Source organism: Triturus cristatus, chromosome 4_1, assembly GCF_964204655.1.
Source record: "Triturus cristatus chromosome 4_1, aTriCri1.1, whole genome shotgun sequence".
Classification (NCBI taxonomy): Eukaryota; Metazoa; Chordata; class Amphibia; order Caudata; family Salamandridae; genus Triturus; species Triturus cristatus.
Window position 1 is genome coordinate 1,111,348,890 of NC_140585.1, and position 121,896 is coordinate 1,111,470,785.

General features: G+C 44.6%; 1 protein-coding gene across 1 annotated transcript; it reads right to left on the bottom strand.

The window, feature by feature from the left end:
• Nucleotides 1-20,180: 20,180 nt before the first annotated feature.
• CBLL1 (Cbl proto-oncogene like 1) lies at nt 20,181-119,038 on the bottom strand. The gene is made up of 7 exons (XM_085654117.1): nt 118,910-119,038; nt 89,510-89,710; nt 87,967-88,067; nt 86,788-86,871; nt 59,571-59,644; nt 58,470-58,514; nt 20,181-22,181 (listed from the first exon to the last, which is right to left on the bottom strand). Exons 1-7 carry the CDS (start codon nt 118,920-118,922, stop codon nt 21,155-21,157), a joined length of 1,545 nt encoding a protein of 514 aa, XP_085510243.1. The 5' UTR covers nt 118,923-119,038; the 3' UTR covers nt 20,181-21,154.
• Between the last annotated feature and the right edge of the window lie 2,858 nt (nt 119,039-121,896).

Here is a 121,896-nt window from a genome sequence, read left to right on the forward strand (position 1 = left end):
GGCAGTGAATCCTCGCCTGTTTCTTATTCATATTTGTGGGCAGTCTGGAGAGGTGTTTTTTCTCTCTCTGAAGTGCTGTTATGCAGCCTGGTGGTCGAATGGGACCTTACTTCCAAATGTTCCCTTTTAAAAAACATAAATCGAGGCAGCAGACTTATTATCGCTCACCTCTACCGCCCCCTCCCCCAACAATCCCTTCACACCCCCGACTGACTGTAGCAGGCAGGCTCGAGGTCCCAGCAGGCCCCCGTCCTCTTCACACGAAGTACATTATAGCGATGTGTATGTAAAGCAAAGGATAGATAGAAATGTTTCATATCGAGATTATATCAAATGAATACAGCCTTTTCTGAAAAATTCGAATGATTTTTTAAGGCATAGTCTGTGTCGTGATTTTAGAATGATTGGTATATGAAATCTTAGAGCTGAATAGGTAGTATGCTACCTCCCACCACGCTACCAATAAACTAAGCACTAACGCAAATCCTCAATGCCTCCATTGACTCAGCCACATTCCTTAAAACCTGAAAACATGCCTAACATCATGCCGATGCTCAAGAACCACCAGCCACTCTTTTGATAGTAAGTGCTGTGCTGTACACATAGAGGTGGGCGGATTTTTAAAGAAAGCTGCCCCACCAACATCATGTTTTTTAAATGCTCGACCACCTTTGCAAGGCAGACGAAATATTTAAAAATGGGCCTACTATTGGGGTATTAGCCCCAATTGTTTCTAATTCTTCCCGCACAGCAGACACTTTCCCACTGCTGCACTGGCCCATCATCACTGTCACTGACCTTTTCAGTCTGTTTATTCCCCTCTGAGCTGGAAACCCCCAGTGTTAGCATTAGGCTTCAGGGGAGTTCATGTACCTGATGCAGGTCACAAAATGCACATGAGGTCAGTGAGTCACTGCATTTGTCAGAGAGATCATTTTGTTAATTGAAGTTTGTAAGTAAAAATCCTAACATACAACAGTGAGCTATGAACTGTCATCTAAGCTGCATGCAAACTGCAAGGTAAAAATTGTAGCGTTATGTTTTTTTCCCCCAGTCTTTGTTTGATTACCCTAATCTTTCAAAAATAAATTGTTATATTTTTATTCTCAGCACCTGGTAAAGCCTGACAAGTTGCAACTGGAACCTTTACCTAATTTTTGGACAAAGAACAAGAGGCCCCAACCTCCTTTGCTGCTCTTTCATCCCAGCTACGACCCAGCAAACACCAGTGTTAAAGGTAAGGAAACTGATATTTTTATTTAGATTGGAGTTAGGGCTATGTTTCTGGTCACTCTACATGGTGGTTGGGGTGGGTGCACATTCTGTACGTTGTACCCTCCCTCAGTGGATGGAATTTACTAATACTGAGCCTTAGCCCTGTGGTTTGGGCAATAACGGTTGTGAAAGGCACTATCTATTCCTTGCCTTCTTCAAGGCCCTCAAACAGTGTCTGTTTCAGTGCCTTCAGCAACCACTATGGCACACAGATGCAGCGAGCAGCGGTAAGGCTGTATTTTTAGCAGTCCTGTTGCGCAAAGGGGAGCTGTTGGATTGGAGATCTATTGCGAAAATGCACAAGGTAGATGTATTTATACTGAAATTTGCTATTATTGCACCAAATCTTATACGTTGTACTTTGACTATTGACAGGCTTCTTTCATATTGGTAAGGACAACATCGACATGATGAATACGGTAGAACAATTAATTACACGATCATTCCATGCACGGCAACTAGAAGACAAACTACAGATAAAGAGATTAGGACCTGATCGGCCAGACCTACAACTACAACAAGTTACCCAGGACAGAGGAAAATCTTACACACGTACATTCTCAAACACCTGGTACACAAAAGCTGAATGGCTTACAGGGTGTCCGACAAGAAACAAACTGTTCTGCTTCCCCTGCTTGCTGTTTACTGGTGATTTTCCTTGGACAAGAGAAGGAGTGATAGACTTGAAGCATCTGTCTGAAAAAATCAAGAAGCATGCACACACAAAAAAGCATATGGAAAACGTAACAAGACTGGGAATGTTGGGAGACACACCGATTGAGCAGCACATAAGCAGTGCATACCGCCAAACAATACAGAAACACAATGAAACAGTTGATAGGAATAGGCACATACTATCAAAATTAATTGATTGCATTCGTTTCTGTGGTGCTTTCGAACTGGCATTGCGAGGCCATGATGAATCAGAAGATTCCACAAATCCAGGAATATTCAAAGGCCTTGTGGATTTAATAGCAAGCATAGACAAAGAAATGGAAGTACATTTAGCAACTGCTACAGTCTTTAAGGGCACCTCTAAAACTATCCAAAATGAACTCCTTGAGTGTATGCTCGAAATTCTGAGAAGCCATATTGTCCAAGAGTTGCAAAACACATACTTTGTGGCTATTCAGGCTGATGACACCACTGATGTGGCCACACAAACACAGTCCGTATTAGTCTTTCGGTACCTGGACAATAATGTTGTGGAGAGGTTCTATGGTTTCACTCATTTAAGAGACTACTGCAGAAACCATTACTGCAGCTATACTGCGTCAACTCAACTTCATTTTTCCAGAGGTGCACCAAAAAAAAAAAAATGATTGCACAAAGCTATGATGGTGCTTCCGTAATGAGTGGAAGCCTTGGTGGAGTACAGAAAAGAATTAGAGATGTGTACCCTTATGCTCATTACGTGCACTGTTACGCCCACCAACTTAATCTTATTATGCAGCAGGCAGTATCAAAGATCTCCGAGACACGAATTTTCTTTCTGGATGTAGGAGGCATGGCAGCATTCTTCTCACGTTCCCCAAAAAGAACGGAAGCACTTCAGGAGATTGTGGACAAAAGGGTTCCAAGGGGATCCTCAACTCGTTGGAACTTTAACATACGTACAGTGCAACTAATATATCAATATAGGGAGGACCTTGTGAAATGTTTTCATAATATAGAAGTCAATGACAGCTTTGATTTCAAAACTCAAAGTGAAGCCCGTGGCTTTGCTAGAACACTAGAAGATAGAGAGTTTCTGTTCTTTCTGTTTTTATTTCAAGACATAATGTCAGCTGTCGAAAATTTATACAATCAGTTACAAGCACCAGAGATCGATACTGTCTCTGTGAAAAGAAATACCGCTATGTTTGTCGAGCGCATAAGCATAGTGAGAAATGAGGTGGACAATTTAGACAGCAAACTGCCAGAGGCTTCAACTTTTGGAAACCACAGGAAAAACATCACCACTCTGGTCCGAAATGCAAAGGAGATATGAGACATTGTAATTGTGCATGCACAAGAACGGTTTGCTTCCACAAAACATTTGGTGAGTGCCGCATTATTGGAAAGTCAAAACTTTGCAAAATATGGTGAATCCTTCCCTCAGCATGCTCTGCATGAGGCTGTGGAAGCTTATCCCATGCTCAACCAAGAGGACCTCAAAAGTGAGCTGACTGTACTGTACTCAATGCCTGTGTACCGAAATGCCAGAGATGCCAGGGCTTTGCTGACTTTAATTTATAAACTTAATATGGAAAAGACATTTACAGAGACAGTGACTTTACTTAAAATTGTCATAACCACTCCTATGACAACAGCAGAGGCAGAACGATCTTTTTCCGCCTTAAAGAGGATTAAGACATTCCTAAGAAACACCATGCTTCAGGAAAGACTGAATGCTTTGGCAATGCTTTCTATAGAGAGCAAGTTAGTTCAAAATATCTCTGATTTTAACGTTCAAGTAATTGAAAAGTTTGCTGCTCTAAAAGACAGACGTGCTGAGTTTAGATACAAAAAGTAAACATATGTATGTTCAATGCTGCTAGTTTCCGACCACCTGTTTAGTTGTTTGTTAAATAAAAAACACCTGTGAGGTACTCAGAAATGCATTATATCTCAAAGTCTGTTATGAAGCTCTGTGGTTATACTGAATAAGCAGCTACCTATGTTATATGACATGATCTCTTTATTACTGTAATAACTGCACTTTCTTCATTGCTTTATTAACCTTTCTGCTTTCTCAAATTTGCTTGCATTTTTCCACTCTTTTTTTCAAAATTTTCTCGGGGGGAGAACCCCCCGGAACCCCCCTTAGGTTGTTCGGGCTCCCTCGCTACGCTCGCTCGCTATGCTGAAGTATGCCAAACATTTTACGCCGCACCACTTTCAAATGTCACCGTCCGCCACTGCCCTTGACAAGAGTGCTCTAGAGAGAGACATCTAGCAGCCACCTCTCTAGTGCGCGCACATGAAGGAACAAGTTATTTTACTTATATGTGGTGACCTGATGCATTTCAAGGTGCATCCAACGCCATACTTGCAAACCTATCTCAGAAGAGAGAACCACCACCCTGTGCCCCTAATCACCCACCGCACAGCTTCAGAAATGAAGCGATTCCTTTAAGAAATTAGACTTTATTGATGTCATTTCAAATTCAAACTCACCAAATCGATGGCAGGGATACATTACAGACAAACGTGACATTTAAAAGGCTTGATGCTACCTCCTAAGAACCTGAATACTATGTAAAAGTGAGGAATACATTAAACACTCCTCCGCAAAGAAATATGCCATGTTCTTCTATTGTAAATGACAGGCAAGATTATAAACGAGTCTAAAACTTACTGATATTAAATAATGTCGGAAGAAACCGGAAGTTGTCTTGTTATCACTCTTGAAGATGCACTTTTATTGTCTCAGTGAAAGTGCACCTTGAGCAAGTGAGTAGTGCAGCCTGCTATTCACTTAGCTGCAAGGACTGAAATGATACTCACTCACTGGTACAGCCAGGAGCAGGAAGGTGAAGCAATTAGATTCAGAAAGGGGCACCGGAGGGCAGTGGAAAGTGTGGAGGGGGCCTTGCAGTGAATTTACCGGCAGCACTGACTAGAGATACACATAGAAAAACGCAGAAGGTGAATGCTGCAATGTCAGCATGATTGCCTCCTTTACAGCAGCAGCACACGATTATCATACTGACAAAGACTGTGTTACAACACAATGCTGACAACATGGCTTTACAAATAACTATTCCTATGCAGATGGAAGACCGCACTAAAAGACCTGTTGACAGTGGGCCCCTTTTATTCCATTTTATAGGCAAACAAATCAATCTGTGGACCATCATGTCTGGCTGACTGTCATACAACATGCCATGGCTTCAGGTGATGCAGCTGGCGGGCGTCACGGACGGACAGCCAAGAAACGGAATATATAATAATGTGAGCAAGCACGTTCTCAATGTAATTTTGAAATCTACCCTAAGATGTCTTTTTCTAACATACTTTGCGCACTTCTGCACATCCCTTAAGCCAAAACTAGGGATATGAGAAGGAATAACACATTTTATTTGTTTTAATTGTTGCTACAATTATATGTAATACACTTGGTGACCGCGCATACAACACAAATACCCGTAACGGTATAAACATACATGGAAGTTGCATCCGAGACACACTCGGTTATTACTACCTCAACCAAGCAAGCAGCTCCAATGAGAAACAACTGATTAAGCTTAGGGCCCATTTCAAAGTAAATAAAAAAAAAAGTAAGGAAATTTACCAGACCGCCGGTCCGTGCCGCATCTTCTGGGCCCTTGGCACCTTCACTGGAGTGGCAACCCCGTCCTCCTCAGCCAATCCTGGTGCTGCTCACACTTACTCTCCGCCAGCCTGCCCATTAGGAGACCGAGGTTTGAGCCTTTGCTCAACCCTCGCTCTCCGAATGGGCATGCGCCAACCAGAGCGGACACAAGTGCGCATGACTGGGCACGGTGCGAAAATTCACGTACCTTCCCCACTCATGCGCACTTGTGCTGCTGCGCCATGTCTGACAATGCAGGTCAGTCAACATGACGCAGGATCGCCCACCCCCTTCAGACTCTGAAGGGGGTGGGCGGTCCCACGTCATGCTGACTGACATGATTGTCAGTTCTCCCTCAGCGTCTTTGAACTTAAGTAAACAGAGTCTACTTAAGTTCAGAGACGCCGAGGGAGCTGCGGGCGGGGGGGGGGGGCAACGCCCCAGCGCCCTAATGGACGCACCGCCCCTGTAAGGTCCGACGAGCTCCGTTGGCGTCGGGGCCTTACTGCTGGATCGCCAGCTGTGTGCATTCTCGGAACAGCGACGCGACCGCCCTGAGGTGAGGCCGGGTGCGGCACCCATCGCTACAGGCAATTAGAAGAGACGTTATTTCGATGCGTGAATGGCAGACAACACAAGCCGCGCTCGGTAGTGTTAAGCGCCAATAAATGCAAAAGTTAAATAAACCCAGCAACCAAGTAAAGTGTATCCAGCAGTGACATCTGTCCAAGATTGATGTAAACTCATTGCCACTAGTGACTAACAGTACACCCTTACCCCCTCACTGTTCCTTTAGAAGTGTTGCTCCATTCGCCTCCACTCCTCTATAAACTGAGAGGACGGTGGCCTCAAACGGCACCAGTGCCCCTCGTAGCAAGCTGGGATATCGCTGGTTAGTGGCAATGGGCGCGGCTAAGGAGGCACATGGCCTGTGATGCTGTCGGTCACACACAGAAATCCTCTAGTGCGAGCAAAGTGAGTGTTGTGAAGTGCCCACTGGTCACGCCCTTTGTCGCGCTCATCTACTGCGTGTAAGTGTCAAGCAGCACCATTGAACTTCTGAGAGGGGCCTGGAAGCAGAACTGTAACGCATAGCCTGTGACGAGCACATTGTCCTAGACTACACACACTAGTCCTGGTCACCTGGTCAGTCGTTTAAACACTGCCAGTGATGAGGCCAGGGATTTGCAAGGCGAGATGGGGAAGTTGGACACTAAACAGGCACGCCTGACTTTTGAAGCACGTAGGGGCGCCCGCTCTCAGCAAGATGAAACTGATCAAATCAGTGGTGACGGAGGGGCAGCCACAGTCCAGAAACCAGAAGAAGACATGAGATAAATACTGCTGGCTGTGAGACAAAGCCTCATCTCCTTAGAAAGAAAGATGGACACTATGAATACTAGAATGGATGCAATAGTGCGCAAGCTTGACGAGCGTATTAAAGAAAGTGAACGCAGAATCTCAGACACAGAAGATAACACTGCTAGCCTGCAGAAACAGGTCTCACAAATGGACAAACTCCTTTGCGTGATCACGGGCCAAGAATGAAGACCTTGAAGCGTGCAGTAGGCGCAACAACATCCGCGCCATAGGTATTCCAGAAAGCACCAATACGGGACGGATGGAGGACTTTGTGGAGAGATGACTGCGAACGGCTATTGGTGCAGAGTCCCTATCCCCACAATTTATAGTAGAACGTGCGCATTGATCCCTCGGTCCCAGACCACCCCCTGGAGGACCACCTCAGCTGATCATTGCGAGATTGCTAAATTATCAGGATGTTGTACTCAAGGCAGCACGAGACAAGCGGCAACTTTGATTTAAGGGTAACACTTTCACGCTCTTCCCCAACTTTACCGCTACGGTTCAATAAGCGCAGCGCAAATTCAACAATCTGAAGCAGACACTGCGCTCAGCGCAAATAGACTATGCCTTGATGTACCCGGCTTGACTGAGGATCACACACAAGAACGTCATCAACTGCGGAGTCTGGTCATGGGCAAGCAGAATGAGCAACATGTACACAGCCGCTCCATACATGAGCGGGAATTATGCAAGAAAGGCAATTGATTTGATCTACGGAGATGTCCCTCATCAAAATTACAGAGCAGAATAACTGATAGCAGCCAAGTACCTGTTTCGGGCTAGACTATACTTTCCCGGGCACCCCCTCCCCCGTAGGGTGACAACCACACCAAATCGGCCAGTAAACTGTTGGGAGGGGAGTAAGGCACGACGACCTAGTGAAGCCCCCACACGGGTGTTCCCCCCTGTCACTTGTTCATAATGCCAGTAGTTATTAGCGTTATGTTGGGAATATTGGGTGGGGGACGGCATGTATATACTGACATAATTGGGATGTTTCAGAGGGCGGGGAGGGGATTCTTGTAGAAGATAACAGTTTGCAACAAGACTGAACATTTAAGAATATTTCTGTACATAATGTGCCATACTACAGAGGTAACCCATACATTATTACAAACATTACACAATGAGCACTTCCTTGATGGGTTCTGAACTTAATATAATGATATATCTCCTAACGTGGAATGTAAGGGGGCTAAGAGATCCATGCAAGAGACTCATCTAGACCCTTGATGCTCCCCTTCATTTGCCTCTAAATGGGCGGCTCATAGGGTCATCATACTCTAGGGGTAGAAGCATACCCCATTTACACTGATTGGAGTACATGCTGATCAAAAAGGACGCTATTGTCTAATGTGGGGCAGATTGGGCACGGAGTCCATCACATTGGCCTGCTGCTACGAGCCGAACATTGATGAGCCTGGCTTTTTTACCATGCTCTGGGGCAAGATCCATGATATAGGCTCAACACACTTAATATGGGGACGAGATTATAACTCCACTACTGACTCGGAGATGGATAGGTCAAACCCATGCCCACATCACTACACACGTACGCAGAAACTACTCTGTGATCTCATATAAGAATATGGGTTGATAGACACATGGAGACATATTCATCCCCACCAGACAGAGGGCACACATTGGACAGCCAAGTATGCATCTTGGCTAAACTGGACTACATTCTAGTGTCTAGGGGTTTGGGACCACTGATAGCTTCAGCAACTCATTTGGCACGCACTTATTCTTATCATTCACCAGTCCAGGTTGCACTGAAATGGGAGGCGGACCCATGGCCTGGAGACTCAGACCTAATATCCTGCTAGATGAGGCATTTTGCAGTGAATTAGAGCAGAAAATAACAGATTTCTTTCAACGCAATCTGGGATCAGTAGACAGTGTGGTAACGGTCTGGGAAGCCTTTAAGGTCACAGTTAAGGACCTCTGCATATACAAGGGTTCGGGTGTCCTCCGTGATATTCGAGGCACATTGCGTAGATTGGACGGGGAACTTAAGAGACTGGAGGCCCTACCTGATTTTCGCACTAACGGGCAAGCTCAAAGGGAATTCAGAGAGAAACTCAGAGTATTAGGAAACAGCAGAGAGAAAGGTCCGATTCAGGGGCAAATGTTTTGTTGCACGGCGATATGGAGAGGGAGACCGGCCAGGCAGGGCCTTAGCAGGAATGGTCCGACAACCCCCCTTTTCTAACTCTGTTATGGAAATACGAAGCGATAGTGGAGACCGACACAGAGACACTCAATCTATCCTTACAACCTTCACAACACACTACACTACTCTCTATACCACCAGCAGACATGGGACACTGGATCTCTCGGAATATTTTGATGATGTAGCGTTGGGATGGTTGGGTGATTCCCAAAGAGAGTTCTTAGCTGCCCTATTCAAAATAGATGAGATCCGCGAAGCCATTATGCATAGGTCATCGGGGAAAGCACCAGGTTTGGATGGGTTACCAATAGATTTCTATAAGGCATACATAGACCAGCTAGCTCCTATTCTTCAGGCAGTCTTCGTAGAAGCTCAAGAGAGTGGAATTCTCCCCCTCTCTAGGAGGGCGGCACTAATCTCTTCTCTGCTTAAGCTAGGTTAGCAGGTGGACCAATGTGATTCATATAGACCACTCTCCCTAATCAATAGGGACGTCAAAATACTGGCCAAAATACTGGCTAATAGGCTGTCTCTGTTTATGGATAAACTTGTCCTCCCAGACCAGGCGGGTTTTATCCCAGGGAGGGCCACCTCCCATAACCTCCGAACCTTGTTTTCAACCCTCCAAAATGTGAACTCAACGCGGCCTCTGGTGGCGGTCTTTTTAGATGCTACCAAAGCGTTTGACTCCGTTGAGTGGGATTATCTGCATGGCACATTGCAGCGCATGGGTATGCCGGTGGGATTTCATTCCTGGGCAAGTCTTCTCTACAGATCCCAGATGGCTAAAGTACTGATCAATGGGCGGATTTCCCAGGCGTTTCAGATCTCTAGGGAAACTAGTCAGGGTTGTCCGTTATTCCCCACCCCCCCCCCCCCCTTCTATTCGCTTTAGCCGTAGAACCGCTGGCGGCTATATTGCGACAGCAACATAAAGACAAAGCCTTAAGATGCCCTCAGCGGCAAATACTCATTTCCCTGTACGCGGGTGACATCACGCTATACATAAGAGACCCACAACAAAATCTAAACCATATATTGCGAGAATTCGTAGTCTTCGGTAGACTATCGGGATTCACATTAATTGGGGAAATTCGCAAGTAATCCCACTAACTACTGCGGCCACACAATTCCCCATCTACTTCCTAATAGAGTGGTGTGAGGATGATGTCAGATACCTAGGCATTTATATCACTAAGGATAGGGAGGACCTCATGCGCCTTAACTACGGTAAAGCGTTAAACCACATAACCACTAGCACAGCACGCTGGATTACCCTACCCCGGTCAATGGCTGGGCGTACATCACTTATAAAAATGACAATCCTTCCAAAACTATTGTATTTGTTTATGAACATACCCCATCATCCAGGTCGGCATTTTTTCTCCACCTTGCGGTCGGAATTAATCAAGCTGACATGGGGAGGCAAACAACCAAGGTTACAGTGGGACATCATGACAAGACCATACTTACAAGGGGGATTTGCCGTTCCAAACTTGGAATTATATTACATTTGTGCCCAGGCACATTATGCTTATTATTGGTTCCACCCACCCCCTGTATAAGCCACAAGTGGCTGTGGAGCAGTGGCTTGCAGACCCGTTCCCACTGGCGGGAATGATACTTAATAAACCCCCACCTCGTACGGAGGAAACCATGACAGTCACATGCACGGCTGCAGCATTACTTACCCTGCTTTTCCATCTGCAACTGACGCTACTGCAGGAAACTATTTTTAGGCAAACTATGGCAAAAAATCAATATAATACATTGGGGCGACCTATATCATGACGGCAAATTCTGTACTTTGGATCATATGTGAAGGCAGCACACTCCCACGTCATTAGATGTATTTATGTACATACGGCTTCGACAGGGTATCACCTCCATTACGGCGGAATTTCCCATGGAACACCCACACGCTGGCCCCATTACACCGGTTGCTGCTGGCCAAAACCCCAGACCACGCTGTCTCCACGCTTTATCATATTATACACACTCTGCAACAAATGGAGCAAAGCCCTGCTCGTGCACATTGGGAAAGGGAAATTGGAAACACCATAGAAGACGAACAGTGGCTTTATTGTTGTCAGCAGACAGAACAGGTATCTGCCAGCAGTAGACTTCGGATTATCCATTTTAAATTTTTACACAGGCTATACTGTACACCAACTAAAACGTACAAGTTCAAGTTAAGGGAACACAATAGATGTGACAGATGTGGAGCGCCGGGCGCTGATTTTCTTCACTTGGCGTGGGCCTGCCCGGGGTGGAAGAGTACTGGCGGCAGGTCTTCACAGCATTAGAAGAGAGGACTACACTAAAACTCGTGCCCACACCACTGATGGCCTTACTAGGGTACACAAAACTGATTACTAGAGCCTCTCGTCGCAAGTTTGTTACTCTTGCATTGCTAATGGCAAAGCGCTGCATTGCATGTCGCTGGGGAAGAGGCAGAGCTCCAAAGTTTAAGGAGTGGATTAGGGACTTGCTTTATTGTCAGGAACAGATGCTCCATTATGCAGAATTGCTCCCATCGTCTTCACAACCTAAAGATATTTGAGATACACTTAAGACTTCTCTCCTCACTCACTCCGTAGATAACACAATCGAGACTGCACCTAATAGCACCAGAGATAATTCAGGGTAACCCTGTTATACGAATAAGATGTTTATGATACTCCATTACCTATCCCTCCCAAGGAGATGTACATATCCTGGTCATCATATGATAACGGCTTAAGGGTCTCACCGTGTCTGGAAATTATCAAATACCAATGCACTCTAAATTGATAACGTTGGAAAATGTCAGATGGGAAGGTTATATGCTCAGTAACCCAAGTTAATGCTAATATCACCTATGTTTGATTTTTTCATATAGAAATAGAAAATGTCAATGAGATTACCTCTCTGTAATATGTAGATGTTCATTACCTTAGAAGATGAAGGATGTATGGCATGTAAATCCTGAATGTCTTCTGTTGTATGCAAAAATCTGATAAATACATTAAAAAAAAGAAATACCCAGGAACGAAACGGTTACTTACCAGTAGGAGTAGTTTTGCAGCTTGAAGAGTTTTCTAGATTCACATGCTGTGCATCATTCTGCCATCTAGTGGTTGGGTCCGGAATGGTCTTCGTTTTTTACTTGTTTTGGTCACTGTCGACCACCATTTGGTGCCAGGTACGTCCCCTATGTGACGTCAGACGGTATCCTGGAGGTCGACGTGCGTGGTGGCCATCTTCGGATTCTTTTTTCTGTTTTTATATTCTTTAATCCTTGTGATGGTCCTTTTTGGGAATTACTGATGTTGTCCCTTGCTTCCCTAATTGTTTGTGTTCCTTCTAGGCGAAGGCTGGGCGGGTCGCATATGAATCAAGAAAACACTCCAAGCTGCAAAACTACTCCTACTGGTAAGTAACCATTTCGTTTCGCAGCGTGAATCCTTTTCTGGATTCACATTCTGTGCATCAGATTATGGAGCGGTTTATCCCATGTTTGGGAAGATGTGGTGGAAGGAAGACTTTGCAAACAGGTGTTGAAGCACCCTTTCCAATTTGAGTTTCCATATTCATTTGTATATCCACACAATAATGCTTTGTAAAGGTGTGTGGTGATGCACATGTTGCTGCTGTGCAGATGGCATCGATAGGTACATTGGCCATAAAAGCTAGGTTGCACCTTTCTTCCTAGTGGAGTGAGCTGTAGGTTGTATTGTTAGTTCCTTTTTGGCATAGGTATAGGTTAATTGGATAGCTTGTACTATCCCTCCTGCAACAGTTGCCTTTGTGACAGCTGATCCTGTGTTGGTATATGAGTAAGCAACAAACAACTGTTTTGCTTTCCTGATTTGTTCTGTCTTTTGCAGATAGTACAGTAGTGCTCTCCTTACGTCCAGGGTATGTGGGCTTTTTTTCTGCTTTCATTTTTAGATCCTTGAAGAAAACTGGTAAGATGATTTTATTTAAGTGATATTTAGTTACCATCTTTGGTAAAAAAAAAACTGTGGGTTAGTCTTTAAGATTACCTTATCTTTGTGGATTTGCAAGTAGGGTTCTTGTATAGTTAATGCTTGTAGGGCACTTACTCTCCGTAGTGATGTAATAGCAATGAGAAAGGCTGTTTGGAGAGTAATATGTTTGAGGTCAGCTGTATGCATGGGATCAAAAGGTTTAGTCATTAGTTGAGACAACACTGTTTTTTAACCTCCATGTTGGTACAGGAGCAGTTCTTGGTGGAGCTACTCTTTTTTAGAATTTTCATGGTTCTGGACGGCAGATTGAGGTGTCCAAATTCTATGTCTTCAGGCGCCAGGCCACTAGTTGTAGCGTTGCTTGTTCTAGGTGAAAGATTTGGTCCAGTTGCATTGTCAGCAGGTCTTTTTCTGGTTTGACCCTGATAATTTCTCCCTTGGAGAATTCTAGGAGAGTTGAGTACCATGTTTGTCTTGGCCAACGAGGGGCAAGGAGGATCATATTTGTTCCTGGTTCTTTTGCTTTTTGTAGTACTCTTTACATCGGGGGAAATCGGTGGAAAGGAGTAGACAAATGTCTGAGACCAATTGAGAGAAAGTTCATTTCCCCTTGACAGGTGTTGTGGAAACCTGAATGCAAAGTTTCGGCATTTCTTGTTCTGCATTGTTGCAAAGAGGTCCAACACTGGCGTTCCCCAGATGTTGAATAGATATTGTACTGTTGTTTGCTTTAGCTCCCATTCGTGTGAGCAGCTGTTTTGTCTGCTTAGTTGTCTGCTGTGATGTTGTCTACCCCTGGTAGATGTGCTGTCTGCAGATTGATTTGCTGTGGTATTGCCCATTGCCTGATTTGCTGCGCAAGTTTGCTGAGGGGAATGGACTTAGTTCCACCCAGTTTGTTCAGGTAGAACCTTGTAGTTGTGTTGTCTGTATTAGAATGGTTTTCCCCTGAACCTGTTTCTGTAATGTTTTGAGTGCCAGTAGAACCGTTTTCAATTCTAAGAAATTGATGTGCTTCGTGGAGTCTTGTTCGCTCAATTGACCATAAAACTTTAGCTGGTTGAGATGTGCTCCCCAACAATTAGGGATGCATCCGTGGTGATTGTCACAGATGGAGTTGTGTTCCTGAAAGGTCTCCCCTGTGCTAGGATGTTGGATGCCCACCATTGTGTCTCTGCTTGCACCGTTTGCGTAACTACTAGATCTTCCTAACTCCCTGTGGCTTGTGACCAGCTGTTGGTGTGCCATTCTTGGAATGGGCGCATGTGTGGGTGAGCGGGAGGGATGAGTGGGATGCATGATGCCATAATGCCCGTTAGTTTCCTCACTGTCAGAGACTGTCCCCTCTGGTAGAGGGCTGTTTCGTTGTGGGATAATTAGTGTTCAGTCTTGCTCCCAGGAAGGTTTTTTTTCTTTATCAGGCGTTGACGATTTTTATGTTCTTTATTGAGAAACCCAGGTTTTGTAGCATTTAAATTGTCTTTTGAACATGATAGTGGCATATTTGTTTTGTGCGTCCCCTTATTAGCCAATCGTCCAGGTGGGGGTATACGTGGATATTTTCTTTTCTTTGGTGTGCCGCTACTGTGGCCAAGAACTTTGTGAACACCCATGGAGCTGATTTTATCCCGAACGGGAGTACCTTGAATTGGTAGTGTGTTCTTTTGTGTAGGAATCTTAGGTATTTTGTGTCTTTTGTTCATTGGGATATGTAAATAAGCATCTTTGAGGTCTATTGTAGCTAGAAAATCCCCCTTTTGGATTTGTGGGATTATTTCTTGAAGGGTGCACATTTTGAAGTGGTCTGTCATTGTAAACTTGTTTATGAATCTTAAGTCCATGATTGGCCTTAGGGTTAGATCTTGTTTTGGTACAAGGAAGTATGGTGAGTAGTTTCCTGTGTGCCATTCTTGTTTTGGTACTATTTCTATTGTCTGTTTTAGATACAGTTCTTTGATCTCTGCGTTCAGCAGGGTTCGTTCCGATTTGGATAAAAACATTTTTTTCAGGATTTGCAAGTGGCGGTTTTGTTAGCTCTATGCAATATCAGTGTTGTACCAAATGTAATATCCATTTGTCCGTTGTGATCCTTTTCCATTGGCTGTGGAAAAAGGATATTCTTCCCCACACTGGTGTTCTGTGTGGGTCCTTTTCTGTGTTGAAGTCAGGTTGAGCCATTTCCTCTCCCTCTAGAGGATTGACCTCTTCCTCTGCCATTACCTCACCCTCGAAATGGCTGATTCTGTTGCTGTCAGTCCTGGTAACTAGAGATTGTTGACCCATCTGTTGGTTTAGGTTTCTTTCCCGGAGACTGTTGGGGCATCTGCTGGCTTTGGCTGAAGCTGCCTCTCCCTGTGGTCTGTTAGAGAAACCCCCTTTTTGTTGCAGGGCCCCCATTGCCCTTGCTGTTTCATTGTCCTTTTTTATTTGTTGGAGGGATTCATCCACTTCTTTTCCAAATAGAGCTTCCCTGTTAAAAGGCCTGTTGATGATCTGTCTGAACTTCTTGTTTGAATCCAGAAATCCTGAGCCAGGCATGCCTTCCGAGTATGGTTCCCGTGCACATCTGCCTGCTTGCGGTATCTGCTGCATCTAGTGCAGATTTTAGGCAGGTGTTTGCCACATTTTTTCCCTCTTAGATAGCTGCTCTTGCTCTTTTCTTGTCCTCCTCTGGGAGGTTGTTTATCAAACTCCTCTATTTCATCCGACTGTTGGTGGCCATATCTGTTTAACAGGGCATTTGAGTTGGCAATGCCTCACTGAATTGCTGCTTCTTTCTACATCCTTCTGCCCACTGAGTCCATCCTATTGCTCCCCTGTTCTGGTGGAGGTCCTGAGTTAGAGACTGTATTTGCTCTCCTCCTTGCTGTTGTTACGATGATGGAGTCAGGTATAGCATTTCCCTGTATGTATTTTGGGTCTTTTGAAGAGGGCTTATATTTATTCTCCACTCTAGGAGTTACCCCTCAGTTAGAAACTAGTTCTTTAAAGGCTTCCCTGTCTTGGTCCAGAATACTTGGCAACATGGGTAGATATTGTGTCCCATTTGTTGCAGGTGCCAGGTTTTCCAGCAGGAAACATGTATCCCACTTTACTTGCTCTAGGGGCACCCTAAGCTGGTTTGCTGCCCTCTTAATTTTGTTGCAGAAAGCAATGTCATCTGGTGGTGATGCTTTCGAAATGAAGTCGCAGATTTCCTCCTCTGGACTCTGTGTTGAGATTGTTCCATTCGTCTTCAAAGGTTTCTTCCTTTTCCTCCTCCTCTGGTATGTTTCCGTATTCCTCTGGTTCTTCGCCTCGAGGTTCTGGCGTCGGTGGGGATTCGAGGATACCTTCTTCCTCTCCCTCGGCACCTTCAACCTCTTCGGCGTCAGCGTTTTCCGATTCAACCTCTGCTGTCTTAGGGATTCGAAAATCTTTTAATGATTTGTCGAATTCCTTTCTTCTTTGTAATAGCGCAGCCATCGTGTCCTCGAGTCTTCTCTTTCTTTTCGACTTCAAGGGCCTTTTCGGCATCGGAGGCCGAGGATTTCCTTTTCTTTTCGACGTTAGTTTTTGGCATCGCGCCCTTTTTTTTGCAGGTGCTTTGTTGACCCTTGGCTTTGGAGCCTTGTGCGATCTTCCCTCTTCGGTAACCTTTGGATGGGTCTCGTGGAGTTCTTTTTATCGCGGCTGACCTTCGATCGCCTTTTTGCTCGGCGTCGGGGCTACCTTGGTCGTTTTTGGTTCGTGGCCCGTCAGTTCAGACGGATCTTTGCGTCTTACCTTCTCCATCTTCTTTTTCGACTCCTTCGCCTTCTTTTCAGCGGGGCTCTTTTCGGTGTCTTTTTCTAGAATTTCGAAGTCCGATCCTTCATGTGTCGATTCTGCTGGAGCTGCCTGCTCCTCTTCGCCGCTAGAGAAAAACATGTCCCTCATGGAAGGTTTTCTTCGTCGACTGCGACATCGTGGTGTAGTGGGCCTGCCCAGATTTCGACACGTCCTGAGTGTCTTCGGCAGGAACGCTGCACAGGCCTTACAGTCTTTGTCCTGGTGATCCTTGGGCAGGCAGAGGTTGCACAAGTTGTGTGGATCTCGCGGTGCTTACTTGTGGTGGCACTTTGGGCAGAATTTGAAAGGGGTCTTCTCCATGTTCCCTACCTCATTAGTTGTGTCCCAGAGAGTTCCTCTGGTGTTGAAAAAACCGCTCTGCTTCCTTCTACGATTACAGCGTCGTTGCTTGATGTCTCTTCGTTGATATTTCGATGACAATCTTCCTTTTTTTAAATATGTTTCCTGGAAAATTGCAAACTTTTTTCAGAGCTTCCCGTCATGCTCCAGACCCAAAGGCGGAAAAAAGAATCTGAAGATGGCCACCACGCACGTCGTCCTCCAGGCTACCGTCTGACGTCACACAGGGGACGTACCTGGCACCAAATGGTGGTAGACAGCAACCAAAACAGGAAGAAAAAGAAACAAAGACAAGTCCGGACCCAACCACTAGATGGCGGAATGATGCACAGCATGTGAATCAAGAAAAGGATTTACGCTGCAAAACTACCCACAAAGAAAATTGTGCCAAAGGTAATGGCTAATATTTCTAGGATAAAGTTCAAAGCCATCGTATATTCGAACCTTTGAAAGTGTGTGAAACCAGGTTCAGTGAATAAATAAGATTAAGAAAAACACTATTACTGATCAGGGATGGGCAGGTCACTAACATATTCAGTGACATTAGATTGCAACTTAGAAAGGATTTCCTTAAAGAATAGATTGTCTAAGCTCGTCCATTATCAGGGAATATATTAGTTTATAGACCAACAAAAGACTCTGAGCTGTTTATTTCACAGTTCAAATAAATGATGCAAAATAAAACAAGCATTGGCAAAGCCCATAGGTCTCCCCTATGCAAAAGCTATTGGGTTGTCAATGTTTTTAGTCATGTTGTACACCAGCGTGGCTGGTGTTTAGCATGGCTAAAAGTTAGGGGCTTAGAGTGGGGTGGTGTCGTAGTGTTGTAGAGTGGTGTATCGTAGAGTGGAATAGAGTGTTGTATATGGTGTGTTGCGTCAGAGTGGAATAGAGTGCTGTAGATGGTGTGTTCTGTTGCAGTGTGGACTAGAGTGTTGTAGACTGGTGCGGTATATCAGGAAGTGGAACTGAGTGTTATTGAGTAGAGTGGTGCAGTGTGTTGCAGAGTGGAACAGAGTGTTATGGAACAGAGTTGAATAGTGTTGTAGAGTGACATGAATAAAGTGTTGGAGAGTAGAGTGGTGTGGAGTAGAGTGGTGTGTGGAATATAATGGCGTAGAGTGGGGTAGTGTAGGGTAGCGTAGAGAAGAGTGGAGTGCCCTAGAGTGGCGTGCCCTAGAGTGGCGTGCCCTAGAGTGGCATGTCTTAGGTCATAGAGTGGGGTACAGTAGAGTGGAGGAGAGTATCGTGGAGTGGGGAAGTGTGTCGTTGAGTACAGAGGTGTGTCGTTGAGTAGAGAAGTGTGTGGTGGAGTAGAGTGGAGGGGCATAGGGTGGAATAGTGTTGTGGAGTGACAATGTTGAGTGGATTAGAGTGGAATATGTAAGGTAGCGCACTGCCCTTACAACACATTTTTAAATGAAATATCCATTCCATCTGCACAGAAACACGGTTTTACTGATAAAACTATACAGCTTACAAATGATAACGTGTGAAAATCGGAATCACCAACAATGTGCATCATTAGTGCTTACCAAATTCTGATTTGTAAAGTTGTCTTATTGTGATTTAAATTTTGTTTGTGAGAAAAAATGAAATCCTAAAGCCTTTTTTTCACATGCAAAGTACGAAGCATAATTGTCACATAAATCCTCTTTACAGTCAGAGAAAAAAAAAGGGGAAACACCAACCTCCATCAGAAGACAGACCCTAACATTTGATCTCAATCTTTGAACAGCAAAAGTGACAGGTTAAAAACAAAATGTAAAGGCCTCTTTATTGCTCATTCACTTCTGTACTCCAGCATGGTTATTTTGATGGGGCTTCATCACTGTCCACTCCCCTACTTCCAGTGCCTATGGCACAGCTAAATTGAGGAAGAGAACGGTTTCAGTTATGCTACTAGTAAAGAGCACTGACCAAAATAAACAAGCTTGTAAACAGACCTTGTTCCACACAGGCATGTGAGATAGATGATTGATAGTGGCAGAGATGAGGAGAATTAGCCAAGAAGAAAGATATGGGGCATGAAACCATTCCGAAGAAATACAGCAACTTTCCTGCTTTGAACTAGCACAAGGAAGACAACTGAACCACGTTCTCCCAAGAAAAAGAAAAAAAAGTTCCTAGAAAAAAAAACACTTATGGAAGATTACAAGGAGCCGGTCAGAGGTGGTCAACAGGATATGCTCTACTGGAGATACAAAGAAATGCGGGACAGCTTAAAACAAATAAAGCCAGCAAATAGAAACAAGCAAATGCGAGTTACAAAACAAAAGGCTATGGGCGGAATGCACTCCCAGGGAAACTTTTAGCTTGTCCCAATATGTCTTTGACCTAGGCTTCGACAGAAAAAGGGCAAATGCTAAACAAAAGTAGATAGCACTGTCTGTTGAATTCAGCTAAAGAAATTGTATTAAACATTTTTCAGCATATAGCTGAGAATAAAGTACGCTTGCAAGAATGTAATCTGTGTAATAGCTGATCTCAACTATTTATCCCCAACAGAGCAGCCTGTTCGTTATTTAGTCTTAGGTGGACAGTACTGTTAGATTTCCTTTCAGTATGACATTTTTCTAGTACCCAAAAAAACACAAGATACCATGAATGCAAACTAACAGATACATTTTCATTTAGGGCAGAAGCCTTAACTTCTATTTGACCAAACCCAAAATTTCGACAAGCATTTGTGTCCACCAGTTCTTCAACAGCCCAAAAGAATTATACAGGCCAATAAAGGAGAGAGCGGGTTCTGCCAAGGCCAAGTTGCCAAACTCATCCCACCAGTCACCGTAAGTCTAATAACAGAGCAGTCAGGCATAATCAGGAAAAAAGCAGCACGATAGTCCAGTTCCACAAATGTGTACAAGAAGACACTATGGAAGGTGGCTATATTCTGGAATGATGTGGCAGAGCAAGCAGCAAAAAAAAGTTGAAGGGCCCAATTTTATTAGCTCAGGCCAACGGCAAACACACGATGGCAAATTATCAAACTCCAGCAGTCACAATTAAAACAATAACCAGCCAAAGCTAAATTGTGTATTGTGGCTTCATGCATGAACCTGGAATACCATGCGGTCCATTATACTCAGCCACAGAAGTGCTCCATTAGCTTTGCCACCAAGTGATCACAGATGTTACATCATAGAACAAAAACCAAATGAATAGTCACAGTAGAAGTATTGTGTGCCTTCATCAAATAGTTTCCTGGTTATCAAACTCATTGTCCTACACATAGTAGGAAAAACATTTAAATTAAGATGTGGTTCAGAAAGTTTTAACAATGTAAAGTATCAAAGCATTATTAGCGTACAAGAGTCTAAATTAAAGAGTCAATGAAAAACGTTAGTTTTTTTAGAAATGCCATTAAGCCAAAGAAAGCCCATCTTGAGACACTTCAGGTACTCTTAAATGCGAACTTTGAACATTTTGCTGTACAATTAAAAACAAGTGTGTCAAACAAATACTTTGTTAAGATGGAAGTATGTTAATGCACAACTCCATATAATGTACATTGATGAGTATTTATATTTAATGGTACACAGGTTAACAAAAGCATCACAAGTGAAACTAAACATTGTCTTTTTCAATAACATTCAAAAAAGTGGTACTGTACACATTTTCTATTCCACAAATTAGGAATTTGCGCAGATCATTAACACACCGAGGCAGTTGTTGCTCTAGAAGACTTGGTGTCAGTTAAAAGGAAGCTGAAATTTTACTGCGCTATAAATCCCAAGACTGGGGTTTAAATAATTGGGATTTCTGGCCCATGAGTGTCTAATTCACTTCAACTAGATTTGCAAATAGTCACATTCCGTAAAAGGGAAAATATGAACATCAAAACAAAATTTGCAGCTGCATATTTTCCATTTAGAATGGAATTGAAATGATGTAACATCACTGATAATAGGGTCGATATCTAGTTTGATCAGGGTGACGTGGTCCAGGAATAGGGGCCTGGGATGGAGGACCTTGCATTCTTGGAGGTGGAGGTGGCCCTCTTGGAGCAGGCCACATGCCCGGGCTCATTCCACCAGGCTGAGTAAACGGAGGGCTCATAGTTCCTTGATCTTCATTGAACTGTGGCAAAGAACTGGGATTATAGTGGTGGGGAGGGGGTGCGTTTACAGGTGGACCGCCATGTTGAGGGGGAGGTCCGGGAGGTGGATGGTTCATATACGGTGGCATTTGAGGAATAATATGTCCAGGAGGAGGGTTGATGGGTGGTGGAGCACTTGTCATTGGTGGAGGCGGAGCTTGGCTATAAACCAAATGAGGAGCGGCTCCTGCCTGGGGAGGAAGCTGCATTGGATGACTAATAGGTGGCGGTGGAGGTGGTGGTGGTGCATAATGTTGTTGTGGAGGCATAATATGATGGGGCAGAGTTACCACTGGTTGACCCGGATATTCCGGATGATGATGAGGCGGAACAGGACCGTGTGGAAGTGGTTCACGGGCGTTCGAACTGGAATCATCCTGAATAGGGACAGTTATCAAATTGCTGTGTTTCCTTATCCGGTAAAGGTCCTGACTAACAGAGCGAGGTGGTGGTGGAGCCATGGACATCTCGGTCGGGGGTGGCCGAATATCCTCTTGCTGCGGATTATAATGCTCATGTGGCACATGCTGTATTGGAGGTGGTGGCATCAAAATAGGTGGCTTTGGTGGAATGTGGTTCATGTGATGCTTTTCTGGCGGCATTATGAAGCGTTCAGGAATTTCGGAGGGTGCTGGAACTATTGGAGGATGAACTGGCTCAGGTGGAGGACGGCTCGCTGGTTTTCCCGCTCTCATGTGACGGTGATTGATGTGGGCCTGCAAGTCCCTCTGAGACAGGTATGTCCTCTTGCATCCTTGAACAATGCTACACATGAAGAGGGCCCCTCTTGTACACTGCTCAATCCGTTGGACGGGGTCATTGCAGCTAGGTAAGAAGAAATAAAATCTGTTTAGTTCATTGCAACTATACTCAATCAAGAAATGCAGTTTCGTAGCAATTATAAATTAAAACGTTATCGCACTGAACACACAAGTAAAACATTTTCGCAACGACATACACCTACAGAAAGGTTTACTCATTCAATAATTCTTCATGGCTAACAAAACAAATATAGTTTGAAGAAAATAAATGTCAGTGTCTGACCAGCTTAAGTGAAAGCGATTTACTTGCATTAGCAAGATCTGCACAACATTCAAGGTAGCAGATTGCTGATAATCCTTCTGAGATCTTATCTATGCCACAGTATAAGCCATAGAGGAGTGGGCAAGTACTGTCTCTTTTTTAAGAGGACTCCTGTCCAGTGATTTGGGGAGGGAAAGGGCAAGGAGATAGTAGGGAGAAATCCAAAGAGAATGAATGGTGGACAAGCACCTTCGTATTGCCCACGTTCATGACTCTGGATCAACAAGTAAGAAATAAGAGGTAAGGCGCACAGACTTCATGAATAGGATTTTGTTTGTCGATGACAAATGCTACGTAAGTCATTACACAACATAATCTTAGGGGGCATGTTGGTCAAGTCTAAGAATTTCATGAGACTTTTTTCCAGCGACAAACAATTTACACTCTTATTCTATTACATGCTTTTTATCTATACTGTTGAAATAAATGTGGACTATAACAATTTTTACTGACAGACCAAAGGTTAGCTCCAATTTGCTACTGTTGTAAGAGAATGTATGACTTATAAAAAAAAAAAGTCACTGTTCCTCTAAATTTAATGTTAAAATTTATTTTTTTTCCTGCCCAATTGGTGTCTGTTGTGAGTTTAGAACTTTAAAACTGGTCTATGCGTCTGACTTGACAGCAAAGACGTTGTCAGACCATAAGTGATTAACAGACAAAGGCCTTTAAGAAGGACTGCTGAGAGAGGGTGTTAAGACCCAGTTTCAGAGATCAGATGCCAGAAAGTGGTTATGGGCCCCAACTGTGGCGGTCGAGGTAGTTTGCCACAGGAATCGTGGAGGATGTCATACTTTAGTTCTGCAAACTGGGCCAAGTGGCTCTTTTCATCGGACTTTCATTATAGTGAAGGTGAGCAGTCCCAGGGGAGAGGGGGAATGGTCAATACGCCCTCTGAACTCAGTCAAGCAACAGACAATAGCTCAGAATCCAACCCAACAATTGTCTATTTGTGGGTGCTACCTTCACACTATGTTCTTTTCCACCTGGACAACTTTGGTTCTTACTAGTCCCCTGTAAACTTTGGCAGGAGTATGAATTAGGCTCTGGTGTAGATTATGTTCCCCAAAAGGTAAAATGAGTAATCAGTACAAGTCTTTCTTCACCCTGCTGTTGCAGTGGGTAGGAAACCATCTAGAATTCTCATGCTCACCTCATCCCGTCACAGCTGTTGTGCCTGACTGCGGACAGAGGTCCAAGGAACTCGTAAGCTGTTCCTGCAGTAGTCCATCGAAGGGCTAGTAAAGCCCACTTCTTTAAGGTGTGCAGCCTTGCTAGGTGTGGCAATCGCAGGGCATTCAGCAATAATGGTCCACTTCTCAGCCGGTGCAAACAGAACACATGCAATGGTAGTCCACCTTGCAGAGAGAGGTGCACAGATTGCACAGCAAGGCAGCTGTAACCTATTTGTGGCAAACACAGACTGGTCGCATGGCAAGGCAGTTGAGGTTTAATTCAGGCCAGTACAGGTAGATCGTGCAGTAGTAGCCCACATCTGGCAGGTAAGGTTCTGGATGGGATTTGCATAGACCCACTGCAGCAAGGTTATCTCCAAGTTGGACTCCATCAGTAAGGCTCTTTCTCTGGTGTACCTAAGGCTGGAAATGAAGCTGGGTTTCTCCTACTGGATAGGTATAACTCCCACAAGGCCAGGCAAACCCCTTCCCCTCTCTCAGCAGCCAGACCGTCTTCTAAACACTAGACAGACCTTAAGCTCTTCCCGCAGAACGTGCAGAGATATACCCTCAACTCTGGTACATTGGCTGTCAAAAGAACACCAGCACACATCACACTGCAGTCTTTTAAATACTCCACGGAGCACTCCCTTACTTGGGCATGAAGACTTTGGAAATGGAACTGAGTGGGGTAGTCTGGAACCCACTTTTATGCATATTGTCAAGACAGAGGATGAGGTGGAGGAGCGTCACCCCCATTGCTTTGCAGAAGTGAAATGAAGGAAAAATACAATAATAATCACACATAGGTATTATCATTTCAATTTGTTCCTGCAGCGGCAGCTTTGTGGACGGGGCTTCTCTGATCACAGACGAGCAAGGGAAGGAGTAAGCGTGTATTACTGTTTGGCCGGCCGTCTTGGGCCAGCCAAACAGTCATGCGCACTTTGCATGTTCTTTGGAGATCATGCCCATGCTTCCACTGCCTGAGCGCTGAATTACGGCGCTCAGACCAATCACAACGCTGCGTTGTGATGGCCTTAGGGGAGCCTGGGTGCTTCCTGTTGCAGCCAGATGCAGAGGAGAGATGCAGCGATAAGGTACGTTTTATTTTCTTCACACCCATACCCTTCCCCTTCTACCCACGATCCGTGCCGGCCACCACTGCAGAGTCAGCATATTCAGAGTTTCAAACTTTCAGGTGGCCTTTACAGGCCACGCATCAGACAATGCCTGTGTGTTATGTAATGCTTTTTACAGCAGGTACCACAAGGTTTGCCTCCAAGCTGGAACACCCACAACATGGGCACAATGAAGTATGCGGTTTCCACACATGGTTATCATCAGACTTCCTGAAGCAGTAAAGAGGGACAGAAAATGGGCAGGTCTGACCTACAAACGTCCTCAGATTTAAACACAGAAGCTGCAGCCCCACCTGTCTTCCAGAACACGGTCATCTGGTTGATGGTAGAGGTAAAATTAGTAGCAGCCTCTGAATAAGTTGTGGCCATGGTTTTTTGTAAAGGTAGCCCTATCTCCATCCTCATATTAGCATCTGGATCTCCAACATCCAGCTACAATAACAAAGGCTATACACTTCCACTGTCTGTGGAAGCATTCTTCATCCTCGGTCTTGTGCCATGCCAAACCAAAATGAATCCACTGACTTAAGTACTCCGATTAACACAGAGTCCTACTACCACACACATATTACACATACTTGACAGCCACAAAGGATGCCAGTGAAAGGTTCTGGATTTCATGCAACAGTGACTTTCCATAAGAGGGGGTCTGAGGTCCATGCTTTGAATTAGACAAAATCTGGTTACACTAAGGATTCACAAATCCCAGTACACTGCCACCACCGCTTTATGTACTAAAACAGGGACAGTTGTCCACTATGAAGACATTCTTGGTAAGTTCCTCCAGGGCACAGAACAGGTCCTAGACATCAAATTGTGAAGGACAGAACCAGAACTCTGTATATTAGCGAGTGCAGAGCAAAAATAAAAGGATACTGGATAAACCAGTAGTCGTGCACTTGGGAATGGGGCACAAGATGAATCACCATGCAGTGGACATTCCAATCTATCCCAGAGGGATTTTGGCTCAACGGACATGTTGAATACCTTAAGTACAGAATATGACTGGAAGTATACGTGTACTTCAGCAGAAACAAAGTGAGTGTTTGTCTTGTTTTCAGTGAAGTTCGTACACAGCACCTACTCCTTCACAATGCTTTGATCATGACCCTGATAGAGAAATTGCTTGATGGAACCTGAGTAGTGCAAGTACAAGCTGTTCTGATTTCAGGAAAATCAAGAAAACCCTCCTAACCACTGTAATGAGTGCGTGCATTCACATAGGACAGCAGTGGCTACATATGTGTATGCCAAGTAACTGGCAGTTTTATTAACTGCACTAGCAGTGTTTTAAGTAGAGCAGGGCACTAGGGTGTTAGCAAGAAGAGGACTTGAAATTCTCTATGCAGTATGAGACCCCCACAGTCCGCTATGCTTGTTGGCTCCCAAGGTTTGCCATGGCAGCAAACAGGGGCCACCCTGACTTGGCTATCTACCTCCTACACTCTTAAATCTTACACTGGTGTGATTACATTGTGCTAAACCCTGAAGGCAGGTATTTTGTTAGAGTTACTCTCACGGATGATCATAGAATGAGAGGGTTCAGGCGACCCAGCTGGTAATCCTTACTAGGCTCTTTTAGCAGATTTAATAGTCAACTGTCATTTTGTACATATTTCCTAGATTATCATTTTACACTATTACCTTTAACATGTTTTTCACAATAAGTAAGTCAGGCCTACTTGCGTTGTCCTTGCGTTTCATAATAAACCAATCAAACCTATAGAATCTGGCATGACGTTTCCTAATGAATAGATAAGGTCTACAGCCTTTAGCCTTTACCATAGGCTTGACACTAGTACAGGCCTATTTAAGTGTATGCAAACTAGTAACCATCATGCAATGCTAGAATATACAAATATTTAGAAAATTACAGCATGCAAAACAATACGAACTCTCAAAGGCCCCAACTAGAATCATCACATTGAAACCCCCAGGTAGGTGGCCAATGTCAAAACCCTCACCTACGATGGGAAATTTGAGATTACGTGCAACAAAATACCCATCTATGGGCTTTAACACAATGTGATAACAAACTGTTAAAGGACCACTGGCTTTAACAAATGTGTATCACAATAAATAAGCTAGGCCTACTGCCTTTGTCATCACTCTTCATAATAAGCAGATCAAAAGCATGGCTGAGGACGTAACATTTTCCAATGCGCCAAACGGGTCTATAGCTTGTCGCCATAACCAAGACAGGCCTGCTGTTTTAAAATAAAATTAGAAAATTATACAAAATTACAGATGGCCAAGCTAAATTCTCTGTCCAATGAGGGCCTTACAGAGATTCTCGCAGATCAATTCTACCTCCACATATCGCAGGGAGAAACCAACACCAAAACACTAGCCTTCTAAGCTTCTTAGCCTTTTAATTTCTGTGACGCCCCCCCACTTAGTCGTTACCAGAAACAGGGGTCCCCCACTAAGTCATTATTGGAGTCCAGGTATCTGGCCCAAGCAATTTTGAGGATTTGAACCACAAAATTACGTAAGCAAGCATTCATCAAGTGCACAAATTCACACACAAATATAAGAAAAGCTAAAAGTTAATTTTAATGGGACACTTGGGGAGATTTTCTAAATTCAATGGAAGCCTCCCATCCTTACTATATTTTCTTAGAAGCATGTCCACTAAACCCATGAATCAATCTGCAGGTAAGAAAAAAACACGTAAATATTAGCTTCCAATTTCAAAATTCTTCAAATTTACAGAACCTTCCAATGTTTCCAATTTCAGACTTTGCTTCTTTCATTAAATGCACTTTATTAATCTGGAAATGTTTTGTTTTCTAAGTCGTTGCAGACCCATGGAATCACTGGATCACAGGCTAAGAAACGCTGTACTAAGGTAACAAAATACCTATCTGTAAACTTTAAGACTGAGTAATAATAAAAAGCCCTTAAATGTCTAGTGACTTTAACCTATGTTTTTCACAATAAATATATCAGGCATTGTGAGAAAGTGCCATCTTTCTGCATGGTTGCCCCCACATTTTCCTGAATTTATGATGTACTTTGACTGAGTGTGCCCTGGGGTCCTGCTAATCAGGTACCCATGGCCTATGTTCTTTCCCTAAAACTGCATTGAAGCTTAAACCCAATTGGCATCTCTGGCCACAGTAAATTTACAATTGCATTTCAAACTGCATATTTCCTGCAAAGTATTTATCAACTTACCTGTGCCAGGCTTGCTTGGTTCTAAAAAATAAAATAACTAAAAGAATATTTTTATACAAAAACAATTGGTATGAAGTTCAGTCTTTAAGTGTATGAAGTCATTTGCTGACCGAGTGTGCACAACAAATGCTTAACACTGTCCTCTGATACTGCCTTACTGCTAGACCACACCACCACAAATAGAGAGTGAGGTGCTATTTAACTTTACCACTGCCTACCTTTGGGGTTCCACTGGACTGTGCACACTATACCTCACTTAGGTATAGTATATACAGAGCCAGCTTCCTACTGGCATCCTGCCTTTACCGCGACTGATGAGGCCTATAACAATGATCCCTGGGTTGCCACCATAACCAACTTAGTTCTGCTGTATTGAGTATATAAAGCTTTGCCACAAGCACAAAGGTGTAGTACAAACGCTCTTTTAAGTGGAACCACACAACCTCATCCTAACCAAATACTCTGCTCAGAGAAAGAAAATGTGGGTGCGTCAAAGGGGTTAAACGAGGTCCTGCTGTAAGCAGGGGCAAAAGTGAATCAACAATTAGCAGAAATAAGTGGTGAGGTGGTCCTGAGAAGTTACAGCCTTGGTAATTCAGCTAAACTGAATACAATAAAAGCAACAGGGAGCAAAGGCTCGTTCCTTTTTATGGTGAGCATTCGAACATCTCTTGCATATACTTTAGTGTACACACACACCACAACTCCTCCCCACCCCCTTTGTGGGCTTACAGCCCGCCCACTGCATTCATTTGTCTGTTTCAATGTCCTTTAAAAATCCTTGCTTGCTTGTGGTCAATCCTATCCTTCCTCTTGTCCCTCCTTTTGTCTTTAGTTTCCTCCCACATGGAGCATTGACCTAGTACAGGTGCTTACGCTTTTGGGGGATATTTTATTACTTTTTTCCAGCTTGTCAAAAGACCACCTCTCTATGAAGATCTGCAAGTTACGCTTGTTCACTACTTTTAAACTGCTCGTTTTGCCTCTGCAGCGCTGACCTATTACCAAAAAGCTCAGTTGCACAGACAGAGTGAACCTGGGTCAGTTTCACGCTCCAATTGAGCGAGCACTCACCGTTTCCCTGGGGCACAAGCAGAGACCTCCTTGTGGGCTTCATGTTCTTTGTACATTCTCCTGTATCCTCTGGGCCAAAGCAGGCATCCACAGCTGCGTGCATTGTGATGTGGAGGGTTCCCCGAGACAGGTCACCGGCGCACTGAATTACTGCTGTTGATGCCATGTTGTTACTGGCACAGTCACGGAGGATTACAGAGGAGGTGGCTGGGGCACAGTATTAGACTCCTGTTTTCTGATCTTGTACTTTAAGCTAGGTTTGTGGCTTTGCCATCTCCCTCCCGGCCCAGTTTATATAGAATCTCATGGTTACGGTCCTTTAATTTCAACACATTTTGGTAACTAAAAGCAGGTTTTAATTCTGATAAATTATCTCTAATTGTTATTGCTCTTGCTATTTGCAGAATGAGTTTATATGTTGCTGACTTTTGCACATTGGCTTGTTGCCCATATTGGATATTATAGTTTTAAGGAGCTGTCATTTTAAAAACTCCTTCTCTTTTCTAGTAGCTAAACGCAAATCTTACTTACTCTTATCATTTTAACTACATGATTTTTGCACTGACGTAATTGATGATTGTTTCAATAATCAAACTGAAACATTTTGGACCTTATTCATGGCTGACTATTCTTAGCAATTGTATGCCGACTGTTTATTATTGCAATGGTTTTAATTAATCATGCAAATAAAGATACTTACTTACTCCACGGCCACCCCCAAAAATCCCCCAGTATCTACGCAGGCTGCAATTTTGTTTCCTGGTTCTGTGAGCAGCCTATGCCCTCCCCCCTCTTCCCTTCGCCGTGCTGCTGTCTGTTTCTGGTTTTAAAAACTCTCTCTCTTCCTTTGGGTCTGAGCTGTAGCAGCAGTGTGCTCTCCTCTCCCAAGAGCAGCTGGGGGTTTTCCATACATGTTTTCTTTTAGGTTTCAGTGGCACACGCTCTTAAGTGAAAACAAACACTTTATGGCTCCGAAACATGAATTTTCTTCTCCCTTTTGTAATGGGTGATGCTTGTGGTCTGTATAACAAAACTCTGGCCCTGTATGTGTCTTTTGTTTACCTCACAGCGGTGTGTATAGTGAGTAAGACCTGCTATTCCATTAGATTTAGGTTTTGTTTCCATGATTTTTCACTACAAAACACTAAAAATTTGATCTGAAAAGAGGAACACATTAAATTGGAACGCAGAGATTAGGAATTCTTGTTTTCCAGGCAGTTAAATTCCTTGCATAGATACTTCATCGTGCTCTGTCATAGCTAACATTTCTTGTAAGTATCTCACGTCACGGTTCCATTTGTATTCCTTTTACTTTGTACTTTCATTTTCCTCGACCTTCTTGAGCAGAGTGTGGGAGGAGTAGAGTGACCACAACTGTGTGAGGGGGATACAGCATTCATTTTAGATTTCATGAGACTTGGAAATCTGATCTGTCTCGGAGTGAGCGTTGGTGTATCCGCTCCTAGCATTAGAATCGAATTTCTTTTTTTATGTTAACAGATCTGTATTTTCATGACGTCCTTATCTAACGTGCGTTCAAGAAGGTGGCTAGTCTATGGTCTCAGGTTGGTCTCCTTTGTTTTTAAGCATCCTGGACCTGTCCATCTTCCCGCGTTATGTTTGTCTGAAGTGGACTATTTTATTCTGCTGCAACTCTTTATGCTGGTTTGCTGTAGGTTATACGCTCATTGAGGGGTTTACAAACTGTCGCTCGGGGAGCGAGCTGTTGGTCGGCTTCGGCCACTTCTGGCCTGCAAGTTCCCTGACCGTGTGACATTATTAAATACACCAAACAGCACAGGACGTCTGAGATGAGAGAGCGCAAGGACTGGTCAGAGCCTCTGACCTGTACAATGCTCTTAAGCTTTTTGCCTCCAAATCTGTACCTTTGACAGTCCAGCTGACGGCCCGATTTATCCCTCTCCTCGGTGTGCAGGTCTCAACCAGTATCTCGCGGTGTCTCTCTCTCTCCCAGTCTCTCCATCTCAATCTAACAAAGAGTGGTGTTCCTCAACAATTTTAGACCTCAAACATTCCTACCTTTCCGTAGCCATTGTTCCTTCTTTTCATCCAGCCATCTATCCAACCAACCAATCCATACATAGACCCACACGCCCATTAATTCACCCTTCATCCTTCCATCCATCCATCCCTTTATGCATTCATCCTTCCCTCTATCCTGCTTTCCATCCTTATTTTCTTTCATGATAGATGGTTTAATTTGTTCCCTCTACCCACGGCTTCATCATAAAAATTACTTTGCAGTGGTATTAAGGACTTACTTTTTAGAGACCAGTGTCTCGATCAAAAGAGAGACCAAGTGCATTTTAAAAGTTGTATTTTACACTTACTTCCCAGTGGTACACCCCTCCTCCATCAAGCTGCTAACGTGTGGGGTTCATGACACTCCTGTGTGGGGTCCAACTCCTCCTACAACAGTTTTTTTTACTACCAATCTGTGCATTCAGACCAAAGACACCTTTCATACTGAACGGTCACATGGTGCCAACCCCTCGCTCAACCCTTTCCCCCTACTTCTCGCTCACAAACATGCATGCCTTATTGAAAAAAGATGCTGCCCCCACCACACACATGCAAGCCTATTGGTGCAGTTGTAACCAACTTTTTGGCTGATCCACCCACCCCAAAATTAATGTATCTACGCACTATTTCTATAGCGAAACCGTAAAATAAGACTGCATGACCTAGCGTGTAGTAATTGTATAGCTATTCAATCCCTGGGTGCACAGCACAAGATGAAATACCTCAAACGTCCCAAAGGAGAGACTTATTGGCTAGGTCAGTGCTTGTTTGAGACACATACAAAATTATTTGCTTTCAATTTTGCAGTTTATTCTGATATCAAACTGGTGAATCCTATAAATTTGGATTGAACCCTTCAATACATTGCTCACAGTCTAGAAGACACTGCCCTCGAGCTTGTCAAGAATATATTCAGCCATGTGTTCACATTAAATGGATAATCACACAAATATTTTAAAAAGTGATAAGGTGCAATTAGAGTTTCAAGACGGAATCGCTGATCTTCTCATAAAGAAGCCCTACCAATAGATACTGTTCCAAAGACCCACTATATCTTATAATGCAAGAACCGCCCTAAAATGTCCTCCTTTCTTTGCATAAACCACATTTACACAAATTGTAACGATACGCTATAATTGTTGTAGCAACCAATATCGCTATTATGCTAGCCCTACTCACGATTGTTTTTCTGTTCATCAAGATCATCTTTCTACTTTTCTTTTCATGAGATGTTTATCATTAAGCGCTGCTGCAAGTTCTCCTTGCTGTCGAGACGTTTAGAAAAAATGGGGATGCGGAGGAGGGAAAACAAAGTTGCTTACCTTTGGTAAAGATCTTTCCGATGGATTTATCTGCCCGCAAAAGTGAATGCCTCAGCTCTATGATCTACACTGAATAACACGTAACAGAGCCATATAAAAAGGTACCACCCCAGTGAACAGACATCAGTTCTTAATCTTCATTTTTCTCTCCCTCAGAGGCAAAGACAAGGTTAACGACATTGATAGTAGCTGTAGTGTATCAAAATTAACATGGTGCTTTATAAAGTGGCATGACTACTTGTCATAATGGTGAGATGGGAGAGATCGCCATGGAAACTGCAGGTAATCTACTAGAACGAGGTAAGAAACTTGTTCTTCTGAAGGATATTTTGACAGGATGATTCCTCACCTCCTGAATACTCAAGCACTACCTGCACAGTAGGGGTTCGAGGAGCTAGTCCAAGCAGGGGGTCCTGCAAGACAGGTGTGGAAAATTGCCCATCACTGTGGACTTCAAATGCAAGATAATAACATCGGTTTAATGCATCCCAGAAGATATCCAGGGCACAAACACAGTGGACAACGCCAAAGAAGATTCCTTTGTCCTGGTGGAATAAGCCATGAGGTCCTCAGGAGGCTCGATCCAGCAGGACACGGTCAGCTTTCAAACTGCTCTGCCTTTCTGGAGCCAGAACAGGCAGGGAAGCACAGACCAATAATCAATCACTCATGTGTCCTGTCAACTTATGTACTGAAGGCCCTGTGAGAATTCAGACTGTACAAGTCTATCCTTCTTCTTAGGTTGGTTGAGGAGGTGAACAGAATGTCGGTAGAGTAATGCACTGACCCACATGTACAGAGTAAACAAATGCAACAGGCAGGAAGCCATGATTGTAAGGGCCAGTTTGTCCAGGAAAATTAGGTCAAGAGAGGGCTAACAGACAAAGCCTGTAGCTCACAAATGCAAAGAGCTGAAGTAATGGCAATCAAGAACACAGGCTTCAAGGTAAGTAGATGCAACGGGAATGGGCTCATGGGGTAAACTTAGCAGGAACGTGAGCATCAGGGTAAAACCGCAAAGTAGAACTAGGAATTGAGGGGGAAACAAATAGCTGAGCATACTCAGAAATTGCATAACAATACGAGACTTTAATAATGATAATTAATCCGGCAAAAAAAATAAAAAAATTGGGAAGGGCCAACAGATGACCATTAACTGTGGCCACAGCAAAGTCTTGTCATGCAGAGGGAAGTGTAAAACAACAAAACATATGAAACACATTCCAAGGGAGTCAACTTTACTCTACGCACCATGAAATCAATTGGGTCTAACGTCGATAAGAACATTTGGAAGGGTGGTAAAGGGCCGTTAAAGGGGGTCCCCCTCCTTATCCTTTGCAGTGGGGTCCCTTCAAGTTTTGTTATGCCACTCGCCCTCACTAGTCTGTTAGTTGGCCTACTACACTGCGGTTTTGCAGTCCGCAAGAACCTGTAATGACCGACCGCAGATCTTAGGCAGGATCACTTGACGGCCAAGCGGATAGCTCAAGGCTCAAGCTATGGTGTGAATCTGTGGGAGGCAGCAGGCCAATGATTAGCCATATTTTGAGATGGCCAGGCCAACCAAGGGAGGGGGTATCTTAAGCATATTGTTCACTAATGAAGGAGAACAGATGGATTTCCCCACACATAAGTTGGTCCAGATACCACTGCAGGTGTTGAGGCACTTCCAGAGATATCTGAATGCCGTTCATAAGGACTTTGTTACTTAGCACACATGTGCCATCAATGATGAGTCACCAAGAAGATGCATTTTATTTATATTTGATAAAGCACTAACAGAAAACATTTCTGGGCGCTGAATAAAAGACAATTTTTACATAAATCAGCTGCTTGGATTGGATAATGAATTAAAACCAAGGTGGATTGTATATTTGAAGGAAGCCTCATGAAAGGTTCAGCAATGTCCGGACCCACTTTTTGCCAAGGAACAGACTGCAAGAGGTAGCAGATGCTTACATTTCTTGTCTCACAATATAAGCACCTTAAACTCTGAAAAAAGCTCAGCTTAAGCATCTATTTTTGGCCATCAGAACTGGATCCTGAGCTATGTTCCCTGTAAACTGCACGTGACCACACGCACAGGATCACTGTGGAAGCAAGCACACTGCTCCACATTAAAAAGAAAAAAAATGAGACTCAAGCTGTTACATTGAAGAAAGTACTCTGGCAGGTAAGTAATCCAGTAGCCGTAGGTATAATTAGTCATAAGTTAGATGGTAAAGAAGGCCCCACCGGGAGCAGCATCCAGCTGCTCAGCAAATCTCACTCAAACTGACCACACTTCAAACCATGCATTCACGAACATTCCGATGACATCACACACACAGGCTGAGCAGCAGGGAGAAGGAGAAGACAAGAATATAACACAAACAACACTGGAGGTACCTTTAACCCCTTCAGTGCCCATGACGAGCTGGACTCGTCATGGAGCACAGTCGCGCTGTGCCCATGACGAGTCCAGCTCGTCATGGGACCCACCCTTGGGGGAAGCGCTGGCGCTCCCCCCGTGATTCCGCGATCTTTTTTTTTTTTGCTGGGGAGGCAGGGGAAGACCTTCCCCTGCCTCCCCCCGCCCCCCCGCCCGCGTCATCAATGACGTCAGCGCGGGAGCCGCGCTGACGTCACCGGAGGCTTCCCCTTTGCTCTCCGAGGCGCTGGAAGCCATTTGCTTCCTGCGCGTCGGAGAGTAAAGGTCAGTTTTGGGGCTGGGGAGGGGGTATTAGTGGATCTGTGCGGTAGGTAGGGTCGGGGCACAATGTTGGGGGGGTGGAAATGGGTTTTTTAAAACTTTGTTCCTGCGCTTGGATCGTCCAAGCGCAGGCGATTTTATGTGAATTTTGAAGAAAAAAAAACCGCTCGTTTTCGTTTCTTTGTCGTGTTTCACCTGGGGGGTGCTGCTAGCGTGGGATGGGGGGCGTAATAAAGTCAGTCCTATGGGTTCCAAAGTGGCCAGATTGATTTTATTTGCTTACAAAAACACCAGCATCAGAGTTTGCCAGTGCAGTGTGACTTTCGTTTTCTCGTGTTACTTTGAACTGCATTGTTGTACCAAGGGGGGGCGAAAGAAAGTAAGACAGAGGGCTTGCAAAGTGGCCAGATTGATTTTATTTGCTTCCAAGTACACCAGCATCAGAGTTTGCCAGTGATGTGCTTTTTTCGTTTTTTTGTCTTCCTTTGAACTGTATTGTTGTTCCCAGGGGGCAAAGTAAAGTTAGACAGAGGGATTGCAAAGTGGCCAGATTGATTTCATTCGCATCCAAGCACACCAGCACTTTCGTTTTCTCAGCCTAACTTTGAACAGTATTGTTGTTCCCAGGGGGGGCGTAATAAAGTAAGACAGAGGGGTTGCCAAGTGGCCAGATTGTTTTTATTTGGATCCAAGTACACCAGCATCAGAGTTTGTCAGTGTATTGCTACTTTCGTTTTCTCATCTAACTTTGAACAGCATTGTTGTTCCCAGGGGGGGTGAAATAAAGTAAGACAGAGGGGTTGCAAAGTAGCCAGATTGATTTTATTTGCATCCAAGTACACCAGCATCAGAGTTTGCCAGTGATGTGCTTCTTTCGTTTTTTTGTCTTCCTTTGAACAGTGTTGTTGTTCCCAGGGGGGGGCGAAATAAAGTTAGACAGAGGGATTGCAAAGTGGCCAGATTGATTTTATTTGCATCCAAGCACACCAGCATCAGAGTTTGCCAGTGCAGTGCGTCTTTAGTTTTCTCGCCTAACTTTGAACAGTATTGTTGTTCCCGGGGGGGGGGGGCGAAATAAAGTTAGACAGAGGGATTGCAAAGTGGCCAGATTGCTTTTATTTGCATCCAAGCACACCAGCATCAGAGTTTGCCAGTGCAGTGCATCTTTAGTTTTCTCGCCTAACTTTGAACAGTATTGTTGTTCCCAGGGGGGGCGAAATAAAGTTAGACAGAGGGATTGCAAAGTGGCCAGATTGATTTTATTTGCATCCAAGCACACCAGCATCAGAGTTTGCCAGTGCAGTGCGTCTTTAGTTTTCTCGCCCAGCTTTGAACAGTATTGTTGTTCCCAGGGGGGGCGAAATAAAGTTAGACAGAGGGATTGCAAAGTGGCCAGATTGATTTTATTTGCATCCAAGCACACCAGCATCAGAGTTTGCCAGTGCAGTGCGTCTTTAGTTTTCTCGCCTAACTTTGAACAGTATTGTTGTTCCCAGGGGGGGCGAAATAAAGTTAGACAGAGGGATTGCAAAGTGGCCAGATTGATTTTATTTGCATCCAAGCACACCAGCATCAGAGTTTGCCAGTGTATTGCTACTTTCGTTTTCTCATCTAACTTTGAACAGCATTGTTGTTTCCAGGGGGGGCGAAATAATGTAAGACAGAGGGGTTGCAAAGTGGCCAGATTGATTTCATTTGCATCCAAGTACACCAGCACTTTCGTTTTCTCAGCCTAACTTTGAACAGTATTGTTGTTCCCAGGGGGGGCGTAATAAAGTAAGACAGAGGGGTTGCCAAGTGGCAAGATTGTTTTTATTTGGATCCAAGTACACCAGCATCAGAGTTTGTCAGTGTATTGCTACTATCGTTTTCTCATCTAACTTTGAACAGCATTGTTGTTCCCAGGGGGGGTGAAATAAAGTAAGACAGAGGGGTTGCAAAGTAGCCAGATTGATTTTATTTGCATCCAAGTACACCAGCATCAGAGTTTGCCAGTGATGTGCTTCTTTCGTTTTTTTGTCTTCCTTTGAACAGTGTTGTTGTTCCCAGGGGGGGCGAAATAAAGTTAGACAGAGGGATTGCAAAGTGGCCAGATTGATTTTATTTGCATCCAAGCACACCAGCATCAGAGTTTGCCAGTGCAGTGCGTCTTTAGTTCTCGCCCAGCTTTGAACAGTATTGTTGTTCCCAGGGGGGGCGAAATAAAGTTAGACAGAGGGATTGCAAAGTGGCCAGATTGATTTTATTTGCATCCAAGCACACCAGCATCAGAGTTTGCCAGTGCAGTGCGTCTTTAGTTTTCTCGCCCAGCTTTGAACAGTATTGTTGTTCCCAGGGGGGGCGAAATAAAGTTAGACAGAGGGATTGCAAAGTGGCCAGATTGATTTTATTTGCATCCAAGCACACCAGCATCTGAGTTTGCCGTGCAGTGCGTCTTTAGTTTTCTCGCCTAACTTTGAACAGTATTGTTGTTCCCATGGGGGGCGAAATAAAGTTAGACAGAGGGATTGCAAAGTGGCCAGATTGCTTTTATTTGCATCCAAGCACACCAGCATCAGAGTTTGCCAGTGCAGTGCGTCTTTAGTTTTCTCGCCTAACTTTGAACAGTATTGTTGTTCCCAGGGGGGGCGAAATAAAGTTAGACAGAGGGATTGCAAAGTGGCCAGATTGATTTTATTTGCATCCAAGCACACCAGCATCAGAGTTTGCCAGTGCAGTGCGTCTTTAGTTTTCTCGCCTAACTTTGAACAGTATTGTTGTTCCCAGGGGTGGCGAAATAAAGTTAGACAGAGGGATTGCAAAGTGGCCAGATTGATTTTATTTGCATCCAAGCACACCAGCATCAGAGTTTGCCAGTGCAGTGCGTCTTTAGTTTTCTCGCCTAACTTTGAACAGTATTGTTGTTCCCAGGGGGGGCGAAATAAAGTTAGACAGAGGGATTGCAAAGTGGCCAGATTGATTTTATTTGCATCCAAGCACACCAGCATCAGAGTTTGCCAGTGTATTGCTACTTTCGTTTTCTCATCTAACTTTGAACAGCATTGTTGTTTCCAGGGGGGGCGAAATAATGTAAGACAGAGGGGTTGCAAAGTGGCCAGATTGATTTCATTTGCATCCAAGTACACCAGCGTCAGAGTTTGCCAGTGTATTGCTACTTTCGTTTTCTCGTCTTCCTTTGAACAGCATTGTTGTTTCTAGGGTGGGAGAGGTTACCATTTCTGTAGGTACTGCAATACCTGGTTGATGGGTGAATTGGAAAACACAATGTGCACCATGGTTCTGTGTTTATGGATGTGGTCTACCATACTACTTATGTTTTGTAAGGATGTAAGCAATGGACAGTGAAACGTTTCCCTTCAGGGCCATCTAGTCATGTCCATAACTTTTCCGGTGAAACCACTCGCTGATTTCTGAATAGGTAGTGAGAGATCGTTTATGTAACCATGTTGTTTCTGCTTACATTTCACATGCTTGGCATTCCCTAGGAGTTTTTTTTTTTTGTCTGCGTATTACTCTTATCAAGTGCATAATTTGAATTGAGCCACATCCAAGTGTTTGTAGCGGGCACAATTAGGTTATAGCTGAAGGCAGTGCGAGTTTCTCTCAGTGGGCAAGTATGGCGTTCAGTGGGGATGTGGCACTATGGCCAGAGCTGTTGAATTTGGAAATGGGGAACCGGGTTCAGCATTCATGACCAGTCCACCACACCACTGTACTGAGGGAGCGCATTCCCATGCTACACCGTAGAAGGCCCCACTGGACCTTAGAAGGCTTGATGTCTTAGCACAAGCAGGTGTAATGTAGTGGTGTCAACTTACAAAGAGTACAAAGTACAAGTAGAGGTATAAAAGTGCAATAAATGGCAGACACGCAAAACACAGGAACACACTGGGTAGGCACTTCTACGGGCATGGAGAACAGAATTTCCTATAATGTAAAGACTTACTTCACACAATAGAGAGGGTGTGAATTAAGTTTGGAAGTGTCTTTGCAGGAGGAGAAGTTTGAGGTTAGTTTTGAAGGACTGGGAAGAGGGAGGGGGTGGTCCGGAGCTGAGGCTCAGTTCCAGAATCTCGCCGCGTTGCTTGTAAAGGATTGGGCCATCAATCTTTCCTTTTTGAAAGTGGGAGGGTCAAGCAATACATTTTGCGCAGTACGTGATGGTCTAGAGCATTATATGCATATGTTACAATAAAGTTTTTTTTCCTCTTTTTTTTCTAGACTAAAGCTTTTCAACGGTGGCTGTTCTGCAGTTTTGTGTAGTTGCATTGTGTTGGTAAGAAATTTTTTGTTGTTGTATTTACACCAAATGAGTAATAATATAATGTCCGAATGAATTTTTTTGTAAGTGATGTCATAATGGCGGCATATTTAGTTAGTGGTTTGAGCATGAAAATCTTTGCGATGTGTTTTGCATAGTCTTATGTGTAATTGTTTTTCTCTTTCTTTTTTAGTGGGATATTGTTGATCCATACTGTGTCTGTACAGAGTTGGTGGTGGTGAGTAGTTTTGCTGCCTCTGGCAAGTGAGTGGTATTGTTTTGGAGTATATTTGAGTTTTTGATAAAGGTGCTTTTTGCTTATTACTTATTTTACAAAGAGTTTGTTGTTGTTGACAAGTTACATTTATTAGTAAGCAATATGGCTAGCCGTAGAATGACTGCTCAACAGGTGGTCGGTATGCTTCTTGAATCTTCCTCTGATCATGATTATGAGACTGACAGTGCGTCTGAGGGAGAGGAGGGAGGGGAAGATTCTGGCAGTGAGTTTTCACTCAACATGGAATCATCGGATGATGAAGGTACTCTCAGTGCAGATGAAGGTACTCTTGGTGTGGATGAAGCAACTCTCAGTGCGGATGAAGTGCCTGTCTTAGAGGAGGAAACTGCTGTGCCGATGGTGCAAGAGGCATCTGGATTGCAGTCTGAGGCTGCTAGGCTTCCTACTGGAAGTGCTGGACTTTGGGTTGATCCAAACATGGTGCAGCCGGTGTTGCCTGCCTTTAGTGGTGTTGCAGGGTGTACAGTGAATTGTGAAAACTTTTTGCCTATTCAGTTTTTTCAGTTGTTTATGGATGATGTATTTTTGGGTGAGATTGTTGAGCAGACGAATTTGTATGCTGAACAGTTTTTGAGGATCAACAGCGACAAACTTAGGCCCCAGTCTAGAGCTACCCGGTGGACTCCCACATATCTGGAAGAGATTAAGAAGTTTTTGGGTTTGACTTTATTGATGGGTGTGGTAAGGAAGCCAACCTTGGCTTCATATTGGTCTACTAGCCCCTTGTTGGCAACTGCCATATTTCCTGCAGTTATGACTCGTAATCGGTATTTACTTTTGCTACGTATGCTGCATTTTGTTGATAATTCAATGGCGTTGCCACGAGATCACCCTGACTGTGACCGTCTTTTTAAGATTCGGCCCGTTCTTCATCACTTTGTGGATTGATTTTCTGAGATCTATACTCCAGGGAAAGAAATATCTATTGATGAGTCTTTGGTCTTGTTCAAGGGCCGTTTGGTTTTTAGGCAGTACATCCCTAGCAAGAGGGCACACTATGGAATTAAGCTGTATATGTTGTCTGAGAGTAGGACAGGATATGTATTTAATTTTCGTGTGTACACTGGTAGAGATTCTGCCATTGACCCCCCAGGATGTCCGTCTACTTTTGGAGTTGCAGAGAAAATTGTGTGGGATCTTGCTAGGAGACTGTTTAACAGAGGCCACCATTTGTACCTTGATAACTTCTATACTGCTGTGCAATTATTTAAGGAATTGTATAAAGTGGACACTTTTGCATGTGGCACAATCCGCTCTAACCGTAAAGCTTATCCGAAAGAGCTTGTTTGCAAAAAACTTCAGAGGGGGCAGTGCAGTTCCTTGCGTAGTGATGAACTACTAGCTGTGAAATTTGTGGACAGGAGGGATGTGTACATGCTGACTACCATCCATGATGAGAGTACTTCACCTGTGGCTGTTTGGGGTCAGGTTGCTGAAGTGCGCAAACCTGTGTGCATTCTAGACTACAATAAGCACATGGGTGGTGTTGACAGAGTAGATCAGAGGTTGGAACCTTACTCTGCTATTCGTAAGGCTTATGTTTGGTATAAGAAGTTGGCCATCCATTTCTTCGAATTAGCAATGTTCAATGCTTTTATTGTGTTCAAGGAGTGTTCTCCTGCGTCAAAGTTGACATTTATTCAGTTTCAGCACTCTGTGATAGCTAGCCTTGTTGTTGTGGAACAGGAAAGTGTTCCTAGATTTGGAGTGGTGGAGGATGTGGTTCGATTGAAAGATCGCCACTTTCCTGATTTCATCCCTCCCACACCGGCAAAAGATTTTCCCACTAGGAGATGTAGAGTCTGTTGGCGAAGAGATAAGCGGAAGGAGACTCGTATGTACTGCTCCGACTGTCCATCTAAACCTGGGCTGTGTGTCCCTGCTTGTTTTAGAGCGTACCATACCCAAAAGAAGTTTTGGGAGCAATCATGAGTGGTAAAGTTAACTGATTGGTTTGTTTTCTTTGGAAAATGTGATTCTGTTTCAAGGTTGGCTTTAGTGCAATGTGTTAAGTTTCTGATTTTGTGTTTGTAGATTTTTATCTATTTGTGATTTGTTTGTGTTTTTATTTTTGTCTAAAAAAATCCTAAATGTGTTGGCAGTGTGTGTGGACTGGCACTTCTTTGGCGGTGTACGTGGAATGGTGCTTGGCTGGCGGTGTGCGTGGACTGGTGCTTGGCTGTTGGCGTGCGTGGCCTGGTGCTTGGCTGGCGGCGTGTGTGGACTGGTGCTTGGCCGGCGGTGTGCGTGGACTGGTGCTTGGCTGGCGGTGTGCGTGGACTGGTGCTTGGCTGGCGGTGTGCGTGGACTGGTGCTTGGCTGGCGGTGTGCGTGGACTGGTGCTTGGCTGGCGGTGTACGTGGACTGGTGCTTGGCTGGCGGTGTGCGTGGACTGGTGCTTGGCTGGCGGTGTGCGTGGACTGGTGCTTGGCTGGCGGTGTGCGTGGACTGGTGTTTAGCTAGCGGTGTGCGTGAACTGGTGCTCGGCTAGCGGTGTGCGTGGACTGGCGCTCGGCTGGCTGTGTGAGTAGTGACTTGCTGCTGGTCACTACACACACTGCTAGCTGAGTGCCACTCCACGCAATCCATCTGCTTGTGTAGTTGCTGTGTCAGGAATGTGGGCGTGTGAAAGTGATGGGCCCTTGAATGGCGCTGTGTGCTGGTGGGAGTTTTGTTATGTGATGGGCCCGCGGCTGGCGGTATGAATGGTTTTGTATGTCTCACGCGTATGAAAGGTGTATGAATGGCCTGTAAAGAGGTTGGTGCCTTGTCGTGGCTTTACAGCTCACGAGCTGTGAGTCAATGGTTCAGTTTCTCGCCCTTTCAATTATTAACAGTGCATTTCATTTTTGTGAAATCACTTGCTAATACAATTGTATATTCTGAACCATCACTCACTCTCGTGCCAAATCCAACCAGTATGTGTGTGTGCTTGAGGATTAGATGGCTGTGCAGTAATATTTGCCTTTCTGAAGCAGGGTGTACCTTGTCCCTTTTGTGAATTTTGTAATGTGTTTTTTTTGTGCCTGGTGGTGTTAATGGTCTTGTGTGTATCACGTATGAAAGATGTGTGAATGGCCTGTAAAGCGGTTGGTGCCTTGCCGTGGCTTTACAGCTCACGAGCTGCGAGTCATTGGTTCAGTTTTTTCTCCATTGAATTATTGACAGTGCATTTCATTTTTGTGAAATCTCTTGTTAATAAAATTTAATATACTGAACCATCACTCGCCCTCGTGCCAAATCCAACCAGTATGTGTGTGTGTGTGTGTTTGAGGAATAGGTGGCTGTGCAGGATTCTTTGTCTTTTTAGTTTCTCTGCCAAAGTGTATGTTCCATGTAAAAATAACCCACCGACTGTAGATATTGTGGTAAACCCATGGGAGTTTATGGTGATGTCTCTCTTGTGAATTTCAAAAAGGTTTTTTATCCTCAATGTCCTGCAAACCTCAAAATATCGATCACATTGTCCATGCAATATTGTTCCAAAATTCTCACGTTGTAGAAACAATGTCGAAACGTTCTGGTTTTGCAAGGGGGTCAACTGTCTTTTTGGCCCGTGCTCGGCGGCCATCTAGGGAAACCTACCAAACCCACCATTTCTGAAAACTAGACACCCGGCGGCTTCTAGGGAGGTATGGCTTGCGTGGATCCCCCAACGTTTCCTTACCCAGAATCCCCTGCAAACCTCAATTTTTGCTGAAAAAAATCACTTTTTTCACACATGTTGGGGTGGGAAAGTAGTGGCATCACCGGGCTCACACAAATTTACCACCACCCAGCGTTCCCCCAGGTCTCCCGGTAAAAATGGTGCCTCACTTGTGTGGGAGGCCCAAGTACCCGCCGCAGGCAAGGGCCCAAAACGCAGTGAGGCGACATCAAAATGGCCTGTCGCACCACCTGGTTTTGCAAGGGGAGGGTCACTTGGGTTTTTGGCCCGGTGCTCGGCGGCCATCTAGGGAAACCTACCAAACCCACGCATTTCTGAAAACTAGACACCCGGCGGCTTCCAGGGAGGTATGGCTTGCGTGGATCCCCCAACGTTTCCTTACCCAGAATCCCCTGCAAACCTCAATTTTTGCTGAAAAAAATCACTTTTTTCACATTTTTGGGTGGGAAAGTAGTGGCATCACCGGGCTCACACAAATTTACCACCACCCAGCGTTCCTCCAGGTCTCCCGGTAAAAATGGTGCCTCACTTGTGTGGGAGGCCCAAGTACCCGCCGCAGGCAAGGGCCCAAAACGCAGTGAGGCGACATCAAAATGGCCTGTCGCAAAACCGCCTGGTTTTGCAAGGGGGGTCACTTGGGTTTTTGGCCCGGTGCTCGGCGGCCATCTAGGGAAACCTACCAAACCCACGCATTTCTGAAAACTAGACACCCGGCGGCTTCCAGGGAGGTATGGCTTGCGTGGATCCCCCAACGTTTCCTTACCCAGAATCCCCTGCAAACCTCAATTTTTGCTGAAAAAAATCACTTTTTTCACACATTTTGGGGTGGGAAAGTAGTGGCATCACCGGGCTCACACAAATTTACCACCACCCAGCGTTCCCCCAGGTCTCCCGGTAAAAATGGTGCCTCACTTGTGTGGGAGGCCCAAGTACCCGCCGCAGGCAAGGGCACAAAACGTAGTGATGCGACATCAACATTGCCTATCCCAAATGTTGCATCACTACGTTTTGTGCCCTTGCCTGTCGCGGGTACTTGGGCCTCCCACACAAGTGAGGCACCATTTTTACCGGGAGACCTGGGGGAACGCTGGGTGGTGGTAAATTTGTGTGAGCCCGGTGATGCCACTACTTTCCCACCCCAAAATGTGTGAAAAAAGTGATTTTTTCAGCAACAATTGAGGTTTGCAGGGGATTCTGGGTAAGGAAACGTTGGGGGATCCACGCAAGCCATACCTCCCTGGAAGCCCCCGGGTGTCTAGTTTTCAGAAATGTATGGATTTGGTAGGTTTCCCTAGATGGCCGCCGTGCCCCGGGCCAAAAAGCCAAGAGACCCCCCTTGCAAAACCAGGTGGTTTTGAGATAGGCAATTTTGATGTCACCTCACTATGTTTTGCGCCGTTTCCTGTCGCGGGCACTAGGCCGATCCACACAAGTGAGGTACCGTTTTTCTCGTAAGACTTTGGGGAACGCGGGGTGGGTGGAAATTTGTGGATCCACGCAGATTCCGGAACTTTCCACGACAGAAATGTGTGGAAAATGTGGGTTTTTTCACAATTTTTTAGGTTTGCAAGGGATTCTGGGTAACAGACCCTGGTGGGAGGCAGACAAGTCACCCCATCCTGGATTCCCCTGGGTGTCTAGTTTTCAAAAATGTATAGGTTTGCTAGGTTTCCCCAGGTGCCCGCAGAGCTAGGGTTCAAAAACTACAGCTAGTCATTTTTCCAAAAAAGGGTCATTTTTCACTGCGAAATTGAGGTGTGACCAGGTTGCGTTTTGCGCCGTTTCCTGTCGCGGGCACTAGGCCGATCCACACAAGTGAGGTACCGTTTTTCTCGTAAGACTTTGGGGAACGCGGGGTGGGTGGAAATTTGTGGATCCACGCAGATTCCGGAACTTTCCACGACAGAAATGTGGGGAAAATGTGTTTTTTTTGCCAATTTTTTAGGTTTGCAAGGGATTCTGGGTAACAGACCCTGGTGGGAGGCAGTCAAGTCACCCCATCCTGGATTCCCCTGGGTGTCTAGTTTTCAAAAATGTATAGGTTTGCTAGGTTTCCCCAGGTGCCCGCAGAGCTAGGGTTCAAAAACTACAGCTAGTCATTTTTCCAAAAAAGGGTCATTTTTCACTGCGAAATTGAGGTGTGACCAGGTTGCGTTTTGCGCCGTTTCCTGTCGCGGGCACTAGGCCGATCCACACAAGTGAGGTACCGTTTTTCTCGTAAGACTTTGGGGAACGCGGGGTGGGTGGAAATTTGTGGATCCACGCAGATTCCGGAACTTTCCACGACAGAAATGTGTGGAAAATGTGGTTTTTTTGCCAATTTTTTAGGTTTGCAAGGGATTCTGGGTAACAGACCCTGGTGGGAGGCAGTCAAGTCACCCCATCCTGGATTCCCCTGGGTGTCTAGGTTTCAAAAATGTATAGGTTTGCTAGGTTTCCCCAGGTGCCCGCAGAGCTAGGGTTCAAAAACTACAGCTAGTCATTTTTCCAAAAAAGGGTCATTTTTCACTGCAAAATTGAGGTGTGACCAGGTTGCGTTTTGCGCCGTTTCCTGTCGCGGGCACTAGGCCGATCCACACAAGTGAGGTACCGTTTTTCTCGTAAGACTTTGGGGAACGCGGGGTGGGTGGAAATTTGTGGTTCCACGCAGATTCCGGAACTTTCCACGACAGAAATGTGTGGAAAATGTGGTTTTTTTGCCAATTTTTTAGGTTTGCAAGGGATTCTGGGTAACAGACCCTGGTGGGAGGCAGTCAAGTCACCCCATCCTGGATTCCCCTGGTTGTCTACTTTTCAAAAATGTATAGGTTTGCTAGGTTTCCCAAGGTGCCCGCAGAGCTAGGGTTCAAAAACTAGAGCTAGGCACTTTGCAAAAAAAGGGTAATTTTGCATTGTGAAAATGTGGTGTGACCACGTTGCGTTTTGCGCCGTTTCCTGTCGTGGGCACTATGCCTACCCACACAAGTGAGGTACCATTTTTATCGGGAGACTTAGGGTAATTCAGATTTGTAAAGGAACTGTTATTATCTATTGACTTTCCATGCATTTCTGCTTTCCAAATGAAAGATATTGTGTAAAAAAGAAGTCATTCTAAAAAATGACTGATAATTCTCATGCTAGTATGAGTATTCCCAATTTCAGAAATGTGCAAATATCTACTGTTTCTAAACTCTATATTTTGTTCCCAAATCAGAAATACATAGGTGTCTTTCATACCGATTTTTCCATGTACACTTTTTTACAGAATAATTACTATATACCCGGTACATAATAAAAAACCATTGCAAGTTACTACTCAGTTTTTGGCTCTGGGTTCGTCGGGTTCTTGGTGAACCTACAAGTCCTATATATCCCCACAACCAGTAATGTCCAGCGGATGCAACGGTAAATTGCTTTCAAAGAGCTGTCATAATTAGAAGAAGTTACAGGTGAAAACGTTGACACAAAAGGCTGTTTTTTTCAACTGAATTTCAATTTATCCTACATTTAACTGTTTGTTTCTATAAAAAAACCTTGATGGATCTACACAAATGACCCCTTGCTGAATTCAGAATGTTGTCTTCTTTTTGAAAATGTATAGCTTTCCAGGATCCACTATTGCTTTTGTACCCATTTCAGCCACTAACTGGAAGGAGGTCAAAAGCACAAAAAATTGCAAAAATAGGCTATGTCCCAGAAAAATGCCAAAACTGTGTAAAAAATGTTGGATTTCTATCAAAAGTCAAGTATCCCCGAAAAGCTGTGAAAATGGTGATTTCAACCCCACAAACCCTTTTTTGATAACATTTGCAGGGAAAAACCCAGATGCTTTCATTTGCAGCCCGTTTTTCCAATTTTTCCAAACAAAACCAAAATTTTGCTGTATTTTGGCTCTTTTCTGTGACCCCTCCAGGGGAATCCACAAACCCTGGGTACCTTTAGAATCCCCATGATGTTGGAAGAAAAGGACGCAAATTTGGCGTGGCTACCTAATGCGGTCAAAATGTTACAGGGGCCTAAGCGCGCACTACCCCAAATAGCCAAAAAAAGGCCTGGCACAGGAGGGGGATAAGGCCTGGCAGCGAAGGGGTTAAAAGACAGTTAACACAAATCAATAGTCTTATCTCTTTGGTGCAAGGTGATGCAGGAGATATGAGCCAGAGGGAATGTCTAGCACAATACCAAGAAAGACGACCCTGTAGACATAGGTACAGCCCTCTCGGCAACAGAAGGGACAAGTTGCTCTTGCCTACACAGCCAGGCCTGGTGCTTCAAGATGCACATTTTTCATGGTGGAGGAAAAGAAGACCTTTCTGCACCAGCAATGGTGTATGCAGACAGCTTTGTTTTATGCTGCCTGCTCACTTACGGCATGAAGAACAAGCTTGCTTCCTTGGTGCGGGCCATATTTTTATAGTTGTGTTCTTTGTTCCCACACTGTCACACAGATTCGTAATTACAGACACATAAATGAGCACCAGTCTGTGTGCTCTGAAGATAAGATAGGCCAAGCAATGTATGATAATGTAGTCAAAAAATTTTATGGCAGTGCCCAACACTGCTAGAAATTCGTACTTTGCTAAGTCTGGGCTTACAATCCCACACCTGCCCTAACGGCGAACATCCATTCACACTAGATGTACCCAGAAGCAAATCAGTTTCCAGCATGCGCTAAACAAGATTCACTTATTGGATGAAAAGAAAAAAAAGAAAAAAAAAAAACACATTTGGAAAATAGAAACACCCCTGGAAAATACGGACAAATATGCCATGCAAGTTGAAATAAAACATGTGAAATTTAACCAAAGGTGCCTCACTGACTGGGATATTATACGCAATCTTGAGAAAAAGAAAAAAACAAAATAAAGATATCACTGTTTTTGCACGTAAAGGTCACATCAAGAATATTTGGCTGATAAAGACGTTTCAATGTCGGATGCTCAGCACTCGTAGGGCCCGTCCAACTTACAGCCCTGCCCTTGCTATATATATTCCTGCACCAAACTGACCCCACCTGCTCACTCAGCCACAATACTGCCCCTTTCTGCATGTTACAGGTCACTCACCATACCAGAGGTACTAACCCTTGCTGGATGCTGTTTGGCCCTCATGCTGGGAGGGATACTTGCTGGCACACACTCTGCAAGAGGTACTGGCACTCCCCGTATACTGCTGGCTTCTTTGCCTGTGAAAGGTACTAATGCTCGCTGGATGAGACTCGTCTTTCACCGTGCGTCAGGAGACCTCTCACTTTGGGAACCTCTCTGGTGGCTTCTTTCTACTTATGGACTGTTTTCTGTAACCCTTCATTTTATGGTCCCATATCAAGTAAAGCTATCGGATGGCTTTAAAGACACCAGGTTCCGATCCTGGGATATCCTTTTAACAATATTGTTTTTCAAAAGTTAGTCCGATTGGTCCATTTGAAGTGAGCAACGACAACTTCCACAACGCATCAATTGTTAATCCTCAGAACTACAAAAAAAGGGGCGCCTGAGGACAAATCGTCGTCTGGTAATGCTACAAACAAGAAGTACAGGTGTTTTTAGTTTTTCTCTGACGGATGCCGTAAATTCGTCAGCACTAAAACCTGTTTAACATTCACAATAGAACCACTTATTAGAAAGTACAGCTATTAGGCGTAATTACTGCATAATCGTTAAAAATAGTGAGTGCCTCTTGTTGCACGGTTATTTAGTAAATAATACAAAATAAAATCTACTACGCTCCTGCATGTAGTGTGTATGAAAAGGCATTTGGTTGTAAATAGGACAGGAAACAAGATGTAAAATTGAAGGAGTACTTTACGGATTTTTTTGCTTGAAAATGAGGTTAAAACTGCATTTCCCAAATACCTTTGACCTATTTTTGCCAATAGTCAAATTTCAGTTGTATAAACAACTACATATTTTATTTTAATAGTAGTTAGGCATATTAAGCATAGGAATGTAGTCACTATGTATTAGGCCTACTATACCTAAATTGGCCACATCTATAAAGGATTCAAGACTAGGTCACCTTTATAGACACCCCATCTTTTTCATCCCGCTTAAAATACTAGTCGAGACATCGTTCCCCAAGAGGCAGAATTAGTTTTTGGAATCTCTACTGTCTTCTCTACTTCCGAGGCCTGAGAGAGGAAGAGAGGAGTGCAGTAGATAGAACTGAAATAGGGTCGAGATTGTGAATGAGGAAAAAAGAAAAAAAAAAAGAGGTACAGTGTGAGAGAAGAGCATGATAATGAAAGATGTTTGGAGGAGATAACTGTAGAGATGAAAGAATGGAACAGTGAGAAACGAAGGTAAAGAAGGCTTGTGAGATGTGTAAAGAGGATGGAAAGGGTTATCCGACATGAGTGAAGAGGCACAGTGTGTAAGACTGATAACAGAAGGCTAGTGAAATATTCATAAGGTGAAGGAAATAGAGTGACAGAGTAACAAAAAGGTGCAGATTGTGAGAGATTTGTAATGAGAAGGATAGAGATGAGCAGTGGGTAGTAGCAATGGACAAGACAGAAGTGAATAGGGAAAGATGTGCAAAAGAATAGGGGGTAGAGGGAGGTGGTGGAAGGTTGGAAAAGGTACAAAGGGTCGATGTGAAAAAATAATACAAGATGGAAGGGAGAAGTAAGAGACTTGATGAGAAGTGTAGATTTGGAGAAAGCCGAGGGTAACAACGGATGAATAACAAAAGCGATGAATGGTCGAAATAGAAAAAAAACACAAACAGGGATCTGAGAGCAAGAGGAGATGGAATAAGGCATTAGGGAGCATAGAGAATTAAGACTAACTCAAAGACAGTAAAGTGAAAGCAGGAACAGAAACACCATAAAATAAAAGTTGAGGATAGCAGGCGTAAAGGTGAGTTTAACAAACGAGTTGGAGAGTATCTATCCTGCACTATCATCTAGGATATAACTTTTCTCAGGTCCTCAGTAATGCCAGTTTGCAATTATTGTGAGGATATCTACAGACTTGTTGACTAAAACCAATAATACATCCATTCCATCATCTGGAAGTCTTCTGTCAACACATCATTCTGTTGGCCGCACATCATTTACGGTAGGAACAACATCGACCTCACCGTCCAGTTTCAAACAATTATCTTGGCATACTACACACAAACAGCATACTAAAGTTCTGGGTGGCTGGGGTTCATGATCAATGACAGGCTATCTGCTTTCAGCCTCATCAAGGTTTCTCGATACATGGGCCAGATACCCCCCCCCCCTTCCTCCCCACTTCTGAGACAGCACAACCCCCAACCCATAGAAACTGGAATCTACGGTAATGATACATAAATGCCTCTCTTAATCGTTTTTTCCACACAAAGGCCACTCCCTAACATTTCCTCACAAAGAGTACTATTGACACCATGTGATTGTGTAGTTTCTCTCTAGTGTCATGCAAGGGTACATTTTTGACTAAACTAACCAAGGATTATTTGGGAACAACAAAGTCAACAGAAATGGAATGCTCCAAGTAATTTTACTTTTTTGTAATAGATTGCATTTCTCATGGGACAGCATTAGACCTTCTTCCGATAACTGTGAGCAAAGCTTATGGAAAGTTTCTATATACTGTTTTTCACCCTTGGTAAAAAAAACAATGTCATCTTAGAAGCTTTTTACATTCCTCGACATCAAGATCCGTGAATAGATAGAACATGGCATACTGGAAGACTAATTCCACAAGGGTAAATGGCATCCTGCAATAATGGAATAATCCAAAAGATGTGATTGGCTTGGACCACTTGGCCAGTTCTATCTGGTGATATGCCAGCTTTAAACCCAGGTTAAAGAAGACTGTAGCACAATCCAGAAGAGATCGATTTTCATTTATCTTAAATAGAGGATTTTTGGCGATAATGACAGAAGAGTGCAACACATAAATCCACACAGAGATGCAAAGTGCTATTATTCTTCTCAGGTAAAACAATGGGCGAAAATCAATCTTATGACACAGTCTCTTCTGAGTCCATCTCTTTGAAGATCCTCTAATAACACTTGAAGGTCTTTGCAGACAGAAAGCTGCATTCCTATTAATTTTCACTTCACCATATTTCCCTTTTGAGTTTTTGTATTGCACAAATCCGCCAACCTTCTCCAGAACTCCGTGGAACACGTTGGCTTTACTCTGGTGCCATCGCAACTCGTAGGGGGCTTGGAGGCAAATTACTCACTTGTTTTGTTTATCAGAAGTAAGTCTGAGTGATGACTAATTGAGCAAGTGTGTCTTTTAGAACTGGTTTTGCTGCTGGATGGGATTTTGACCCTCCATCTTTATTTAAGCAACAAGCATTTACAATGCAACGGTCTCGGCATTGTTAAAGTTAGAGCTATTGGCATTGCTCATGACAATGCCGTTTCTTTAAATGTTTTAAAAACATAAACAAAAATAATGTCATGAGCAATGCCAATAGCTCTAACTTTACCAATGCCGAGACCATTGCATTGTAAATGCTTGTCTTTGTATTGACAGTTGTGTAACTAGCTTCGTGCACGCGAACCTCCGTGTGCTATATGTATTTACACACTTACAGCTTTTATGACAATGCAGCGACATGAAAAGTTAATGCACAGTTACTCCTGCTTAAAAAAGGCCACATGGAGAAGGACTGGAATGAGAGTGCACGTTGGTCTGCAGAGAAGAAGAAGCCACGAAGAAAACCGAGCGCGGTGAACATGGCGTCCTCTTCGTGAAACACCCTTTTTACAGAAATCCGGTTTTAATTAAGAACATTCCGGTGTCCGTGTGAGATATGGTGGGAGGGCGGGATGAATCGGGGCAGCTGGCAATTGTGACACCAAATAATTTTAAAACCGTAATGACTGCGGTGAAGGCGGCCCGTGACACACGCTGCAAACGCTTCCAGCCGGGAGCCCCTTCAGCTGTTTAAATAGCCCAGTTAAACCTTTTCGCTAAACGTGCAGTAATTGCGGCACTCGCTGTGTTTACATGTACATAGCTACATAATCACTGCCCTGACAGCGGAATCTGCAGACACGGCATCATTGTCTGTACGTGCGCTGTACGCATACGCTGGCACACGTACGTTTCACACACGTCTACGCACACACGTATGAGCGCACGCGCCCACACATGCGACGCGCTGCCCGTACGGCCCCCACAGGGTTTACACGTAGAGTGTCCGCAGAGTCAGGATACGCGTATACCTGGTAAATGTCCAACGGCCTGTATGTATATGCACATATAGTGCATGGCTGGTGTGGCGAGTCTTGTTAGTACGCATTATAGAACAAATGTTATTGTTTGTTGTGTGACTAGTGTTCTTTCACTTGCACTCCTTGCATGGCTTATATTCTTTATATTCTCTGCTTAGTGTCTTTATAGGTCTTGGTTTGACAGCGCAGCAGTCAAACGGGATTGAGCATTTAAAAATGAAAGTTGTCCAAACAATTACGATTTTTGGATTCCCACGCGTCTTCGTGAAAAAACTAAAAAGTGGAATACATTAAATCGTAGTAAACTGATATATAGTCAGTGAACACTTTTCCAAGGGTTCAGATGTATCCCTGACCTCCCCCCCCAAACACACACTCACCCATATCGATTACCGCTGCGTCGCCATAGCTTGCCCCGGTATGTTTTTTGGTTGAGGTGTAATGACGCATTTATTGAGTTCATTTGTAAGTAGGTCACAGTTTAAACTAAAAACAAGCCGAGGGCACCGGAAGACACCACCGCCTTTCTCCGAGGCAGAGCAGAAATGCCTCAGAGAAAGGCAGCGTCCTTTTCGGATTCGGGGGCGTGTTTTGCGGTTTAATGAAACGGAACGCAAAAAACACGCCCCCCCGATCCGAAAAAGACGGGGCTTCAACGGAGTGACTGACCTGTTCTCCAGTGGCTGGCCAGCATTCAAGAGGCCAGCCAATGGAGAACAGAGGAGAAGAGGGGCGGGTGCAAGCCCCTCTTCTCCAAGACATTAAATCTCCGGACTTCCGGTCTGCCGACCGGATGGTCCCGAGACCTAAAAAAGTGCAACAGTATGGTCTGTGAATATCAGGACCACATGACCCTTTTTTGTATATGGATAATCATTACTAAAAATCTGCTTTGCTCCGCTTTGGTACACACCTGCAGCTATAGTTTTAAAAACACTCCCAAACTTGAAGTATGAGACCATAGTATGTTAGCAAATACTGTCGTGAGCAATGAAAATGTGTCTGTAGGAAGCTGGATCTGTATATACTATACCAAAGTAAGGTATAGTGTGTACAGAGTAAAGTGGATCCCCCAAAGGGTAATAGAGGTAAAAAAAATAGACATCACCTTAAACTCTATTTGTGATAGTGTGGGCTTTATCAGAGGGTAGTATTAAGAATTTATTGTACACACTCAGGCAAGAAATGATGTTGCACACTCAGAAGACTGAACTCCGACCAATTGTTTGTAGAAAAAAAATAATATTTCTTTAGTTGTATTTTATTTTTAGAACAAAGCAGGACTTCGTACAGTTAAGTAAAGTTGTACTTTTCGAGACAGGTTGGCAAGAATACAATTGGCTTTGTTACAGGTTTGTAAAATGCTTAAAAACAGTTAACATTATGTTGTAATTATTTCGAGATTACTTTTGGGATTACTTTTTCTACTCGGTGTGGTATGCCTAGATCTCACACATGGACTTTTTGTAGACAAAAATAAGTAAACCACTTACATTAAAAACAAAAACAAACTTATGCCCCCCTCCAGATGGAGGGGGGCATAAGCCTCTCTACGATTGGCTGATTCCCTTCATCTTCAAGATGGCGGGGACTAATGTGTGCTTCGCCTCCTTCACCTAAGTGGTGGAGTTGGCAATGGTGGGCACACCTCTCTTCCCATCTTCTTTTTCCCACCGATTCTTCCTCCCAAAGTGGGGGTTAGAACCAGTGAGGCCAGTTGCTGGGAGCAGCAAAAGGCAGGGTCAGCTTACAAAGGAGTCAAGCCATTGAAGATTCCCCTTTGTGCACCCTGCCCATACTAGGGTGGAGGCTTGGCACCTCTGCACAGGATGTGCTTTGTTTCAGGACCAGAGAGAGAGAGAGGGAGGCTCTCACCGAAGGGGTCTAGAAACCTGTTGGGTGGCAGCTAGCAAGCAGACACTCAGCCAGGAAACTGGTGTTAGGTCGTTTTTCAGGGGGCATCTCTAATGTCCTCGGAGTGCATTTGGCATTAAATCCAACAATGGCATCAGTGTGGGTTTAATGGGCTTACAAGTTTGATACCAAACTTTTAGTCTTCAGTAAAGCCATTATGGAGCTGTGGAGTTCGGGGTGCCAAACTCCCAGCCCATGGTTTAAAAATGGATTTACTACACTTACAATACCTGTGAATGGCACAGGTACTGTAGGGGCCTAGGGTTTCATGTCACTGTGCCCTCACCAGTGGTATAGTGCACCCTGCGCCTTAGGGCTGTAAGGCCTGCTAGAGGGGGACTGACCTATGCCACATGCAGTGTTTTGGTGGACACGGCCCACAGTGATGCTTGCCATGTTGACTTGTAGTTTTATGGTCTCCCCCTGGCACCCAGACTGCTCTGGCTGTGTGTATGGGTCAGGGGAGGAGTCTCTGAGGTCGACATGCCTTAGACTTTCTCTGGCTACAAGGCCCTTGGTATCCCTGGTACCTTTCACATGGGACTTGTATGTAGGCAAGAGGAGGGCCAATGTGGGAGCAAAGGTACTGGTTTGGGGAAAGAACACAGGCCCTGGGTACCCGAATAGCAGGAACCCAGAGCACAGTCAAGGAGCATCAAACATCGGGCAAAAAGGGAGGGGGGGCGGGGGAGGGGGGATAATTTTGCGAGGCGGGGTAACCATGCAAAAAAGGGCACTTTCACACAGCGTCTCAATGAAAGGTAAAATAAATACATTTAGATTAACAAGTAGTACATTTAGATTAACAAGTAGAATACATTTCCTATTGTCAGTCAGGGGATCTTTCTGGAATTCTTCCCAGATAATCTTATTCCATTGTGACTCCCGGTCACAACTGTAATATGCAACAAGTGGCTGACTGTCACCTTCTTTAGAATGTGCTCTGTAGTGTGGTGAATGAGAAGGGGCAATTAGGAGAACCTCTGGTATTTCTCTTGGGCTTATAACCTGGGCACTTCGGAATTATTAGCGTCTCATTAAAGGTTTTTTGTTTCTGAGCTGCCAAAGTTTGAGCTACGATTACACAGGTACTTTGCTACTGAATTTGTTGCTACCTTTTTGAAATTATGAAATTGAAATTATGAAATTAGACCCCACATGTTGGAAAATGCGACGTTTTTGGAATCAAAGGAATTCGCTTCCTGGATTTTCTCCATTTCAGCAGCCTTGGTCTTTGGGATGTTTCAAGGCCCCTGTGGTCTAGTTAGACGCTGCAAGCTCTTCCTGGTGCTTTAAAGTAGGCAAACTACACTTGTTAAGAAGAAAAAAAAAAAAGTATGGTGGAATGGAGAAGCCGGCAGGCATGGTCAATCCTGCTGCAACAAGACAAAAACCCGGTAAGAAAGCAAAAGGAAAAAATGTACATGCTAAAACCCTAAAAGCAATGTTCCGACCCGGTTGATCTGCGAGAGGTGAACTGTGTCTATTTTTTTTATTTGTTTTGTGCTGTAAATGCAGAAAATAAGGAGCTACTGCAGTACACAGTCCACCAGGTGGCATTTGCCTTTGGATTTCTGGTTTCTATCAGGGCTTCCTTGTGAAGTTATGTCGCAGTCTGTAAAAAACTGTCATTGTCGAAAAAAAGTTTAGAAGCACAGCCAAGCAGAATTGGGTCTTTATTGCAGAGAAACAATATTGCCAAAGTCAAAGTCTGGCTTGCATTTTTAGTTATAAGAAAGAGACCATAAACGTCTTCATGGACGCATGGAACAATGAATTCTTTAGTACAGCAGCAACCCAGCAGAAGCAGCACAGGAGGTGCTGGGTATGTCAACCAGTATCTTAATGTGGTTGTATGAATGCCAGAGTGTCGCTAAGCCCTTTGGCACGCTTCAATTTTTTTTTTTGCATACAGCGATTTAATGTACCTTGCAGTGAACCAGTAACATTAAAGATTGCTTTTTGTATACAATGCATGTATGAGAAAGTACTAAATGTAACAAAGTGTGATGACTGTGTACTTTTCAAATGTTCAGTCCCTCATGCATCCCAATTGGAAGCATTTCCTCGGAGAAGAAAGATCACAAACAGCAGCCCAGAAAGATTAAAATATCAGAAAGTTTAATATATTAAAAAGATTAATACTGCTCTCAGCTGACCCAAGTTTTAAATAATGTTGCAAGAAAATTGCTGAAAGGTGCTCACCGACAGATTTCAGAGTACTGACACAAAGCCACTCTAATCTCATATTGTTTTGAAACTCAACCTTCGATTTGAGAATGAACATACACGACTCATCCTTACAAAACTATTTATTCTAATAAAATTATATGTTAATTGAACTCAATTTTATTCTTAATGTTTAATACTATATTCTAGATCCATCAAAATCCAACTCTTGTACTTTTCAATGCAATTTGAAAATACATTATGTGTTGTACCTTTCCACAATTTATTTTAATAAACAATCAATAAGCAATAGACAACATAATTATCCATGGGACAACAACATGCATAAAATATCTTCACCAATTATTTGGTACTTCTTGAGGCATAATTCAATGTTTGCTAATATTAGGAAGTTTTTATCAATTCTCTCATTGTTTAAGCATGCAAATTATAGACATTCAAATTTCGATTTACATTTTATCTTTTTAGGTTCCTGCTTTACCTTTGTTAAGCCATGTTAGGTCAATCTCTTTCACATATAAAGTTAAATTGCTTTCCGTTTCAGAATGGCTATCTTTTACTGTATCAAGAAGAATATAAATAATTACTCACCTTTTACCGGGTTGGAGCACCATGACAGGGAGTAGTAATCAACATATACGAACGAAGCAAATTGTGGTTTCCAAGGGGCTAAATCTCAGCCAACAATGCCCTCAACCTACAAATGTATTACCGTGAAAAGTATGGTGAGCCTAACCAATCAGGCCGACCATAAAGATTATAGAACACCGCCAAAAACTAGATTAAAATTCAAGAATGGATTGCGGTTAAACTATGCAACAGGAGGTAGGTATCAGTCAGATTTTGGGTGCGCCAATGCACCTCGAAGGTTCACTTTCACATCCAGCCAGGCCACATGAATAGCATAACCAACTATTTCTACTGTACATGACCTCATCCTTCAAACTACTCTTAACATGAAACACTGCTCTTGCAATTGTTTCCTTAAGTATTCTATCACCAAGTTACTGCCAAAGGTTCAGGATTTGGTGTCATAAAACCCAATTAAAAGGATAGTGGCAGTTCCGAACACCAAGGGATTGCAGTGCCAGTACTACTAATGTACACTACTAACTTGACAGAAAGCGCATCAAGGACTACCTCCCAAGTGATGGTCGTGTACATTTTGCTCACCATATGAACCCTTTCTCTAGTTCAAGGTGCCTACGACATTAAAAACCTCTGCCTCTACCATGTCAATTCCCCGCCCCCCCCAACCCAATAAAAATTAAAAAAAACATGTTCAGCATAATGTTTGCTTGTCTGGATTTTCCGGTCCAAAATGATGAGGTTCAATTTCATAACAAAATGAGCATGCATCTTCACTTTTGGGAACCAGTGGAAAGTGGTAATCACAATTGTGCTGCCAGGTATGAAATCAAGCAACCTTGTTTCCACTTGGGGAGTCTGGGTATTAAAAGGTCTCTCAGATAGTGGATTAATTGTATTTGGAAAAGAAGTGTACATCCTATATCGATTAACATTCCAGCTATCCTAGAAGGAAGAATGCAGCCATCAATTCCAAGAGTGATAAGGAAACAAAAAAAAAGCACACAGTAAGATGCATATAAAAAACAACACACGTTTGCTTATGAAAATAAACCGGACATACTCCTGCACCGAGTTCATTTCCATGCCCTGCCATAATGCTGCTCTATTTGAGATTACCACCTTAAGCACCCGGAGCAAATACTCTTAAGTATCACTCCTACCAGTGTACCACTGATGCCAAATATTGACAAGAGCACCCAACAAAACGTGCTCAACCAGATGACAATGTATTAAAAAAAGATCAAAAACATACCAATACCAAGAATTCGACCATGTCACACACATTAAGTTAGAGATACAACGTAAGTGTCATATATACCTCTGGATCTCCTTTGTCCCTTTCCTCCCAAACCCTTCAGCGACTCTGCGAAAACAAAAACAATTGCAAATAAAAATACAAACAAAAGGTAAGCACACTTACCTTGGAACTTAAAATTCCACACTCCCTTGGCAGACACATAACGGGCAGCTTTAATAAGCTAGCCCACATGTGAAATACATAAAACCCCTTAATCTAATGAGTGCAAGAGGAGAAAAGGGCGATCATTGCAATTCAAGCACTACAGCTCTATGGGAGGAATGCATGGATGTCAGATCTCCCTTCTACATAGCAAGAGTAAGAAAGCAAGAAAATACAACACCATTCCTGAGAAAGCTCACAAGGTAAAGCAAAAGCAAAGTGTTCAGTAGCAAGCCACTTTCCTGAAGCTTACAGGTTGACAGGTTTCTAAGCAGAGTGGGCCATGAAATGTATGCAAGTATTTCAATACGAAACAACTATTTAATACCTGGCTGAACAAGGGACTACCAAATTAGATGAAATATGAAAATGTTTTGGATTTTTTTTTTTTTTTTTTTTTTTTTTTTTTTTTTTTTTTTAAGAACGTCTAACTGGAGTTCCCCTGAGTAAAGAGTGCACATCACTGAATAGGGGCAATTACAGATTAAATCAATTTGGTGCATGGAACAGCTAAGGAAATGCCAAACAGATGTTTATCCTTACACCAGGTGGGTCACATTCAGCTTTAGTAGGCAAAAGGGAAAACTACACTACTTTCCCTCAAAGTACAAAAAAGGATTATGAAGGGTATTTATTCAGATTTTGCATTAGTGCTAGTAAGCCTCTATACTGAGGCCCCCTAAGAGTTCCAATATATAACGCAATATTATACATACATGAACATACAAAGGTAGTGGGATAAAAAAAAAAATCTAAAAGTTTGCTGGATTTCCTTTGATGATGCCGTTCCTCTGGCATTTAAGCCATTACTGCTGTTCAACAAACATTAGGCTGGACATGAATGCGATGTGCTTCTAGTTTAAACCCCTCATTTCAGTGCATTTAGATTACCAACTATTCCACAGCTATGCATTTTTAATTAAAACAAAGTTACCAAAACACAATTTCAGGCACACTTACCCAGGGCAAACCTTGTCCCCTTTTTTCTCCTGCTGGATTGCACAGTCGTAGCAGAAGACATGTTTGCATGGTATCTGAAAAGGAACAATATCCATTTAATTGCGATCTTTAGTAAATAAAGGCAAATGCAACCAAGTTTCTCGCCAGGAAATTAATTTTATTCAGGTCCTGAAGATGCCTTTTGTTTTAAGCGAGCAAAAAATGTGGTTGCTATGGAGATGAAGGTACCACTAATTCTTAAGATTGAACAGAAAACGGCCTCTAATGCTCAGTACATTATCAGAGATTGGTAAAGGAGTATATTTATCTACAACATTTGAACCCATCTCACACTCACCACAGACTAAAATAAAGCACTATGCGACACCAGTCCTTTGTCTACCTTGAACCTCAATGTTGGTGAGCTGACCACCACGTACCTGACAGATCCTCCCATTTTAAGACAAAGCTCCCAAACTGAACTTCAGGCTGTAGTCTCAATGTCAGAACACGTCTCAATTGGCCCACTCTTTTTTTAACATGTGTGGCTACAGAATAAAGATATATGAAAAGGGCATTCTCCTGGTTCACCTAAAAAGGGCTTTCTCCACTTCTCTTGATGTCATCATGGTCTCGACTACTAACAAAAGCAAGCAAAAACAAGCATTTGCAATGCAATAGGTCTCGCATTTATGAGAGTTTGAGCTATGAGCATTGAAAATGACAATGCATTTTATGTATGTGTTGTTTTTAAAACAGATAAATAAAAGGCATTGTCATTTACAATGCCAACAGCTTAAACGCTCGCAAAAGCGAGACCTATTGCATTGCAAATGCGTTTGGCACCCATGCTATAAGAATAATAAAGATTAACTAAAGCATGTGAAATGTAAGCAGGGACTTAATGAGATCCAGCCACCTTTGATGGCTCCTTTTTAAATTAAAATGGGCAAGTGTCATGCACTAAGAACCAAAAGGTTGCAAACGAAGAAATGTAATATTAGTAAAAGGTTTTTGGTACAAGACTGTCAAAATGAGTATCTGTAAAAAGTGTTTGGTACAAGACTGTCAAGGTACTTTGACAGAAGGTCGAAAGAATCACAGGGGTCCCTCCCCACATATTGAGATCTATCGTTATTTATGACATCACCAATGCTTCTAAACCTCAGTGTTAATATTGCGATAGTAACAGGGACTAAGCAAATGGTTGACATCTGCTATATAACTTTGTAAACAATAAAACGTGTTTGAGGACTCCAGCACTAAGAAATCACCTGAAAGCACATAAATCATTATGGAGGGTGAAATTTGTATCCCTTACTTTAACAAGCTGGTGTTCTATTTGGCCGAACATCAATTAACACGTGATTTACTAGTGTCATTAATTGCAAAAATAAGCCTGCTGTAGAGATTGAATCTTAAGTGTTATGCGAAAGTCACATGAGAACTGAAAAGGGTGCTGCAATACACCATAGATAAATGTTTTATGGTGTGAGTGATGCCGGTAAATGCACTCCATCAGTCCAAACATTAAACAAACGGTTCATCTTATTATACAATTCCAGTCACGGTGACGTGTCTGCAGTCAGTGCCAAGAGTCAAGGCACAGGTGACCGATGAAAGTGCAAATGGCTGCTTGGAATTCTCTAGTGCAGCTCACGAATTACATGAGGGCTAGCTAATAAGGTAGAAAATGTGTGCAGAATCCTACCAAACCCGAAGAAAATTTCAGCACTGAAAACTGTATTTAGGAAGTGAAATTAGGATTAGAACATAAAATATAAACAGAGCACAATACCCATAGCACGCTGAATCAGATGCGAGTGTTACAGTACACGTGGAACGTGTTAAATATCAAAGCGCCAAACGTGTGACAAAGCACCATCAAATACAGAATAGGAACTGCACTTTTGGAATAACCTATGAGTGGAGATGGGGAAGGGGGTGAAGGAGGGGGAGGCTGGAGGGGTGGCACCCCAAACGGCCATTAGGAGTAAGCAAGCAACAACAAAAAAACAAGCATTCGCATAGCCAATAGGCCTCGCCTTTGGGACCTAGTGTTTAGCCACGCAACAGTTGCATAACTAAATACTTATAAGGTCCCAAAAGCGAGACCTATTGGCTATGCCAAGCGGCCGCGAAAGTGAAAGTGATCGCGATCGTGGAAAGTGAAAGTAATCGCGGTAAAGCGCGGCGCGCGCGCCCGCGCACATGCACTGTAGCTCTAGGCTGGCCTGGTAGCACTTTTTGGAGCCCTCTCAATTGCGCATGCGCTGGGTCAGGCGAGACCCAACAAGCAGCAGCTGTCCAAGGATGTGCGCGCGAAGAGTGGGTGGCAATAGCAGAGTCTGCTTCCTTTTTAAATGAAAATGAAACCATGGCAGCAGAGGAGTTACTCCCTACAAAAGAAGCGTTTTTCTCCTGGTCATAAAAATATAATGCATCGGAGCCTGCAGCTCTGTAGTAACACGTCAACACCGACATTCTGCTAAGAACGCTTACATGTTATCTAAGCATTGGAAATACAATTAGTCTGGTCATGTCCGCCGTACACGTGCGCTCCGAGGCTGGAGTGGGGGCTGAAGTGAGGAGAGGCGCCCGGAGGGGCCATTAGGAATGTGTAAGCACCAATAAAAATGCAGTGGCATAAAGCAAATGATTAAAAAGTACAGACCTAGGCGGTCGGCAGTGAAGTACCATAATGTGTGCAGGAGTCAGTGCGCACTGTGCAAAAAGTAAAAATAAAGGCACCTGGTTGCTTTAAGAACAAGCGCAGCCGAACTAATATTTTGCACGCCTGGTTAGGTGTGCTGTCCCGCCACGGCAGAGTTTCAAAAGTGAAGCCTGCAAGCTACGGGTATTCTTGTTTGTCTACGGGATTCCATACCTTGCTCCACTGTACTGCCGACAGTGCTGAGATCTACTTGTGTGTGAGTTCCAGGAATCCACCAACCGTGCAGCAGCTGACCGTGCTCTCCCAGGTTCAGGGAGATTCACAGATCTTTCCTCCTCCCCCTCGTCCATGGCCAGGGTGCGAGCCTGAAAGTGGTGAAGGTGGGTGTTGGGCTGCCACTGGAGTTGAGGTAGATGGGGAGGGGGGGGGGGGGGGGGAACAATGGCACCCACATATTTTTTTTTTTTAAATTAACATAGAGTCTGCTTCACGTGGCGTCCGTGCAGCAGGGGAAGGGGGGGCGGAGCATAATTAAAAGCGATAGCCATTAAAGTAAAAGCGCGTCATGGGGCACTTTATTAAAAATATCTTTAAAAAGGTACTGCACATGCACATTGGTCTTGTGGATGCGATCCAATGCGATGAAAGCGCTGCGGCAGCCTTTAAGCGGGGAGGGAGCATCTCAATTTCTGACGCGCAGTGACAAAGCAAATAATTAAAAAGAACAGACCTAGGCGGCCGGCAGTGAAGCACCATAATGTGCACAGGAGTCAGTGCCTCACGTCGCATAGGCGACCTCTAGAAACCAAGCAGCCCCATTAATGGGAGCGACCAGCTCCACATGCCGCCTCTTTACGGGATCAGGGCCCTGGAGGTCCCGGTGGCACAGCAGCAAGGGGCGGCTAGCAGCGCATCGTAGCTGGTCATTGCCACTACAGCCTGGGCTCACAGGTTAAGCAAATGCAGCCAGACCCATCAGCTCTCAGCCCGAGAAGACGCTGACCAGCACAGCTGTTTGGCCGGCCTGCTGCCTGCGCGAGAGTCCGGCGCTGCTTCACACATGATGCCTCCCTGCTCGGTTTTCTCAAGCGGTCCCGGGATAAAGTTGCCATTGAAAAACAAGCTGGTGGTGCGCGTGCGCCACAGCGAGACATGTGTTTTCAATTATCACGGCCGTGTCTGGGCACAGTAATTGAAAACACATGTCAGCAATGCGCGTAATAGACACCAATAGGCCATGGGCGGAGCAATGCGCCGCCTTTAGCCAATTGCGTTCTGTCTTTCATAAAAAGACGCGCACAAAGGCCAATAGCGTGGCACAAAAGGAATCGCACACGCATGAGCGATTCCTAGGGCGATTTTGAAGCGCCCTACAAGAGGTCTCTCGCTGCGCGAGCAGTGCTATGCACTGCAATGCAAGGCGCGAGACCTATAAATGGAGCCTGCCAAATCATTTATAAGTAAGACAACCTCAAATAGTCCAGCAGTCATGCCATTATTTGGTATTTGCGGTTCTTCATATGTACAAGCCACAAGTTCATTTATCTGTCAGTTTCCTAGAGTGATTGGAAAACTTTAAATAAACTCACAATTTCAAAAAGTCAAACTCAAAAAGTAGCGTTGTTAGCAAGGATATTTTAAGATGACAATGACAAAAGGGAGTCAAAGGAAGGAGCAGTCTTAGCAGAATTGTAACTTTTTTTATTGCAACCACTAACTATTTAAGAAAGTTATAAAAGGGTCTTTCTAAAAACTATATACCATTTTGGGGTGAAAGCTTACAAATGCACTTGCAGAAAGGATATGCCCTCTAGGTCATAGTTTGATGCCTCATTAATCTGGTTAATAGCTGGTGCTTCGGGGGGGTGGGGAGGGGGGTAATATTTCAACTGTGCAGGTACAATAAAAAAGCAGGGTGTTAACATTCTAACTGGGTGCCAGCTAATCATTTCCCTAAATTAATTTCAGATATACATAATAAGAAAGCTCTACTCTCTAAATGTATATGGCATTTAAAGCAAATATATTTTATTTGATCGATGCACAGAAGGTCCTGTGTCTGTTCAAAATATAGCTATTCATTATACCGTCAGAGGGAGACATTCATCCTGACCGACCATTTTTTTGAGACCCCCCCAAGATCAGTAACACTTTTGCTGCATAGCCACACCTTCTTGAAAATCCTGCAACTATCGCAAAACTCTGGTCCAGAGCTTTTTTTTGTTTGTTTAATCAGATGAGTTTGTGGACATTTTTAATAAAATACCACACTCCGCCCACATTACATGCCCAGCTGAGAACATGAGCGCCATTTGATTCAGCTCCATAATCCGTATGCCAGATGAGTGGTTTGAAAACTAACAGGCCGGGCAAGCATCATAGCACAAGCAGATTCAGAAATCAATTTAATGATCTAGACATTCTCCAAAGCAGTGTGGAAATGAGTGTATTACCTCAATCACAACACTGGTGAGCTTGGGGTCTCTTTAAATCATTCTGTTTTTTGTAATCGCTCTCTGTGGGTCTCATTTGCCAACTCTGTGGCTCATTCCGTTTCACTCTGGAACTCGTTCACTTTTTCTACCCAAATCTCCTTTTCTGCCTACTTGCACTCTTCCGCTTTTTCTAGTGCCCACTTCCACCCCTTTGCTGTGTTAGTAGCGCTATTTATCCCTCTCTGTTTTTTTCATTCGCCCTCATTCAGAGGCACTTCTACTCATTCTGCCTGCGACTACCTCGCACTTTCATCCTGGTCTCTCATTTGTTCTTTCTTTTGTATCTCTTTCAAGCTTTCTCATTTCTTTCCAGAAGAATCTATTTTAGAACTCAAATAATAGAAATGGGAGCAAAAGGTGTGAATTGACATGGAGGAATACAGATTCCAGCCAAGGGTACAATGAGAAAAAGGATGTAGTAGCAACCTAACCTAACCTCCGCTTGACTAAGTGCACAAAATGGTTAGGTTTTCTGGCACCAAAAGCTTTTAGACTTTGCTCTTCAAGTGCATGCCTATTAAGGAAAAATGCTGGTATATTTATGGATTTGGCCCACGTGGAACAAAATCCTTCGTATGTACTGAGAATTAGCAAAATTAAGGTTTAACATTTGTAAGTCCAATATTAAATGTGGTAACAATCTTGGAATGACAGCCGGAGGGAGAACATGGCGGCCGGCTGTGGAGCCCAGTCATGAGCTCCAAGCTCTACAGGCGGAACGGAAAAATGAAGCGCATATAACTTTTCTCCCATTACAGGTAAATTTCAATCAAAGTTAAGCAAGACATGTAACTAAATACCTCGAGCCTGTTGGAAGTCTGCAGGGGAGCGGTAGGGCACTGCAAGGACCACGAGGAATCATCAGGTTTCGGCAGACCGGCGAGCGGAGTATGGTCGGAGGCAGTCTCAGCTCGATGTAGTAATTGACCGCGGCTAGGGTTTCCTTCCGGGGCAAGATGGTGGCTAGCCTCAGTAACATGGCAGCGGGACCCTAGAGATCAATTGCATTGCAGAAGGAGCATACAACACCAAGGAGGGAGCGCATGAGCGTGGTAAGTGACCAATTAGTGGGGGGGGGGGGGGGGGGGGGGGGGGGGGAGACAACACAGGACCACGGTACACTAGTCTTGATTGGGGGTAAGAGAGGGGGCAAAAGACACTTCCTCGCAAAAACGCAAAATCAGGATTTGATCCAAGGAAGGGGGGATAAGCTATTACCTGAGAAACAGGAACTTAGCAGTTAAAATACCCCCGATTCGGCCAAGAAAAATACAGTGCTAGATCCCACAGCTATCAACAAGAAGGGGAAACAAGGCACACTAACTCAAGACTCTGCTTCCCCGTCCACCCAGTCATTACAAGGTCAATTTGCAGGCTCCAGGGTAAAAATCACCCCCTCGTTACGTTGGTTTTTCAAGGTACAAGCCAAGCAAGATAGTCCCAATCCACTTGAACGTGAACAGGAAGTAAAGCTAGATTGTCCAAACAAGGCTGGAGAGAGAGGGGTGGGGATCATGAGTAACAACAGATTCCAAGTTCTGGCCATAGAGGGGACAGTAGTGGAAACAGATACTGAAGGTTTGTCCCTAGACCAAAAAGTGCAAGCAGCACCCCAGGAGGATTCACAAACCGGGGGACAAAAGGGGAGAGCAACTAGGCATGGAGAAATTGACTGAATCCATGATCTTAGAAATGAGGGCAAATTTTGCCACCTCTGAAAAAAACCAAATTGAAAATACAAGGGACATGCAAAGCTTTAGAGATGAATATAAAAATGAGTATCAACAGTGGAAATGTCTCTACCGGTTCTAGGCAAGGAAGTAGAGGCGAGTCAGGCAGAAATACCAACTTTGAAACAAACTAAAAGGACCACAGGAAAAAAAAAAACTAGAAAATCAGGCAAGGAGAAACAACTTGAGGATCCCGAATGTCCCGGAGGGAAAGGAAGGGGAGGACATTAAGAATTGTGTGATCACCCTACTGGAACAACACTTTCCTTGGGTAAGTTGATGGCCCTGGCAGAAGATATACAGAGGGTGCACTGGGACCCCTACGGAAGGGGAAAGTTGAGGAAAAACCCGAGAAGAATCTTGATCAATTTCAAGACCTATGCCTTGAAAGAAAAAATCTAAAATGAGGCTCTTAAAGCTGGCCCTCACGCCAAAGACCAATGGGTCTTTAGAATTAGGCCAGACATTTCCAAGGCAACGCAGGACAGGCAATGGGAATTAGGACAACACATGCAAGAACTACGGCCCCAGGCAGCAACTGTCCAAATGTGCTTCTCAACCACCTTGAAAGTAATGTGGAGGAATCAGATGCATAATGTAAGAGAACCCAAAGAGGTGGAGTCTCTTATTGATCAGATTAAAACGCAACAAAGAACAGAACTAAGACCTGGAGAGCAGGGAGCTCAAAAAGGGGAAAATGTATAGCCTAAGGATGGAGAAAGGAACCTGCAGGGGGTGAGAGAGCATAGATGGAGAAGAATATATAAATAGTCCGATCTGAGTAAATATACTAGACTTTTTCCTGGTGGACAGGGGCCTGTTCAACAACGTCATGAAGGCGGATCATATACCAGCTCATCCTTTTGGACCATTCTGCAGTTCAAATGGAAATACTAGTAGATAACGACCCCTCCATTCCAAGGTGAACACTAGATCGAACTATACTTGACAGAGACAGAACAATCTTTTTCATTACGCAAAAACTGGACTGTTATTCAGGTGGCCTGGGATGCATATAAAGGAGTCATCAGGGGGAAATTAATTAGCCAAGCGGTCTTCAAGCACAAAAGCACTAGGAAGAGAATCAATCAACTGGAGAATGAGATACAAAGAGGGCTGAGGACCCCCAAGAAATCGGCGAAAAAGAAATAAAAGGGAAGAAAGATTAACTCTTCGAGGTTCTAGACTCTATAGTCAGAAGTACATGGGAAACAAGCAAGCTCTCCCATTAGGAGTATGGTGAGGGCTGAGGCAAAATGCTCACCTGGAAAATTAAGACGGAACAAAACCGAAATAAGATTCCAGCTCTCCAGGTAGAGAATCAGACAGCTCTCAGCACAGAGGACTCCGAGATTGGAAAGCTAATTTCTTCAAAAGCTGTACTCGGAAGACGGTGCCTTCAGCAGACCAAATAAACTGGTATCTGGAAAAGATAGTGTCTCCAACCCTGTCATAAGAACAAAACGATTACCTCAATGCTGAAACAACAACTGATGAGGTGGCAAGTGAGATAGCGAAACTAAAAAAAGAAAAAGCTGCCGGTACCGTCCCTGATGGAGTTACTAAACGTCGTCTTTTTAAAAGAGCAGGCTCCACCAAACTCATTGAATAAAGCAACCATTAGTATATTACTGAAACCAGGGTAGGACCCAAAACTATGCGAGTCATATAGACCTATATCGCTTCTCAATAGTGATTATAAAATCTACACTCAAATCTTGGCAAAGGGGTTGGGACAAGTATCTGATCAGTTGATACACCGAGATCAAAAGTGCTTTGTCAAGGGAAGGGAGATCCAGGAACTGACACATGAACTGTTTGGTGCAATAGATGTGGCAACCCAGGAGAATATATTTATATGTATTCATTTATAGAGCGCCTGGTTACACCTACGGTGTGTCCCCGGCGCTGAGACACATAAAACGAGTATACTGCTGTACCTACGTGGCTGATGAGCTGTTCATTCTATTTTTGTAAACAGCCAGGTCTTCAGCTGTCTGCGGAAGATACTTTCGCTGGGTTCTGTTCTAATGGTAATTGGCAAGGTGTTCCATAGTTTAGGGAAGATCCCTCTTTCACTAATTACCTTCAACGCAGCAAAGGCATTCAATAGGGTCAGTTGGCCTTTTTTACATGCAGTGATGGGAAAATATAAATTGTGAAGAATATTCTCAGGAGCAGTAAGATCCCTATACAAAAAACCAACTGCCAGGGTCTTGGTAAATGGCAACCTCACAGAGAAAATAACCATTAATAGAGGCACCCAGCAAGGATGTCCTCTGTCTCCACTGCTTTTAAAATCTATATATTGAACCATCAGCCAGTGCCTTTAGAATTAATCAGGAGATTACTCCCTTTAAATATCAAGGCTGGGAGACGGTGGTTGGCCTATACACTGATGACCTGATGATTTTCACTAATAATTTACCAGTCTTGCGTCCTATAATAGAGGAGACCTTGGATCAATTTGGGAAACTGTCAGGTTACTTACTTAAACAATCAAAAACAGAGATCATGGAATGGAAATACCAAAGTAACAACCCATTGGTAAAAGAAAGGAAATGATACTTGGATGTACGGATAGTGAAGGATATAGATAAATTAGCCCACCTAAATCTCAACAAATTACTATCAGGAAGTTGCTAAATGTGTGGGGGGGCTCCCTTGATAATTTATGGAGCACTCCAATATCTTAAAAACAGCAATTCTCCCTTAATGTACGTACATTTTTATTACCGTACCTTTGGAGATCAAGAGAGAGTGGTTTGACAAACTGCAAGGGGAGCTGAGCAGTTTCAAATGGGATTCAAAGGGGTTCAGAATAGCTTGGAAAAAGCTTCAGAGGAAAACGGAGCATGGGTCAATAGCCAGCGCGGACCCATTCAAATATTGTAGCGCATTCCAATTCAAGCGCTATTAAAAAGAGCATCAGACCTACCCCATATATCTGCAAGCAATGACAAGTGGAAGGTAGCCATTTATTATACAAATTCAGACACCCAAAGTTTTCCAAAAAGGTAAAACTGAAGGTCTTAGGATCAACTTCCAAAGTATGGTACCAAATCAGGAGAACGTTGAAAATACCATATTATAGCCAGTTTGCCCCAATCTGGGCCTCTCCAGGAACCCCAGGGTATCAAAAAAACAAGTTTGCAATGCCACTGGAAGAAGAAGGGATAACGAAGTGGGGTCAACTCCTAGATGGAAATGCTTGCTCTAAATGGATGGAATCAACTCTCAACAATGACTAATGGCATATTCTCAAAATTCAAGTATTACCAACTAGCAAGCTGGGCCAAGTCCCTAGGCAAAGACGGGTCAGGATATAACGACTTGGAAAGAAAGATACAAGGAAATGAGGTACTAAAGAAGGAGGTATAAAGTTGGTACTGGTCATTTATATCAGCCGGGGAGGAGGACTTCATTCTACCTGCAGTGATCTAAGGAAGGATCTGCCGAAGCTGGATACACAAGAATGATGGCAAGTATCAATGTCTACATGTTGGTATACTATTAAATCCGCCTCTCAGAAAAAAACGCCAAAGAGAGTGTCCAAACTAAACACACAAGGTGGAATGCGTCCTAAATGCGGAGAAGAGATGGCGAACGATACACACGTTTCAGCAGTGGGCCCAGTAAGAGATTAGAATGTTGGGATATTTGGGAACAAAAACAGAACTCACAAGGCTGATCCTCAGAATGATTTTGGATGTCCAACGATTTAGCAATACAGCAATAATTTGCAAGTGAGGGACTTGCGCTGGTGGTCACAGAAGGGTGCCTCCCCCTTGAATGAAGTAGAAATTAAAGAGGTTCCCGTCAGATGATCTCCCTCCTTGTGAAAATTAAGGGCAGACCCAAGGCGGAATAGTTCGAATGGGGACCCCTGATATTTACTACTTCTGTTAATTGCACAACGAGGCCTTAAAAAAAATTAAAAAACAATCTTGGAATGACAAGGCAATAACAACGTTTTTAGAATATTGTTCAAGAGTGTTGAGAGTTTATCGGTCTTCGAGTATAACTGCCGCAGGGGGAAGCAAGTGCTGCCTAAACCAACTGAAAAATGAATGCCAAAATAATAAAGCAATCCTCTTTGGGTTTCACGCATTTGGCAACCATTTTATTCTGTACTTACCTTGGTTCAGTCACTAACTTCTTTTGCTCCGAAAAGGTCAGCCATGGGCTTGAGACAATATTGTTCAGCCAACAGTATTTGTATATGGTATTTGTAAGCGCAAAACTCATTCCTAGAGGGATATCCCGGTGCTAGTCTGAGTCAGTAACTTGTTCCTGACTAAAGAGGATATAGCCATGTCTTCCATTTTTTTTCCTAAAAGTCAGCAAATCCTACACTGTGCGTAGATCTCAAGGAAGTCTATTCCAATAAGCGACGGCTAGGAAATTAAAGGAGCATCCACCCATCTGAAATTTCTTAATTCTTTTACAGAATATCAAGGCCTTGCTGGCTGATCTGAGATTCAGAGTGGGTTTGTGAAAGTTTACTTTATTTGACAGCCTAGGGCAGTTAACATGAAGTGCTCTATGCATATGGCACAGTAACTTAAAGATAGCTCATTTAAGAACTGATAGCAAATGAAGCTTGTCTATTTGGGCAGATGCTAAGTTTCCTTTTCCTACGTTGCAAACAAGTTTGGCAGCTGTATTTTGAACAGTTTGAAGCCTTGAGAACAAGTAATAGGCATGCCGACACATAATGCATTTCTGTAGTCGATCCTACTCCGGATCAAAGCTTGGATTAGGTTACTACTCCAAGCTACTAGAATCCATCGGAACTATTACTGAAGGATACGTTGCAGTCTGAAACATGTCCCTTAGACCCTGGTTACTTGTTCTTGTAGGGACAGAGTATTCTAAATGAGAGCCCAAAATGTTAACCACATTTTTTTGGGTATAGGTGAGCGGCCTAGCGTAGCTTGCCATCATGAATCAGTCGAAACATTTTCAGCACCTCCGAACACAATTTCTGATTTATCTGAATTTCATTTTAGACCGTGGAGATGCAGTCACCCTGCCATCTCAGAAAAAACTTGACTAAAATGATACCTTGTTTCATCACACTAATCATTGATAGAGATGATTAGTTGAGTGTTATCGGAATACATGATGATCTCAAATCCTCTTTTCCACACAATATTGGCCAGTGGAGCCAGAAACACATTAAACAGTGTAGCGCTCAACTAGGAGCCCTGGGGAACTCCATAATGCAGGTCTTTGGGGCTAGATTCAAAGGGAGGCAGCTGTACCAATTGTATTCTCCAATGCAAGGAGGCTGAATGTAGACCAATTTCATGCAGCCTTCGAAGTAAATGATGGCGAGACAGTATCAATCTCACATATTTTCTAATAGCTGTTTGAGAGAGTCCTCCCCCTCCTTTGTAATCATGAGACTACTTTACATCTGTTAATTTTTAATCTCGTTTTTGAACAATTGTCATTGTAGCCAATAACTTAAACTACAGAGAAGCCAATAAATGACATACGGTGACTATCAGGCAAATAATACAACGGCGACGGCAGGAGAAGTATGCACTGAACATAGAAGTTACACTGTGGTTGAATTCGGAACAACAGTTACCGCAAAGAAATCAAGACAGAGAAAAGGATTGCGGGTTTGGGAGGGTGCCCACTTACTAAGATCTGAAAATAATGCTCTTCCAAAGACACATCCAATTGGGAATGTATAAAAGTTCACACTACCACATCTGAAATTGAGCTCTCTTTAAAGTGACAGAGGAAGGGGGTGTTCATAGGGAGATATTGAATTCCACAGTTTGGGTCCTTTTCCTGAAAAAAACTTTAAAGTTTTGGTTTTCTTAAAGGTTGGTGTTCTTTCAAAAGCCACTCAAGCTGACCTATTTGTTGGTTAGATATCTGGGCCTGCCTTCATATAAACCCTTTTTGAGAAAGACTGAAGGAAAGGTGGGCCGAGAGACCAGATTGGGGATATTTTCAGAATGAGAAAGCTTGAAGGAGGTCAGAATCCAAAGGTTTGGCCCCATTTATTTTTTATGGAAAGACAATTAAACAGTACAGATACTGGCACAGATGAAATAGAGGCATTCCGAACAAAAATATTGGAGCAGGGGTGTAGAATGTTTTTTTCTTAAATAGTTTGTCTTACAATCAGGTCAATTCAGATCTATATTTTGTACAACATGTTAGGGCATAAAATTCCCACTAATACAACTGCTTGTTGCATATATACCGATTTATTGGGGGTGGGGGTTGCAAAACAAGGTCAGCTCTTCATTTCCCCTGCCAGTCATCTGGCAGGTTGGCTGTACCCCAAGTCAGTCCTCTCCAAATACATATAGGCCACAAGCACTGGCGAGAGGTCCCTGACCATTCTCCATTTATCTGCCAAAGGAAGCAACAGACTTCTCTCTCGGAGCCTAGAAAAACCTTAACAGGTGTACCCCAAAAACATGGCTAGAGGGTGGTAAATGAAACGAAATAACATGCATAGATATTTATAAATTTGCGCCACACCTGGAGCCCAATGCAGATTTTTTAGCTCCTGTGACATAATGAAGCCCAGCAGCCATCCAGAGCTCCAGATTTTGGACGATTTGCAGAATGGCTTATTTTTGTAATTCCAAAACACAAGGAATTCTGATCATCTAATCTAGAGTTAATTATGGATCGCACAGTAACTCTGTACTGTAAGAGAAAATGATATATTTTCAAGTACTCCAGATGGCATAGAATGTCTTCTCTAGTTTCATCTACCTGATACTTCATACTATCTGATCTGTCACCCCAGACTCTGAGCTTCTGAATCTTATCTTTAGTTTGTATGAGCAGATCAAACAAGGGAGGTGGCAGTTACTCAGAATCAAATCTGCCTGTTTTTTTTTTTTTTAATTCTGTCATACGTATGTCTATTTTATTCCTGTTAAGTTATGGAGAGTTATTACACATCAATAGCTGAATTTCCTTCTGGCAAGGGGCAAGAATGTCAATCTTAGAGCCCTCTGTATAAGCAGTCTGTTATAACTCATTACCCACTGGACAATTTTCATGTTCTGTGAGACCTCTGATAAATCCTGAATACTCTTTTTCATAACATCAACCCTCTGAAATCCTCAACAAACCATCTCTCAGAAGGTTCACCACTATGTCTTTCACTGCAGAGTTCCCTGAGAGTGGGCTTAGGTTCACACACATCAGATGTGGCAGTATGGTTAGCCCCCAACAGCGTCATCACGCGTGTTTAGCACATCTAAGGTACACTTACCTATTTATTTCCCTGCTGGGCTTAACACCTGTATCTCTGCTCACAGGCCTGTGATAAGATGTGTATATAAAGTCCCAGAATTGTAAGTGTCTGAACACAGACCATCACAAATGTAGATACTTTGAGGATGTGCATCCCAAATATCCTAGTCAATTGACCAGAGGTGCTCCCCCAACGTTTCTTCCAACACCACTACGTATGCTAACATTATCTGCGGAGGCCCTTCCGTCTTCTTCCTTTCACCTGCACACCATACCTTTTTGGGGGTGCATGGAAGGGACTCAAGCCAATTAAGCAGCTAAAATCTATTTATGTACAGGGAGTAAATCAGTCGATCAACATCAATACTGCAGAGAATAACCAAGGCCACAAGGCCAATGTCTCTTCACTATGCCAGACAGCCAAGGGGCACCAGCACGGGCTGCAGCACAATGTAGAGGACGAAAAGGGCACGGGAGTTTCCTGGCAATTGCACCGCTCCTCCACTTCTAATCCGCCACTGCTTTCGCAGCACAGAGATGCACAGCATGCAGTGGTACCTTCAGTATTTCCACGGCCAAACCTTCTCCACTGCAACCTCAATATCACTCCCAGGCACATACTATAGAATAGAAAGAGGCAGTGGCTCACTTACACACCGGTGAAAGGCACCTGGTGGGACACTTCAATAGATGGCAGTACCACAGGATTAACAACTGCTTACTCAAACCACTGCTTACCTCAAAACTGCTCCATATGCCATATTTTCAGGATTGTGTCAAAGGATCAGGTATAAAACCTGAATCTCTGCTACAATATGGCAATCTATGTGCTCCCAATGCCAGTCTTCTTCGATTTCCCTTCACCCAACACCCTCCACTAAAAAAGTCGGATTACTGTTAACACTGAACACTAAATGTCAGCAAGACCCAGAAGGGTAGGAAATATGTTGAAAAAAATTGTGCACCAGCTCATCAACAGCATTCATCAGGGACAGCAGATGCTTAACTGGGTAGAGATGGCACGTCTTGTTGTTTTCTATAGCAATACCAAAGATCTGAAGAGTTATCGCGCAACTTAATTAATATGGCTGTTTGTTGTGGATACCCAGAAGGTGTGGGCTGATCCCTGGACTATCACCCAGTTCCAAAGCTCATGTCTACTTAGACAACACCACTCATTTCATATCAACCTTCTTTCTAATGTAAAAGATGCCAACAGTGGTTTTGGATGGATTTGCCCATGCCAAACACCTGTCCAGAGAAGGGAACAGTTTAATCTGCAGTGTCCAGAATCAAACTAGTGAACCAGTTGTGAAAGGAATTTGCGTCACTCAGTTTAGAGACCGCCCTAAGTTGTAATGTATATTTGTGGTCACCTGCAGCAACATCCAACAGTACTTTTCAAAAAGACCACTCTCTGGATACGTATAAGCATAAAGATGTCCACAACAAGGATGGGCTTCCCCCACTCCAAGAATTTTGGGAAGCCCTTAGTGTTGCTTTTAATCAGAGAAGTGCCATGAATTAGTCATGGAAGGAACTTACAAGACATCAACTGTCACTTTCCAATCTTTCACCATGCTTTCACCATACTACATTTTTCAGTTTTTATTCAGGATTCTCCATGCCGAATATAGGATTTACCCTAACGCACAAGTTACTACTTGTGTAACGATATATCTGTAAGAGACATTAGTTAGTGATAGATTCCTTACCTTAGAATAATCCCCAGGCGTCAGACTCGATCCGGAAAGTTTTTCGTCAGCAGTATCCCTGCGCGTCGGCAGGTGGCGTTGTGCGGCTCCGCATCCGTTGCTGGCGTTGTATGCGCCGGGATGACGTCACGGAGACTACTTACGCGCCACCCATGCGTGCTGACGTCAGTTCTGTACACGACTTTCCGCGCCAGGAACGCAGAGCCATGCAAGAAACTGACCACTGGTGCCATGAAAACTAGGGCCCTGAAAGGAATGACCTTAACCCTAGAAATCAGTTCGCAGAACGGGGAGGATGGGTGGGGCGGTAAGGAATCTATCACTAACTAATGTCTCTTACAGATATATTGTTACACAAGTAGTAACTTGTGCATCTGAAAGCGACACGTTAGTGATAGATTCCTTACCTTAGAATAGATACCCCAGCAATACCAACCCCGGTGGAGGGTCTGCGAATAAGATTACACCAGAAAGTCACGGAGAACAGAACGGCCAAAGAAGCAGTCTCTCCGGACTTGGCCGTCAAGGCAGTAGTGCTTGGTAAACGTGCGCAGCGAAGTCCACGTAGCTGCCCGACAAATATCCTGCAAGGGAAAACCGCGTCCCAAGGCAGTAGTGGCAGCTGTCGTCCTGGTAGAATGGGCACGCAGCCCCACAGGAGGCTCCTTCTTAGCCGACGAGTAACACGCTTTGATGCACAGATTGACCCACCGAGAGATGGTTCGTTTGTGCACAGCCTGACCTTTTTTGGCGCCCACGTAACCAACAAAGCGCTGGTCATCCACCTGGAACTGTTGTGTGCGCTTCAGATAGAACGAGAGTGCACGTTTTGGGTCCAGACGGTGGAGCCTCTCTTCCTCTTTTGAAGGATGCAGAAAGAAAGTGGGCAAAGTGATGGTCTGCCCGATGTGGAAGGGCATGACAACCTTTGGCAAGAAAGAAGGACGGGTCCTTAAAACCACCTTGTCCGGATGAACAGAAAGGAAAGGAGGTTTAGAAGAAAGAGCATGGAGCTCACTAACTCTTCTGGCAGAGGTGATAGCTACCAGGAAAGCCGCCTTTAGAGTGAGAAGACGTAAAGGACAGTTATGAAGGGGCTCAAAAGGAGCGCACATCAGATAGGTCAAAACAAGATTTAAGTCCCATTGAGGCATTATGAAAGGCACGGGAGGAAACGTGTGTGTAATGCCTTTCAGGAAACTGTTAACAACCGGGGACTTAAAGAGAGAAGGCTGATCTGGAAGCCTTAGAAAGGTGGAGATGGCCAAAAGATAACCTTTGATAGTGCCCAGAGCAGAGCCCTGCTGGGCCAAGGAGAGCAGCAGGACCTCAGAAAGAGGGGCAGAAAGGGGATCCACAGACGTTGCTGTGCACCATGCCACAAACTTGTTACACCTGCAGGCGTACACCGTCTTAGTGGAGGGACGCCTGGCTGCCAGAATGACATCACAGACTTCGGGAGGAAGATCAAAAGCTGTGAACTGTCGCCGCTCAATCTCCACGCATGGAGGTGGAGGCTGGACAGGTTCGGGTGGAGGACCGTCCCATGCTGCTGCGAAAGAAGATGCTCCAGAAGAGGCAGTCGGATCGGGGGAATCGATCGCCATGCTGAGTAGCTCGGGATACCAGTATCTTCGTGCCCAATTCGGAGTCACAAGGATGACTTGGGCCCGGTCGCGCCAAATCTTCTTCAGCACTCTGGGCAGAAGTGGTATAGGTGGAAAGGCGTACAACAGACTGCAACTCCACTTGCGACGAAAACCGTCGCCGAGCGAGTGCCGCCTTGGAAAATCCAACGCGCAGAACTGATGACATTGCGCGTTCTCTTCGTGGCGAACAGATCTAACCAAGGCTCTCCCCACTGCAGAAAGAGACCTTGCGCCACGTCCGAGTGCAGACGTCTTTCGTGATCCATCAAGCACCGGCGGCTGAGTTTGTCCGCCTTGGCGTTCAGAGAACCTGCCAGGTGTTGAACCACCAAGGAAATGCCTTGATGTTTCAGTCATGTCCGGAGGCGCAGAGCCTCTTGGCATAGGGTCCACGACCACACCCCACCCACCTTGTCGCAATACCACATGGCGGTGGTGTTGTCCTTGAACACCTGCACCACACTTCCCCGGACAGAGGGAAGGAATGCCTTCAGTGCAAAACGGATCGCCCGAAGCTCCAAAGGTTGATATGGAGCCGGGACTCCGCCGGAGACAGAGGCCTCTGATCTCCCCCTCTCCTAAGTGGCCTCCCCAACCCAGGAGGGACGCATCCGTCACCACTGTGTGCTCCGGTTGGGGAAGGTAGAGGGATCTGCCATTGACCCAATCGCGATTCGTGAGCCACCACTGCAATTGTCGTGCAGTGCCCTCCGAGAGCTGGACATGATCGGACAGGTTGCTCTGATGCTGTGCCCACTGGAACTTCAGGTCCCACTGCAGAGCTCGCATATGCCACCTGGCATGTTGCACCAGTAGGATGCAGAAGGCCATCAGGCCCAGGAGCCAGAGGGTCATCCTGACTGAAACCCGGGATAGAGGCTGAAAGATCGGAATCATAGCCTGAATATCCCGGACTCGCAGCTCGGGAGGATAAACACGAAACTGCGTTGAATCCAGAACCGCTCCGATGAAGGGGAGCTTCTGAGAGGGACTCCGTGGCGACTTCAGCACGTTGATGGAGAACCCCAGCAAATGCAGGAGGTCGGCCGTAGCCTGAAGGTGGGCAACGACTGTCTGGGGCAAGCCCGCCTTCAACAACTAGTCAGTCATCGAGGTAGGGGGAAGACTGACACCCCTGACCTGCGCACATGAGCTGCGACCACCGCCATCACTTAGGTGAACACCCGAGGGGCGCTGGTAAGGCCGAAGGGGAGCACGGCAAATTGAAAATGCTTGTGGCCTACCGTGAACCAAAGGTAACGTCGGTGGGCCGGCAGGATGGGGATGTGAAAATATGCGTCCTGCGAGTCCAACGCTACCATCCAGTCTCCAGGGCCGAGGGCAGCCAAGACCTGAGCCAGAGACAGCATCTTGAACTTCTCCTTCCGGAGGAAGCGATTGACGTTCGTGAGGTCCAAGATGGGGTGTATGCCCCCTTTGTCCTTCTTGGGGAACAGAAAGTAGTGGGAATAACAACCACGTCCTACTTCTGGCCCAGGAACGCACTTGATGGCCCCATTGGCCAGGAGGGCCGTGGCTTCCTGCTGGAGAAGCGCAAGGTGATCCCCCGACATGCAGTGGAACTGAGGTGGCATGGCTGGGCGGGCAGACTCGAAGAGGAGGGAGTAAACCCGTCGGTCGATTTGCAGCACCCACCTGTACGAAGCGACAGAACACCAGTGGGGGAGGAGATGCTGAATCCTGCCGCACACTGGCGTGGGGTGCACCCCAAAGCTCGGACTAGGAAGGCTTTGAGGCGGATGCTGCAGGAGCAGAGGTGGACTGACCCGCCCACTGGCCCCCTTAACGCCACGGTGGCCTCCACTCCCGCGGCCGCGCTGAGTCTGGTTCTGCGCAGGCTTTCTAACCAAACGAACGTACAGGGGCACCCTTCCGTGGCCACGAAAGGAACGAAAGGTAGATGTGGCCGGGCGTGTGGTGGAGAGACCCAAGGACTTGACCGTAGCCCGAGAGTCCTTGAAAAGCTCCAGCACACGGTCTGCCTTATCACCAAACAGGCGAGTACCATCAAAAGGCATGTCCATGAGGGAACTCTGGACATCTCCCGAAAACCCAGTGAACCGCAGCCAGGCATGGTGACGCAGGGCCACTGTTGTGGAGATCGCTCTAAAGAGTCCGCGGTGTCCAGCCCACACCGAAGGGCGAACTTCGCGGCATCCTTCCCCTCCGCCACAGCTTGGGAAAGTACAGCCCAAACCTCTTCCAGACACTGGGGCAGTGTCTGCGCCACCGTGTCCCACACAGCGTGAGAGTAGCGGCCTAAGAGGCATGCGGTGTTGACTGACCACAACCCCAAGCTGGCAGAGGAAAATAACCGCTTGCCAAACTGCTCCAGCCTTTTCGATTCCTTATCCGGCGGGACCGTGGGAAAATCACTCTGGCACGGTGAAGCTTGGATGACCAGGCTCTCGAGCATAGGATGAGTGGTCAGAAAGGCAGGGTCACCCGGCAATGACGCCTGGTGACGTTCTTATCCACAAGGGCCCCTGTGGCTGGCCGTGACCAAGTGCCCAGTAAGAAGTCAGTGAGGGCATCATTAAATGGCAGCAGGGGCTCCGACAAAGTGGACGCCGTCTGGAGCACCTCAGTGAGGAGATTAGTTTTTAGGGCCACCGTAGGGAGATCAAGGTTGAGGACCTAAGCTGCCCGACAGAGCACCCCCGTGTAAGAAGCGCCCTCCTCCATGGTAGGCGGAGGAGAGGCAAACCCCGGGGCAGAGGAGACATCAAGGCCGCCGGCCTCCTCGAACTCTTTCGCCCAGTCCTGCTCAGTCACACTGACGAGCAAGAGGGTCCTCGGGCCTCTCCCAGTCATCTTCCACCTCATGTGGTACAGACGCCGGCGGCAGGGCAGGGGCCGGGAAGGAACAAACGGCACCGGGAACGGGCCGAACCGGCGCCGTGTCCCAATGCGGATCCCAGGTAGGAACAAAATGGTCCTGGAACCTGGGCAGGGGCGGAACAAATGGCACCCACTGAGGCGCCGGAGGCGGAGCAGAGGGTGGCGCCGTGGCCGGAGCCGGCAGCGTGGGGCCTTTTGGCGTCATGGCCGGAGCCGCCGGTAGCGCCGAAGGGATCCTGACACGGGACCGCAGGGCCCAAGGGCGCGCCGGCGGGAGCCCGAGGCCTAAACAGGCAGTCCATGGTAGCAAGAAATTCTTGCACGTGTGCAGGAGTCGCCGACGGACCCGGAGAAGGTGGGTAGGCCGCGGGACTCCCGGGCTCCGATGGAGCCGCAGGGGCAGAACGTCGGAGAGCAACAACACTTCAACTTCTTTTTATGTCGTCTCTTACCCGAATCCGAGGGTGAAGACTTGGAGCCCGAGGAGTGATGATGGCCCCGCAAACGTTCTCTGGAGCAGCCCTTGGATCGTGAACGGCGCTGGGATGAGTGCCGGACCTCAAGCAGCTTCCGGCACCGCTCCCTCAATGCCTTCGGGGCCATGGCCAGACAGTCCATACAGGACCGGGAGTCGTGGTCGTTCTCCAGGCAGTAGAGCCAGACATCATGGGGGCCCGCCACCGACATATTGCGACGGCAGGCCCCACAAGACTTAAAACCAGACATCCCTATGTGCACAAGATTAGACTCAAACTTACAGGAGACAAAAGTCTCAAAAAGATAGTCAAAAAGTGACCAAGGTACGTGCTCTAACCGGATCTGTGCTTACTGGCGCAGAAAAAGAAAGAACTGACGTCAGCGCGCATGGGTGGCGCCTAAGTCTCCGTGACATCATCTCGACGCATATGACGCCAGCGACTAACGCAGAGCCGCACGACACCACCTGCCGACGCGCAGGGGTACTGTTGACGAAAAACTTTCCGGATCCAGTCCGCCGCCTGGGGATTATTCTAAGGTAAGGAATCTATCACTAACGTGTCTCTTTCACATTGTGTTTATTCTATAACGGAATGCATCTAGATGCAGGTCTCGGTCCTTGGTCTCGCACGCACCTCACTCTTTTGCACCTTTCAACAGTACAGTTTTGCATTGTCATGCAATATACACATAAGTTGCAGGGATAGATATCTCCATCCAACACTGTACATCGGGAGGGGGTGAGGCAGAGATGCGATGCCTTGGGGAAGTGTATGCTAGTTACTGCTTTTGATCAGTTTTGGCAACTTTAGGAACAGTGATTTGAACTCAACCTCCACCATTCCAGCCTCTAGTAAATGTGCTGGGAATAAAATGGACATCTTTTGATTCAGCCACAAGGATATAGAGTCCTTGCCCTAGAGCCACAGAAACTCGCCCCCTTTACATTTGCCAATCTCAATGCAATGAAAATAGAGATGTTTGGGAAAATAATTAATTGCTAACCAAGAACATTGCCTACACTGAAACGCCCATGGTCCTTTCAGCAAAAGGACAACCAGGTGTGAAATCCTGCAAGTAGCAATATCACACACATTTAAATCAGCCGATTAGACATCCAACTAAGAATAAAGCTCCTACCTTTCTAGGTGTTGCCTACACAGAACTACTAGCTGTGTATTTTCGAACACCAATTATGTTCAAAATCAATTCTTGGTATGGGCCTGGAGTCAGCCCACTGCTTATCAGTCTTTGGCTTTCTTGCCAATCTTATTTGTCTGCTTTTCCCTATGTCTTTCCTTCCTTTTGTCCTTCCACTGGAGTTTAGTTTACCATCCTTATGATAGGATGACTTGAATCCTTCAATAGCTCGTCAGGTAACTACTTTCTTTCAGAACTCCATGGGAGTGAAAGTGCTTTCTCTCTGTGTGCCACTTTCCCTCCTCACATCCCTCCCTCAGGCTCTCCATGCTGCTCTTCTTCCTCTCCGAATTCACTTTTTTTTTTTTAATTCTTCAACTTTTAATTTAACCCCAGCTCTCTTTTCATCCATCAGGAATTCCAGAAAATCTTTCATCTCCTCCCACCTGTTATGCAACCTACTCAAAACAAGTGGCATTTGCTGCTCTCAAGGAAACAGCTCCTTCTTCAATACAACCAGCTTTGACTTTTCCCAGCTGGGGCGCAAGGTTTGTTAAGGACATAAGTTTTAACAAGCATTTGCAATGCAATAGGTCTCGCATTGACGCGAGTTTGAGCGATTGACATTTCAAATGACAATGCCTTTTATTTTTGAACATAAATAAAAGGCATTGCCATTTACATTTCCAATTGCTTAAACTCGTGTAAATGCGAGATCTAATGCATTGCAAATGCTTGTTGAAGGGGCAATCCATTTGCAGCTCCACATCTGAGTAATTCTTACGCCGTACCAAAGAAAATAATATAGTGCAGAGGTGCTGCTACTCTGTGCTGTACTATGCAGCGCTATAATATGCAGAATATATTATGTACCTCCATTCAGGAACGGTGCTTTAAAAAAAGGCAGTCTTTAAGCCCGACCTTTCCAGCTCGTGAAGAGACACGGGGGGGAGGTGGAGACATTCAGGCTGGCAAATGGTGAGCACTTTCGCGGCCGCTTTGATGGTCTCAGTGGCCGCGCGGCTCACTGAGAACATCAAAGCGCCCGTGAAATGATCACGCAGGCTGCCAAGCCACAATCAACCACGCCGCTCTCACAAGTGACAAACAATGAAGGGAGCCTAAAAAACTCACAGAACTAACAGGCGTTTGCCGGCCAATCACGAAATAAGTGTCGCGGGTCATCATGAAGGTGACGCCGAACTGTACTGCGCGCACCTTTCAAACCTTCACTCTGTTTCACCAATCACAAACCAGGGAGGGCTCTTCCTTGCGGAGCCCCGGCTTCCAGCGTTGTGTTATCTTTGTAAATGTGCTTATCTTCTCTGGTTGGGCTATCTGCGTGAACGTAATCACGCGAGTTGTTTTCAGAGCAGAGTCATGTACACTTGAGAAATAATACAATGAAATGTTTGCAAACGACTATGATTGCCATAATTGTCACCCATTTGCAAAAAAATAAAGAACTGCACATTAGAAGGGCTTAAATGTGCACACACATTTTCGCAACCCCTCGAAAAGACCACAACACTGAAAGAAAAAAAAAAAAATCTCTGCCACATCTAACTAGGATTCGTTGGGATACTCCAGCGGTGCTGACTTCGGAACTGGGAAATTCGGTTCGAATCTCGGCGTCGGATAGAATCTTGTGATTCTGGGCAAATCACTTCCTCTCCCTGTGCCTACAAAAAAAATGAATGTCTCCTTCTGCTGCGCGTCACCTCCGGAGACTAGTGCATGGTTAATTTTAGACGAACCACGCATTGCGTAGGATTACAAAAATGAATCTGTACTCAGACCACACAAGTGCAGGCATTTTTCCGCATGACTCAGAGCTGGGAGGGCGAAGTGCGTGCGAAGTAGAATACATTTGCGCATCTGATACCACAGTGCATCGTGAATTTCACAAGAGACTGGTCCAAATTAGCACAAACTGTTCGCGAGCATATCGATAGGCAGCTATCACATTATCTGGCCAGGAAACTCTAATAACAATTATATTCAGGTTGGCATTTTTTAATGCAGGCGCTATTAGCGGTATGCCGCTCGTCGGCCGGATACTCGTCGGGTATTGGGGGGTGAAGGTCTTGGTGGTGATCTTGTAGGTCCGGGCACTTGTGCAGTCTGAGACGAGTGCTGCTTCTCTCTTGTTTGTAATGCCTCTGGTAATTATTTGGCTCCCAGTATCTGAGCAGCACAGCGGGTTATCCTGCTGCGGCGGAATCACGATCTCCAAATTCAAGGTATTAGTTTATTTATTACAGAGAATCATCTGCTAGAGAGGTTCGTGCGTGTAGGAAATACGTGAGCATTTAGACTTTGGGAAGGTGTTTAACTACACTGAATCTGTGTGTCATTCGAGGTGTTTTTTTATTCTTTTGAAATAACAAAATAATCCAAATTGGTAACACTTTAAAACAAGGCTGTGAAATGTTCTGAAATCGGAGATAAAAAATGAATGCATCTTCCGCACATCACGAGTCCTGTGATCATCCCCCATGATGTGTTCTTGTTTTAGAGCTGTTAAATAGAGGTGCTGGATGGAGACCAGCAATGAGGAAAGGGAATAGGGAAACTACAGGAGAAGGGAGTAAGAGACACGAACAGGACAAACAATGACCTAGAAGCACGGAAGAAAAGGGAAGTGCGGCAGAGGAAGAGTGGAAGGCTGATAAATAAGGCAGGGGCGCAAGCCAGAGGAGAGCAGCAGAGAGAAACAGGAAGGAGGAGCACGAGGGAAAAGGGCCTCGGTGCCGACGGATTGCAAGGGAGGGAGAGGGGTGCAAGGCAGAGAGTGGGGACGGAAGGGAAATAAGAACAGCCAAGTCGGAAAGTGAAAGGCGGGGACATCTAAAAACGCCGCGTTCGGAGGGGGGGGGGGGGGGGGGGGAAGAGAGCGGGGCTACAGGACGGGGAGAATGAGGAAAGAACAGCTGTGAGAGCAGGATGGGGTGAAGCAGGAGAGGGCAGAGAGATAAGGAAAAAGAGGCGAGATAAAGAGGGAGCCGGCGCAAGGAGAGAATCAGAGGAAAGCAGAGTCAGAGGAACTGGAAGGGTGAATGCGACACAAACTGGCAGTGGGCGAGAGCGAGGAGATATAATCGAAAGCAATGAGCTTGAACGGGAGGCAGTGAGAAAGGCTGTCTGCGGGATGAGTGAGAGAAGAAGAGGGAATAGCAGGATCAGTGGAAGCAAAGCGTGAAGGCGATACACTGAGGACAAATGAGTGTGTGGCAAAGGAGCAGAGAGTGAGGAAGGGAGAGATGGAGAAACATGATCCAAGCGTCGATGTATAGTCATGAGCGAGGAAACATGAAAATCTGCTGCGCGCTGACAAACACACGTGCTGAAGACAAAGTTGAATGGAAGCACAAGCGATTATCCTTACCGTTTGTCTGATCGTGCCTTTACATTTATTTACATGCGTTAGAGGACACGCGCTGTAGATGATATGAAATGAAAGTACAAGCGATAATCCTTCACGCTTGGCTGCATGCTGTTAGTTGAAGATCGGTAAGACTTCCCTTGAAATCGGAACAAGCGCGTATGAATCAAGGCTCCGCAAAATAAAAGAAAATCAAAGGCGGTAAAAGGCTTGAAAAGTTTGTAGCGGCGAAAGTGAAAGTAATCGAGCAGAGCATCAAAGGGCTGGGTGAGAAGGGAGGGGGGAATGCAAGGGTCAAAGCGGCTAAAGTGTAAGAAAGCTATAGAGAAGGGAGGGGGGAGTGGGAGCAGCTGCGCACGTGCATGCGATCGTGCACTCAAGGTTTAGGCCAGCCAAAACTGTGGGTAGCACTTTGAAAATCCCACATATAAAATGTCTCTTCGAGCCTTTGGCTCAGCGAGACCTAAAAAGGATGCACACAGTAAGTGGACCCTCTCTGGCTAATGAGGTCATTAGATCCAAGAAAGGCAGACTCACCCCAAGCAGACGTGTCAGAAACAAGATATTCTACAAGGTTACTTTACAATCACGCTAGTCATGTTCTCAAGGGTAAACGGAAAGGGTCCATAGGAGAAGAATGAACTAACAGGCCCTGTAGGGAAAAAAACACCATTGTATTGGCTTCCTCAAGATTGACAAGTTTCTTCAGGACTGGTTTTACAGGACTAATAAAGAAGGAACATCTCACACCTTTGAGGTCAGTTGGTTCCAAAACTTCTACACAACACAAAAGGGGATGGCACCAAAGATGGCGCTGGAGCACCACTCAACAACTGTTTCAACATCAAAAGAGGTTGCGCTGCAGGGGAATCAAGAGTGAGGACGAAAGAAGGGCACCTTGCAAGGTGTGAAGCGCCACACCAAAGGTAGCACAGGGTGAAAGAGTCCCACCGTCCTTTCTGGAGAACCCGTTTTTAGTACATGGATAATTTTTCCTATGCGGAGCAAAAAGAACAGTGCTATCAAAGTGATGGTTCTGGCGTTTATTTTAAGAAAGCGACAAGCACTAGAGGTACCTGGAATGCTCATCTTTACCTTTCCCATCAGACAAGACTGCCAGACTCCATCCAGTCATCCCATTTTCTGCCTGCTTTGGATGCAGACACTGCCTGGAGTGAATGTAAATCTCCCAGGAGGGTCACACACACACACACACACACACACAAGAAGGAGAAGAGACATTTAAAATAACAGATACAACACCAACCGAGTAGCAGGAGGAAGGATTGCGAAAATCCTAAATAAACTGGTAGACATCCATGTTTGGGATCACAGCAAAGGTGTTTGTAGCCATTCCAAAAGCATGTGCCTTGCTTACCCAACACAATTTGCACAAAAACACTGTGTAATCATTTTTCACAACAACTGGACAAAATATCTTCCAGCAGCATAAGTTGGGAGTGAATTTTTAAAACATGCATCAAAGAAACAAGTAAATCATTTCCACCTTTTGCTAAAGAATTATAATTTTCAGATAACATATGTTTCAAGAAACTTTGCTTGGCTGGGACAGACAAAATAAAAGCCATTTTGCTGACTTACAAAGCATTCCGAAAGCCTATTGAGGAGCAAGAGTAACATACCAGTGTGCTCTCTAATTCTTCACTATATCTGATGTATTCAATCTTCGCAAAAACCTAATCAGTTAATTACTATTCAATGGACCTTAGCTCTCATTTTATGCACTTGGAAACAATCAAAAAACATGGATATATTATGGCTGTAGCCCTAATTAAGAGAAACCTCGGAAAGGTTATTAAACCTGCTGAAAGCAGACAACATGAACAGTAATTAGGTGCAAGTACTTACCATACGCCCATAAATTTTGATCGGCAGCCCACACTGATCACAGAAATGCACAGGTGTGTCATCTTTTTCACCAATCAGATTTATCTGTCAAATAGTTGTGTAAAAATAAAAAAAATATATATATAAATTTTAAAACAGTTTTTAATAAAAGTATGTTTTTTAAAGAACAAAAAAATAGCATGTTACGACATAATGGTGTTAGACTGTTCCATTAGCAAGTAAGGATTGCGTCAAATTTGTATCTTTATGAATTGTGTTGCAATTTAATTTTTTATTTGTGGGAGCAAGGGGAGGGACTATCTCATTTCTCCCTTCCCCTTCGCCTCACTCAGTACCATAAGCTCATGTACAACAACATGATGCTGTCACCCTCTAACACAACACGCAAATTGTGTTACTTCCTGTCCCCCTCAGTCCCAAATGCACCCCCTCCCTGTTGAGACACCCATTCTTCTCCAGCCAACTACCAGTATGCCACTATTTAATCCTAGATAATAGCAAAATATTCGAAATTCACCAAAACTGGAAACTCAGAAGGCTGCAATGGCTTCATGCGCTAATGCATGAAGCCATTGCAGATTTCGAATAATAATCTGTTTCTCCTTTCTAGCCATGGCTGTACTGAGATTTAAAGGCAGCAAAAGTAATTAAAGAATACAAATATTATGAATTTTAAGCATCACAAAGCACAGTGTGCTTAAATACCAATACTTGAGCCATATTTTTCTATAAAAAATGACAAGAAAAAAAGAAAAATAGTTTCTACCCCCACCAAATACCAAAAAATGATGATGAGATACAAGTGGCCAACCACTGCAGATACTGGTACGAAAGGGCAGGGTTGGATTAGCCTATGGGTTGGCTACAAGTTTGAAGGCACAAAGGTGAAAACCAGGGAAGGGGGAGTAGATATCTTCTAGAAAATTTTCCATTGGAGCATGTATTTTTTTTAAATGTGAAATAAGTGCTTGATGTGCCACATTTCTATCACAAGACGGAGGCAAAATTAAGTAATGGCCTCATGACAGGTGACTAAAAGAGTAAAGTCGGATATGGGACTCATTTACCCTCGATATATACAAAAAGAAAGGAAAAAAACATTCCGGCACAATTTTTTTTTTTATTTTTTTTTTTAACATCGATATTCCCATTTTCTCTCAAATAATGTTCCAGTTGTACCTTATAATCCCAAAAAAGGTGTCCAGGAAATCTTCTCTGATTCATAAACATGTCACCCGACTTGCAATCATACCTTTCCTCTTCACCGTAATCAAATCCTTCTGCAAAAACAAAGCACAAAACATGTAATTGTGATGCAACTCTCCACCAGTGTGTTTGCTGCACAAACTTAACATGCATGTGACTGTATTAACCAGAAGCCTCACAACCCACTAATATGACTGAACATCATACTGCACAGCATGTGTTGTAAATACAGTTTATGCAAAGAGCACTAAACGTATCTCAAAGCAGATTTCATGATCCGATATTATTGTAAAACATGGTAATTGGTGTTTAATTGTTTGAAGCATTAACTTGACTTGCTATTTTAACTATTTACATATCGTATGCAGTTGTGCTTTGTAAAAGGATTGGGGGTTTGTTGGCAGATGAGGTGTTGACTTCACTTTGAGTGGGTTTTTTTTTTCTTCAAAATATTGCCTGGTGCGGGGAGTCTTTCCAAATCGTGTCTTCTCCAACCAGCGTCAGTTCTGTGGGACCATGGAGTCTAATCTTTTTAACATAAGCAAATGAGCAAGTGCATCAATGAAACCGGCATGGTGATCCCCAGCATGGTGATCCCCCAGCCTGCCTCCATCGACCTTTTTCAATGACAAAACAGAGTGAAGCAGCTGTCTGTGGAACATTTACTAGCCCTTCAAACGAGCAGACACCACACTTTGCAGTGAACACAATTGCTACTGCTGAAGCAATTACAAATTTGGTAAGAATCCAAGAGGAATAGCTTTCTGAAATAAAACACACACATTATATTCTCACTCCATTTCTATGATATGATAGGGGCAGGAGATTGCTAGCTAGAAGCATTCAAACAGACCATCAAGCTAATGGCTAATCCACTACCAAAGGGGCTTTTGTGGTTAGGGTCGACAAAAACATGATGGGTGTTTGCGGGGGTAGGCAATCCGTCATGAGACTTGTTTAAGTTTTATTTTTTCAGTTCCTCTTTCCCTAAAGTAAATGGGCTGTGTTTAAAAAAAAGACACCTTTTTTGTTTGTTTTAGAGTTGGTAGTGATCTTATGGACCACTGCTCACTCCCTAACATTTTTTGTTACTTTCACAGAGGGTTAGAAGCTGCATGGAGCCGATTACCCTTTTCGAATAGGTTACCACCTCTTTTGAGGTCTCAGCATCTTTTCAATGTTTTGCTACCGGATTTCAGTTGCCAAACACACATACATAGCATACCAATTCGTTATTTGGAACAGACTCCTACAATATGCCCCTTGCAGATACTGAATAAGTAAGTACCCGTTCGCAATTTCTTTTTAGAGATCCAAAATACTTTTATCTCCTAAAATAGGATTAGTACATCAGGAAAAGAAAGCATTTTGACAATCGCAGAATAGCGTTTGAGAATGTAAAAATTCTTGGTACATCTGGCCTTAGATTGTCCTGTTAATTCTTTTCAATAAGTTAGCCTTTTTATTACACAAACTCTTAATTTATACTTGCAAGTCACACATGAAATCACATTACCTTCGTCACCAGATTGAGTCTTTGCAGTCACTCTGGGCATACTCCTTGGAGAACGGACCAGAACTTTGTTTTTGTTATTGTTGTTAGCACTTGTGGTGGTGCTAACTGTAGTCTGTTTGGAAATTAGCTTTATTGGAATTCGCCGACGAACATCAAGACCACCAAGAGATCCGGAACTGTTTGTGCCTTGTAAATCATTGTCTGTAAAACAAAAAAAACACAGAACAAAATCTATGAATTGTTACTGTTATATACTACTTAGATGTTGCCAATGTGTAGTGTATTAGAGGGAAATTCTAACATTAAAAACAAAAACAATCCCATGTGTATGCAGCATTTCAGTTATGTAGACTGGTTCCAGGCCAAAAGCTTAATCAAAAGAATAATGGCCAATAAGGAAAAATCGGGAAGCAAAAGTTAAATTAACGTCAGTGTTGAACGCAAGTATCACGCACGAGAGTCCTCAATGCCAGAATGAGTTTCTTAGGATTCTAGCACTTGGTGTAGAAATGGCAAAAATAAAAACGCATAAATTCATGTTCAACAAATGGACTGATGCAGATCTCAGCATTTCTTGGGATAGTCAAGGGGACAATAGGGTCAAATTGCAATCAGTCCAAAGGCAAAAGAGAAGATTTGTTTAAATATGATAGGGTCCATCATATTCGACAGACTTAGACAAAACACAACTCAACTTCCTTGGTCAGTCAATATTTATGGTTAAGGGGGGAATACAGCCTTTCGTTATCTACACATTCCATCCGTCATAATATTTCACAAACTCCCAAATAAATCGTTGTATCTCTATCTTTAGAAAGGCATTAAGAATGCCAGCTCATCCCTAATGAATCCCACATTGTAATCCAATGTGCTGGAAACCGCCTGGCAAGACACTCCATATAACTGTGCATTTGTAATGCTAGTATAGAACCAATGTGTATCATTCTATTGCAGCAACTGTGATGTGCACTTATAGCTTAGATACACTTTTCTAGCATTATTTCTAGTTATTATATCCATGCCTCAATAATTCCAAGTCAATTTTCTACCAGCATAGGATTTCCAAGGAGCATTCTTAATTTTCTAGCACTTTTTTCCACACAGGATTATTTGCCAGCAAACAAGTTTGAAAGAAGCAAACTACCTCCGATGAGCAGTACTATTTACAAATTATTATGGACAAGTATTTCTCACATTGAGGAAAATAAATTATTCCTTGGGACATAGTATTGTGAATGTAAATATCTCCATTTGGAATATCAGTTTAACTCCTTGCAGCTTCAACACTGTGCACAATGGCTTAAACTTGTAATCTATGGCATAAAATTACCAGTGGAGGCTTGTTGTCCAGCATGGTAGACGTGAACAACAGTCCTACAAAATCATCTGTCAGTCCAATCATTTCATGTATGCAGTATCTTGAAGGCCTTTCCAGAAACACTCCTTGCAAATCAATACCACAAGCAAACAAAAAATTGAATTCCTATTCAATTCAGAAGAGATCCCTCTGGCAGCAGAAATCCTCTTTTCAAACAGGTCAGTTTCCCGCAAATCCAAAGTCCACAACAAAACCAATCGGACAATAATTCAGTTTTCAAAGCGGCAACATAATTCACCACACAACAAAGGCAAAATTCTGATTCATGCCTCTGACGGAAGCCTTTAGGGTTTCCAAGCAATCTTTTAATTGCTACTAAACAAAAAGTAGCATGCAGACTCCTACTACCCCAACCTAACTTCAAACGAGGATCTACCTTCCATTTCACCAGATCAAATGCCTACTCCCCAATTGCAGGTTAGTGGCAGAATGCAGATCAGAGATCTCAGATTCTATTACCAATAATCAGACTTTTTATTCCTCGCAGAGACTTAACTTAATGACATGCATCAGTAGTTATTAGACCTTGTGGTCCCACAGGAACACTCGCTCATTCACTCTAAATTGTAAAATAGAAGGCAAGTGTGGCACTCATACACACTCGCCTCAATGCAAACCTAAGTTTCCCATTCTTCTAATACTTCAATGTAAAGTTACAGAACCATCATACTCTCCACCAAAGTTCAGCTCATCTACTATTCTCTGGGAGACAGTTATTTGCAGAACACAGGAGAACTTATTCTTGAGAAATTAACGTCCTCCAAGAACCATATAATCTGTGGCAATTTCACTGGGGTTCCTAGAATGGCATATGGCGAGTCTCTGCTTACTGTTTTCTTTCTCAGTAAGAAACATCCTCAACACTGTTTATCCTACTCATGGGAAATGTTTCAGTTTTGATATTGCAATTGCAAAATCAGAATTATTAATGGCAGACTGCCATTCCCAGCAGACTGGTCAGACCACTTCGTAGCCCCATTTTAACTTGTCAACTTCATAACTACAGCCAAAGGACAACTGGGACAAATAAAAAACAATTTGACAAGCTATCCATGTTTCTTCGTGAAATTCCCATCATTCAAGGAGGCGGATAGAGTGAATGATCAATGCTTAACAAAAGTGACTAGTATTAGATGAAATTGCACCTTACCTGAAGCGCCAGAAACTAAATTAAGTTATGGTTCACAGACTAACTGGACTGTGGCAGGTGATGCCACTTAAACTAAACAGCAAAAACTTCCACTATGAGAGAAAAAGTATTTTTTTAAATTAGACTCAACCATGCCGAAAATTGATGAAACACCCTTTTGAGGCCAGACAGCCCACTAATGCCCCATTAAATTCTTTACCCCAAAATCTCCCAAAAACAGACTACGTGAGCTTGGCAAGTTCCATGCCTGAAATTGAAATCTTTAAGAGTGTGTAGAAATAAAAATACCAGCAATAACATATAACAGTGGTCTTCAAACTTCCGAATGCCATTAACACCCATATAAAATAATACTTTTTTTAAACCACCACATTCCCCCCCCCCTCAATTTTTCACAAGTCTGTTGATTTTGCAATGTTTAAATATGTTCAAACATATTTAAACATTGCAGTTAAGTTCTGTTACCCCTTTTACACATACTCATGATGCTTCTCTTGGCCAGAGCCCTTAAGTAACTATAACTCTCACCCCTGCCATGCAGTGTTATCATCAATGATATCATAAGCAGTGGATGACAAGGGCACGAGGTATAGTTACTTACGCATTTCAGTTTTTTTTAGTTCTCAAGAACATCCTACCCTTGTTGTGCACTGCCTTTGGCTAAGCGCAGCGTAGGGTTCGGTGCAAGGCATAGCCAATCCCTTACAAGCAGCCTATCTTCCGCAACACACAGCCTTCTAGCATTCACAGCATGTGCTTGGTCTGTCCCGCCCAGGCAGACTTACTGACTTTGTCAAGGACTCGCATCGAAATTTCAATATTGGGCCTACTGGCTTTATCAAGGGGTGAGCATATGAATATATACAAAAGCAGATCTATCATCTTTGTCCGAAAAACACCATTCTTTTTTAAATCAAATGTATATTTTAATACTTCACGCAATGCAATGTTTAATAACCGTGATTATTGTAATTTGATTTAATGAGGATTTGCTTTAAAAACATGTGTAAGTCCATCTTCTAACAGTTTTTATGCTAGCATTTTGTCGGCTGAAAAATGTTAAAGAGATTCAGACATCTTTTTCCCCTAAAATAAAATAGACATGTCACTGAAAAACAACCACAAGAGGACCTTGCACTCCAGGTGAGAAGAGCAAAAGCTCTAGCTAAGAGTGCTTTTAAACGAGCATTAACAAAGTCAATGGGCTAGTCTATGCAAGAGCTACAGACTTTGCCAATGTGTTTTAGCCATGGTGTACACCAGAGTGGCTGAGGTTCGGCATGGCTAAAAGTTAGCGAAGTGAAGTAAATGGACAGAGTAGTGTAGAATGTCGTAAAGCAGTGAACTGTCGTAAAACAGCATAGAGTACCAGAGTGGTATGGTGCACAGTGGAGCGGCGTAGAGTGGTGTGGCTAACGTAGAATGTCGTGGAGCAATGTGTTGTGGAGTAAACTGGAGTGACGCAGAGTGAAGTGTGTGTGTGTGTGTGTGTGTGTGTGTGTGTGTGTGTGTATATATATATATATATATATATATACACACACACATATACACACACACACACACACACACACACGATCTGGAGGGTGAAGCCTTAGGGTACGTCCCTCAGCTCTAAGAAATTGCACAGATGGCCTCGAAAAATGCAACTCTGGCCCTCACTGAATTCCTATGTGGCTGAAATTCTGCCCAGGGCGGAAACCCTCTGGCTCTCCACCTATGGTGAAATGAGAGTATTATGAGCAGCCTGTATATGGAACAGGTGAACAGGAATAGAAATGCTCAAGGTGCACCCAATGTGGGACAGCAAGATTTTCTTCAGATGCCAGAGGTAATTAGTGTGGCAAACGTAAGTGGTAGGTTGGAAATGCTTACTCTCCAATGACAAAAAAGGTCAGGTTGGAAAGAGAACAATGCCAGAGTTTCACTGGAAATTAGCAGCACTGGGGGTAGAGGAAGTGGTGCAGAAGCAGAGTGAGCTTGAAACAAGGGTAACGTCATAACACCCATAGTGAGAGGCTTTGGGAGAGGTACTGGAGATTGTCCAGATGAGGAGTGGGGAAAACATGATTGATACTGAAGTGAAGTCAACAAGCTCTGTAGAAATTCTTGTGTTAAAAAAAGAGAAAGATACCTTTCAGCAGGAATTAAGTTTGAGGACACAAATAACGAGAAACCTAATGGATGGCAGAGCAAGAGGAACAAAAAAAGTCTAACAAGAGGTGTGGAGGGAAAAGGCAGAATAGGTCTTGCGCAAGGGGAACACTGTGCTAAAGGCAGATGTTGCAGCAAAAGAGGAAACCAAGAAGGCTGCTGTTTTTCTCCGTAGCATTCATTTTCAGATACTTCTTTCAACACTCGCTAATCGACTTATGACAGCCATCTTAGAAATGAAGAACAATAAGAAAATGTAGGCTATCATTCCAACATGGCCACACGTTTATTATCAGTCGGTGAATGGTGGGGAAGCACTGGTGAGTTAGTGCTGACAAAAGCATCTGAAAAAAAGCAAGCATAAGATAAAATATTGCAATGCTTTTAAGGTCTCAGCTAAATACAGATTGGGGTGTCTGTTGGGCAAATCTATAATTTACACAGTCTGCTTTGGGTTAGCTCCTTGCTCATGACTGAATGGCTTTGTCTATCTCAGTTGTCTCCGCTTGATTGGATGGCTTTCACCATGGTAAGCAAGTTGAACACCCTATTATATACAAATGTAAATTAGTGAATAAACAGTTAAAACATCTGAACTAAGTATTCTGAACCGAGAACACCTGGCAGCCTACTAGGTAATTCATAAGAGTATGAGAAAAGGAAACAAAGAAAATAAAGATAACAAGCGGGCCGCGGTAGACTCTGATGAAGTGTCAAACAGTCTGTAGCTACAAAAATACTCCTAATGAAAGGAGATAGTTACCGTGAAAGAAAATGATTCCTATGTGGATGCCATGGATTTACCCAGAACATACGAGGACCAGAGGGAAACACTTTGCCAATTACATTAGTGAAGGTTAGAAATGCAACAGCATTGGCATCTGCTAACAAGTCCCAAGAGTCAAATACGTTTCATACCAAGAGTACACAATAACACCAATTATACTGTCAACGTTTAAGTAATTCTTGGAGGGAAGAGTGCCAGCAGTTTAAACATAGTTTTAACATTATCCACGTAATGAGGGAGCCAGATGTAGAGGCAAAATTGGTACCAAGAATATTGGTGGTTAGGCTCGCCTGAGTGATACTCTACTGGAACAAACTGCATTTAAATCAAGTTAGTATTTTTAGGTGCAGTCTTTAATAGGATTTGAGGTATTTCAAGTCAAAGCTATTGTCATTATGTGTTTTTACCCATGGGCAAGGCAAGACAAGACATTAAATGTTATTAAAGTCTATGCCAGTGTACTACTCCAACGTGGTGTGCCTCCACACATCTGGTTTACAATTAAAAGCGATGAGTCTTAGTGGCCCCTAGGATATTTTGATATATATGGACCACGGTATAGCAGAGTCGTTAAAAAGATGGGCTTATACACAAATTTGATATAGGCAGGTTAATCGCAATACTAGGGGTTTAGGATTTCAAATAAGGAACTTCTATTACTCCTCTACTGAAGTAATAAAAATACTGGATAAGAGGGTAATTGTAGGGACGCATTACTGTATATGAATAACTTTATCCACGTTACATACCAACGGACCATGATTAAACCCAATGTATTTGGTTCATTAGAAATATCGACAGACATCCTATAGGTGCTGTTGGTGGAAACCTGAAATAATTGGAGAGCTGTTCAGCCTCCGTGGCCCCGTCCTGGGATTCAGACTTTGAGCCTCATAGGTTATATTCCGCATTAAAGGTTAGATACGCTGTGAAGGCTATATCTATTCTTGAAATTATATTTATAGTTTCCCGTTTCACCTTATTTTATTTAGGATACTTGCTTGACTTGGATTACAAGAAGTTTTTAATTCATGTACTAATTGCCATGATATTTTCAAGTCCACAGAATTACCGCTCTATAGGTGAGTTTGGTCCCCTTTCAGTATTTAATTGGGACTAAGGGTACCTCTGCCTCAAACAATCATAGTGCTTATACCCGTTTGTTGGGTTCTTCTGTTCCTTTTTCAATATAGGACTATTTAGTGGAAGTGCTCCCATTGAATAAAGAGGTATGTTTAGAGAACAATTTTAAGGATGTACCTTATCAGTGATTTGAGTATAGTTCTGAGGGGTTTCCATTCTGGGTTAACGTTTTGCCCATTTTTACCTTTAGTTCTATATTAGGACTGAAAGCTTATCTCCAAGTTTTTAAGACCAGCTCTGTCAGACTAAAGCGTGCTTCAACCTAAAGGGTAGTAGGTGAGTGGACTTAATTTGGATTTGAGAATGAATGAGGGGGAATGCAGTGTGTTGTCCGTTTCTGCACCCTGGTCTTGATTGTGCATTTAGGACAATCAACCCTTTAAGAAAAATGTTTTCTGGGTATTAATACTGGTCAGAAATATGCATTGTCTAAAATTAAATGTTGAAAATACAAGAACCTGCTGGTTGATTAGATTATTGTTTGGAGTAAATGATGAGTAAATTCTCTTTATATAAAAAAAGAAAATGCAAGTAAAAAAAAAAAAAAAAAACTTGTGTTGTAAGGCTTTGAGATTTTTATCTGATATAGGTTTTGTTTTTATGCAGGTAAACACTGCACATTCGCTCGGAGGAATAAAAATATGTTTGTTGTCCTGAAGAAGGTGCATCTACTCTATCAACCCACCAAAACGCATCCACGCCCATCTCTGTTAAATTTGATGAACAAAGTGTTACATGCTGAAAACATCTCAGATAACACAATTATTCTATTGATTCCTTCAAATTAACAAACTTTTGATGACATATATGCAGGTTTTATGTGTTGTCTCTCCTGTTACAGTGTATTTGTGATGCTTTATGCAATAATTTGTATTATTGGGTTTTAAATTGTTTTTAGTGAGATGATAAAAATTGATTGTTAAGAATGGTCTTGTGGGTCCCTTTAAATACAGGTGTAGAGGAGTGCATAAGCTCGAAAGAAGTGCAGTACGCAAGAGGTGAATGAACTGAATTCTACAAGAGAATCTACTTTTGACAATAAAATTACAATTAAAAGCAGCAGAAAAAATATCTATTCAACAACACTCCAGATTCAATGCCAACAGTACATACACTACAATGCTGAAACTAGACCTGTACAAATACAACAGGTCAACAATTACAACACCACATTGCAGACTCATCCGGATTACTACAGTAAGTAGATGCCTGTAGTGTCAAGTGGTTGTATTGGGCAAGGTACAAGTACAGTACACAAAACCTGAATATATATAAAAATGCTGAAGCTGCTGCATTTAATTATTTGAGTTTGTTTTTCTAATTTGCGCTTATTTTCCTGTAGAAAAAATGAATGCGTTATTTGTGGTAAATCACAGATAATTAACCCTAAAGTTAACAAAGCAGATGTTTGATGACCTCCCGCACCCAAAACTGCAAAGGTGTACTAATGATAAATGCACCACTTAAGACGACAATTCAATTAATGAGGTAGGATTCTAGATGCAGACTGTGCAAAAGTATATGTTGGTACATTTCCCTAGCATACAAAAGCTTTAACAAATCAAGTAAGCAAAGAAATGTCATTCTGGAGCATGTACCCGCGACACTAGATTGGAACTGTTGTAAGACCCAATGTATTCAAAACACACCTACCACAGGCAAATTTCAGCTCAAAAGGTTTTCAGGACTCCTCTGAAATATTCACTACGAAACTGTAGATCAAATTGGCGTGCCATGGGATCATTTCGACGCTCAGTTAAACTCTCTTTGTTAACCCACATATTTAGAAACAGTTATAACAATAGTCAGTACTCCTCGTCTTCCATCTAAAAGACTGCATCGCAGTTACCATTCGTGAAGGCTCAAATTCAGAAGGACTCATTATGAGTAATGGACCAAGTCTAGAATAAGGCACAAACGGTGTCTGTGCCCTAATTATATTTTGCACCCCATTACATAGGGGCTCAAACACTCCTTAATCCAGAGTATTGCACATGCAACTTCCTCCAGACTTATCGCGAGGAAAACATGCATGCAAAATTATAAAACTGAGGGCAATACTACATGGAAAAATAGAAGCAAAACCAGTTTGTGCACATAAACATCCACTCTAACTCAAATGATGAAAGTGTTTGCAAGTACACAACCCAGTATGGTACACACAAAGTTTGTATTTGGTGTTTTTGTGCCGGTTACAACGTCTAAACTATGAATTAAATTGATGGGTTCAGCGGACTCATTAGCTACCCCCATCAAAAATACTCCACATGAGTCGCTATAGTAGAGTCTGAGCTCTTCGTTCAATAGTCCTCATACATGTAAATAAGTTACTCAGCTTGGCTTGACAACCTTGTGGTTCTACTTCTTTTACTACTTTATGCCTACTCACTGGATGCTCTCATAGTCTGAGCTTTCTTTGCTACCTCTTCACGGCGGACACCCAAATTCCTCTTTCATACTACATCACATTTTTCACTGAACCACTACAGTGACTCATTGCTGTGAAAAATTGGATAGCCTTTTGTTCACTTACGTCGGCCTTTAAAAGATCTTAAACGTTGCCAGTCCTGCAGGTCTAGAAACAGGATTTACTCAACCCCAAGAATAACGCACAGGACCCATGAACTTTACATAGAACTTTATTAGAAACAAAACCGGGTGCTCAGTATATTATTCATAACTATGCGATACTGCAGCCTTGCACGTATAAGAGACATAAGAAAGGCATACGACATCCTTCTTGATTAGCATTTTAATTACGTATTTCCATCTGTTCATTTGGAATACCTCGCAGAAGCATCTATAATCCCAAGATGCTTCTAGGTGGCCATTTGGAGTTACAGGTTTAGCAAAGTGCTGCTCATAAAAGCGTGACAGTAGATCGTTTTATTTTGTTAGAAAACTAAGCATGGCTTTATCAGTTTTTTAGACTTGTCAAATTACTTAGGGAGCTACTGCTTTATACAACTCAAAAATAATCAACCCTGAACAGTGACTATCCCTTCCATAAATATGCTAGTCAGAATAGCCGATTTCACGTCAAGGACTAGAATGTAAAATAAAATGCAGGTTTAGGTATCCCCAATTCCCTTTGGAGTCACATCTGTGATCGTGGATTCTTAAAAAGGTGCATTAACCCAGTGGGTCAGGAAATTGCCTCCAAATTCTGTTTACAGTGCGATGCAAACAGAGGAGTATGTTTTCAACTGTTATGTTCACCTCTTTTGAAGCCATCTATTTTTCCACTTACACCAAGCTCGTGCTGTCAACCAGCCTTCGTCATACTAACTCCCCAGAACGTACAAATTGATGCACATTGTTTGAGTCGCAGTACTAACCCACCTTATTAAAAACACAGCCAAAGTGGCAGACCACAAGCTAATATATCATCTAAAGATTTGTCCACACTTACCTTTAAACATCATCTCCTTGGGTATCAGCGGATTACACTACTGTTGCAGCCTACTATCCGTAGTCACCCTATGGCTAGGTGATTAACTCAACCACACTTCTCACTTCCTCACCAATATCGTAGCATCATACACAGGTTGGGCATTTGTGCCAGAAACCAAAACCAACACAGGAATTCTTTCCTTGTTGCTCAAGAATGGTCGCAGCTTGTCACTCCCTTCAGAAACAATATGCAGATTTTCTGCACCAATGTTCTTACAGCACTCAACCACTCGCCTCTCCCTCCATCCTCTACACAATCCGTGGTTAACCTGGTTTCTAATCATTCCAACTGGCTGGCTCTCATCACTGGAATGCACTTCTACAATCTCATGGAAATATTCCAATTGCATTTATGACAGGATTAACAAGCATTTGCAATGCAATAGGTTTCGCATTTACGTGAGCTTGAGCTATTGACATTGTAAATGACAATGCCTTTTATTTTTGTTTCCGTTTTTAAAACATAAATAAAAGGCATTGCTATTTACAATGCCAATAGCTCAAACTCGCATCAATGCGAGACCTATTGCATTGCAAATGCTTGTGTTCACTTGCTTTAGCTAACCTTTCGCTCTCAATTAAACGGTACTGGTGAACTTTTTAGCTCTGCACCACTATCGCCAGACCTATGTGAACAACAGATAAAGAGCTTTTAGAAGTACAACTTTCAACTCCTTGTTACCACTGCTTGATAACTTGCACACTCAGCAACTTTCTGCAGCAGATTTTTATTTACTGTTGTCTTTTTGGTAAAATTATCACTCCTTAGATTAACACTTGATTGGAAATTCGTGTTTGAGTGTGAGGCACACTCGTTTTAACCCTTGCATATGGATCGCAATTGTAGTTAAGGAATGACCGAGCAGAGAAGCCTCATTTGATCGTTTCTAAAACTCTACAGGCCAAGCTTTTAAAGCTCAGTCTAATTACTTGGATGCAAATGGAATAATTGCCACACACAAGTGCTATTTCAGGTCTGGGTTTATGACCGCGCAATTGTCAAACAGTTATTGCTAACAATATCCCTACAGTGAGCCTGGATCGTGCCTTCTCAAGCGGGATCTTTCCCCGTCCAGCCATTGGCTTGAGACGTTGTCGTTCACCTCTGAGCCTGGCTCATTTCAGTGGAGAATTCATCTTTAGTCTCAGCTAACCCTATTGGCTGTTACCAGTGTGTTTACTACCCGTGGGAAAGGTGTTTTATTCCTGTGCTAAGGGATGGTGGCCTTTCATTATGTTGGATTTAATGTTTTCATTGTTGTTAACTTGCCAATGTGTATCCGGAAGATCTCTAATCGTGGCCAGTACTCTTCATTAGGACATGTTCGGTTACTCCTTTGTGCTTCTGTGCTCCGCTGTTCGGGAAAATCATCTGCACAGTGGGTACTTGGGGGACTCTAAGGGGCATATTATCAAGCACGGCATTAAAATTATCGCTGCTTTAGCAGCAGAAAACTGCCGCTAAAGTGGCGATAATGGGCTTGATAATATACCCGAGAGAATTCCAATAAAAGCCCATGTTGACACCAGAACATGGGCTTAGATTGGAATTCTTTGCGGCATATTATCAAGCCCATTATCGCCGCTTTAGCAGCAGTTTTCTGCTGCTAAAGCAGCGATAATTTTAACGCCCTTTCTTGATAATATGCCCCTAAATTCATAGCGCTTTTAACAAGAGTTGTGTGCAGCAGGTAGAGTGCCGCTTTAGGGCACACAAGCCATACCTTCCTTTTGTGCTGCAGTCTCATACTGGTTACGTTTCAGGATTCACTGAGGTGGGAGTGCTTGATACTCATTGAATAACGCTTCTCGGGAGTGGTGTCTGGGACATTTGAAATGTTTAATCTTTGGTGAAAGACCCTATTCCGAGGTAACAAAAAGGTACCACATGATCAGCCCACTGGACATGTATGTGTAACATAATGTGGTAGGTTTGTTGTTTGTGATGACGATCCTTGGAAATGTTTGACTAGTCGTCAGGGCTTAAGATACAACGCATATCTACAGGTCTGTGCTCCTCAGCTCCCAACCTCTTATCTACTAGTGGAGTTGGCATGTTAGGCTGCTGCAGCTAGCCCAGCTGGCTTCTCGAAACCTTTTATCTTTTCTCATTTTTCGGATACTGCTGTACTCCAGTATTGATTTTCATCTTCAAGTCTTGAAACTGCTGAGCTATATGCTCTGTTTCGAACAAATTGCTGTCCACGCGCCAAAGTAACAGCACACGCAGGATTCAAGCACAGTATGCAAACAGTAACACCTCGCTGGTGCCTTTCTATGGAAGAGTAGACTTGGAGTACTCCGTGTACGCTTGCTACCTTAACTTGTGTGTTATGTGGTTTTCTTGACCCTTACATGAGATCCTGCTTGGTCATACTCTATCCTTTTACCTCCCTGTCTACTGGTGGTGGTGAAGGAAGACTGCCCCATTTGTGGGCACAGACTCTCCTCTACTAAAGCACTGAGTAAATGGGTATTCTGTATCCCAGCGGAGTTCTTTTGATTCCCTTACATAGGCCTGTCTCTGAGTGGACTGCACGCTTCGCTCCACTAAATAGTGCTGCAACCACCTTTTTAGGTCTCGCCTGAGCCAGTGCATGCGTTGCTCTGCGAGGCATTTAGTAGGTGGTTTTTGAAAGTGCTACCCACATTTTTGTGCTGGCTACAAGCTTGAGTGCACGATGGCGTGCACGAGCACAGCTGCTCCCCGCTTTCCCCCCTCCCTTCTCGCCCAGGCCATCTGCCTTTCCTGCGCCAGCCTTCAGCACCATCTCCGCCCCCCACTGCTGCGCGCGCATCCCTAGCGTGCTTTAGCGCGTCATCGCGATCACTATCGCTTTTACGGCCGCGCAGCGTTACCTATACTGCCGCGCGGCCAATGCTCGTTTCAGACGGACGCCGTCTTGTCTGCCTCAGCCTGCAAGCAATCCTCACTCAATGTACGGCCCCCAGGCGGCTCACATAGAATTCCGCCCTCTTCTTCCTAATGCTGCTATGTCCAATCTTACACTCACCGTCTCCCCTGAAAGCTCCTCCTTCCTGTACCGCCCACCTAATCGCAATAGAGCTGTCATGCCCTCCACAGACCGCAGCCGGTATTCTGCATATGGCTTGCTTCAAGGTCTCTTTCTCCGATCTTCACCTGTCTTGCATATTCCCTTCCCTCCCTACTCTAGCCCAACCTGCTCACTTTCTTGCAGTTTACGCCTCACTCTGTCAGTGCTTCTTACTTTCTCTGTGTGGCCACTTTTTCTTTCCGCTTCGACTCTTCGCTACTTCCCCCTTAGTTTCTTACACTCCCATTTCTTCTAATCTGCTTCCATATACATTTGCTCCGCCTCAGTCTCTCTCGTCCCCTTTCACTGTTACCTGCGCCACCCCCCTTCCACAGAGTGCGCTTGCGCATTACCATTGCGTGTGTTAACTGTACCGTCGTCATAGGAGCACATTTGGGTAAGACTGTTCCCTTAGTGAATCTGTTTCCGCCTCAAATAGCTTTGCTGACCTAAAATTGTGATATTTATCAGCCTTAAACCATTTCGAAGAAGGCACAAGGCGAGTTAGTTGCAAAGGACCAGCTTGCTGCCGGTTACTTGAGTTTAATCAGGGTCAGTCGGGGATAACTACAGATACAAGAAATCCAAAACAAAAACGATACAGTATAAAATGGCTGCTGCGTGATGAAGTCTACCATTGAAGTTTGACTATTTGTCTGTTTTCTATGTCTCTTACCATGAGGCTGTAGAAAGCAAATCAACCATTATGCTTATCGTGAAGCCTATAAAGGGACAAACCCTTCCATTAGGTATCAAATGCAAACAAGCATTGGCATAGCCAATAGGTCTCGCTTTTAAGTTTTTAGTTATGCAGCACAATATCCTTAGTGCAACAACACCAACTGTTGCATGGCTAAACACTTAAAAGGTCCCTAATGCGAGACCTATTGGCTATGCCAATGCTTGTTCGGAGAAGGAACCTTTCCGTACTTTGTGCTTGATTGGCTCCAGTGAACCTTATAGAAAACAGGAGGACTGGTTTCTTCTTTAAACTTCAATTCACACTTTGATGAGACAGTTTGAGACCTGGCTCACAGGAGCACCCCCCCCCCCCCCCCCTTCTCCGCCCCCAACACACCCGAGATGCAAAAGGGAAACATCTGTTCTGCTAACGGTTGCTGGTGGTGGGTATCTGCACTTATTTATAGGGGCCAGGAATAATTTCCCATCAGACATTCACCCAGAGAAAGAGGTGAAGAAGAAAAAAAAAAAAGAAAAAAAAAAAAAAAAAAAGAAGGAGGAAGAGAAAAATAGGAAAACTGTTTCAAACGAAGAAGGAAAATCCCCAACAGGATATAAAGAAGCAGGAGTACAAGATGGTGGAAGAAAGAGGCATGCAGGGGAATCAATATTAGTCAGTCTCGGTATACTGGAGCCCGGTATTTGGCCAGCCATGTTTTTTGTCAAATGAAGCACGGACCACTGGTGTTAAATGCACACTATATGAAACCTAGTTCTATCACAGAGTACACCGGACTAACTACTTCCACCTGTGGTACAAAAAGCTCCAGGAAAAACACACAAGCCTGTTCGATCCAGCCGCAAAGGGCCACGTGCGCATTCCATAATGGAATCAGGCCTCACCCCAGATGGAGATTTGCAGCCCATGATCTGACACCTATTGATCACCTGTTAGTACGTGCCTGACCCGGAGGGGCAGGAGAGAGATCCAATCAACGTCCACTAATGGGATTGCTGCCTGGTGCATTAGAGGCTGTTGGGAGTCTTTCTCCTCACAGCCCTGTCACCGCGCATTTGCTCATAACCCCATCATTTGTCAGCGCCCACAGAAGGCACTTCCATCCTTTGTTTGCTCGGCGCGTTAAAAGGTGTAGTAGCGCCTTTCTGCACAAATCTAAATCACTCAGTTATCGGCATAGTTACCTCGGCGATGCACCCACCACGCTCTCGCAGAGCCTGCACGGGGGCCCTCATAGCAACATTCCATTGTACCATCAGGGTCAAGGGTCCCTTTACATATTTTGTTTGGAATTGTTAATCTCGCTATTTTGTGGTTCTTCGTATTTTGTTTTTATTTCGTGTGAATTGTTAGGTACTTGTCTATGTCAGGGTCTAGACTTCTTTCTGTCAGAATATGGGCTGAGTTTTCTCGACTTGGCTGAACAGGAATGTTTTAGGGCATGGATGAAGGAGAGTGAAGTGGCACTGGCTCCTATTTTGCAGGAGAGACTTGTCCAGACTTATTTTTAGAGGAAGTGTAAAATTACGTGAAAACTCCATGCTACCTGGGGCACAAGTTTTCAGAGCAGCTGCGTCCTTCCCTCTACAAACCAGTGTAATATGACAGGGTAGTCCATCTGTTTCAACTGCAGCAAACAAAGACTACAACTCCCAGAATCCACTGAGCCGTTACATGAACGCTCAGCAGCTATCATCTAGCGCCTTTGGACACGGATGTGTGGTGTAACGCTATACTATGTGGTCAATGATGCTGCATGACGTGGAGGTCCCATTTTCATTAAATCTAGTGTTTATTTCACGCTTGGCAGAAGGGTTTCCGAGGTTGTTGCACTGCTTAAGAACGGTGATGGATTAAACCCAGATCAGTTGACTGGGGGTGAGTGCTTGCAATGTTCAACACTCCGTTCATCATTTCCTTTGGTTTTTGCTTTGTTCGCCATAAGTTGGTAGGGTATGCTCAGACGTGAGTCCCGTGCTCACTACGCCACTGGAGTCAAGCTATCCTGGCTGATGATGGCTGATAGCCAGAAACCGGTCCTAGGATGCTTGATTCCGGTCCAGGGAAGACATGGCTTGGCAGTTCGGGCTGGACTGTTCCCATGAGGCACAGGGTCAAGACTGATTTGCATATGGCCATGTCTGAACTGGGGTGGCGTAGTGGGCAAAAGAACGATGGATTTAACCCAGATCTCTTGACTGGGGGAGAATGTCTGCATTGTCAGCATTCTGTCCATCGTTTGTTTGTTGTAACGAAAGAAAAACTAGGGCACATTTTGAGTGTTACATGAACGCTCAGCAGCTATCATCTAGCGCCTTTGGACACGGATGTGTGGTGTAACGCTATACTATGTGGTCAATGATGCTGCATGACGTGGAGGTCCCATTTTCATTTTGGTTAAATCTAGTGTTTATTTCAAGCTTGGCAGAAGGGTTTCCGTGGTTGCTGCACTGCCTTGGCAAGGATGCTAAATCCAATTTAATACCCACAAAAGACATGTCACTGTGTCCCTGGTTCCACAAACAGATGATTGCATCACCCCGTTCACCCCGCGAGCAGAGGTGTCCACGGTGACAGGACATGTACTATTTAAAATTCAAAATCAATGGTTTACCAATTTAAAACACTAATGGGGTTATATGGATCCAAAAAAGTCCTAAACAAGACGTCAGCACTTCTTTCCTTCCGTTGCTTCCATGAGAAATGGATCCAAAAATGAACAATCCTGCGAGAAGTGCGCGTGTGCCACAGCGAGAAGTGCTTTCAATTATCACGCCTGTGTCTGGGCAAGATAATTGAAACCGCGTGGCCTATTGGTGTCTATTACGCGCACCAAGCGCGTAATAGACACCTATAGGCCGTGGGCACAGCAACGCGCCCGCCTTTGCCCAATTGCGTGCAGTCCAATTGCGTGCAGTCTTTTATAAAAAGACACACGTAAAGGCCAATGGGGTAGCACAAAAGGAATCGCACACGCACGAGCGTGTGCGATTCCAGGGTCCATTTCTGAACCCCGGACAAAAGGACACTCACCTGCGCAAGCACTACTATGCAGTGCAACGCAGGTCGCGAGACCTAAAAACGTGCTCCCTTGCCATGAAGTCAACATAAAAGTGTGAAACTTACTTCGACTCCTCCTCCCACACAATTATTCCCCCATATATAAATCAAACCTACACTTGTACGCTGTACCTTTTTTTCATTGCTTAACGCCACAGCTTTCCGTCAGAGGTTTTAAATAACCACCAAACTAATTAAAACTGTGAGAAATCCTGAACCCAGGGTTCTGCAATGGAGGGAAAAGCCCTGGAGTGTGCAACTCAGAATTATAGTTAATCAGGAAGCTCAACCCTCGAAAGTACACTGTAGTTGGTCACCCTGCTGCTGATGACTTATCACAGTTTCTGCAGATAACGGATATGCTTTAGGATCTTGCTACCTGCAACACTGCCACATGGACCCCACCCTGGCAGTTTTGTTACCCTGCTGCACTTACTCGAAGGCAAGGATGCAGGAGAGGAACCAGAGTGGCTTGCAGGACTTAGAAAACGCCAACATGAAAGGAAGCGGTAGGATTTACCCTGGGTTTACTGTTCAGGATCGATCTAATACATTTTACAGGTTTCTAACAATATACAAGGTAGAATGAGTGAGGTAAGGTGCACTGGATTTGAAAGCCATATGAAGTCATTATAGGATTGGTTGAGAAAAGTCGTACTTCTAAAGAAAACTACCATTGAAGGTTACTGGTCTCTGGATTATTGAAAGACTGTTGCACATCAGGTGGCTAATTAGGCTTTTTGAGGTGCTGCCACCAACAAGTTTCATTTAATAAAAGAAGTAGAATAAATCAATAGATTGGGTGATTTGAAATTAAGAAAGTCTGGAATGCCTTTATTACTATTTCGGTTAACACACCCAGCATCTCTCAGCGGAATGGTATAGCAATTATGTTATGGGTATTTGTAAAAATACACTATCACTCGCATGGGTATCCTAGCATGGAGCAAGTGCGTGCACCTGGCTCGGTTTATGGTAGGTAGGCAGATTCAATAGAAATGGATGCTCTGTTGTGGAGTGGGAGGCAGTTCCATGTTTTAGGAGCGATGTAAGAACACCCATCCTCCTGATCTGGTTCTAATATAAATGGGATGTGCACAAGTAGGAGTCCTGCGGAGTTGTCTGAGTGGATGGAGGAAGGAGATGCAACTGTTCAGGTATGTGGGCCCCAAGTTGTGTAGTGCCTTGAATGTGTGTGTGAGGAGTTTGCAATAAGCATGTTTGTGTATTGGGAGCCAATGGAGTTCCCAGAGATGTGGTGTGATGAAAGTTCTGAGGAGGAGTCAGGGTGCCGAGTTCTGAGTGGGTTGTACTACTAGTGAGTTGCATGGTGATCCCGGCTTAGAGGATGTTCTCGCAGTCAGACTTGCTGGGGACTAGGGTGTGAGTAGCAGTTTTTCTAGACTTGCTTGGGGCCATTTGAAGATCTTCCTCAGCATCTTCAGGGTGTGGAAGCAGATGCAGTGACAGCGTTTACTAGTGCAGTCATATCGAGTTAGCCGGTGACGATTTTTCCGCGGTTCCTGGCGTGGGTGCAGGTCCAAGTTCAGTCGCCCGCAAGTTGAATTTCCATAGTGAGGTGTTCTTGTCGAAGGAAGGTCCCTACTTTGGTCTTGTCTGTGCTGTGCTCAAGACAGTTGGCTTTCGTTCAGTTAGCGACTACCATCATGCAGGCAGTCTTATCAGAGAGGGCTTGCATGAGTTGCATGTCGAGACTGTGTGCACAGATGATGTTGGCCCAAGGGATCACATATGCGCTGAAGAGGATGGGGCTGAGCAATGAACTTCCAGGTATTCCATAGATGAGATTTCGCGCTTTCAAAGAGTAGTGTGCCAGGATTTTAGCTAGTGTTCTATCCTTTAGGAAACAGAAGATCCAACGGAGAGGGGGTCCTTGGAGGCCAATCACATGCAGGCGCCTAAAAAGGGTGGAGTGTGAGACTGTTCCAAATGCTGCACATAGGGCCACGACAATGAGGGCTGCTGTGTCTCCTCTGTCAAGAATCATGCGGATGTCGTATGTGGTGGCGTTGAGTGCCTTTTCTGCACTGTGGTTGGGCCTGAATCCGGATTGCGTGGCGCCAAGGACGTCAGTTAATTAGTTTCTTTAAGACCTTTTCTGGGTATGGTAGGAGGGAGATGAGTGTAGTTGTAAAGTGTGGCAGGGTCAGCAAATGGCTTCATCAGCAGGGATGGGATTGTGGTATGTTTCCAGGTGCCTGGGAATGTGGCGGAGTCCTTTAGATGCGCTGAGAATAGATGCAAGTGTTTTGCTGATCGGCAGGAGTGTTTTGGTGAAGGCGTGGTGGGGACAAAGGTCAGGTGGGGGCCCCAAGGGATGGTCTTCATGGTAGCAGCGACTTTGAGGTTGTAACTCTGGGGTACAAGGTCCTGGTTTGTTGTGCAGCTGTTATGGAAGTTCTGTTGCCACAGTGATGGGGTCTGGTTGAGGAGCGAAGTTTCTATACATGGAGTGAATTTGGTTACAGAATAAATCCGAGAGCTTGTTACACAGGTCTTGTGAGGGGATGAGGTTGCTGAAGGTGGCAGGAGAAGCAGTGAAATCTTGGATGATGGGGAAGATTTCCTTGCTGCTGCTAGAGTCAGAATCAATGCAGTCTGCAAGAGCTGTGCACTTGGTGCTCCACATCTGCTGGTGGCGGTACCATCTTAGAGCTGAATTGAAGGGTTTTTTTATCTGTGATGGCTTGACTTGTTCTCCCTTTGCGCTCAAGTTGCTTGCAGTGGCATTACGACAGCCTGACTACCGCTGTGTACCAGCTAGCCTGTAATCAAGCTCTTGTGTTTGGTTACACTTGAGGGTAGTCAGGGTCAGCTGTTGAGGTTCTCGATGGTTTTTGGCAAGTTGCTGGTGTTCTCGGGCCGGTGCGTGGAGAGGGCAGAACCTAACTCCTCTTCTGTTCCATCTGCAGAGTGCGGTTCCAGCAGTGTTAAGTCTGCGGTAGTGCGGGACGGGTATGCTGAAACTGACACGGGTTTGGTCTGGCCAGGTCATAGTTGCTGGCTTACCGACTATGATGTTGCTGATTGAGGAGAAAATCAGTTCCAATAGGAGTTTGGCAGTGTGAGTGGGTTTGGTAACGTGCTGGGTGGGGCCAAGGTTTCAGAGGTTTTCTAGATTAGGGTAGTTGCAGTCTTCTATATGAAAGTTATGGTCACTGAGGAAAATGCCAGTGCTGGCGCTAATGAGGGGTATGACGAACTGTGTGACAAAGCTGATGTGGGGTCCTGGTCATCTGTATATGAGGGTTCGGTCCAGGGAGAAGTTGGCTGTGAAGAATCTTGAAAGCGGCGTGTTTTACGTACCCCGTGGGGGTATCCATGTTGGTGGTGCAGCTGATGGTATCTTTAAATATGAAGGCATCTCCAACTCCAGGTTTGTGCTGATGGTCTTTCCTGGCGATCTTGCAGCCGGCAGTGATGGCTGTAGAGATGTGCAGGTCAGAGGTTGGGTTTAGTCATATTCCATGAGGAAGAGCAGATCCGGGCCGTGGTCGTGTAGTAGGTCTAATATCTCTCTGCAGTGTTGGTGAGCGAGAGGACATTGTGCATGCATGCGAATGTGGCGTTTGGTCTGTGTGATCATGAACAGGTAGATTATTTGTGCGAGTGTGAGCAAGTGGGGTGCTGTTGGTGCATGAGAACTTGCAGGAGGTACATCTGAACGCTCCTTACATGTAGTGTGGTGCGTTGTGGCAGCAGAGCAGCAAGCAGTGCCTATGGTTGAAGGAATACAGACTTCGAAAGAAGCAATGATAATGTGAAGAACAGGTTTAAATGAATGATGTGCAACTAAAATGCATCCAAATGTAAAAATAAAAACTGGCAATGAGGGTAATTATTCTCTCCAGAAATGTATTTCAAAAGATTCTCTCTTGAATAAAGGATTGTTCAAAATAGAAGAACAGTATATTCACGCAAAATGGAAGATGACTTATAATATTCTTGAAACATCAGACTAGAGTTGCTTCTGTTTTGTTATGTGGATCTTGTAAGATAGTTTGAAGGTCGGATCTGCTGACAAAGCTACTGTTGCAATCTAAAAAGAAGATTATCTAGAGAATGAGAATATTGCTGCAGTGCTCAAATGTCTTCTGGCTTAGTATCAGTAAATGGTGGAATGCTGACTATCAATTTAATTCAATTCAAAACTTTATTCGGGAGTATTGTGGCAGCCATAAAATGTATTCACAAACAGAAAATGATAAAAGCATTATACATCATAGCATTTTAAATTAAGATTTAACCAATATGTAAAATGGTTCAGCTAGGAGGATAGAATATCATTTATAGTATCAAACTGCAACAACATATCTCATCAGTGCATCGAAGTTCGTGACCGCGTGGCAGCCTGATACTATCAATTGTGACAATTTCCTGCCTGGCCAAATAATGATCAAAAAAGGAATGAAGAAAGAAAGAAAAACAAGACCGGAATTATGAAGCATATTTTACGTCGCATACAAGCGAGAAAATTTTTGGGTTTAAAAACGTACACATGAGAAATTAAGACTTCAGAAAGCAAAGACACTGTTTGTCGACGGAACTTTATATAACATGTAAACTGAATAACCTCTCAGGCAACGAACCCCAAGGTTAGTGGACCCTGTATAACAAACCACAATGAAGCTCCCAAGAGCTGAGAAAGTATACATGCAAATATTTCCACAGGAAGGATCACAATAGGACCACCAAAGGTAAATTGAGAACATTTTACACTTCGCACGCCAATTTCATTTTTGTTCTACCTTATGATGCTTTTGGAAATTACAAGTGGAAGGTATCAGTTCCACTGCATGAATCCAAAACTTCCTGAAAAACAATAATTGTTTTACATTTCAAGCTACTAGTAAAACAAGGCCTTATTGGCGAAACTGAAAGCCCAGGTCCACTTGTGTGACGCTTTAACAGACTGGCTGAACAAAGTGAGTCTCATGCCCATCCAAAGAGGAAACTATTTACTGTGATGAGACTTGGAAATCAAAGTGCAGAAAAAGCCATGCCAAGTTCCTAAGCCTCAAACGATTTTCAACACCACAACTCCAATTGAACATAAAGTAGATATTAAGTATAGCATAACTGTTTAAAGGCCCAAATAAAGGGAGTCATTTCCACGCAGGAAGAACCATTTCTTACTCAAGCAGACGCAAGTCAACCACTGTTCCTTTAAGGTGTCCTACCTTGGGTGGTTAAATATTTATACTTCAGCAAATGGTAGTCAAAATTCTGGTACGGCTATGTGCAGGGTTGTGGTGGAGGGTATTCAGGCCTGCAAGCATAGTGAGCAAAATTGGTTTATCACTGCAATGAGGATGATCAATCAGCACTTTCGGTGAGGAATCATTCAACGTGGTGGAGCTAAGAGACGCAGGACCAAGTAACAAGTCTTGTCATTAAAGGGCGGAGGGTCATGGTACACTTGTGGAAGAGCTGGACTATATATGGTGTGGAAGGGGAGAGCATATGGGAGGGTATTCTGTCATCTGGAAAGGGAACCAGTCCATCAAGATGGCTACATTTGAAAGCCAATGGGGTAAACAGCGTTTACCACCCATGCGAGACAACACATGCCATTACAACGACCGCATTGTTACATCGCATACCTTTACAACGCAAGTCGGAACAACAACTTGCGTTAGGGGGCCGAAGGTGTTGGATTTAAAATCCAACACCTTCCCTACTGTTTCACTGACTGGAGTTGGAATAGTAAATTATACTGTTCCAACATCCAGGGCCCCCTACAGAAAGTCGTTGTTACGACTTGCGTTGTAAAGGTATGCGATGTAACAACGCGGTCGCTGTAACGACCGCATTGTAATGGCATGCGTTGTAAACACAAGCGGACTAACGTGTCATATTCACCAATGATAAAAGTTAAGTCAGACCACATTTACCAGCTAAAGATACTAGAATACATCTGCTGTCAGGTGGAGATGTGTTTTAGACCTTTGTAGGAAAAACAAGTTTGGCAACAAGCTAGCATCTTTGACAGGTACTTGTACGGGGGTGGGGTAAGAGGGCACCCTGTTCTCGCTTTACAAATGCTCCAACGTAATTATTCTATACGATTCAGCAAGCTAATGACTGGTAGACTGCCAATGAAAAACCTTTGAGTACATATGTTGCATTTGTATTTAAACACTTCCCTTGGGCTCTACATAGAAGACACCAACAAGCTGCGTAAAACGAGATAATCATAAGGATCAAGGGCAAGACAGCAGAACTCCTGGATGGAGATCCGTATTTAACATACAGGTTACCGTTTTGAATATCAAAAGGGAAAATTCTGATTTGTATTTCTTAAGAGAAAAAAATTCGCGCCACTGAGATAGGAAAGCGTGACACCCATTACCTGCACCACCACTGAACTGAAAAACAGCACCGATTGATAAATGGTCTCCTCTTAATCTGTACAAAGGGAATATTCTTTGTAAACTATTGTCGCTAAGACAAGCAATTCCTGTACAAGTACTGCGCCTTGAATTTGCACTCATTTGCTCAGTCTCTTTAGCAAACATAGTTAGGGCCTACAGACTTCTTCCTGCCTCAGATGGCACTCTAATAGGACCACTGAAGCAGAAAACCTATGGACCGTTGTATTACAACTGGAACATACAATAGAATATATGCACTCCTGGTCTCCCGCTCAACTTTAATATTTTTTTTTTAATACAATTCCTGGGTTAATTTATTTTAGTGATGCCCCATCACTGTAGGAGCCTAAAACTGTACAAATACATTCCAGATATTGCAGTTTATAAACAGACTCGGGACTATGCTTCTGTCTCTGGACCACAGCACAACACTGTTTATGAGAACACAGTCCCGGGCACACGTAGTGAGAATATGACAATGGTATAAATGTCTCGTTTAGATCAAATTGCTGCGGTCGATACCAGTGTATTGTTCAAAGTTATTTAATGAAGCAACAACAAAAGAAAAACAACCAGCCGACACGTGTTTCGTCACGAAGGGAATCGGCCCGTGACTCTTCAGGGCTGTGTGGCGTTGTAAAAAACAGAGAAAGTGGTCCCACAAGGCCGGTGTTAATTCCAACCAGGGAGAACCGAGTGGTAAGGGATGAAGTGGGGTGCAGGAGGATCTCTTGAAAGTAATATACACGTCTCAGGTATAACGTGTAGAAGAGATGGTGAGGACGAGAGAGTGTGAGCCGCCTCGGGGGAGGTGCGACATAAATGTCCAATGTCTCATGTAGACAAACAGGGGCGGGTGCACAAGACTGCGGGAGGACGTCGAAGGCCTAGGTGCACGGCGATCTAGACCATCCAGTGTCTTGGAGAAAGCAAGAAGGCGGTGCGCCATTCTGCGGCAGAAAATCAGAAGCCTGAGTGTGTTGCGTTAGTGTCCATCCAGGATCTAGGAGGGAACGAGAGGGCGGGTGCGCCGTGCTGCCGATGTCCGTATGGTGGAGGCAGCAGGACACTAGTTTCGCCTCGATTTCCAGATGCTCCGCATATGGACATCAGCAGCACAGCGCATGTTACACCTCCCCAGAGGCGGCTCATACTCTCGCCCTCGCCATCTCTTCTACACATTGTACCGGAGACGTGTATATTACTTTCAAGAGATCCTCCTGCACCCCACTTCATCCCATATCACTCGGTTCTCCCAGATCCCCCGGCCGGGTTGGAATCAACACCGGCCTTGTGGGACCACTTCTCTTTTTTTTACAACGTCACACAGCCCTGAAGAGTCGGGGACAATTCCCTTTGTGACAAAACACGTGTTGGCTGGTTGTTTTTCTTTTGTTGTTGCTTCATTAAATAACTTTGAACAATACAGTGGTGTTGACCGCAGCAATTTGATCTAAACAAGACATTCATACCATTTTCATATCCTCACTACGTGTGCCCGGGACTGTCTTCTCATTACCAGTGTGGATTCTTTGACACACACACTCACTGGGGCTATAGGGTTATTCCCCGACCTGGCAGCACCGTGTATATTCAGAGCATAGTTAATACAACGAGTACTAGTCTGAGCGCCAATCTTCCTGTTCTTATTAAAAACCCTACGTCTAGATAGAACACTGTTTATATTAATGCTTCGACTGGGGATTCTCCCATTAAACTCTTAAGCATTGGTCAAGTCTGCGAACTGTGAACAGACCATGTGATCTCTGAGACAGTGGGGTGCAAAATTTAAAGCAAGTGCTCTATATTGGTGCTGATGTTGCTGTTGAAGCTAGCAAACATTTATATCCATCCTTTGTGTCTTAAATGTAACATACCAAAAAGTGGTAAACAGCTTAATTGAATAATGTTTCCTGCAAATGAGTTTGCATGTTACAATGTTTTAAAATATTTTGTGGGATGTAATGTAATCCATTTCTAGTTTTAAAATGTTTTCTCAACTTTAAATTGTTGACCTCAGAAGAGGGATAAATCTATACAATTTAGCTGTGCCCCCCGCCCCCCCCAAAAAAAAGCAGAACCACAACCCCTATGTACAGCCAAAATGTATTACTCTCCATACACCTATTAAACACCAGTGGGGCACATAAAACAGCTTTCATTACAACTTGGAGCAACACCAGCACCCTGCTCGACAACCTCGCCAACCTGGGACTCAAGCAACTGGTGTCCACCCCCACCCACCTCGCCGGACACACACTCGACGCAGTCTTCTCTTCCAGCACAGACATCAACTTCAGCCACGCCACAGAGCTTCAATGGACGGACCACAGCTGCGTCCACTTCACCTTCAAGAGAACGACGTCCCACCACCACCAGAAACAGGCCGCCCGCAGAAGCTGGAACAAGATCACAGCAGACCAGCTCGCCACCTCCCTGAGCCAGCACCCTCCTGCCAGCTCAGCGAACCCCAGCCAGGCCGCAGACAACCTCACGAAGTGGATCAACAACTGCGCGGACGAACTCGCCCCACTGAGGACCCCGCCCAGCAGACCCGGCAGCAAGAAGGCCCCATGGTTCACCGACGAACTCAAGAGCTCCAAGAAGAACTGCCGAGCCCTCGAGAAAGTCTGGAGAAGGGAACCGACACCGGACAACAGGACCTCCTTCAAACTTGCCACCCGGAAACACCACCAGCTGATCCGCGCCGCCAAGAAAACAGCTTTCAAGGACCGGTTGGACAACAACGCACACAACTGCAAGGAACTCTTCAACATCGTGAAAGAGCTTTCCAACCCCAGCGCAGGAAACAACGACATCACCCCATCGCAAGACCTCTGCAACTCCCTCGCTTCATACTTCCACAACAAGATCGCCGACATACACAACAGCTTCAACAACCAACCAACGCACACCATGACCGAACAACCACCCCCCACCACCACCCTCCACGCCTGGACCCCGATCAGCACCGAAGACACCATCCGCACGATGAACTCCATCCACTCCGGATCACCGACCGACCCCTGCCCTCACCACGTCTTCAACAAGGCCGACGCTGTCATCGCACCCCACCTGCGAGACATCATCAACACATCCTTCGACACCGCCACCTTCCCCGAGAGCTGGAAGCACGCCGAACTCAGCGCTCTTCTCAAGAAACCCACAGCGGACCCCACCGAACTCAAGAATTACCGCCCCATCTCGCTCCTCCCGTTTCCAGCTAAAGTCATCGAGAAGACCGTCAACAAGCAGATGGCCGCCTTCCTCGAGACGAACGGATCCCTCGACCCCTCACAGTCCGGCTTCCGAGCCAACCACAGCACCGAGACCGCCCTCATCGCCGCCACCGATGACATCCGAGCCCTGATGGACAATGGAGAAACAGCGGCCCTCATCCTCCTAGACCTCTCCGCGGCATTCGACACGGTCTGCCACCGCACCCTAGTACGGCGCCTCAGCAACATCGGCATCCAGGACAAGGCGCTGGAATGGATCATCTCCTTCCTCGACGGAAGAACACAGAGAGTCCGCCTACCACCGTACAAGTCAGAGGCCTCCGAAGTCATCTGCGGCGTCCCCCAAGGATCATCTCTGAGCCCCACCCTCTTCAACGTCTACATGAGCCCCCTCGCGGCCATCGTACGCAAACACAACCTCAGCATAATCTCCTACGCCGACGACACCCAGCTGATCCTCTCCCTGACCAACGACCCCGCCGCCGCCAGAGCCAACCTGCACGAAGGGATGAAAGAGGTAGCCGAGTGGATGACGACCAGCCGCCTGAAACTGAACTCGGACAAGACGGAGGTCCTCATCCTGGGCTCCTCACCCTCCGCCTGGGACGACTCCTGGTGGCCTCCCGCCCTGGGCACCGCACCCAAACCGACAGACCATGCACGAAACCTGGGCGTCATCCTGGACTCCTCCCTCTCCATGACCAGGCAAGTCAACAACGTCTCCTCGGCGTGCTTCAACATCCTTCGCATGCTACGGAAGATCTTCTGGTGGATCCCCACCGAGATCAGGAAGACCGTCACCCAGGCCCTCGTCACCAGCCGACTGGACTACGGCAACGCCCTCTACGCCGGTACCACCGCCAAGCTCCAGAAGAGACTCCAGCGGATCCAGAACGCCTCAGCCAGACTCATCCTCGACATCCCACGAACCAGTCACATCTCCGGACATCTGAAAGACCTTCACTGGCTCCCCGTCAACAAAAGAATCACCTTCCGCCTCCTCACCCACGCACACAAAGCCCTACACGACCAAGGCCCGAGCTACCTCAACAGCCGAGTCAACTTCTACGCTCCCAAACGCCACCTCCGATCAGCCAACCACGCCCTCGCCGCCGTCCCCCGCATCCGAAGAGCGACTACAGGAGGAAGGTCCTTCTCCTACCTGGCCGCCAAGACCTGGAACTCCCTCCCGACCGACCTGCGCCTGACCCAAGACCACCTCTCCTTCAGGAAGAAGCTGAAGACCTGGCTGTTCGAGCAGTAGCGGCACCCCCCCCCCCCCCCCCAGCGCCTTGAGACCCTACGGGTATGTAGCGCGCTTTATAAATGTCAATGATTGATTGATAGCTCTCAGTCAAATATGCGTCTGTTATTTATTTTACTACGAGTGTACGTTTGCAAAATAAAGAACATAAGTAATATGGACGGGAAAGCATTTTGAATTGTCTTTAATCAATCAAATTAGCTACAACTATTGAAACCAACACAGTTAGCGGTTGTAAGTCGGTCAGTAGGGAGGCCAGGCAGTAAGCAGGCACGGCAGACTGCTGGGGTCAAAATAAGGATTTGGAAACAAGAGCTCAATATAAGTCTTAGGTGGCTGTAATTTTGCAATTTTTAAGGGCCATCGAACAGCATTGGGTGGGTTTTCAAATGTAGTTCACAGCTAACAACGATGCAGCAGCCCATGCACCCAACAAACACTCCAATTCAATGATAACACCCGAACCCAAAAAAACACAAACTGTCCATCCTGAATCCAATATGAAAGGTACATCTCTATGGCAATGTACTGCTGCTACTGAGAGAAATGTGTACATTAACCACATCGATTTAATCGATGCACACCTGAAATCGGTGTTTCACCAACAAGACTGAAAGTATGTCTTAATTAACATTACAACTGAACTGTATTAACAGTATTAAAATACAATTTATTTTGGTAACTGATTGTTTTGATGCAGTCAGGTCACAGAAAAACACCATAATCTGACTACGGAGGACAACTAAACAGAAGCACTATACAAGAAAATGGTCTAGTCATGGGACAGAGGGTATTCTGCCAATGGGGTTGTTGCAAATGATATACCTGCTTGTGGGTGATATGTCAAATAGGTGGGGTGGAGGGCCTGTTAGTAGCGGAGGGAGGGTCTCTCTCCGTGCGAGGATGGAGACGATCAGACGGTAGAGGAGGGGGTCTATTACCGTATTACGTTATTGAGGTTCTCAGTATGGTGGAGCAGATGATCTATCGTTAAGGTTGAGTGGGGCTGTTATGAAGTTAGAGCTGACATTTTGGGAAGACAGTAATCCAGTATGGGCGGGTGAAAAAGGTTCCACCCGTAAAGGCGAACAAGAGGAACTGGCAGTAAAAGGAATCGGGGAGGGCGAAAGAGCTGCAGTACTGAAGGTCAGAAGCTCCGTTGGTGAGAGCGTAGAAATTGATTTGTCAGTGAGGAATGAAGGTGCTGACTGTAATTCCAAAGAGTAAACGCCCACCAAAACAGAACACTCCAGGGAGGTTAGCAGTCAATACACCCTCAAAGATATGGCCGCGCACCCGCCCCCCTGTGTGAATCGCCAAGAACGGTCAGAAGCTCTGTTAGTGAGAGCGTAGGATTTGTCAGTGAGGAATGAAGGTGCTGACTGTAATTCCAAAGAGTAAACGCCCACCAAAACAGAACACTCCAGGGAGGTTAGCAGTCAATGCACCCTCAAAGATATGGCCGCGCACCCGCCCCCCTGTGTGAATCGCCAAGAACGGTCTATCTGGGGACACATCTCCCCCCCTGTCGGACACCCTATAGTGTCAGTTACAGGGACGTCGGTACTGCGATACTGATGAAGGCCCTGTCCGCTAGTGACCACCGCCAGACCCCACTCACCACTGTGGTCCATGATTCGAAGCACTGCACCCTGGGAGCGGAACTTGCATAGTTTAGACAATAGGAAGTGACGTCATTGCGCAGCCGCCATACGCCTTGCGAGTGAGGTAACGATGGAAAGAGAAGAGAGACTACGGAAGCACCTCCAATAAACTTACAGATGCGAGGAAAAGGATAGGCTACTCCGGCAAGGCAAATACTTAAAAGAAAAGAGTATTCGCACTTAGGGTCCCCGGCCCATACATGCCAATAGACCGGATTCCGGTGGGAGATTCCCGATTTTGGTAACCAAAAAATTGCTTTCTTTTAGCTGTCGCCCGCATGAGGGATATAGTTACGTGACAGTGTGTAACTGTACAGAAGTAACAGAATTTGCACCGAGTACGTGCACCCGGGCTCTTTTATTGGCAGGGTCACCTGACCATGGCCTGTGGTGGATGGGTGCGAGGTGGGTGTAAAGGCCAGCGCTCAAAGGAGTGGCTGGTGAACTGGTACATGGCTGAACACTAGAACTGTCCAGCAGGAAACTACACTGTGTCGCAGTGTATAAAGGGAAGCCGGAGACGACGTAGGATCCATTACCTCCTCGTCCAGTCTTCCTCGCCACAGTATTCACATATGAGCCTCCGGCTCCACACAGAACTCCAAGTAAAATTAAAAGAGCAGCGCTCTAGTCTCCCCTCCCTCCTCCAATATGGCCCCCAGTGGCTTCAGCCAATCCCATAAAAGGATACATACCAACCATCTCGACCTGTTCTTTTTTTCTGCACTTCTCCGAGTGCTGTGTTACCTGATGGTCAGGTGAGTGGGGCTGGGTTCATGCTTGAGCGGACCCGTTTTGCCCTAGGGTATCTAGTTTGGGGGAAGTTGTTGAATTTTATTGTGTTATTTTCCTTAGATTTTGTTTTTTCCCCCATTCTTCTGCCTTTAACGCCTCTGGTCCTGCTTTAGCGGACTTTGTTTAAGATCTGGACTCGTTCTTGGAGTCCTACTATGTTTGTTTTCATTCCCGACCGCGCGTCCTGCTAAGCGGACGTAGCGCGGCCGGGTGCGTTTGCTCTGGGGGCCGGAGGCTCCCGGTCACATTCCTACCTGCTGCCAAGGCCGAGTTGGTGCTTTGGGACCATCCTCCTTCCTTCCCCCGGTGTCTGGTCTGGACCGGTTGGGTTCTGCTTTAGCACGCCCTGGGTGTACAGGAGGCAGGGCAAGGGGGTCTGAATGTCCCCTCGTCCGTGTGGGCTGAGTATTTGTTTGTTCACTTGCCGGGTGCGGTTGATTTTGGGCCCCCCTCTTCCCCCCCGTGACATGTAATGCGTCACTCTGGCCTAATGGTGAAGGGTCTAAAACTCTTACTCTGGCGATTTGGTGTTCACTCCCTTGTCTTACAATCTCACTGTTTGCTATCTCTAAGGTACTGGCATTGTTATTTCCTTCGGTACGGTTGGGATATATTTTAATACGTGGTGGGGGCACCCGGCGGTCTGTTCTGCGGTCCCCGGGCGCCTCTCAGCTTTATTTTCGGGGGTCCCGTGGGGCCTCACTGTGGCCTAGTCTGTCCCTGAGAGGTTTATGACGGCTCTGGCTTCTCTGTTGTTGTGCCTTGCTACACGCCCAAGACTGCACCGGCTTGCTACCGCTCTATCTTGTGTCCGGCGAGGCTTCTCCTTCCTGCCCCGGAAGCCGCGCTGCCTGTCTTGCAGGTTCCACGGCTGCTTACTGGCCTGCATTCACTGCTGGTTCCATGGGGCCGGCGCTGGCAGCTGCGGGGCACCTAATATCCCTGGTGTGTATCGGTGCTATGTTTGCTTTGGCTTTTGTTGCCCTGCACCCAGACCCATCAGGCGCCGGGGGCTGGTTTTCCATGAGGCTCCCCCGGGCCGGGGTGGGCGCGCGCTCCCTCCCGGGTGACGCGCGCTGCTATGTTTACCTCTGGCGTTCCCGGTCCCAATGTTGCTGCCCGATCGCCCGTTCTTCGGTTCGGGGGCGCGCGCTTGGAGGACGTGGTCCTGTACCGTATTTGTACCCATGGAGTGGCTCATATCCTTGTGGGTTTCTTTCGGTATTACTTTCATTTCCCACATCGATGTCTGGCCGTGTTTTTCGTTTGTTGTGTCTTGCACGCACGCATGCGCGCTCCGTTCTCTCAACCAGGAGCTATAGCTCAATGGTAAGTCTTGTGCCTGCGGTTCTTAAGGCTCTCACAGGACAAGGGTTCGAGTCCCGCAAACGCTGTCAAAGTGTCATAAGGTGGCAAAGTTTCAAACTCATCTTTAAAAAGAAAAAATTTACGTCTGTGTGCGTGTGTTGTTTGGCTGGGCACTTCTGATGCCTGTCGTTTTTTTCACTCTGCCGTCTCGTTGTGCTGTGCCACAAGACCTGCGTCCTCTGGGTGAGTGTTCTTCTGTTGCTTTGCATATGTGCTTTCCTGGGGGCTTTTAGGCACCTGTTACTGTGGTATTTGCCTGGCACCTTTCATTGGTTGATTTCCCCCATTTTACCCTTTTGTAGTCGGTCCTGACAGTTTGCATTTTGTGCTTTCTGTTTGTTGGGCTTCTGTGTACTGCTTTTGTTACGGTTCTGCCCTGCTGCTTGTCTTTGTGCGCTACTGCTTCCGTTGTAGGACCCTGTGTTTGCACTCATGGTTACGGGTTGGACCTCCCACTGGGTCCGATTTGGCCTTTCGTCCTCCTGGGGTCGATTTCGTGAGTGTCGATGAGTTGGGTATCAATGGTCATCTGTGGTTCAGCGCCGAGTCTCCTACGGGCACTCACGGTTCCATTAGTCGCAGTGACCTAATGGTTCAAGTCTGAGGCTCTTAATCTCGCGGTTACAGGTTCAATTTCCATTGATTCTCTTCATTTCGATGTTTTTGTTGTTGTTGTCCGCCCTGGTGGGAGTGGATTTTTATTGTGTCTTTGGGTACCACGAGATATGGCTCTAGGGTTGGTCATGTGCCTGTGTGGGACATGTGTCTGGATGGGCAGGGG

Bases quoted from the DNA above. Each gene is read 5' to 3' on its own strand.
- CBLL1 (XM_085654117.1), bottom strand. The intron at 86,872-87,966 runs GTACAACTGGAA...ACTATTTGACAG, and splicing joins ACCTTTTTTGGGATTATAAG to ATAAATCTGATTGGTGAAAA. The intron at 58,515-59,570 runs GTAAGTGTGCCT...TTGTTTTCGCAG, and splicing joins GGGGACAAGGTTTGCCCTGG to AGTCGCTGAAGGGTTTGGGA.